Source organism: Lissotriton helveticus, chromosome 1_1 (assembly GCF_964261635.1).
Source record: "Lissotriton helveticus chromosome 1_1, aLisHel1.1, whole genome shotgun sequence".
NCBI lineage: Eukaryota > Metazoa > Chordata > Amphibia > Caudata > Salamandridae > Lissotriton > Lissotriton helveticus.
Genome location: NC_136057.1, coordinates 1,970,867,720 through 1,971,011,898, shown reverse-complemented (window position 1 = coordinate 1,971,011,898; position 144,179 = coordinate 1,970,867,720).

Genomic DNA, 144,179 nt, shown 5'->3' with positions numbered 1-144,179 from the left:
GTGGCGTGAGCAGGTATTGGCCACAAAACTAAATCCCTCCTTGAATTTGGGGTTGTCTACAAATATCGCTGGTTCATTTCTGACTTGGAGTCCAGTAGGTATTATGTTAGCCTGCAAATATTGGGTCAAGGCATATCCATGGAGTCTGGTGCGGACTAATTTTTTCTCCAGTCTCTCCAACTTAACGATCTTTTCATTAAGTGATTGATCCAAAAGTGTGGTCTTTGTGGATAGAAAGACCTGCCCCGATTCTCCTTCCAAAAGATTTTTAATATATTCTTCGGTATATGATAGGGTTTCACGGTCACTCATGATACACCCTAATTAGTGATTAATAAATGGATAGATAACCCTCGCAGGTGTGTGCCTGCTCGTGAGAGTGGTAGGTGATGACGGGGTAAACCCTTAGTTCACCGACCTGGGTCAGCATGTAGTTACAAAAAAAGTGGTCGGTTACATAAAATATTCACAGCGTTCATTTCATCAGTTAAAGGTTAAACGGTACACAGACAACAAGTAAATGCACAACTGAATTTAATTCAGCTATAAGCAGTGATATCCAGTACTTGCAAAGGTATATTGTATTTTAGTTCATACAGTACATAGCAATGGATGAAATCATTATTCAAAATAGTGCTCGGTGGGTGTCAAAAAGAAGGGTTCCAGATTCAGTAGGGTAGGGAGTGGTTGGAATAGATGAAGGGACAAAGAAAAGGAATTGTGTCCTGTAGACAATTCAAAATCAATCTTAAAACATTTCCAGTCTATAATAGATCACACTGTTGCCTATACAAACAATACACGGGGGCCATGTATGGCAAATTCTATTGTGGCGTGTATGTTGGAAAGTAATGTTGTCGACGTTTCGACCCCGATATTAAGGGCGGGTGGTTCCTCAGTTTAGGGTCTTCATCAGGACGGTAGAGATAGTGATAGTGAGCACCTACGGAAATAGATACGTATATCACTCAGTAGGGTGAATTAAAAACTGTAAAAGGCATCAATCAATGGCCCTTCAACTAGTGTACCTACATTGGTTCTGGCGTGTAGAGTAGTCCCACCTCAGTTGGAGACTTGCGCCGTTGGTAGTGTTCTGTGAATGAACAATTAACATTTAGGAAGGTTTTCAGTCGGGCAGGTCAGGAAGGAGTCAAACCACAATGGAGGTGCCCCTAATTACTAGATTCTTCTATGGATGAGAATCTTGGGTGGATGTATGAAATCCCAGATTAGTTGAGAAATGGCGTGAAATCTGTGGATACAAAATATATGTATCCATGTATCTCTATACCATTGAGCGGAATTATACAACACCTAGGATATACAGGCGGGGTTCCTGGCATTCAGAAAGGGTAGACTTACTTGGAGAAATCTTTTTTCCTTTTCATAAGTTAGTGTGGTATCACTCAAACACCAACTGGAAGGGTTAGTCAGGGAAAGGTTTTCTCACACCATCTGCAAAGAAACCCAGAGCCAATAAGACGATGTTACCTAGAGTCACTATGTATTTGTATCGCCTAGCTTGACATTCCAACAAGGTGATGGTTAATTAAGTAACATGGGTCCCCGGATAGAACGGGATCTATTATTACAAAGAGCCTGAGGCTCGGGGGTATGTTAATGGCGCTGTGGTGGGCAGTGAAGCACCAAGGGACTGATTGTTAATTAAGTAAAAATGTCCCCTTGCCTCCGTAGATCGATCGCGATCTTTTATTCCAAAAGAGAGAGTGAAACGTGGGGGCATGTTTAAAGCGCTTAAATGGGCAGAGAAGCATAAAGATGCTTGGTTGTTTGAGAGAGATCGGGATCATTTTCTCCAATATCAGACAAGCTTCCCGCACTATTCAGGCTAATGGGAAATACGGGGAGATGTTGTCAGCGCTGTTATAAACCAAGACAAGCAGCGCGGAATGAACAGCCGCTCTCGCTGACGTACCTTTCGCTCTGCTGTAGTTAATCCTCGGCGCGAAACCCAAAGCGCATCCCCGGAGTCACTTAGAAACGCTCGTAATGGGGGCGTGTCTGAGGGGGCGTGTCAGAGTCACTCGCGGTGCCGCCGCTGGATGCTAGCGGGTGCGGCTTTACCGCGCATGCGTGCCAGCAGGGGCACTTCTCCTGTCCGAGTGCGCGAGTGTCAAGGGCACTTGCTAGTACACATATCTCATCACATTGTTTAAAGGTTTAAAGCGAGGTAAGCCAGCCTCGAAGATTGTAGACAAAGTTTCAAGAAATGCCTTATACTACTATGAATAGCATATTCAATTAGTGACATGTTCATTCAGTTTTTAATAATAGTACGCATTGTGAAATTAACCTAACATCCCTTCACGATCAGAATGTTAATGAGGTCAGATGTAGGTTCTGCTATTATCCACAGTCCTGTTACTCAGTGGTCTACAATGACATTATGTGTTATCAAAAACAGACAGTCTAACATTGGTCCTGTTGACTAAGTGATTGAGCAATTCTGTATAATGAAGCAGAAAAACAAGGATCAGATGTCACTTCCGCTAGTTGTGCATAAGTCGCATATCTACAATAATGTACCACAGTATTCTTAGATGATAGTGTTAGATGTTGTCAAGAATAATTAATATAACATTAGCCCAGCTTGCTCAGTGATTAAATAATTCTGTATAGTGAGCATATCATAGTATACCCATTTCAGTGCAGACAGCATTATCAAAACTCAAAAATCAGGGATCAGATGTCAGTCCCGCTAGTTGTGAGTAGGTCGCATCAAGTTCATTGAGACCATTTTCCACAGTGTCCAGAGTGTACATCTATTTACATTCCCGCAAATTAAGTAGCGAATTTATATCACCCCCTCTAGGTCCAATCTCAATTTTCTCGACCACCAACCATTTGAGAGATTCTGGAGTGTGAGCTTTGGCTGTGAAGTGTTCAACCAAGGGGGAGCCCGGTGTCTGACATCTTATCCGACTACAGTGTTGGAGAATACGCTTCTTGACATGTTGTTTTGTTTGTCCAATATATACCAAGTCACATGGACATATAATGGCATAGATAACATCACTTGTGTTGCAGTTCGTCATTGTTTTGAGAATCACCTTATGGTTCCGATATTCCCATACCTTGGTTTCTAAGGTGAGTGGGCAGGCTTTACACTTAGTGCATTTGAAGTGACCTACTACTTGGGGAAGATTCCAGATACTTTGTAGGGTGGCGGGAGCCGGAGTTTCAAGAAGTGAACATACCACTTTGTCCGTGATATTTTTCGCTTTTTTAAAAGCGTGCATTGGAAGTTCTTTGTGGTCAATGACATCTGATACCATCTCCCAATGTTTATTGACTGCCTTCTTGATTAGGTTACTCTTTGTGCAAAAAGTGGTAACACAGACAATCCTGGCGAAAGACGAGCCCTGGAAACCTTGAGGAACAATTAACTACTCGTGATTAAACCTGCGGACAAAGGTGGGGCGATTGTTTTACAGGATGTCCAACACTACAAAGAAGAAATATATTCCCAACTTCGAGATGGGGTGAGCTATACTGTAAGTCGTACTAACCCCACCAGGGATATCAGAAGACAGATTCAAGAGATCACAGGAAGAGGGAAAGATTTGGGCTTTCTAAGGACCAAGGAACATGAGTATCTGAATGTTGCACAGCCGAGAACCCCAACGATCTACACGTTACCGAAGATCCATAAGAACATGACAAAACCGCCGGGACGCCCCATAGTATCGGGTTGTGGATCCTTGTTAGAACCACTGTGTAAATACATAGATACTTTCTTGAAACCACTAGCAGTGGGGACTCCTACCTACGTCCGGGACACCATGCAAATCATCAATCAAGTAGACAACGTTGCATTTGACATGGAGAAACAACTCTTAGTGACACTAGACATAGTATCACTATATACAAGCATTCCTCAAGACCCAGCACTGGCAACAATGAGAAAAGTTCTGGATAGAAGAATCCAACCACCTCAGGTACCTACGGACTTCATTATCGAGCTCCTGGAGGTGGCAATGAAGAAAAACTTTTTCGTATTCCAAGATGAATACTTTTTCCAGAGTAAGGGAGTAGCAATGGGGGCAGCCTTTGCTCCTGACCTGGCCATACTATACATGGCGGAATTTGAACAGGACCACATCTTATCATCTAGAAACCCATATGAAGACAACATTTGGATGTGGAGGCGGTATATCGATGATGTGCTGATGTTGTGGACAGGAAACGAACATGAATTTAACTCATTTTTGACATGGCTTAATACTCAATCCCAAGACATTCAATTTACTATGAATATGAGTAGAACCTCGATTGATTTTTTGGATATCAGCATTAAAGTTCAAAATGGCCACCTTCTTACTACGCTCTACCGGAAACCCACGGAAAGGAATAGTCTGCTACGATACTCGAGCCACCACACACGGAGTCTCCGTGACAATCTACCATTTGGCCAGTTCCTCCGAGTGAGGAGGAATTGCTCACTCAAACAAGACTACTTTTCGGAATCGGATCTCCTGATCGGGAGATTGATGGAAAGGGGCTATCCGAGACGACTGGTGACAAGAGCCAGAAAGAGGGCTTGGTTGAGCCCAAGGGAAGACTTGCTTCAACCTAAAGAACGCCTTGCCGATCCAGACAGGATTGTCTGTGTTACCACTTTCTGCACAAAGAGTAACCTAATCAAGAAGGCAGTCAATAAACATTGGGAGATGGTATCAGATGTCATTGACCACAAAGAACTTCCAATGCACGCTTTTAAAAAAGCGAAAAATATCAGGGACAAAGTGGTATGTTCACTTCTTGAAACTCCGGCTCCCGCCACCCTACAAAGTATCTGGAAGCTTCCTCAAGTAGTAGGTCACTTCAAATGCACTAAGTGTAAAGCCTGCCCACTCACCTTAGAAACCAAGGTATGGGAATATCGGAACCATAAGGTGATTCTCAAAACAATGACGAACTGCAACACAAGTGATGTTATCTAGGCCATTATATGTCCATGTGACTTGGTATATATTGGACAAACAAAACAACATGTCAAGAAGCGTATTCTCCAACACTGTAGTCGGATAAGATGTCAGACACCGGGCTCCCCCTTGGTTGAACACTTCACAGCCAAAGCTCACACTCCAGAATCTCTCAAATGGTTGGTGGTCGAGAAAATTGAGATTGGACCTAGAGGGGGTGATATAAATTCGCTACTTAATTTGCGGGAATGTAAATGGTTGGTTGGATCAAGTCCTTCCTTGCTGAGAGGTGCTTCCAGGTCAGATTGGGCGATTACTACTCCAGGGAGATTGAGTTGGGCCAGGGCGTACCTCAGGGTTCGTCCCTGAGCCCAACTCTATTCAACATCTATGTCTCCCCCCTGGCAGCCATCGTGGAGGGGCATGGTCTCCGCTTGGTGTCCTACGCCGACGACACGCAGCTGGTCATCTCCCTATCGCGCGCGCCCGGACTTGCGGCAGACATCTTCAGGAACTGCATGAAAGACCTTGCTGCCTGGATGTCTGCCAACTGTTTAAAGTTAAACGGGAGCAAGACCGAGGTGCTCGTGGTGGGGGGAGTGCCGTCTGCGTGGTCGTCGGCGTGGTGGCCACCCTGTTTGGGGGAAGTTCCTGCTCCCTGCCGTGAGGCCAGGAACCTTGGCGTGTGGTTGGATAAGGACCTCACCTTTGGCCCACATGTCGGTCGAGTGGCAGGGATCTGCTTCGGTGTTCTGAGAGCTCTTAGGAAAGTATTAGATCTGCTTCCCACTCCTGCCCGTCAGACACTGGTGCATGCCCTGGTTACCTCCCGACTTGATTATGGGAATCTGCTCTATCTGGGGGCCACAGGCAGGGTCATCGGCCGCCTGCAGGTTCTTCAAAACGCGGCAGCGCGGCTGGTCCTTAGGCTCCCTAGGAGGTCATCCGCCAAACTAGCCTTGCGGGCGCTCCACTGGCTCCCCATAGAGAGGAGAGTGGAGTTTAAGACTCTTGCCACTTGCCATCGTATCCTGAACGGCAAAGCACCTCTTCCGCTCCAGAGCCTAATAGCCCATTATGAGCCTGCACGCAGTCTCCGGTCCTCGCAGACCGGGCTGTTAAAAGTCCCAAGAATATCTAAAGCTTGCATGGGAGGCAGATCTTTCAGATACCTTGCTCCCAAGCGCTGGAATAATCTTCCGCTGGAACTTCGGCTGGAACCCTCCGAAGTCCAGTTTAGAAAAAAACTTAAAACGCACCTGTTTCAGTAGATAGCTTGGTTGGGAGGAGGGGGGACAGCCACACCACTTGTCATAGCGCGGAGACACGCCAGTGGCGTATTCAGGCGCTTAATAAATGTCCAATAATAATAATAATAATAAATGGATGTACACTCTGGACACTGTGGAAAATGGTCTCAATGAACTTGATGCGACCTACTCACAACTAGCGGGACTGACATCTGATCCCTGATTTTTGAGTTTTGATAATGCTGTCTGCACTGAAATGGGTATACTATGTTATGCTCACTATACAGAATTATTTAATCACTGAGCAAGCTGGGCTAATGTTATATTAATTATTCTTGACAACATCTAACATTATCATCTAAGAATACTGTGGTACATTGTTGTAGATATGCGACTTACGCACAACTAGCGGAAGTGACATCTGATCCTTGTTTTTCTGCTTCATTATACAGAATTGCTCAATCACTTAGTCAACAGGACCAATGTTAGACTGTCTGTTTTTGATAACACATAATGTCATTGTAGACCACTGAGTAACAGGACTGTGGATAATAGCAGAACCTACATCTGACCTCATTTACATTCTGATCGTGAAGGGATGTTAGGTTAATTTCACAATGCGTACTATTATTAAAAACTGAATGAACATGTCACTAATTGAATATGCTATTCATAGTAGTATAAGGCATTTCTTGAAACTTTGTCTACAATCTTCGAGGCTGGCTTACCTCGCTTTAAACCTTTAAACAATGTGATGAGATATGTGTACTAGCAAGTGCCCTTGACACTCGCGCACCCGGACAGGAGAAGTGCCCCTGCTGGCACGCATGCGCGGTAAAGCCGCACCCGCTAGCATCCAGCGGCGGCACCGCGAGTGACTCTGACACGCCCCCTCAGACACGCCCCCATTACGAGCGTTTCTAAGTGACTCCGGAGATGCGCTTTGGGTTTCGCGCCGAGGATTAACTACAGCAGAGCGAAAGGTACGTCAGCGAGAGCAGCTGTTCATTCCGCGCTGCTTGTCTTGGTTTATAACAGCGCTGACAACATCTCCCCGTATTTCCCATTAGCCTGAATAGTGCGGGAAGCTTGTCTGATATTGGAGAAAATGATCCCGATCTCTCTCAAACAACCAAGCATCTTTATGCTTCTCTGCCCATTTAAGCGCTTTAAACATGCCCCCACGTTTCACTCTCTCTTTTGGAATAAAAGATCGCGATCGATCTACGGAGGCAAGGGGACATTTTTACTTAATTAACAATCAGTCCCTTGGTGCTTCACTGCCCACCACAGCGCCATTAACATACCCCCGAGCCTCAGGCTCTTTGTAATAATAGATCCCGTTCTATCCGGGGACCCATGTTACTTAATTAACCATCACCTTGTTGGAATGTCAAGCTAGGCGATACAAATACATAGTGACTCTAGGTAACATCATCTTATTGTTATTGGCTCTGGGTTTCTTTGCAGATGGTGTGAGAAAACCTTTCCCTGACTAACCCTTCCAGTTGGTGTTTGAGTGATACCACACTAACTTATGAAAAGGAAAAAAGATTTCTCCAAGTAAGTCTACCCTTTCTGAATGCCAGGAACCCCGCCTGTATATCCTAGGTGTTGTATAATTCCGCTCAATGGTATAGAGATACATGGATACATATATTTTGTATCCACAGATTTCACGCCATTTCTCAACTAATCTGGGATTTCATACATCCACCCAAGATTCTCATCCATAGAAGAATCTAGTAAGTAGGGGCACCTCCATTGTGGTTTGACTCCTTCCTGACCTGCCCGACTGAAAACCTTCCTAAATGTTAATTGTTCATTCACAGAACACTACCAACGGCGCAAGTCTCCAACTGAGGTGGGACTACTCTACACGCCAGAACCAATGTAGGTACACTAGTTGAAGGGCCATTGATTGATGCCTTTTACAGTTTTTAATTCACCCTACTGAGTGATATACGTATCTATTTCCGTAGGTGCTCACTATCACTATCTCTACCGTCCTGATGAAGACCCTAAACTGAGGAACCACCCGCCCTTAATATCGGGGTCGAAACGTCGACAACATTACTTTCCAACATACACGCCACAATAGAATTTGCCATACATGGCCCCCGTGTATTGTTTGTATAGGGAACAGTGTGATCTATTATAGACTGGAAATGTTTTAAGATTGATTTTGAATTGTCTACAGGACACAATTCCTTTTCTTTGTCCCTTCATCTATTCCAACCACTCCCTACCCTACTGAATCTGGAACCCTTCTTTTTGACACCCACCGAGCACTATTTTGAATAATGATTTCATCCATTGCTATGTACTGTATGAACTAAAATACAATATACCTTTGCAAGTACTGGATATCACTGCTTATAGCTGAATTAAATTCAGTTGTGCATTTACTTGTTGTCTGTGTACCGTTTAACCTTTAACTGATGAAATGAACGCTGTGAATATTTTATGTAACCGACCACTTTTTTTGTAACTACATGCTAACCCAGGTCGGTGAACTAAGGGTTTACCCCGTCATCACCTACCACTCTCTACTTTGCTGAGCTGCCCTGGCGATATCTGCCCTGCTGAGGACAAGGACTGGACCCTCTTACTTGAACCCAGAGTGACTCCAAGAGCTTAATTGCTAGCCTTATGTTTTCTGAAGTCTCAGGGATACAAAAGACTGTTTGCAGTCCTGCTGCTGTTGCTGGACTCTGCCATATGTGAGTCCTATCCTTGCCTGAACTGCCCCTCTAATCCTGGAACTCAGAAGTGGGTTCTGCAGCTGAATTCTGTGAAAAACAGATGCATTGCCTTGCCTGCATGAGATTTTGTGCCACTTCAACGCCAACGCAGAGGTTGTTCGATGACAACAAATCCACATCCACAGACAACCATGACATAGAGGGAGTTTGATGATGAAGCATTGCATCCATTTGAACGGAGATCGATGAAGATGCTGGACCCCCTCTGTGTGGCTCAACGTCGATGCAGTAGACTCTGGATTTTGACAGAAGCTCTTTCCAAGGTATTTATTCAGCAGGGCCTGTCTGGGTCCTGTAGCCGGCCTGCCTTCCAGCACGTTCGGCCTGAAATTTGACTGTGCACCATCCCCTTGTACTTTCAAGTAACCTTTTCACTGCTAGTGACTTGTAAACACTATTTTCAGCGTATTCTTTAAAAATTCATATCTCGACTTCTACTTATTGGGTTTGTGTCATTTTGGTCTAGTTTTACTCATATTAATATTTTCTATTGTTCTAAACCTATGGAGTCTTTTTGTGTTGTTTTCATTGAGTTACTGTAATTTAGGAGTTACACAAATACTTAACACATTCCTTCTTAAGTTAAGCCTGACTGCTCTGTAGCAAACTACTAGAGGGTGAGCATGTTAATTTATGTCTCTGTCTTACCCTGACTAGGGTGGTGGTCCCTACTTGAACAGTGTGCAAACCTCTACCAACTAGAGGCTACATTTCTAACAAAGATGTATCTTGATACCTTGTAAGTAGTAGGTAATTGGCATTGTCACATATATAATAGACACAAGACTACTTCCAGCTTTCAGGATCTTCAAGGATAGATGTGGAAAAAATAGCTTGAGCATCAAATGTATATACCAGTGATTAGCATCTCAGTGAATTTCTTTGTCATCTGCTCCAGTAGTTACAATTCAGCCCACAAACTGTCACAAAACTAAGCAGCTTGGTGTCTTATTTTAGTCTAAATTTTCATGTTTCAACATAAACAGGTAGGTTCGCTAGGAGCAGAGGGTGTCACAGTTGTGTGAATTTTATCTATAGGCCATACATTTATGATCTACAGAATTATCAAGTATACCACCATAGCAGTTGACATTAATGGACTCATTTTGAGTTTGGCTGGTGTGATACTCTGTCACAAATGTGACGGGTATTCCATCCACTGTATTACAAGTCCTGTAGGAAATAGGGAACATATAATACGGCGGGCATGATAGCTATCAGTTTGTTGTGACAGAGTATCCCAAATGCCAAACTCTAGATCGGGTCCTTGGTTTTCAATGTCCTGCAACAGAGAATGCCACTTTGCTGCTTCCTTATTCAATGTGAGGTCATTGTTCAGTTTTTCCTCCAGCACCATTTCCAGACCAATAGAGCAACATGCAGTATATTCAAGGACTTAACACCAGAGAGCATTACATTTGGAAAAGCCAAATAGTTCCTTTCACCCAAGAGTTAATTTTGCTATTGTTCCTATCATCCTCATGCATATCATCTAGCTGTCCTCATTAGTCTAGAAAAATAGGCCGCATTGAACCTTTAAGAAGTTGTAAAAAATATAAGTATTGTCTCTGCCAAGGTGTTAAAATTCTGGGAAAAAGCATTTAGCATGTGTGGCCACTTCACTCCATGCCATCAAGGATAGTGCTTTCAGTCCTAGACTTTTGTATGACAGCTTATTGCAATATTTATGAATTTTAAACAGTGTTGTGTGTTCCTTTACTAGCTGCAGTTACTGTCTGACCCTTTTACCTGTTTATCTTTGGCGTCTTTCTTTTTATCTGCCCTAATAAAGAAGACATTCAATCTGTTTATCTTTATCAATTCTGTATAATTTTTTGTATTTTAACTTTACCGTAATGTTGTGGAATGTTTTATCTGTAGTATACTTTTTATGCCTTTATTGTGTTGGCGAAAATAATGTTATTCTGACTGACTGACAGCTTATTGCATTCTGGACATTGTATTTTTGGTTCGCTTCCATTAAAAAAATCTAATTAATATAAGCGATAACAGTGCTTTGTAAGTTTAAAATCCAGGGCTAGAAGCAGCGCCTGTAATGACAGAGTAAGGGACTCATTTATTATATGTCCATGAATCAAAGGTATTTTGACTAATCTAAGTAGAATCATCTCAGAAGTACCGGAGAAAGATAGTAAGGTTAGTGAATTTACTATCATGTATGGGGTGTGGTTTTGCATCAGGTTAAAGTTCGACTGAGAAAGAAACATGTATTTTTACTTGATAATGGTGACTAGTGCAGTGGTAAGTGACATATAAATATCGAACATATTGAACACCTTCTCCAACAGTTTAAAGGTGACATGGGTCTACTGTCCAAATGCCAATTGTAGACATGGACCAACAGATGTATATGTACCTTTTGGTATTTCCTAAATAATGCTGTAAGTGTTCCTTTACACATGTAGGTGCAAGGATTATTTGTCTAAACAGGTCATATCTCAACTGGTGTTGCAGCCTAGGAGTTTACTATACAATCTAATATTTGCCCTACACTAGGTCTTGCCTGAAATCTATAAAAATGAAATTGCTAAAATATAATGAAAAATAAAAAATGCCCTTTTAGAGATACATTAACTGAGCAAATAAAGCATTGTTGTATCATGTAAATTGTTTACTATCTAAGGCTGCGCTGCAAACGGCAGAAAAATCTTGCTTGGGTTTTCTCAAACCTCGCCTGCCGTGCTGTATTACAATGCCCAAAAAGCCTAAATTAGTTTGCCTTTCCTTTTACTCCCATTTTATAGCAAGGGCCATGTTGAACTGCAGATTTTAGTCATTTTCTGTAATGACGCAGTAAGCAAAAAGCAGTGGACTGGAATGTGGTTCAGGGTTATTGCAGGTGCCTGAAATTAATCCATTTTTTTCCAGTGAGATGTCCTGAGTACAATAGCTATGCCCAGACAATGGCATAGTGCACAGTCCCTGCACATCCCTCATTCAAGTTAATATGCCTGAAATCTCTCTAGCGTTGCTTTTGCTCGTATTCAGAAGGGACATGTCTTGGCATCTGAATTGTTCATATTGGGGAAGAAAATGGAATGATTTGAGTAAGGGTTGTTTCAAAAAGGTAGTGGTGCATTGCTTAAAAAAACAGTACTGTAGTGCAGCCAATCATATTTACTAGTGAATGTGATTAAAGCACTCCACCAAGCATTCTTTAGGTCTGGTGTTAGCCAAGAACTTCCTATTTTACTAAAATAATATGTATAATATTCTTACTTAAAGGGACTTTCAGCCACCTAGCTTCACCAATTGGTCTGTTGTGTCATTCTCACTTTGCTTTCTTCCACCACAGCATACAGCGTGGGGGCTTTGGGTCAGCCTACTTAAGCTTATGGATAAAGTCACTTTGAGTGACTTCATGTTGCTCTTTCACAATGTTCTTTTCCTCTGTTTACCTTTTGTACTGATCTGACTGTGTTTGGGTACAGGCTTGTGCCCCACACTGGTGATTTGTTGAAGGTATTCATGTATATGAAATATTTCAATTGAGTAAAAAATTGACGACCTCTGTCCGGCTGGACATGTCGCCCCAAATATAGAACTGATTCAGTCTATATTCATTGCTTTGCATATAATTCTTTTGCATGGACCGTTGTTGTTTCACAAAATATGCTCCCCGAGGTCCGATGCTAATTCACTTGGGGCCCCTTGTTGTCCTTAACACACGCTCTTTCACAATGAGCACATCCGCAAAGAAGGTAGTTTAGTTCCCTTTAGTGCCAGTAGGCTGTATTTGATGTGAGCACAGTGAACACTGCAGCTTTATAAGCTTCTGTCTCCTTCCTATATGGTACCAGCATATCATATTGTGTTCCTGGACTCTGTTTCACCAATGGTTCTCGAATAAATTTTGCCCACAAGAAAACCAAACGTTATTCTATTCCATTAAAAACACACTTGTAACAGTTTTATTTAAACATAGGTGGGGCGGAATTCGGGGTTAGTATCCAATATTTTATACCGTGATTCTTTCTTTCTTTCTTTCTTTCTTTCTTTCTTTCTTTCTTTCTTTCTTTCTTTCTTTTTTTCCATTCTTTTCGTCTTTTATGCTTTTTTCTTTCTTTTTGCACTTTTTTGTTGGCTTCTTTCTTTCCTTCTTACTTTCTTTCTTCCTCCCTCCCTCCTTTCTTCCTTCCTTTCTTTCTTCCTTCTTTCTTTCCTTTCTTTTTCTTCCCTTTATTCCATAATTACTCTTTTTGTTCTTTGTTTCATTCTTTATTTCATTCTTTTCCTTCTTCCGTTCCTCTTTTGCCTTCTTTCATTCTTTCTTTCTTTCCTTTTATGCTTTTTCACTTTCTATCCTTTTTTCTTTCGTTCTTGATTCTTTCTCGCTTTCATTCATTCTTTTTTCTTTCGTTCTTGATTCTTTCTCGCTTTCATTCTTGCTTGTTTCTCAGTGAGATGCTCAGAGGGTAACACGTTTACACGGACATACAGCCTTATTCATCAACGGGCCGTTTTGCGAGCCCCTAATAGCGATTCATAGCGAATCGCTATTAAGGACTCGCAAAACGGTATTCATGTAGGAATTGCTAAATATATAGCGATTCCTACACATTCCTTATTTGCGAGTAGCAAATTGCTAATCGCAAATAAGGAATAACTCCCTATTCATTCCTATGGGCCAAAAGGCCCATAGGAATGAATGGGGAGTATTCCTTATTTGCGATTAGCAGTTAGCTAATCGCAAATACGATAGCGATTGAAAGGGTGCCAGGGGTGTCCGAAGGACACCCTGTAGCACCCCTTAAATGTAAATTGAAACAGGTGTTGCGCACACACATGTCCAAAGGACATGTGTGTGTGCAACATGCAACTTAGAAAATGCTTTTAAAAGCATTTTTCTAAGTTTTTGCTATTTACCGAGAGGTCTGACCTCTCGGTAAATAGCGGCCCAAAATTGCATTTTCGCAATTTTAAAATGCTTCATGAATTGCATTTAAGGAATCTCAAATAGAAATTCCTTAAATTCAATTCTACGCAAATGTGCGAATTCTTAAATAGCGACTTTTGCATTTGGGATGATGAATCCCAAATGCAAAAATTGCACTTGCAAAATGCAAGATTCTGAGAATCTTGCCCTTTGCGAGTGAAATTTAGCTTGATGAATCAGGCGGATAGTTCCTCTGCTTATTATGCTATAAGACTAAAGCTGCAGTTTACTGCTGAGGGGAAAATGAGAGTGAAACTGGTCTGGGATTATTTTTGTTCGCATTTAGAGGAGATGTAACCACGCACTTCACACTGGACTGTTACTACTACTTCAGCCAGAACAAGAATGACCTGTTTAAGGTTACTTCCTATTTGTAGACGAATAATATCAAAAACTATTTTGGATGGTATACTATATAGAGCACTTATTAATTGCTAAAATGTATTAAACCATGTTCATCACTTTTTTGCTCAATTTGATAAGTTGTACTTACTTATCTCTAAGGTAACTACAATAGTTGTGGAATGCAGTGCTGTATATGATGACAAGCCTGTGTAAGGGAGGAGAGGTTTCTAAAACCAGGATTTGCTAGAATAGCTTGCAGTTCAATAAACAATTGAGTTAAAGAAGCTGCATTACCTTACAGAGCTCCAAAACAGTCATTTAATCAGCCACAGCTGGTCCATTGGAGCTGAGGGGCCACGCCTCTCCACCTTTTGCCCCTCAGGAACAGTGTCTTTCAGGCTGAACAAAGGTCAACCTGACCGACACTGTTCGTTTTCAGGTCAGGCAGCCAGGAGCCAGACCTGTGTTAAATGTGCAGGCTCCTGGCTGCCTGAGCTGAACTTTGCTGCGGTGAGGAAGTCACAGCTCCTGTGGGCATGACCTCCTCAGCTCAGCAAAGGTCCCTGAGGTCCTCCCCTCAGTGATGAGGGGTATGATCACTGATTGCCTCGCACCTTGGCACTTCAATTTTAACCCCTTCCCTGCGGCGTGAATTCTGTCGCGGGGCGGGGACTTAATTAGGGGGCATAACCCCTTCCGTAACTCCTTGCGTGCTCAGGACGTCCCCCGGCCGTCCTCCGTAATGGTAGGCCTGTGCGGAGGACGGGCGGGGGCCATCTGAAGTCCACCCACAAATTAATTGTTCCGCACAGGCATGGAATTCGCGCCGCGCTCCGGAATTGGCGGCATTCGGACGGCCTTCGGCCATCCTGAGCACACGCCTACCATGATGTATGACGGCCGGGGGCCGTCCTGAGCACACAATGGGTTAAGCCCTGGAGCGCCCAGGGTTGAGTGTCAATCAGTGACACTTCATCACAGAGTGGGGCGATCAGAGGTCTCACTGACCCCATCCCACTCTGTGATGATATTGGGACTGCTGTCTTCCCTCAACCAATGAGGGAAGGCAGCAGTCCTAAGTCTCCTGGTACCTCTGAGGCAGAGCTTCAGGTAAGTGTGTGTTTTAAAAAAAATAATGTTTGGTGCGCGCATGCGTGTATTTCTGAATGTTTGGTAATGAGTGTTGTGAATGGATGTGTTTGTTTGTGTGCCCTCGCGTGTGAATGCATGGCTGTGAATGTGTATGTGTGCATGGGTGTCCCGCCCGCCCCATCCCTCATAAACTTACCATCCGCCACTGACTTTAATTCAAGATTTTTGTGTACACTACTGTCAAGCAAGAATTTTAAGATGTGCCAATCTAAAGCCAATCTCAAGCACCTGCTTATTCCTTAACATTACATTAGTCATCTTAGAGAGCAACAAATGAGCTTTTGGATTTTAACTTCTCTAACCCCCAGATTCATCATGGTCCTCTTTTGCGAGTCATTAATAGCGATTATTAAGGAATCGCTATTAAAGACTCGCAAAACGGAATGCATGTAGAAATCGCAATTAATTTTGCGATTTCTACTGCTTCCTTATTAGCGATTAGCTAATTGCTAATCGCAAATAAGGAATGGCTTTCCCATTCATTCCTATGGGCCGCAAGGCAAGGAATGAATGGGGAGTCATTCCTTATTTGCGATTAGCAATTAGCGAATTGCAAATAAGGAAGCGATTTCAAGGGTGCCAGGGTGTCCAAAGGACACCCTGTAGCACCCCTGAAATGCAAATGTACACAGGTGTTGCGCACACACATGTCCAAAGGACATGTGTGTGTGCAACATACAACTCAGAAAAATGCACTAAAGTGCATTTTTCTAAGTTTTTGCTATTTACCACGAAGTTACACTTTGCGGTAAATAGCGGCCCCATATTGCGAATTCGCAATTTTTAAAAGGTTCATGAATAGCATTTAAAGAATCTCTAATTGAGATTCCTTAAATGCGATTCTTCACAATTTAGCGAGTTCTGTATTTGCGATTTTTGCATTTGGGATGATGAATCCCAAATGCAAAAATAGCGCTCGCAAAGGGCCGGATTCTCAGAATCTGGCCCTTTGCGAGCCGATTTTACTTTGATGAACCTGGCCGAAAATCTCTAGAGATTCTGCCTGAAAAGTCTGAAAAATATGTTGTTAATGGGTGAGTATCATGCTTTGCTTATTTTTAATAACTATATATTGGTTTACATATTTACTCTTTTTTTACCGGACTGAAAGGTCGCAACTGCATTGTGCTCATACCTACAGTGAGGGTAAATACTCAGGGGGTCATTTACAAGAAATTGGCACATCGCTGTTTACTTGCACCTGCGGCAAAATAGCTTAAAACGCCATGGATGCACCTTATTTACGGTCCGGCGCTTCATGGCGCAAGGAAACTGACACAACACCAGCAATGCATCAAAAAAGTGAGGCTGCGTCTGTTTAATCTGACGCAAATAGCCTGCTGTACGGGGACCAATGTGTTAGAGCAGGAAAAGGTAACGAAGTCACCTTGTGCTCTAACATATTGGTCCTGAATGTGACGCATAAAAGTGGGCATGGTGCCCATTTGTATGTGTGACATCAGTACGTAATGTTACAAAATGTGACATTACATGTACATACCTGCCTTCTATGGCCCACTTACCTTGTGACTTGATTGCAGATTGTAGTCAAGTCACTACAGCTGGTGTGGTCCCTTGGCCACAACGAATGTGACATCCCTACGCAAAACCAGAAAAAAAATATTAAATATCACTGTGTCGGTTTTACAGGAGGCGTTTCTGATGGAATGCCTACCTTGCATAAATTAGAAACTAAAGCAGAGCAGCCGATTTCGACACAGGAAAATATGACGTAAGCCGAAACAAAGTGACAAATCTGCATCAATGTAAATATGGCGAAAATGAAGTGCCATGTTGCATTAAAAAAATTGTGATGCAATGGTGCCACAAGGAGCTTGTAAATGAGCCCCTAAAAGGGCAAACTGATACCCCTAACACCAGGGGCGTAGCTTGCTCAGTAAGATTGGGGAGGCGTGAGCTTCAGATCACCCAACAATCACTCTGGCATATAATGTTAAAGTACATTATAGTAGAAGCAGGGAGCATGAAAGGGGCTTAAGGGGCAGTGGAAAGGGAGAGGAATGCTGATTGGTTGGAGTACTATGAAAGAAACACCTCACCAGACTGAAGGTACATGTAAGCAACTATTCATCAGAAAATAAATGTGATAGAGTAGTGTAACACCTCCCCTCCCCCCAACCCCCCAAAATCTACACCCCTGCCTAACACACATAAGGGTACACACTGAATAGTCACTCAAATCACCCATAAAGGAAATATTTGCAAATTATTCCCTAATCTAAGCAAATGAATTAACAGATGCTTAAACAGCGATGAATAATTCAATAAAAGCATTATTAGCGATATTATGTAATTTAGATGTAAAGAATGTGCATTTTTATAAAACGTATTGATTTCTTTCTATGTCGCAATCTGAGCATACACAATTTGTACTAATTCACTACACATTTAAATAGATGCAATGATACTGCTCTAGTGGATGCCGAAGGTTTTCTCCAGTGTTTAAAGATCAGTAAAAAGGAGTATTAGGGATCTTATGATGTGTGCTCTGGCCTTATCCTACATATCAAGACGAATTTCTACGAGGATAGTTGATTTACTAAAGTTGTGGTTGACGAAAGCCTGTGATCATTCAATTAATGATAAAAACACCTAAGGCCATGCATCTTTAATCCGTGGCATCTTTTATTCTGTGGCCAATTTATTTTTAACAAATATTTTTATTCAATATGCTGTCTGTATCTTATTATATTTGAAAAAATGCAATGAGAGCAAATGCGATTGGCACACGTTTAACATATTACAGGTGGTGCAGTTATTTAAAAAAAACACTCATTTAACAAACAAGGACAAATAATACATGTCAGACTGTGTTTATTAATCCCAGTCACTGTTCTATGGTGGAAGGTCACTTCATTGGTTTCGTTTACGATAAGGAAACCTCTGTGAAGAGGCCAGCTTTCAATTCTTTCTTGAGAACTATGAGATTTGGGAGATGTTTTCAGTGCTGCAAACTATGGGCCCAATTCACAAATGGGATCGTGTATCCTTATCTGCAAAAGCATATATGTCCATGAGTGCATATGTATACATTTTAGCTGTTTGGAGATTTCCTGCATAATATCCCTGGAACACTGAGCTAGTTTCAGTTTTACAGCTATTCTACTGGAATGTTGTGATATTTTTCAGCACTTCTACTACCCTTTGTGGAATTGTGTTCAGTATACAATTCTGCATTTAGAAAACATTTTTATCCATACTAAAAATACTTTCCCCATGCCCCCACCAAGTTTGTGGCTGTCTCTGCGATTCCTCTTCTTATTTGGTAAGGGATTTTCTACAGGTGCCCCGTCCTTGACCATTTTTAGACTTAAAAAGGGTGGAAAGGAGTTTGTGGGTGTTCAGAAACTCACAATGAAAACCATGGATTGATCGTCTGAGGGCCCCCGCTTGCCTAGAACCTACTTCTGCATAATTATCCCAAGTTGGGTATACAATTATGCAAAAGTAAATGTAGCACCGGCATACTACTGGTTAGCAGGAGTAAAATGCACAGAGTCCTCAGAGCAGTAAACATAGGGTCTAGCTAAATGTGAAACATCTGGGGGAACCACAAGGAAAAAGTGGATTTCCTAAACATTGCAGAAGTAACTCATGCCATATGTTGCTCTAAACCTCATTTACGAATGACATGTTTATGGTTTGCCCCGAATAGTTCCAGTGTTATTTTCAATCTCACTCTATATGACTTGCTGTTGATTGCACTTAGAAGTGCGTTTCATTTTTATTTCTTCGATGAGATTAATTGTTTCTCCAGGCACATGTAATACATGTGTTTTTACTTGTATGGGACTGATTGTCAAAGCAATCTACAATGGCTTGATATACATCCTTCATGTACCAACAAAAAGAAACCTACACGTGTAAAATGCCTTAAATATTGTATTATTGAACACCATCATTTCACACCATTACACATGCAAGGTATGGGAAAGGGGCAGGTTAGGGCTCGGTTTGCCTTGAGAGTTTGTGAACACTCGCAAACTAAAGAGTTTGTGAACATTCATAAAATCTTCTCTTTTCATTTCCCACCCTCAATATTGTTGGAGACTTGTTCAAGCAAATAAATGTCTGACGCAAATCTCTTTCCAGGCTGGAAAGTGAAACAGTACATCTGTATATAGGAAATACGTTTTAAATGGTTTAATTATTTCCCCATGAAGAAAAATAATTTAAAAAATGCTCTTGCAGAGCTAACTTTCATCACTGCAGAGTAAGGCAGTGCCTACAATTCTGCATTGAGGTAATAATAGCCATGTGTACAAATGCCACATGACATTACCAGATGTGCGCCTAAAAAACAATGACGGCCACAGCTTTTCATGTATACTACTGGAAATTATAACAAATTTAAATAACTAGTAAGTAGTAAAGCTGCACCCTTTCATGGGAGTACTTCTAGGAGTGTAGATTTGCTATTTGTTTGCGAGTCAAGAATTTATGGGCCTCATTTATTAAAACTGTTGCATCGCTGCAATAAAACAGCGATGCAACAGTTTTCATATTAACTTAATGTACGGCGCTCTATGTCGCATGAAATAAAAGCTACGCCAGGAATCCTAATGTATCTGTCGGCGCAAAAGCCATGCATTGCTGGAGTTGTGTCCAAAGCATGACGCAACTCCAGCAATGCATGGTGTAGGCCTATTTCCATTGCATTGTGTCACCCTAGTGCAGGCGTAAGGTTTTGATGCAGAGACGTCCTAGAAGTGTCACAGTGAAATCTAATAGATTTCACTGCAACACTCCTATGACGTCTTTTTGCCTGGGAATGCCCACCCTGCATACACTATACCTGACGCAGGTATAATGTGATGCAGGGCTTTACAAGGTGAAGCATCTGCCTAGATGTGTCACCTTGTAAATAGGGCGCAACATGGCGCATTGGTTACACCGCCACTGCATCATGAAAAGTGACGCAATTGCAGCACAAAAGTGTTGCAAGGACTTCATAATTAAGGCACTATTGTTTTTAGTATATTTATATAGCTTATATTTTTTCGTTTTGCTGCTCCAATGAAAAGCGGTTTGGAATATCTCTGCATATGTATTGAACGTTAGTAAAAACAAATACACTTGCACAAATAAAGAAGGCAAAAATTATAATACATCTGTTTTTAAAAACAAAGAAAGTTTTGCAAATTAATGCATTTGTAATATTGATGCAATGTAAAAAAATGAAATATAAATATCTACGGCTCCAGTCGTTCATGATTGTATTACTGTCACTCTCATGAAATGTGATCAGGACTGATGGACTGCCGACAACATTGAACTGATTTCTGCTGAGGAGCTGCCACATTTATCAGAAAATGCAAATCATATGTTTAACTAAACAGTGATGTGGGACATTGATATCGAGTATGGAATATCATTATAACTTAATATCAAAGACAACACATTATGGTAAAAAATATCGACAGGTAAGTATGTGCACATGTGCTACAGCTAATTCAAGATATATGTACTTTGACTATATATATATATATATTTGAGGTATATAGATGTGGAGTTAAGAATAGTAAACATATATTTCCCTATACGCACTTACCTTTCGATAAGTTGGTCTTCCTTATTTTGGCTATTACATTAGGGTATTACAAATTTCCTGATTTCGATGTTTCGGACTACAACAGTTACAGTAATCCTTATATTTTAGGGCAACACAGGAACATATCATACTTTATCAAAAGTTTATTATGGTAGGATAATTGTACAAAAATGAATAGTACTAAAAAATAACTTTTTCCGGATTATTTCAGAAGAACATTTTTTAACTGACTAGAAATGACATATTTTCATTAGATTTAAAGAGAAATATGTTTAAAAAAATCCAGTTCAGAGGTTTCATAGACGAGTCAGTCTCAAAGGACAAGTTTTTAGTTTGGAAAATGCATTGATATCAGATTAAATAATAATTTGTGCAACACCAATTATACTTAGTTCACTGCACCTTACCCAGCATCCAACCCTCTTACCTTGCAACAAAGGAAATGCAATTTAAGTTTGACAAGAGAGTAGATTCCGAATTATTTTATGAAACATTCATTAATGCACAGTAGTAATTCCATGCAATACAATGTAGAGGCAGTCACCCATTAATTCCATTAGTCAGTCAGCCAGATTCTATTGCAATGCTGACTTAGTAAGAGCAGCTCTTTGATTGGTAGCTTTGCCCTTTGTTTCCTGTGATATTCAAAGTGAGACTAAATTGCCTTGGCAACCACTCTTCCATTCAATAGGAAAGTGATAGTAGTCTCAAACCACCAACTCTGGGCTCTAAAGTGATTAAAGCCAAGTCCTTCAAAAAGTTATAAAAGAGGGCTCACTAGAACAGTAGATCTCTCCCAGCAGATTCGTCATTACCACCACAATTGTTAACTACATTTTTATCCGCCCTTGCTATTTTCTGCCATATTTAAAGTAGAAAAAAGACATAGTATTATTGTTACTTATTATGTGTATGCACTGCCATAAGTGCTCTAGAAATATTCATAAAGGTTCATTTTCGATGTCAGATAATAGCAAGGAGGGCAAAAGATGGTTGCTGTCAAGCATTAACTTAATAATAATAATAATAATAATAATATTAATAATAATAATAATAATAATAATAATAATACTAATAATAATATGAAGGGTGGATGATTCAGTGATCGGGATGCCAGCTTAAGCAACCAAGTTTAAAGTGTGAACACTACACATTACTGAAACTAGTTATACATGAAATATTGACAGGAAAGAAAAAAAAAATGGGAGCACTAAAGCCACGGGCTACTCATTCATCACGTCAGAAATACATTAGAAATATTTCCGAAATAGAGGGGAATGTGAGAAAATAACTGTTGCAAAACTTTTTCAAAAATCAATATTTAGTTTTCTGAATACATTAGATAAGTTAAACAGCCTAACTTCCAGATCTGTCACTTAAAACGTTATGAATAGTTTTAAATTATCTCAATCTTGATTGCTTTGTTCACCAAAGGGATAGGAAATAACAGGTTAGTGACATGTAATCAAACTATACCCATGCTCCTTGATGAAATGTGGTACGTTTGAAAAGCAACAGTGTACTATATGATTGCTATTATTGATAAATGTGATGTTGATGCACACCATGATATACATATGTAAAGTAACAAACTCACATCTCCGTTGTGGAATTCCTCCGAAATGTCCTCCCCCTAAACCCAGAGTCAGAAATATGTGGTCAGGCAGGCCCTGCGACCTAGGCCTGCAGCAACTGATTGACAGATCACAGGTGGGGGGACACATAACTTTAGACAAGCACACAAACAGGAAAACCCAGATCGGTCTCACAGATAGACAGTGACACCACAATGGTCCCAGGAGATTGGCCCCAATGAAACATGTTTGGTCGGAGTTGCGCGTGTTCCCAAATTACTATAAAATCAGATGCCACACTAAGTTAGGAACACTCAGCCAATCAGAACACTGCATGCACACCACACACAGAGATCACATGCTCCCCATGCTGGACATCTGGACACATACCCAATCGCCCCACATTTTGTCCACGCATGGTCAAAATGCACCTGTGCTTCGTATCAAATTACCGATTATGGTGCTGTGACTAGGCGCAGATTTCTGTATCCAAAGGAATGTATAATTGTTTTCTGATGCCTCATGTAATATATACAATTTAGCCTGAAACCAATGTATTGTGAGTCGGTCTTCAGATCCCGACTCTGTTGCCTGTTCTCCCGGCCATTACATTTAATTAAACAAAGTGTTCCTGTTTTGCCAAACACCTCTTGTCTTTAATTTTTTTTCAAGGTAAATTCATATTTGTGCAACATATTGGTGAGTCAGATTAGGAGAGATTCGTTCTTCGAGCCTGCCTTCAGTCGAAGGAAAAGGACCTCCCCGTACGGATTCACATCTGCACTATAACAATGTTGAGCAGACGTCACAATTGATTGGAAGTTCTGCTGAACCCGGGGGTCAGAGGTCCATCCTGAAGTTGCTATCAGTGGGTAAGAGACTACATTTGATCCTTAGTCCCAGCATTTGGCATATGGCAAACTAGGAAAGGTGAGGGTTGTTTGTCTCTTGGACTGCTGGGCGTGACACAGAGGGGAAAGTTGTCTCCTGGTGTTATGTAGAGACCGCTTGGTCTGCGGGCAAGACACAGAGGGTACGCTTGATCCCTTGGTGTGATACAGGGGTGGGGACTCACTGCTTGGACCACTGGGTGTGACACAGATAGCAAGCATAGCCTCCAGGTGTGATATAGAGTCAACCTCTTTATCTTAGTTTTTTAGTTTAAAGGAGTTTTCTAAGTATCACTGGTTGCTTAAACACTGGTGGTGTATGAAATAAGTGAGAGATGTTATTTGCTTGGACCACTTGGCGTCACACAGAATGTATGCTATGTCCCTGGGTGTGAAACAGGGAGCAATTCGCATGGTACGGAAAAATTTGGACCTTGGAGAGTAAGGTCCAACTTGTGCTTGGTGAAGGAGGGCCTGTAGTTTTCAATTTACTCCTTCTTTTCCATGCAAATTGTTGCCATCTTTGTCCCCAAGCCGATATCGACAGACTATTGGGCTCACTTTGTTCCATGTACTGCGCAGAGACCACCCTTGTTACTGAGTGACATGCGCTAGGAGGGGGCTGCTGTTTTTTGGACAAAGTCCTAATTTTTTCCTGTCACTTGTTATCTTCTATTTTCATTGTGGTTTTCACTTGATGCATTTTTTCTTAATAATGTAGTGCTGATAAAATTGTTGCAACTGTGTTTCATGTTGAATGTTATGTATCATTAATGTTCCTATGTGCTTATGAAGAAATTGTCACGTTCATATATGTTATTCTGCTGCTACATGCACAATTCACACTGTTTTTAATTAATCATTGTACTTTCTTACAGGTTGTTGTTTATCATATGAGTTGTTTATGTATTGTGAAAGACTGTTTGATGCAACTCTGTCCTAAGCTGAACTCATAGTAAAAATAGGGGGGAACCTTCGACACCAACATAATAGAACGCATGAGTACACACATTCAGGCCAAATGTGTAGGATAGCGAAAGGCTAGAAGAAAATAATTTTTAGAACTTTGTGCTATCTTCAAACTGGCCCTGATCTACCATCCTGTTCTAGAATCAGCAAGCCAGGTGTCCGCACCCCCACCGTACAATGATTTGAAGGTGCTCTCTATGATACCAGCCATCCCAGCCATTCCTGCTGTCGATCACAACAACCCGACGGTTGATTGGGTCATCCAGGGATGGGAGGTTCTCCAACTGGCTAACACAAAAGATTTTAGCCTCACCCCACTTCCGTGCTAGTATCCCCCAAACCTCGACCCCCCCATTCTACTGGGTGTAGCCAACAAAACAAAGACTCCATGAGCGTCCGGGACCCTCATAGTAGGTCTAAGCAGTAACACAACTAGCAATAGCAACGAAGAGGACACCAGTCCCCCAAGATACGATAGCGGGGATGAGGATTCAGGAATAGTCCCGCCAATAACAGACAGGACATGCAAAGGCACATGCACACTACTGTCCATCATAGGCTGCCTTGAAGAGGACTCTATGGTTATGATGCTGATGAATGCAACACCTTACCACTTTCTACTAGACACAGGGGTGACAAGGTTGTGTCTATGGAAGGGGACAGTCCCCCTATCCAAAAGCACTGCAACCGTAGAAAGGGTCTCGGGCACATTGACATGGATCCCCTTCATAGAACCTTTTGCGCTGGAGATAGGGGAGAAAAGGGTGAAGGAACAGTTGTTGTACTTTCCCTCCTCACCAACTAATATCTTCCGATGGGAACTAATGACCAACCACTAAATGTAAATCCAGATTGCTGTGGGAAGTGCTATAGCCTGCTTCTCCCCTGGAGTTCCACCCTCAGGGCACTCACCAGCAATATACTCCCACATCAAATGGAGGCCAGCTAGGGTGGCCCTGGCTAGTTGGATCCCCTTCATGGGGGCAGTCTAGGAGTATACAGGGACTATCTTCGAGCTACACAAATTTTCTCAGCAGTGGATATGCGGCACACACCACCTCTTATTGGAGACTGGGACCTCTGCATGCCTGCTGAGTCCCCCTGAGGCTTGATGGGGTGCCGGCCCAAAGCGCATAAGGGCAATTGCAGTGACAAACAAGCCACGTGTACCCCCGGTATTACCAAGCATTAAGCATGGGCGTAAAATCCGTTACGCTCGCGGATTTTTCGTATTTTCGGAGAATCCGCAATCCGCGAACTCTCGCGGATGCGGCGAGAATACGCAAAATCCGCACGAAGCGGATTTTTTGTTTGTGTTCGCACTGCTCGCGCTGCTCGCGGTCCGCGGCGCGGGCAGGAACAATCTCGCACTAGCGAAAGTACAAAAATTAGTAAAGGAAGTGGCCCAGTCTCCAACTTCCTGTTCCTGTCCAGCAAGCTCCTCCCATAGGGGTGGGGTGAAGGAAGTGCCCCAGTCTCCAACTTCCTGTTCCTGTCCAGTAAGCTCCTCCATTTCCTGGCCACTTTGATTTCGATCTTGAATGGGAAGGATTACTTTTTGTGGTTGCTGCTGGATATTTGGATTTGAGGCCTTTTGGATTACTTTTGGATTCGAAATTTGATTTCACAAAGAAGTAAGTTGATGTTGTTTGTTTGTGGTGATTTTTGTGTGTGTTGCTTTTTTTTCGACTTTTTGGGGGGAAAATCTGCAAGTTCGCGAGCTGAGGATGTTTTTGCTTGTGTTCGCACTGCTCGTGTCCCGCGCAGCAACAATCTCGCACTCGCGAAATTGTAAAAATTACAATTCTGCTGCACATGAATAGAAAACCACCAGGCTTATTTATGGGTGCATGCATGATACAACTGTTTTGTTGATTTTTTTTTAACATGATTCTGGCCAGGGCATGGATGGCATTGGATTGTGCTGATTTTTGAGTGTTTTAGGACTTTTTGGGGTGGTGTTGGGGGCTTGCTATGTGGGTGGGGGCCATTTTATTGTCTGGTCCCGTGTGGGTGGGGGTCTAGGGGCCATTTGTAAGCCAGTTTGTGTGCTTTGTGCCATAGGCCTGCACCCACTGTGCTCTGATGTCATCCATTATGCCCAGGGGGGCCCAGAATCGGTCTGTTCGCGGTTTTTGCGGGTTTTTGCCACGTTCGCACCGTGAAGCAACAATCTCGCACTCGCGAAATTGTAAAAATTGCAATTTTGCACCGGAAAACCACCAGCAGGCAGCATAAGCCTTCTGAAAATGGATGGATGGCATTGGATTGTGGTGATTTGATTTGTGTTGTGTTTTTTGACTTTTTGGAGTAGGGGTTGGGTGCTGGCTATGTTGGTGGTGGCCATTTTGAGGCATGGTCCTGGCCATGTGGATGGGGGGGTCAAGCGGCCATTTTGAAGGCAGGCAGTGAGCTTTGAGACATAGGCCTGCACCCATTGTGCCTTGCTTTCACCCATTGTGCCCAGGCGGAGTCAGGGGTACATGAAAGTACAACCCTCTGTGTGTTTGCTCTCTTGGATCAATGTTAAATTCCTGTTTCCCAAAAATTTAGCAAATCCTAATTTTGAAATTTCCATATTGTGTGGTGGTGTGCAGTGTGCACGTGTGTATTCATAAATGCCTACTTGCAAACTGTTTATTCAAGCGCTACATATGCAACATTTATATTTACTGATGTTCCTCTGTCTTCGTTTGCGTTTAGGTGCACAAAACTCCGCATCATCGTTGAGCATCAGTGCCAGGAAGAAGTGCTGCTGCGGCCTGTTGTTCCGACATCTGAAGAAGATGGCTCCAAAAAGAGGTGCCCGTAGGTCCTCTTGCAATAAAGATGTCTCTACTAAGGAGAAGAAGAAGCAAGTGGCACCACTTACCAAGGAGACTGGTGGCTCAACCAATAAATTTTTTGGGCAACAACAACAAAAAAAACAAAGGCCCACCATGAGTGCTGCACAGGTAGCCTGTTTAGTTGTTGAATCGCCAACGACCAGTGATGTTGGTTCCTCGCAAGAAAGTAGCAGCACACCTACAACACAGGTTGTAACTCATCTCACAAGTACTATTCAACAACCAAAGCCGCAACAACAACTGCATGGGCTACTAGTACAAGCAGAAGTACTTGCGCAAGGAGCTGTCCAAGAAGGAGCTGTCCGAGAAGGAGCTGTCCGAGAAGGAGCTGTCCGAGAAGGAGCTGTCCGAGAAGGAGCTGTCCGAGAAGGAGCTGTCCGAGAAGGAGAAGGCCGAGAAGGAGAAGGCCGAGAAGGAGCTGGCCGAGAAGGAGAAGGCCGAGAAGGAGAAGGCGGAGAAGGAGAATGCCGAGAAGGAGAAGGCCGAGAAGGAGAAGGCCGAGAAGGAGAGGTCCATGGAGACTTGCAAGTAGAGGTCAGAGAAGATGCCCATGTAGCGGCGCATGGAGCGGTGCAAGTGCCCACAATGGTTGTTCTTCCAGAAGTAGGGGCACAGGAGGAAATTGACTTTGGAGCCGGGGTATCATGTCAGGAAGACGAAGCCACTCCTCCTGATGATTCATTTTCTCCCAGCTCCCCAGCAAGGAAAAGATCAAGGAGGGTGTGTAGAAGTTCCTCTTCAAGCCCCGCTCCATCAGATGATGATCTGGATCTAGATTGGCAACCATCTCTGACGTCTGAGAGGGAGGCACACCATGAGCTGCGAAAGGTATCACATGTTAAAAGGAAGGGCCCCGGAAAGCTCATACTTATGGATCCGAACGTCCGACTTGATGAAGTGGTGCATTCTGATGTTGTTGAAGAGGATGACAGCAATGATCTATTCATCACACATGTCAGTCCAGCCACACCGGCCATGCAGCAGACAGACATTTACACCCTATCCCGACGTCATGCTGAGCGTGACCCTGGCGACGTGCCACTGGTAGCACCACCAACGCAGTCAAGTAGTACCACAAGTTCAACAAAACCTACAGCTCCCATATTTTCTCCCCAGAGGGGGACTCCATCCAGCTCGACTCCCTCAAGTAAGGTTGCTGCAATAATTGCACAACCCAGTAGATGTCTGCAAGGCTCATCCACCACTGCTTCATCTGGCATTGGCAGCAGTATCACCTCGTGCAGCAAAACCAGAAGTTTCCAGTCCCCAGTTTGGAACTTTTTTAGTGTCCATGAAAAATATGATAACATAGCCGTTTGTTGCATTTGTAAGACTAGCGTTAGCCGTGGTAAGACTGGTACCAACTATGGAACCGGAGGCCAGATAGGTCATCTTGAAAGAAAGCACGCTGTCGAATGGTTTCCGCACCTAGCAAACGTCAAGGGAAAGCGATCCCAAAGGGCAAGTGGCCAAAATATACCCATAGTAGGTGTTTCATCTGAAGATGATGGGGAGGTAGAAGAAGCGTCAGACATGTGTCCGGTTGCACCCAGTACCCCTGGCAGCACCACACCCTCCGTAACACATAGCAGGCACACTGAGAGTCTGGGAGACACACCAATGCGGAAAATGTCAACACTGATCAGAAGTGGGTCGAAGAAGGCATCAGCATCATCCCGTAAATTTGTCCAGCGCACCATTTCAGCCATGTTCTCCTCAGATGCGCAATTTCAACGCAACCACCCAACTGTACGCCTCTATAACACTAAGCTGGCAAAAATGCTAGCGGTGGACCTTCTCCCTTTTTCGTTTGTCGAAGGTGTGGGTTTCCTTGAACTCGTGGCAACATTGGCCCCTAAATGGAAGGTTCCTAGCCGGTACTATTTTGCCAGGGTTGCTGTTCCAGCACTACACAAAGAGGTGCTTGAGTTGGTGGGGGCAGCTTTGCAGAAGAGTGCTGTTCACACTATACACCTGACAACCGACATGTGGACCAGTTGCCAAGCCCTTGATTACATGTGCATCACTGCACACTGGGTCTCTTTTTCAGGGGTTATAAAACAGATAAATGCAGGTGGTGACTTGATCGAGATTTTTAAGGGTGCTCGTAAACATGCAACATTAGCCATGTTTGGCATGGAGAAAAGTCATACTGCAGTCAACATTTTGGCTGACTTTAACAAAAAGGTCTTGCAATGGCTGCGCCCAAGACATTGCAAGGTTGGTTATGTTTCTACAGATAATGGCAGTAATGTAGTTAAGGCCATGGCGGACGGTTTCTATTTCAGAGTGCCGTGTTTGGCGCACTGTATCAACCTTGTTGTGCAAAATTTTTTGAAAAAAGAACTTGCAGTCGACAAAACACTGACCATCTGCAGAAGAATATGCACACATTTCAACCATTCTTTTAAGGCCCGGAAGGAGCTGAGGCGCAAGCAAAATGAACGTAGAATGCCAGTGAAAGCACTTATCCAGGAGGTGGCAACACGTTGGAACTCAACCTTCTACATGCTTGAGCGTCTGCATGAGCTGTTTCCAGTAGTCAATGAGTATTTCTACAACCTGGGTGGTGATACGACAGAAATGATGCTAGCGGTGGAGCAATGGCAGCTAGTTAAAAGCCTGACAGACATGCTTCGGCCTTTTGAGGTCTTCACGCGTGACGTCAGCAGGGAGGACTGTTCTTTGAGCAAAGCTATCCCACTGTTGCTGAAGCTCGAGCACCAAGTCAAGGTGGTGTCTTCACAATTAGAGGACGTTGGAAAGAACGAAGCACATGAGTTGGCGCAGAGATTATTACAACGCCTAGTTAGCAATGAACGGCTTGTAAATATCAAGAAACAACAGCACTACATTTGTGCTACTATTCTGGATCCACGTTACAAAAAGCCATTGTTTGGCAAAGTAATAATTCCTTTTGAAACATCGGATGTTACAGAGTACAAAGGTTGGCTAGCTCAGTCAGCCATTCGTTTTGAAAGAGAGCGGAAGGAAACTGTAGGAGAAGACAGTACTACTAGTGAATCAGCAGGCCATCAGGCGTCCCAAAAAAGCACTTCTGCATCTGTGCCTGTGGCAGAAGTGAGTGACTTTCCCTCTGAGCCGTTAACCACACCAGCAACCGTATCATCTGCACCAGGCGCATGCGATATGTCAGAAGCGAGTTGGCTAACTCAGCTAGGGTTTCCTGGTCCTAGAAAAGACACAGAAGTGCAAAGTACAGGAATCCGGGAGGACATTCTTTCAATGGTGCAGGCCTATCTGGATGACTCAACAGAGGTCAATATTACTGAGGACCCATTGGCGTATTGGCATGGGAAAAGAAAAATATGGCGAGAGCTCACCAACCTGGCTATCAATTACTTGTCTTGCCCACTCACAAGCGTGTCCTCAGAACGTGTTTTTAGTTCTGCTGGTGGCATTGTGACTTCCAAAAGGTCCCGCCTCTTGCCCGCAAATGTGGAGCGGCTCACCTTGATAAAGATGAGCCAGCACTTCATACCACCAGATTACAGAGTACGAGAATGCACGCAGGAAGAAGAGGACACCGCCCTACCTGAGGAAAGTTCTCCTCAGTTACCAGAAGTAACCCCGACTGATGATTTAGCAGAGTATGAGGACGAGTTCTGCTTCCCTGACAGCGAGTTCTGAAAATGACTCAATCATTCATTAATTGTAAATAGTCCTCCTTATTCACTTTTATTCCTGTGTGTCTGTCTTTCTTTAGCAAGTGCTTCATCACATTCCCAACAAAACTGTAATCAACCAATAAAACAACAAGCCCATCAACAGAACTGTCTTGATTTTGATGCCGCAGCATTCCTCAGGTTCACAACAGTTAGTTGACAAGAACTCAGTCCTGGTCGTCTATCCTGAGTCCTCCTCCTCCAGACTCACCCTATCCATTACCCATAATGCTGATGCCTGGATTCTGCACAATGAAGAAACTTACGTTGACGAGTCCCCTAACGCCTTAGGACACTGTGAATTCCAGGTGGAGCCAGCCCTCAAACACAAATTACAGGTAAGATAAGCGTTTGGATGGGAGGTAGTATAATGGAGTGTTCGGAGAGGCGAGAGAGTGACAGTGGTACTGGTAGTAAAGTCCTAGGGCTCTTGAATTAACAAACTCTGTGACAGGCATTTACTTTGGAAAACATTTGGCCTATTGCACGTGAACGTTTAGGCGTTATCATTGCTCGCTTGCCTGTCTTAGGGGTGCTGTCTGTGGGGCTTCTAGGTTTTTGTGGTGTGTGAGCACCGCTGCCACATTTCTAATGTTGATTGCTTTTGTTTTGCAGAAAATCCACGCCGGGAAACTCCAGTTGTGGCCCTGCTGCAGAACGCTTTAGGACTCTGTGAATTCCAGGTGGAGCCAGCCCTCAAACACAAATTACAGGTAAGATAATGGTTTGGATGGGAGGTAGTATAATGGAGTGTTCGGAGAGGCGAGAGAGTGACAGTGGTACTGGTAGTAAAGTCCTAGGGCTCTTGAATTAACAAACTCTGTGACAGGCATTTACTTTGGAAAACATTTGGCCTATTGCACGTGAACGTTTAGGCGTTATCATTGCTCGCTTGCCTGTCTTAGGGGTGCTGTCTGTGGGGCTTCTAGGTTTTTGTGGTGTGTGAGCACCGCTGCCACATTTCTAATGTTGATTGCTTTTGTTTTGCAGAAAATCCACGCCGGGAAACTCCAGTTGTGGCCCTGCTGCAGAACGCTTTAGGACTCTGTGAATTCCAGGTGGAGCCAGCCCTCAAACACAAATTACAGGTAAGATAAGCGTTTGGATGGGAGGTAGTATAATGGAGTGTTCGGAGAGGCGAGAGAGTGACAGTGGTACTGGTAGTAAAGTCCTAGGGCTCTTGAATTAACAAACTCTGTGACAGGCATTTACTTTGGAAAACATTTGGCCTATTGCACGTGAACGTTTAGGCGTTATCATTGCTCGCTTGCCTGTCTTAGGGGTGCTGTCTGTGGGGCTTCTAGGTTTTTGTGGTGTGTGAGCACCGCTGCCACATTTCTAATGTTGATTGCTTTTGTTTTGCAGAAAATCCACGCCGGGAAACTCCAGTTGTGGCCCTGCTGCAGAACGCTTTAGGACTCTGTGAATTCCAGGTGGAGCCAGCCCTCAAACACAAATTACAGGTAAGATAAGCGTTTGGATGGGAGGTAGTATAATGGAGTGTTCGGAGAGGCGAGAGAGTGACAGTGGTACTGGTAGTAAAGTCCTAGGGCTCTTGAATTAACAAACTCTGTGACAGGCATTTACTTTGGAAAACATTTGGCCTATTGCACGTGAACGTTTAGGCGTTATCATTGCTCGCTTGCCTGTCTTAGGGGTGCTGTCTGTGGGGCTTCTAGGTTTTTGTGGTGTGTGAGCACCGCTGCCACATTTCTAATGTTGATTGCTTTTGTTTTGCAGAAAATCCACGCCGGGAAACTCCAGTTGTGGCCCTGCTGCAGAACGCTTTAGGACTCTGTGAATTCCAGGTGGAGCCAGCCCTCAAACACAAATTACAGGTAAGATAAGCGTTTGGATGGGAGGTAGTATAATGGAGTGTTCGGAGAGGCGAGAGAGTGACAGTGGTACTAGCAGCAAAGTCCTAGGGCTCAAGAATTAACAAACTCTGTGACAGGCATTTACTTAGGAGAACATTTGGCCTATTGCACGTGAACCAACACGATGACAGTGTTCAGTTAAATGAAATTACTGCAAAACCACCACCCACCCAGCTCAAAAGTAGTAAAAAAACAGGTATGCTCAGATAAAGTTTGAAAAAGTATATTTATATCCCTAACAAAATAATCTCCCGCAAGACCCTCCCTAACCCCAACAAATAAATAGTCCTCAAAAGTCCCCAAAAAACCCAACTCCCAATTCCCACCCCCCAAAAGTCTCAAAAAAAGGGGCAAGGGACACTCTAGGGATGCAAGCTGTTAAGTTTGGCCTCCAGGGCATCATGTTTTAGGGCCAGGGCATCATACTTTTCTTGGAGGATGGCTTGATCTAGGCGGAGGCCCTCCACCACATTCTGATATTTGTGCCATTTCTGGACCTCCGCCTCTAGGTCGGACACTCTGCGGAGTGCACGGCGCAAGCGACCTTTAACAGTGCTGCGAGGTGCAGCTTTTGCTGCTCGGCGGTGGCGTCTTCCGGCACGGCTCCAGTTCGCTGGAGCACTGTGCTTACCGGCAGAACGTGGGGTAACAGAGGAGGATGTAGATGATGTTAGGTTTGATGCACTGGAGTGCGTGTCATCCCCCTCCAGTTCCACTAGTCGCCGATATTCGGCAACAGTTGCTTCCAGCCTCCGTTGCCGGGCCAGTACAGCCAGCATACTCCTCGTTGGTTTGGAGGTTTTAGTATTGCCAACTATATGAAGAAAGAAAGACATAATCTGTAACCAATGCTCTTTAAGAATATGATTAACACAAAATGATTCAGCAGGAAGTTGTGTCACAGTACAACTAGCAACTAGCCAGGGCAGTACAAAACTATTCAGGCCAGTATCATGGGCGTCCGCAGGGAGGGGCGCTTGAATCACCATTTCCCTTCCCACAACTCACTTGTATCCTTGGTTTGGTGCTCTTTCATATGAAAGAGATCTGGCAGAAGTGAGTCATTTTTCCTCTGAGCCGTTAACCACACCAGCAACCGTATCATCTGCACCAGGCCCAGGCGATATGTCTGTTTCCCTCCCTCTCTCTCTCTCTCTCTCTCTCTCTCTCTGTCTCCCTCTTTCTGTCTCCCTTTGTCTCCCTCTACCTCGCTGTCTCTCTCTCTCTGTCTCCCTCCCTCACCCTCCCTCTGGCTCCCTCCCTCTCTCTCTCTCCTTCTGTCTTCCTCTCTCTCTGTCTCTGCCTCTATCTGTCTGTCGGTCCCAGCCTGCTGTAATTACCATATTGTAATTTGTCACTGGGCCACCACTGAATACACATCATATCCTATCTAAGAGTCAGATAGTACCTCCATGATCCAGCTTACCTGTACTCGCCACCGCCACCGTCTCCTTCCTCACAGTCTGTACTTCTTGCTCTTGGTCCGACTCCTCTAGCGCCGCCTCCTCCCCAGATTGACCCTCGGACTCCGAGTCAATGATGACCACCAGATCCGAGCTGGCCCCGCCACCAGATGTTCCACCTACAAAGTAGATTTAAGAATGTTAGATTACACCACTCCACTAGTATTTGGTCTATGAATGAAAAAATGTGAAAACAACAGAAAAATTAATTGACTGTCTACTCTAGTCTAAAGTAAAAATGTCCCTCCTTCCAGGGAAAGCTGTTGTCTTGCTTCATTTTTTTGTCACAATTGTTGAATGCTTGCTTAATTTTAACACACACTATTTTTCGCTGAACAGACAGAAACTGGACTTCTAAGGACAAGAGGAACATCAACTTGAAACCATGTGAAAGCTCGGCTCGACCACAAGAAATGTGTACCAATCCAGTACTCATCAACTCAGCACCAAGCACTTTTCCATTTCCAACTAACTTTATTTTAATATATGTGTTTACTTAAACTTTTAATAAAGCTTTTAAACTTGAATTGACTCTGTGGTTTTTAGTCCTCCAGAGAGTCCAGACTAGAGTGACTGAGCGAAAAGTTTTGCAATTTTTGCAAGGAGGAATCTGTGCTGCTGACACTACCAGGTTTATTTATACAGTGTGCCAAACACGCAACTCTGAAATATTATTACTCTGGTCTTTGGTGTCCATAGTTCGGTTTGTGGAGAATTGTCCCTGCAACAGTAGGATTATTGATTTTGCTCCTATCTAAACACTATTTCGAAACAATTAAATTAGGAATGCTTGGACAACAATAGGTCCTCTATATTTAAATGAAAACTTACTGGGGCCAGCAAAGGAGCACTCGCCGCCCTGGCCTGCATCCTCCTCCTTTGGAGCCACTGCTGCATCAGATTTTTCGGTCCGCTTGCCCCTGGGCGGACCTGACGTACAACATGAAAGAAATAACAGAAAACATTGATGATTGCTGCTTGCCGATGTCCTTGTCAACCAAATCAAACATTTAGAAAGAACAAGAACCTACTATTTCATCCAAAAAGAGGGCTACAAAGGAAGGACTGCACCTGAGCCTCTACTCTAGGGGCAGATTTACAAGCCCCTTGCAGCTCTTTTGCTCCATTCTTGCGTCAATTTTGTGACGCAGCGCCACAACAAGAGAGGCGCCATGGTGTGGCGTATATTAACAACGTGACGCATATGGGAGATGCATCCCATTCTAAAACCCTGCGCCATTAGGGAGCATTCCATCGCAAGGGAGGGCGTTCCTGCGCAGGAACGCATGCTAAAAGTGGTTATGGGGAATATATAAAATTTCAATCAGTCATTTAGGACAATGATGCGTCACTGAAACCCTGCGCCTGCATGAAGCAGACTAACGGCTTGACGCAGCATTGCTGGAGCTGCGCCATCGTTGCAACGCAACTCCATCAATGAGCCGCCTTTACGGCACCGATGCGTAATGCTTCGGTGACGTTTTGGGACCATGGTGTGCCGCATTGTAAATACGGCGCACCATGGGTGGTGCTGGCGTGCCGCACACTTTGCAGGGATGCCCAGGTAATTGCTAATCTGACACTTAGGGGCATACTTACGAGTTCTGAGCTGGACACCTCCAGATGTGCACCAGAACAAATGCGTAACGCAAAACTAACCTTGCGTCACGGCAGATGCGCCGCTATTACAATGCGGCAAACCCTGGCGCACGGGTAGGCAGATGCGTGACGCATCTCGTGACGAAATAGGGGCGCATCTCTAGAGTCGCGTCGCGGGCGCGATGCAACTATAGCAGTGCTCAGGGCTGCCCAATAATACTCAACATACCGCATCAGTCCTTACGCCTGCTTCAAGCAAGCAGGCATAAAGAATTGACATAGCAGCGTCGCGGAAGTGCCTGCGTTAAATCTTGTAGATTTCACGCAGGCACTTTTGCGAGGCACACATCTGCCTGACCGGACCCCCCACCCCCCACCCCCCCCCTGCGTGGGAACGCACCCATTGTGGCGCAGGCCCAGGCCTTCACGTGGCGCATCTCCTTAGATGCATCACGTTGTACATGACTCGCAGGGATGCGCCACGTTTACGTCGCTGTGCGTCAGGTAAGGCAGTGTAAACGTGGAACAAGGGGCTTGTAAATCTGCCCCTTTGTGTCTAGCATTACGCAGTTCTGTAAAATACACTCATACATTACTCAGCCCAATTAAATGAACACAAAATAGAAAACAAATAAGCAGTGGCACCGGCACAGAGAAGGAGAACAGTGCACCTGAAATGCACAGAAGATTTTGAAATAGTAATTTACCTCTCCTATCAATGTAATCACCAGCAGCATTATTGCTCTTTGTAAAAAAGTTAAAGCAAACATTTGCAATATAACACAGCCACATAGAGCAGGAGAAAAAACAGAGTAGTGAGTAATGAAAAAATTGCTACTACTACTCACCAAGCCCGGGGACCTCCACTCCCAGCACGTCTAGCAGGTCACGCTCTCGGTCCAGGATGTCGGTCCAGCGGTGGGTGACTTGATTGTAGGTGCGCTGGACCCCCGTGATCTTAAAAAGGGCCCGGCACACCTGCCCCCACCGCTTCCGTCGCTCCTGGCTGTTGGTGTAACCAGCAGCGATCCTGCCGCCTGCCGCGATGGTCCTGGGGAGACGGCGCTGCACATAAAAAACAAGTGCGCCCACCTCCTCAGGGCTGGGGATCTCCCGGGGCACCACCATTTCCGCCCTCAAGCGACCACACGGGAGCCGGGCACGGGCTGCGGTGCCCGTCTTGGGCAGCTTGACAGCTGTCTTGACCATGTTCTGGGCAGGTGTTAGCAGTAAAGAAGAGAAAAAATGAAAAAGAATAAGAGTAGAGAAGAAGGAAATAAAAGTTTAAAAAAGTAGTTCAAAAGTAAACAAAAGTAGCCTAAAACACAAAAATATAGATCTAGAAAAATAGAGGGATAGAAAATAAGTTAAATAGATCAACAAAATATTAAAACAAGCAAAGGATGGCAGAGATATACAGAGGATAGAAACACCATACCCAGACACATAGGAATGAATGAAAAACAAGATGGCGGCCCGATCACGTGCGCGTAAGTAAGTTCGTACGCGATTTCTCTCGCGAACTCGTGCGAACTTGTATTCGCAAGGCGCGAGTCGCGCGAGATTACACATAGCGGGCGGAAACGGAAATACGTCACGCAAACAAAACGGCGGCGCCCATACTCAACCTTGAGGTAACTCGCACGAGTTCGCGGCCTCCACGGGCCAGTTCGCACTACGACGCGCCCCGCGAATAGGGCGAAATTACCGAAAAACGAGTTTTGCAAAAGCAAAACGAACGAGCAGGTGCAAAAGTTCGAGCTCATCATTTGTAACCATTTACCAGGCTGTAGTGCTTCCTGAAGGGGCCCTCCAGAATCCGGTTGCCTACTTGCAACTATTGTGTGACCCTGCTCTGACAGTCACAGAATAGTTACAAGTATGCCATAGCATCCTGTTAAAAAAAATTATTTACATTGCATTTGCAACAAAAAGGAAAGGGAGCAGACAAGCAGGTGCCAGCCTTCATTAATGTCAGTTGGGGCAGGACAGGTGTTGTTGTTTGCAAAACTTAAAGCACTTAGCAGGTGTTTGTTCACTCAGTGGTCAATCAGAGGGTGTTGTGATGACACTGAGGGTGGCATGGGTGTGCCAGCCAGAGGGTGGCATGGGTGAACCAGAGTGCCAGTGTTGACAGAGGATGGCAGTGCTTTGCTTTGCCCCAATAATGTACACTGGTGAACTAGAGGGTGATGTGATGACACAGAGGGTGACATGGGTGAGCCAGAGGGTGGCATGGGTGACCAAAGAGAGTGCCAGTGGTGACAGAGGGTGACAGTGATGAAGAAATCTTAGCAAACAGGCTGGGCACGTAGAAACAACAAGTTCGCAAAACTGGCGACCCGACAAGTAAGTTCGCAATTTGCGAAATTGTACAAAACCCTCGCGAACTTGCAGAAACCCGTGCAAACACACACACCCCCAAAAAATACGCAAATCCGCGAGAATTCGCGGATTTCGCGTATTTTCGCAATCCGCGAATACGCAAATCCGCAAATTCGCGGATTGCGAATCCGCAAAATACGCCCATGCTTACCAAGCATAGCCTCTGACATCACTCTGGCACCTCCCCGAGTGAGGCAGTGGCACATACAAGGTTGTTCAGCACTATGTAGAAATCCCACATTACTATACTTGGAGATTTAAATCTTCACATGGAGGATGTTAGACTTGGCATCTTTTGGCGTGTTTCCCCTGAGGTTTTTCTTTCTGCCCTCCTGGTTTTGACTCTGTTTTTGCTGGCGTAGTGTTTCTGCGCACTTTTCACACTGGTAAAGTATGTTATCGATTGGTGTTTCCATGACTGGCTGTTTGATTTTCTTGTCCGACCCTAGTAAAGAGAACTGAGTGTGCCAGGGCCTGGGAACCAAATGCTACGCCTGGGCCTGTAGCATGGATTGTGCCACCCACGTGAATAGTCCGAAAAGAGTACCTCAGACCTGCCATTGCAGTCTGCGCAAAGTTTGTAACTGTCATGTCGACTTGGCCCGTGCACACACTGGCCAGTCCGTAAGCTTCCCTTTTCTCACATGTCAGGCACCCCTAAGGTAGGCCCAAAGTACCCCTGTGGGCAGGGTGCAGTGTATGTGAAAGGTAGGACAAGCCCTGGTGTGTGTGGCATGTCTTGATAGTGAATTACCGCCCATTTTATTTTTCACTATTGCAAGGCTACCTGTTCTCTTTGGCCAGAGTGTGCAGTTTGATTATAACATCTTATAATCCTAAACTGACCCAGGGAACAAGGTAGAAATTTGAGTTTAGTATGCCTGAACTCAGAATGTTAAAATACATCTTTTAGTGAAGGTATTTTCTAGCTCATTCTTCCAGTGTGCCTCTGCTGGAATGTGAATTGCCTGTCTGGGTTTTGGACGACAGATGGCTAGGAAGCAAGGGAGTCTCCCGATAGTACAGGTCCCTGCCAAGAGAAAGGGCAAGGGGTGCGGGAAACCGGCCCCAAAAGTTCCCACACCCGGGATGAGGCGGACCTTGAGGGTGACGCCCCAGTGCCTACAGGGGAACAGGTAGTCGAACTGGGGAACATCTCTGAGCTGACCTATTGGCAGCAAGAAGGGGGTCCCACCAGCGAGGAGTTCAGCTGGGAGCAGAAGGAGAGCCCTTCTCTGGAGGGTCTGAGGCGGCAGGCCGCAGCCCAGGCAACTGGTGTCCAGTCCGGATACCATTGGATCTACAGAAAGAATGATCTCCTGTATAGCGAGCCTAAGGTCGCTGAGCCTGGGTCAGCCTGTGTGTTGGTGGTACCCCAGCGCTTCAGGACCTTCCTACTGGGTCTGGCTCATGAGGTGCCTTTGGCAGAATATCCGGGGCAGGACAAGACCTTTGACCGGCTTATCACCCACTTCATCTTGCCCCAAATGCGAAGGCAGTCAGATGTACATTGCCGGTCTTGCCATTTTTGCCAGGCAAGTGGTAAGAGTGGGAGGAAGGTCAAAGCTCCTCTCCAACCATTGCCCATTGTTGGGACAACCTTTGAAAGTGTGTCCCGATGGACATTGTGGGGCCACTGGATCCCAAGACAGCCCTGGGCAACAGGTACATCCTGGTCTTGGTGGACCATGCCACCCGGTACCCGGAGGCAGTATCTCTCAGGACAACAACGGGGCAAGTGGTCGGCGGGGCGTTAATGGGGCTCTTTTCCCCCATGGGTTTCCCCCGAGAGGTGGTTCACGACAGGGGGACCAATTTCATATCGAAGTATAAGACATCCCTGTGGAAGGAGTGTGGCGTCACTTATAAGTTCACCACCCCTTACCACCCACAAAGTAGCGGTCTGGTAGAAAGGTTCAACCAGACCTTGAAGGGCATACTTATGGGTCTAACAGAACCCATGAGGGGAGGTCGTCTTGCCGTGCCTTCTCTTTGCCTACAGGAAGGTACCCCTGAAGTATCTCGGGTTCAGTTCCTTTGAGCTTCTGTATGGTCACCCTGTGAGAGGACCTCTGAGTTTGGTGGAGGAAGGCTGGGAGGCAGCTCCCATGAAAACTCCCCAGGTTGTGGTTAGTTACATGCTGGCCTTCCGTAACCAAACGGCCCGCTTCTGGAAACTCACTCAGGCGAACTTCGAGGCCAGCCAGTAGGCCAGCAGCAGTGCTATCGAAAAGCACTGCAACCGTAGAAAGGGTCTTGGGCACATTGACAGGGATCCCTTTCATAGAACCTCTTGAGCTGAAGATAGGGGAGAAAATGGTGAAGGAAGGAACAGTTGTTGTACTTTCCCTCCTCACCAACTAATATCTTCCGATGGGACCTAATGACTAACCAGTAAATTTAAATCCAGTTTGCTGTGGGAAGGGCTATAGCCCGCTTCTCCCCTGGAGTTCCATCCTGAGGGAACCCGCCAGCAATATACTCCCTCACCATATGGAGGCCAGCTAGGGTGACCCTATCTAGTTGGATCCCCTTCATGGGGTCAGTCAAGGAGTATACAGGGACTATCTTTGAGCTACACACATTTTCTCAGCAGTGGGTATGCCGCACACATCCCCTATTATTGGAGACTAGGACCTCTGTATGCCTGCTGAGTCCCCTGTGGCTAGGTGGGGTGCCGACCCAAAGCGCATAAGGGCAATGGCGTTGACAAACAGGCCACGTGTACCCCCGGGATTACCAAGCAGAGCCTCTGACATCACTCTGGCACCTCCCCGAGTGAGGAAGGGGCATATACAAGGTTGCTCAGCACTATGAAGAAAGTCCACATTACTAAACTTGGAGATTTAAATCTTTAAATGGAGTATGTTAGACTTGGCATCTTTTGGCGTGTTTCCCCTCAGTTTTTGCTTTCTGCCCTCCCAGTTTGCACTCTGTTTTTGCTGGGGTAGTGTTTCTGCTCACTTTTCGCACTGCTGATCAGTGGTAAAGTGCAAGTGCTACTGTGGTAAAGTATGTTATGTACTGCTGTTTACATGATTGGCTGTTTAGTTTTCTTGTCAGCCCCTAGTAAAGTGCACTGAGTGTGCCAGGGCCTGGGAACCAAATGCTACGCATGGGCCTGCAGCACAGATTGTGTCACCCATATACCCACCCACCCACATAGTCTGGAAAGGGTGCCTCAGACCTGCCATTGCAGAGTCTGCACACAGTTTGTAACTGTTATGTCGAATTGGCCCGTGCAGACGCTGGCCAGCCCATAAAATTCCCTTTTCTTACATTTCTGGAACCCCTAAGGTAGGCTGAAAGTACCCCTGTGGGTAGGGTGCAATGTATGTGAAAGGTAGGACATGCCCTGGTGTGTGTGGCATGTCCTGATAGTGAATTACCGCCCATTTAATTTTTCACTATTGCAAGACTTCCTGTTCTAGTAGCCCAGAATGTGCAGTTTGAATATAACATCTTATAATCCCAAACTGACCCAGGGAAAAAGGTGGAAATTCGAGTTTAGTATGCCTGAACTCAGAATGTTAAAATACATCTTTTAGTGAAGGTGATTTTTACATTCTGTTTGAAAACACCACTTTTAGAAAGTAGGTATTTTCTTACTCAGTCTTTCAGTGTGCCTCTGCTGGAAAGTAGATTGCCTGTCTGGGTTTTGGATGACAGATGGCAAGGAAGCAACGGAGGCTCCTGATATTACAGGTCCCTGTCAAGAGAAAGGGCAAGGGAAACCGGCCCGAAGTACCCACGGCCCGGGAGGAGGCGGACCTTGAGGGGGATGCCCCAGTGCTTACAGGGGAACTGGTAGCCAAACTAGGGGGCATCCCTGAGCTGACCCGTTGGGAGCAAGAAGGGAGTCCCACCAGGAAGGAGTTCTGCGGGAGCAGAAGGAGAGCCCTTCTCTGGAGGGTCTTTGGCGGCAGGCCGCAGCCCAGGTGACTGGTGACCAGTCCAGATCACATTGGATCTACTGGGAGAAAGATCGCCTGTCTAGCGAGCCTAAGGTCGCTGAGCCTGGGTCAATCCTGTGTGCTGGTGATACCCCAGCGCTTCAGGACCTTCCTACTGGGTCTGGCTCACGAGGTGCCTTTGGCAGGACAAGACCTTTGGCCGGCTTATCACCCATTTCATCTTGCCCCAAATGCGAAGGCAGTCAAATGTACATTGCCGGGCTTGCCATGCTTGCCAGGCAAGTGGTAAGAGTGGGAGGAAGGTCAAAGCTCCTCTCCAACCATTCCCCATTGTTGGGACACCCTTTGAAAGGGTAGGGATGGACATTTTGGGGCAGCTGGATCCCAAGACAGCCCTGGGCAACAGGTACATCCTGGTCTTGGTGGACCATGCCACCCAGTACCCGAAGGCAATCCATCTCAGGACAATGACGGAACAAGTGGTGGGTGGGATCTTTTTCCCCGTGGGGTTCCCCCGAGAGGTGGTGGGGGACACATTTCACATCAAAGTATATGACATCCCTTTGGAAGGAGTGTTATGTCAATTACAAGTTTACCACCCCTTACCACCCACACGGTAACGGTCTTGTAGAAAGGTTCAACAAGACCTTGAAGGACATGCTTATGGGTCTAACAGAACCCATGAGGTGTAAGTGGTACGTTGTCTTCCCGTGCCTTCTCTTTACCTTCAGGGAGGTACCCCAGAATCATCTTGGGTTCATTCCCTTTGAACTTCTGTATGGTCACCCTGTGAGAGGACCTCTGAGTTTGGTGAAGGAAGGCTGGGAGACAGCTCCCAGTAAAACTCCACAGGTTGTGTTTAGTTACAGGCTGGCCTTCCGTAGCCAAACTGCCTGCTTCAGGAAACTCCCTCAGGCGTAAATCGAGGCGAGCCAAGAAGAAATGAAGAAGTGGTATGACCAGAATGCCACTCTGGTCGAGTTTCAACCTGGACAAAAAGTGTAGGTCATGGCCCCAGTGGAACCTTGTGCCTCACAGGACAAGTGGACTGGGCTGTTTGAGGTGGTGGAGTGCAAAAGTGAGGTCACTAATCAGGAACCCTTTGCGTGTCCTCCACGTGATCAGTCTCAACCCCACTTCAAGAAGTCTGAAGTGAGCATGCTTTTGGCGACAGATGATGGGGCTTAATAGGAGAGTGAGCCTCTCTCCGACCTCCTGTCGGCCAAGGAAGGTGATGGGTCAGTGGAAGGTCTGATCCTCTCCCAGACACTGACCGCCGAACAGCAGAGCGGCTGTCACCGGTTGCTGGGACAGTTTGGCCTGCTGTTCTCCCTGACCCTATGTGTTACTCACTGGCATACCCATGACATGGACACCGGAGACAGCCTCCCTGTGAAGCACAAAATGTACAGGTTGGCTGACCAGGTCAAGGCCAGCATCAAGGAGGAGGTCTCTAAGATGTAGGCATTAGGGGGGGTTGAGCTGTCGAGTAGTCCATGGGCCAGCCAAGTGGTCTTGGTCCCAAAGACTGCTGCACCCGGAGCCACTCCAGAACTGCAGTCTTGTGTGGACTATTGTGGGCTCAATGCCATCACGAGGACTGATGCACACCCCATTCCCAGAGCTGATGAGCTCCTTGATTGGTTGGGATGTTGCCAAGTTCCTCAGCACGTTTGATTTAACGTCTGGGTACTGTCAGATTGCCTTAACCGATGGGGCCAAGGAGAGGTCAGCATTTTCAACCCCAGAAGGACATTACCAGTTCCAGGTGATGCCCTTTGGGCTGAAGAATGCCCCCGCCACCTTTCGGAAGTTGGTCAACCAGGTGTTGGCTGGGCTGGAGGACTTCAGTGCCACCTACCTGGATGACATTGCAGTGTTCAGTTCCAGCTGGGAAGAATACTTGCAGCAACTCAGTGAAGTTTTGAAGGTTCTGCAGAGGGCAGGCCTCACGATCAAGGCCAGTAAGTGCCAGATCATGCAGGGTTATGTTGTGCACTTGGGATACATGGCGCCCCTACAACCCAAGATTGACACCTTTCTGGCTTGGGAGCCCTCCAAGACCCAGACAGAGGCGAGGGCCTTTTTAGGACTCACCAGGTACTACCGGAGATTCGTCAAGGCTTATGGCACCATTGTTGCCCCATTAACCGAGCTGACTTCCTGGAAGCTGCCCAAGAAGATGATCTGGACTGAGTCCTACCAGAAGGCTTTTGATGCCCTGAAGACCACCATGTTCACGGCACCCGTGCTCAAGGCACCTGACTTCTCCAAGGAATTTGTTGTGCAGACTGATGCTTCAGAGCATGGTGTGGGAGCGGTGCTCTCACAGCTGAACAAAGAGGGCCTAGACCAGCCTGTAGTCTTCCTTAGCAGGATACTACTCCCCAGGGAACAGAGGTGGAGAGCCATAGAAAGGGAAGCTTTCGCTGTGGTCTGGGCACTGAAGAAGCTGAGGCCCTACCTGTTTGGGACTCACTTCTGGGTTCATACAGACCACAAGCCCCTCAGGTGGTTAATGTAAATGAGGGGTGAGAATCCAAAACAGTTACACATGTCGACATGACAGTTACAAACTGCGCGCAGTTTGTAACTGTCATGTCAACCAGTACCTAACTTTCCCTTTTCTTATATGTCAGGCACCCCTAAGGTAGGCCCAAAGTACCTCTGTGGGCAGGGTGCAGTGTATGTGAAAGGTAGGACATTCCCTGCTGTGTGTGCCATGCCCTGATAGTGAATTACCACCCATTTTGTTTTTTCACTATTGCAAGGCTACCTGTTCTCTTTGGCCAGAATGGGCAGTTTGATTATAACATCTTAGAATCCTAAACTGAACCAGGAAACAAGGTAGAAATTTGAGTTTAGTATGACAGAACTCAGAATGTTAAAATACATCTTTTAGTGAAGGTGATTTTTACTTTCTATGTTTGAAAACCCCACTTTTAGAAAGTAGGCATTTTCTTACTCAGTCATCCTGTGTGCCTCTGCTGGAATGTGTATTGCCTGTCTGGGTTTTGGATGACAGATGGCTAGGATGCAAGGGTGAATACCGATAGTCTAGGTAGGTCAGGAAAGGGCTGAATAGACCTGGGCTGTGATGGGGAAGTGGGGGGAGATTTCCATGCACCTCAAAGGGCCTGGTCTGCCTCTGACGCTACCGTCTCCACCCCCTGCTGGGAAATCACATCAGCGAAGACAGAACTGGCTGAGCACAGACACCATCTGCCTAGAGAATCAAAGGATTTATGGATACAAATATTGGGGCCCAGACCCCTGAACTTAAGACCTCATCTGGATCAAGAAGACTGCCAAGAAGAAGAGCCGGAGAAGCTGTAAGGAGGCCGCTTTGCAGTGGCTGCTTCTGTCTTGGCAGTGAAAGGCCTGGACTGGGCTTTCTGCAACCTAATTTGTGAGTCTCTCCAAGGGCTTGAGGTAGAGCTTGCCCCCTGTTCACATAGTATCAGGACCTGCAAATACTTCAAGCTCTTCCGCCCACAGCACTAGGGACTGTTTGTTTTGTGTCACCACAGAGGAAGAGTAATCCAACGATGTCTACAATGCCGCTGCTGACTCCGTGCCCTGACGGCACCGCAGACGGCACCGCCACAACACCGCACTGTGACCCTGGTCTCACCGACAACATCTGCTGACACCGCCACTGAGCCGCTGCTCGCACCACGACCTGTGGGCACCGCACTCCTCACTGCCCCACTTTACGATGACACCTTGGCCTCCCCGATGACGCCGCTCCATGCCAAAATTGCCGCTGCTGCTTGCACCATGGTTCCAGGGCAACGCTCGTAAAGTTACACGATGCACCACCCTCATCCCGCACCGCAGCCTTGGCCTACCGACGCCAGCACCATCGACTCCCGATTCGTCAGCCGACAACAGCACTTCAGCAACAACGATGCCGCTGCTGCACCATGACCTGCCAGCACCGTGAAAAGCACCGCCTTCACCTCACACCCCTGTCCCTGGTCTCACCGATGACTCATCTGACGCTGCCACGGAGCTGCTGCTCTCACCATGACCTGAGGGCACCGCATGCCGCACCGCTGCACTTCACACTTCAGCACCCGACGCCTGCCGACACCGGCGCTCCTGATCCCAACAGAAAGGAGCTTGACCTCAAACGCGAGTGACTTCAAGGGCCTTGGCACCCTGCATCTCTAGCAGGTACTGTTAGCGGGTCTTCCCGACACATGGTCCGCGACACCTCAACCAGCCTGAACTGTTTGGATTTGTTTGCTCACGACGCCATGATAGCCCCGGAAGGAGCTATCGACATCGATATGTTTTTTTAAGCGCATTTTGATAACTGTAGATTTTTAAGTACTGTATTGTGAATTCTTATCGTTTTTGGTCTTGTATATAAAAATATTGGCTATATTTCTAAACTGGTGTCGTGTCCTTTTGTAGTGCTTACTCTGTATTACTGTCGGTTAGGTGCAAATGCTTTACACACTGCCTCTAAGATAAGCCTGACTGTGCGTGCCACGCTACGAAGGGGTGATCAGGGGTTATTTTAGATGTGTAACTCCTTACTCCTGGCTAGGAAGAAGGGTCACTACTTGGACAAAGGTGCAAGCCCTTACCAAATAAAGACCCCAATTTCTAACAGAGGATAAGAGCCATCAAAGTGTAAAGAGACTATAATCAGACCTAGAAAGCCTAAAACTGACCCAGCTGGTAGCAACGGCCACTCATGTGAAAGGACACACTTTGGATGTGATAATCTCCAGTGATTCCAACCTGACAGCAGCTATTCCTATACCGGTACCATGGTCGGCCTATCATTTTATCCCTTTCAATGTACGAAAGTCAGGAAATGAGTACTAAGGCAACGATAATGAAAAGATGCTGGTATAAGGTCAACCCTGGAGCTTGGGGGGACATCCTAACATACACCGCGAGCCCGATTACAGAGATTACAGGGTCATCTGAAGGATACTCGAGATGGGAATCCTGGATAACGCAAGCTGATTTGCACTTTATTTTAAGTTGGAGGTCATAACTTTTTCTCCAGTCCCTCTCAATTTGTTTACAGTTTTTCATTAACGCCAGTAATGGAGAGTTGAACCATCCTTCTGCTCTAGTTCTGGTTTTGGGCTTGTGGGCACCCGCACGCAATGGCCCACCAGAAAGGACTAACACCAGGAACAAGCCAGGAAAAACTAAGCCAACCTCCACAAACTGAGTAAAACCATGCCCAAGTGGGCTGCATTGCCTGCAAGCCTGAAAATTGCACCAGTCTTGAGAGGGACTCAACCTAGGAACCTCAGAGGGTTCCGGCCCAGTTACGATGACAGTGGTCAGAAAAGCTGGCACCCTAGAGAGTGTTTCTACTGCCACAGAATGGGCCATCTGACCATCCATTGCCACCTGAAGACATACCGGGAACAAATAACAATAAGCCTGGGCCAGATCCCCGAAAATTCACAGAACCAAACCCAGATGAACCTGAGCACACATCACAATCGGCTCAAGGAAATCAGTCAGCAAACACACTACCACAACAGGGACCAAGAGGTCGATCAAACGCATGGCCACAGCAGCAGGCAGGAAACACAGACCAGCAAGCACCAGGGCTACAGCCACCTTCACGCAATCGCTCAATCCAAAGATGCAGTAAATCCAAACACCCAATATGACACATCCACTTCTGAAAACTCACCACAACAATACGGACTAGTGACACAGCATTAGGAGAAAATGTCAGCCTTTACTTGTGTTGCAAGGATCCTGCTCACACACAGAACTGTGCACAGAGACCTAGGACATCAGTGAATTGTGGTGTACCAGAAACTCACCTCAGTACCTAGAAAAACCCCTACCAGCTAGCATCAGTGTGACATTAGCTCTTCGTCCTATAGCAAAGTAACCAATCATTAAACAACCTAGTACAACATGCAACTTAGTACGAACTCAGGAATGGTGGGAAGTGAGAACACTCTTTCGTTATACTCTCATACAAGTCAACAACATGAGTAAATAAGAGACACTGTAAAGTTAAAAGATTTATTTTAACGATGTGATCTCATGTGCAGTATCTTAGCCAACATAAGCAGACATATGATTAAAATAATATGGTCAGCATTGTTACAATTCCATAAAATACAAAAGGAGAAATCATATTACAATGATGGTGAAAACAGGTCCTATAGCGCCTGGTTTAACACCCTCCCTATATAGGAACTATGTATTATAAACTAAAGAAGGTCTCTCAGGCGCGCTTGGGAGACCCCATTACCTTTCCGCTCAGTAAGAATGAATCACATTCTGATCAGCCAAAGCTCTCTGCATCCCTGGAAACTGAAAATCTTTCAAGTGTGTGAAATCATGGCAAGTGTGTGATAATAAGGACGCCAGAATCATAGGTGGCTCACAGCTGCATGTCGAAAAACAGCTAACATGTTTTGATAACCTTGACAGCTTCAGCATTCACTGTGCAGACTAAGGGCACGATGTAAGTCTAGAGATGTTGAAAACAAAACCTTTTCTCATGTGTAGACCTTCGTGAAGGCTAACTTACAAAAACAGCTATGCAGTGTTGTGTGTAAAAGCAGCAAAAAGGAAAATGGCTTTTAAACTTCTAATAAGCCATGCTAACAAAACATGCGCGCAAAGCAGGCCTTAGGCCATACTACCCTTGCATTCAGGAAAAACTACTGCATGTTTGGTTGATCGGTAATCCGTGCTAAAATACATCATTTAGATGCCTGCGAGGGCCTAGGTACCACTCTTCTGCTAGTCCTCCAGGGTGGTGTTGGTTGACCACGCCCAGGAGGGAAGGAAGCCTGATGGGGTGGCCGGGCAGCCCCCAACCAGTGCATAAAAACTGACACTCAGATCCCTTTGCCCAAGTCCAATTGGGACAGGTTCCTATGAATAGGTCGAAAGGACCCCTTTCTTCAACATTTCTATACCTCAAGCTAGTGGAGCCCCCTTTTAGTTCCAAAACAAGGCCACTCTCCAGTGCCAGAACCAAGGTTTTCCCCATACTTGGAATAATGGTGCCCCCATAGAACTCCATAGTCCACACACAATTTTGGCATCAAATCCATAGGGAAAGTCATCAGCCATCACAGTTTGTTACTTGCACCATGACAGGTCCCAGCCGCTCACCTGACCCTGTCATAAGCAGAACATTCTACCTCATCAACTCCCCTGATGCATTCAAACATCTAAAGTCTGCTCATCAGATCATGTCCTACCAATACAGCAGGAGTATCATGTCACCAGGTAAGAAGTCCCTGAACCCGCTGAGAGGGCAGACTGAAAGTATCCTGGTTCCAAGGGAGAGAGAGAAGGGTGTGAGATGGGAAAGGGGTACTGTAGATGACCATCATAGCCCTCACACAAGGTGCATGGAGATGTTCATCACCAAAACGCACCCAGTTTGTCGAATAAAATAACACAGGGCCTCACAAAACATAGTACACAAGAGCAAAATGTCCAATCCTAGTCACTGACACATCCAAGTCACACTGGGCCAGAGAAGAGCTTATCAACCCCCATCAGTATCACTCCACAAAGTGACCCAAAAAACACTGGCACGCTACGCAGAGTTCTGCAAGTGCGCGGAGTGCATTAGGGTCACGCCTTTCACGCTGATTTTTAGTGCCAGGTATTTGTTCCACACTAGAAACTCAGCGCGAATGGCACCATGTGCAAGAGGATGTTGCTTCTTTTTGTCGCTCGAGTAGATCATCTACTGGAGTGGCAGCTTCCTCAATGTGAACAGATTGTTTCTCAACATGAGCGGTCTTGACCATTTGTGACCACCCGCATTTTGAAATCTCACTGGGAGCTGGTCTAGCACTGGATTGTCCTTGCTCGTGCTCACCAACTTAATGTTGGTGAGTGAGAGCGAGGAAAAAAGTTTGCACTCAACATGCTAAGTGGAGTGAAAAAAAACTCAGCAAACGTAGTGTCGTTTTCTGCCCAGGCTTTGTTCGGCCTAAGTTGGCAGGGTATGCCTAGACATGGTCCCTTCCTCACTTTGCCACTGGATTCAAGCTAGCCGGGCTGCTGATGGCTGATTAGCCAGAAACCGGTCCCAGGATGCTTTTTTCTGGTCCAGGGTAGACATGGCTTGGCAATTCGGGTTAGACTGTTCCAATGAGGCACAGGGTCAGACTGATTTGCATATGGCCATGTCTGCACTGGGGTGGTGGAGTGAGCTAAAGAATGATGATGGATGAACCCCAGATCAGTTGACTTGGGGTGAGTGTTTGATTTGTTCAAACGCTCAGTCCATCATCCCCTTTGGTATTGCTTTGTTCGCCCCAAGTTGGCAGGGTATGCCCAGAAGTGGGTCCCTTGCTCACTTGGCCACTGGATTCAAGATAGCCTGGCTGATGAGGGTTATGAACCGGAAACCGGTCCCAGGATGCCTGTTTCCGGTCCAGGGAAGACATGGCTTGGCAATTCGGGCTGGACTGTGCCCATGAGGCACAGGGTCAGACTGATTTGCATATCGCCATGTCTGAACTGGGGTGGCAGAGTGAGCTAAAGAATGATGATCGATTAAACCCAGATTGGTTGACTGGGGGTGAGTGCTTGCAATGTTCAACACTCCGTCCATCATCCCCTATGGTTTTGGTTTGTTAACCCTAAGTTGGCAGGGTATGCCCAGATGAGGGTCCCTTGCTCACTTTGCCACTGGATTCAAGATAGCCTGGCTGATGAGGGTTATGAACCCGAAACCGGTCCCAGGATGCTTGTTTACGGTCCAGGGAAGACATGGCTTGGCAGTTCGGGCTGGACTGTTCCCATGAGGCACAGGGTCAGACTGATTTGCATATGGCCATGTCTGAACTGGGGTGATGGAGTGAGCTAAAGAATGATGATGGATTAAACCCAGATCACTTGACTGGGGGTGAATGTTTGATTTGTTCAAACGCTTTTTCCATCATCCCCTTTGGTATTGCTTTGTTTGCCCTAAGTTGGCAGGGTATGCCCAGATGTTGGTCCCTTGCCCACTTTGCCACTGGATTCAAGATAGCCTTGCTGATGAGGGTTATGAACCCGAAACCGGTCCCGGAATGCTTGTTTCTGGTGCAGGGAAGACATGGCTTGGCAGTTCAGGCTGGACTGTTCCCATGAGGCACAGTGTCAGACTGATTTGCATATGGCCATGTCTGACCTGGGGTGGTGGAGTGAGCTAAAGAACGATGATAGATTAAACCTAGATGACTTGACTGGGGATGAGTGTTTGATTTGTTTAAACGCTCCATCCGTCATCCCCTTTGGTATCTCTTTGAGATGTAACAAAAAAAAGTCACACCTATATACCAAAAAGCTAATTCTAGCATCAGCAGGTGATTATAACACAGGATCAGTGCCAAGTCTGGTGTATTCATTACCACTCATTTATTGCTACCAACCCAATTCACCTGTGCACTATTATGCCACTCTGACGCTGCAGTGGAAGCTGCTTCGCACAATAGCAGCATTCACGACTGCCTTGGATAACATCACCACTATTTAGTGGTGCACTGTTGTTTTCTAGCGGAAGTGCATTCACTGCCAGCTAAATGCTATGATTGAGACAGATATTTCTGCATCAGTACCAGGTACTTCTTTAATGGTTTCACATCCGTTACAGGAGAGTCAACCCTTGTCATCACTCTGACTTTTAAAATTATGTTCAGTGTTACTTGTCCACGAGAAGGGTGATGGTTAAACGGTTTTCTTTATGTAAGTACAACTTAGGTGTGCCAATGTAAATCCATATTTAGGCTTCTTACAATATAAATGTATTCTTGTGAGAAGATTTACTAACTCAAATTTTACAAGTCACAAAATCTTCTTCCAGGAGGTGGGAATTGGTGTTCCCAGGTGGGATTCCCTTTTAAAGCGTAGTCACAAACATTTCCACACCAGGAATAATTGTGCAATTACTCCTCTAAAGTTCAGGAGTATAATGAATTCTTCGAGAAAGAATTTTTCCATGGAGAAAAACTAGAAAATGTTTTAAGTGCAATTGCTCTCCTATAAACATTTACTCTTGCAAAAATGCTTTCTGACACTACTAATGACAACATATGTTTAATGGTATTTAAATGAAGAATGAGACCCTCGATATGTTATGCTGAATGTGTGAAAATAGAATGGTTAATGGCTGCATGTTTTGAGATGTTCTCATAAAATAATATTATTATGTTACTACTTTGTAATCGATTCTCTTGGGAGGGCTTGGTGCACCTTTCTTCTTAATATGTGCACTAAGGTCATCAATTTGCTCAGTGTGCTCTCCGTCAAGTACTCTTATTGTAGAGTTTTACTAACCTTTGTCACTACTGGACTATAGTGAACAAGTGTTCGTAAAGTGAAAGATACATCAATTCATATTTAATCAAGGCAACCGATCAGCTTTAGAGAGGCACCATTTAAATGGCTGTAGGCACAATAATACCTAGGATTTAAATATTATAATACAAATACATAGGCATGAATAACAATGTCTTAATATTTTAAGAAAAAGACAACAAGCTGTGTTTATGGCGGTTTCCGGATATCATCGGAAGCATTTACATTGTTAACAATAGAAGAAATGGACCAGGATAAATATGTAGTAAGTGGAAGCCATAAAATATCTCTTTTAATTGCTAAACAGTTAGGAGTGACAACATTGGTGTTTAGTCTGTGATGAAAACACACAGCATTCCGCCAAGCTCTATAAGTAACTTTATCAGCTTGTTTCCAATTTTAGGTTATTAAATGTAAAGCTACAGCTAATAATAAATCAACTTGAAGTTTGATGGTGATTGAGGCCATTGAAATGACAAGGAACCTAAGAAAATGTTGGATAACAAAAAGGGAATATTAACTTTAAAAATCTTTTTAATTTGGGACCAAACTAATTGCCAGAACAGAAAGATACTGGAGCAGTCGAATAGCATATGTATTAAATCGGCATTAGAACAGGAACAGGATCACCGGGTAGAAGGAAAATGTAATGTTTTGATAACATAGTCAAAGTTGAATTATGAAGTCTCCGCAATAGCCGAGGAGAACCATAGGCCTATGTATTTTAGCTTAGAAGTTTGCCAGGCAAAACCAGTATGGGTAAAGTAATGCTTGACGCATAAAACATTGAGAGACAAGAATTCACATTTATCCGGATTAAGGTGGTGGCCTGATAGTTGAGAACAAATATTGACCTGATGGAGGAAAGGAGGGAGAGATGTAGCCCGATTAGAACAATATAAAAGGATTTCATCTGCTTAAACAGACATTTAACTTGATGCGAACCAAGCTGAAACCCATAGATCTGAGCATCCTGTCTGATTTTAATTAAAAAGGGTTCCAACGCTATTACAAACAATAAAGGTGATAGAGGACACCCTTGTTGTACCCCCCTAAAAAGAGAAAAATAATCTGAGACTTTACCATTAATGAAGATAGAAGCTCTAGGACCTGAATATAAGAAGAAAATTAAGGAGATCAGTTTGGGAGGAAACCCACTTTAAAGCATGAAACATGAAATCCCATCCAATCCTGTCAAATGCTTTTTCAGCATCTAAAGCTATAGCAGCAATAGGATAGTCTAAGGAAGAAGCCTTGCTAAGGATATTGAAAAAGACTCTAGAATTATCTGAGAATAATCAACCCTTTACAAAGCCGGATTGCTCAGGTCCAATAAGTTCAGGTAGGATAGGGTCAATGCGTAGTGCCAACATTTTAGCAAAAGTCTTACAGTCTGTATTGACTATAGAAATGGGAGGATACTTTTAAATAAAGGGAAGGGTCTTCATTATCTTTTGGGATTAACATATCATGGCTTCTTGAAAAGTGCCATGAGACGAGACGTTTGTAATAAAATAATTATATAAAAGTAAAAGATTTGGTAGAAGAAGCTTAGCAAAGTGTTCATAGAACTCAACAGAGAACCCATCAGGTCCAGGGGCCTTCCCTCGTCATAATACCGATACTGCATGGGTAATTTCTGCTAAGGTAATATCAATTCCCAGCAAATCAAAATCATTATGTTGGGAAGGAGGATAATTAATGGATTGAAATAAGAGGATAGATCTGATTGTTAGTTAGTTAGATTGGCTTTATTCGATTTTAGTTTAAAAATCATAAAAGCAACAACAATACATATGTAAATACCATAACATTACATTACAAAATGAGTATCAACTATTAAAAGACAAAATTAAATAAATATGACGAATCAGCTAATCAATATAGAAACATTTCAATATCAGATAAGACAGGAGTTTACTTGTTAGTTACATATTAGTTACATACTGCCGTGTCAGTTAAGCTAGAACTCTTAAATGGCCTCTTTATAGTTGGTTCTTAAAAAATACAATTTTTAAACAAAGGTTCAAAACTATTAGAGGCTAGAAGGTTAGTGGCGCTAGGAGCACAAGATCCCCTTCCCCAGGAGTTGTATTTCTTTGCCGTTGATCTTTGTAGCGGAATGTGTAGGAAGCTCGGGTAAAAATCATGCAAGTCCCAAATGCAAATGGGACCATCTCGTTCTTTGGGCTGGCAAGATCGTAGGTAGGGGACGATATTCCGGTTCTTAAATTTGATTAACACCAAGTCCCCAGCAGTGTCTTTGGGCAGCGTACCTAACCACCCCACCCTCCTAACGCTCAGGATTCCACCATCAAAATCAGGTGGCAAAGGTCTATTATTCTGCAGCCAAAAAATAACCTTGTTAAGCAGGTCCTGGTGTGATTCGTGTTTTCCCTGGCTAAGTGCAGGGACCCCAGAGAGAACTGACACATAAGGGGCAGCTTCGGGAGGTAAATTAATACGTGGCATTCTTACCAAAGCGGCTCTAGCCAATGTGTGAGTTGCTAGCACAGGTTTTAATGTTACTTTAGGGCCTGTTAAGATAGGTACATTTAGAGGCAGTAATGGAGTTTCGCCATTCTTACACATAACGGACTTAAGCTTTTCGGGGGTAATGGGAGGATTAGGGCAAATGGGTATTGTCATTTTGTTGGTTGGTGGAGATTTCTTTTTAATCATTTCCTCAATACTAGTCAGCCTTTCCCCCAAATCAGTAATTTTAGTAACCAAAGGTGATATGACAGATAATAACAGTTGCTCGAACTGGGCCAGTAAAGTCGATTGGGGGGACGATACTGGGTCATCTATTTTATCGGCAGGCATATCCTCTATTGATGTGGTTGGGTTAGGGGGAGATGATGTAAGGCTGGTGCGCAATTTTTGAATTTTTGGTTGGTTGGCATTGACATTTTCCCCGTCATACTTCCATTTCATGTTAAGACCCTGGGGCAGCACATTGGGTTGAGTTTGGTCTTTATTTAAAGGTGGATATGGGCCCCGTGGAGTGCCATTTAATATATTGGAATTATTGCCCGTAATAGGGGGGGGGGGTGATGCTTCCGGAACATACTTAGTGCCACACAAGGCATTGAGCTCCTCCCAAATGGACATAATTTATAATCAAAAACGCCAAAGAGCGGCAATACACAGTACAATGTAAGTCAATAAGTAAGAAGCGTCTCTATACCTCCTCCAGTACAAAAGTCAAAAGTCAAGTGGGGTGGCCCGTCCCGTCCTCTTCTGGCCTCTGAGGGCCGTAGAGGGCCCGCCCTTTGCCCGGGCTTAGGGGGACAGAAACAAGGAGTGTATAAATAGGTCAGGTAGGCGGGGCCGGCCGGGGAAGAGTACCAGCTGTTGGTAATGACAGGGAATGCTGGTACTCGCAGTCCCCGGCCGCCGCACCCGCCGAATCCCCAGAGCAAGCAAACGGCAGCAAGTTGCAGCAAACAGTCCCCAGATGGGCAAGAGATTCCTTCGGTCTCCCACAGGGTCACAATCCCGGCAGACCTCGAGCCGCGAGTCGCTCCCGCGAAGCGGGGGCGGCGAGAAGTATTAACAGCAGCAGGCAGGAGGCGGGGACGGCCGGGGAAGAGTACCAGCTGTTGGTAATGACAAGGGAATGCTGGTACTCGCAGTCCCCGGCCGCCGCACCCGCCTAATCCCCAGAGCCAGCAAACGGCAGCAAGTTGCAGCAAACAGTCCCCAGATGGGCAAGAGATTCCTCCGGTCTCCCACAGGGTCACAATCCCGGCAGACCTCGAGCCGCGAGTCGCTCCCCTTGATCTTGTTGTGTCTCTGGAGTATATAGATTTTTATAAAAGGAAACAAATTCATTTAAAATGTCATTGTCTTTATAACGTGTAGTCCCAGCAATGCTCTGCAAAGATTCTTTTCTAGTTCTTTCTCGCCTTATTTTTAAGTAATTAGCCAGTAATTTCCCCATTTTATTTTGACCTCCATAATAGCGAGTGTTGCTTTTCAATAGGTAGGAAGAAGTTGCTTCAGTGGATAGTGTGTTAAAAGTGAACTTGGCATCAATAAGATTTTTAAAGAAGATTCGGTGTTGGAATGATAATAGGTGTATTCTAGTTGTTTCATTTTACTAAGTAATTGAGTAGTTTGTACTTCAAAAGATGTTTTCTTTTGTGAGACAAAATTAATTATGAAACCTCTAGTGGCCGCCTTAAAAGACGCCCAAATCATCACAGGAGAGGAATCTAGAGTTAAATTAATAGCAAAAAATTCAGAAGCAAAAGAGCTAAATTGGCCAGCAAAATTAGGGTCTACAAGTAATGAATTATTAAAATGCCACCTACCAGCATGTGGAGTAAATGGTATCAGATCAAAGTCAACAAAGACTGGGGCATGATCCGATATTAAAATTGATCTTATTTCGGACTAAAGGATATGTTGAGCTAAGGATTTACATAAAAAGAGATAATCAATGCAGGACTGTGATTGGAGTGGGGTTGAATAGTAACTATATTCCCAAAGACCTGGATGACAAAGTCTCCAGATATCGACTGAAGACTTACGGCTTACGGTGGAGGTAAATTGTGAATGCATGTTAGTATTTGCAAATTTAACTGGTGAGTGTCTATCCAATATGGGGTCATGAATTTGATTGCAGTCACCACCGAAAACAATATCATCATCAAACAAAAATAGTTTATCAGAGATCTGTGTCCAAAATACCTTCTCAACGGAGACTGGGCAATGTACATTAAAATAACTATTGGTATTTTATCAATCAGGAGTTTAACAATAACCCAGCGACCATCAGAGTCAGATTCCTAATGAACAACTGAAACATGAATTTTTTTATGACAGAGAATTAAAGCACCATTTTTCTTACCTAAAGCTAGAGAAGAAAATACATTGCCTACTCAGCATTTCTTTAACTTGCAGCTTCAGCTTTAGATAGATGCGATTCCTGGATTAGTGCAACGTCAGTTTTTAATTTAGCTAAATGGGTTAGCAACCGCTGTCTCTTAATAGGATTACCTAATACCTTAATATTCCATGTAGTAACTCGGAATGTAACCAGAAGGTAATAACATGAACAATCATTAAGCGTACAGTGATAAAATCAATCTTAAAATTGAGAAAAAGTGAAAGGATAAGAGTATAGAAATAGGAGTATTGTTTGATTAGGAGAGAAAGGAAAGAGGGAGCAACAGAATAAATACTGGGAAGGAGAAAGAGAAATAGACTAATGAAGTAAAGAACCCAGGAGAAAGGAAGAACATAACAGAAAACAAAGAGAAAGTACAAGTCATACAAATAACGACTGAAAAACATACCTACAACACACAAGACGACTGGGGTGGGCGACACCAGGCAGCGACGAAGACAACATCCAAGCCCCACCGGACGACAGGGCAGCTTTGGAATGAATAAGACATCAACACAATTGAGGAGATCAAATGAGAAATAGGGAATGAGAGAAACACCTGCAAATAGGAATGAAGGAAATAATGTCATGAGAAAATGAAAAAATCTAAAGATTAACTAGAACAGAAACACCAAAAAGGATTATACATAAATTATACATAACAAAAGCAGACAAAGGGTAACTAAGTAGCAATTAAGAAGGCTTAGTAGTGTCCATGACGTCCGCTCCGACTTGAAGAAGAAAATCTTTCATAACTGCTGATCATCGTAGGTGGTAGTCTTTTCCTTATAAGTGACCTTCAAAGACAGGGATAGATATGAGATCATATCTATCATTTATGGACCTTAATTGAGGAGCAAGGTTAAGAATTTTTTTTCGCCGATCTGCAGTAACTTTTGCTACATCTTGTGAGAAGAACAAACGATGACCCTCCCAATGGACTTGTTTTTTTTGGCTTCGACTGTCGACGGGATTTGTAACAAATCTGTGTACTGCAAGAAATGCAGAATGACCCCACGAGGTTTTGATGAGATCTTGGGACCAAGCCTGTGAGCACGTTGTATATTGAGTGAGACGGAGGATGACATATACATAAGCTTAGGTAGGAATGATTGAAAATGAGCCGTCTGGTTTGAGCCATCCATATTTTCAGGAAGTCCATAAATACGTAGGTTGTTCCTGAAATTTCGATTTTCCAAGTCCTCAATGTGTTTCTTGAGGAGAGCAACTTCTGATGCTAATTGAGGAAGACAAGAGCATGTAGACTGTAAAGATTCCGTGGATTGTTCCATATTAAGAATCAGATCCATAGAAACAGCAGTAGCATGCACTGGGGATGGAGGGTCCTTTTTTGTTTGTTTAGTAGAGCTCACAAGTGGTTTTGATGACGGGTGTAGTTTTGAAATAGCGCCTGATAAAGATTTAGGTTTGTGAGGAGTGCTGTCCTCCATGCCAATGTGGATGGATCAGAATCTCAGTGAATGACACGTTTAAAAGAAACTAAGAGCCTAAGATTCCTTAGTCTCCCCATAAAAGGGGAGAAGAATGTATATGAACAAACTCAGTCTAGTGATTAAATCTGTTTAAACCACAGTTCTTTGAGGTCAGAGCAGACAGAATAGTATGAAAGCTGATATATATAATGGTATCTAAAACTACCTTTAGTATTCGAAAACTTAAGGTCAAAGCATCAAAGAAAAAGGATCCATTAAAAAGTGATAAGCAAAACATCTCACAGTAAATGAAGGCGTAGAGCTTATTGCACAGGGTCACTGTAGAACCCCTTCTTTAAAGAAAAAATCAGGGGAAAAAGAGTTGGCACGTCATTTTGTTGTATCCGATAGTGAAGGAGTTTGTTATGGCACAAGCGCGTTGCAGTTAGGGCGTTTCAGTAATAAAAAAGAAGGAAACTTGCCCGCCATTCAAAATGGCAGACGTGACCTCTTCACTGAAGAGAAATCCCCCGGGCCGTTTGGCCAGAAAAACTACAAAAAGGGTGAAGCTGGGGCACTTCAGCGACTCACCATATCAAGAAGAAGAGAATCTCCTCATTCTCATTCGTTGGCAAGTGCCAGAGCGATCTTCAAAGTCGATTGAGCTCCCCGGTCAGTCAGAGCTCAGCGAACCTCCTCCAACTTGCAACGGTGCCGAAACCAGGCCCCCTGGCTATAACATTCAATAAACTATGTAATTGATTTAGTTTGCTGTCCATGGAGGTGTCTCAGAATTGCAAACATAAATGTCCACGTCATGTGTGCAACCTGGACAAAATGATGATACAGCAAGATTTTCAGATCTTGAAGTGGAGAAAGACCACGTTATAAGAAATTGTGTTATTGGTTGAAGGGGCTGGAAACCCCAATCAGATAACAACCACAATTCTTTTCAGGCTCAAGTACAAAAGTCACTAAATTAACCTGTGCTTAACCCTCTGGTAGCTTGGCACAAAAGCAGTCAGGCTTAACTTAAACGTGTGAAGTATTTGTGCAGCACATATACATTATTACAGTGAGAAAATAATAAATGAAAAATTCCAATCCCGAAATAGAGTATATTTTATTAAGGAAAATGATACCAGAACAGCAAAAATCCAATCAGTGAAATCGAAGATGTTAAGTTTTAAAACGCACAAAATAACAATCATGGTCATCTGATTATTTGCACTGGACTGTGAGGAATTTCCAATTTCAGGTCAACTCCGATGGAGCGTGTGCCTGATTCAGGGACCAGGTTAGTCACACTGAAGAGTTCCCCTCTCAAATCCGACATTCCATTTATGTTGGAGGAGGTTGTGAGGAGGAGGTTTTCGGCTCAAAGAGCAGATGGAGCATCATGAATGAAGGTTTGAAAGGTTGGCCTATAATAGGTCCAAGTTAAGAATCACTCTGAACCCTGATGCCATCCCGGATATTTGGTCCGCACATCGAATTAGAGAAACACAGTCCTACGTAACCTACAGGAGACGCCATTATCCCTTCCCGTGATCCTTGGGGGAACCTGTAGGGGATTGAACATCGCTCCCGCTGTCTCGAGATTCTCTCAACTTTGCTGATTTCTACCTTGCCGCTCCCGACCGTGCCAAACCCGATGGTCCCTGAACTCCCTAGTACAGCTGTGCTCCGTTTATCTAATGGTAAATACAACCCTTTCATTAAAAAATGCGGAACTATTGAATACGAACTCACCCGGGGAACGGCCCTTTGCCTGAAGCTTTACAGACCTGTCAAGCTAAACCTTTTCCTGAATTCGAACCCCCAGCTAAATGGGAGATTTATTTCGCACTCTACCCCGTCTACCAAGAGACCAACCTATCTTCTGTAGCCCCAGCCCCCTCCACCTCACCTCCGCCCTGATGAAGGTGTAGCCCGGCCCGGGCTATACACCGAAACGCGCGTCGGCGTTTGTTCCACCCCGGAACCCACTATAAAATCGTCCTGGATTGTATGCCATCTTTCCCACACTCATCTATGGCTACTGTGTGAAGCAAAGTGTGAATGACTGAGAATGATTGTGATGCATTTATGAAATATCCTCTTAGGGTTCAGAGTGATTCTTAACTTGGACCTATTATAGGCCAACCTTTCAAACCTTCGGGCAGTCTCTTTTCCTGTTTGATACTTAGTTTTTCCCCGTCTACCTGCCCTTTATTGATGTGGGGTCCCCCGTTCTTCTGAAGGAGCATCATGAATGGTCATTGCCGTAGCACAAACACCCAGTCAGCGGTGGAACTTCCCATTGCTTACCATCGTACCGGATGTTGCTGTAGCACCAAGTGCAGGTCTCGGATTTCCGGTTATCGCTGACAGTTTTTGGCATGAAGAGTATGTCTCACCAGAGCTTTGCACTGGCCGTTTTTGTGGGAGGCAGAGCATTGGCTTTATTGGGCACTTTCACGGTCACAAGGAGCTCAGACTTCAGGATTTTCACCTTTGTTTTCCAGGAGGAGCTTCCATTGATGTTAGCCAAGGGTCCAGGTCCTGGAGGTGACTGCTTGTGGACCAGGACTCAATCTAGCAGAAGCCAGGCAGGTCTAGTTGCACCTGGTCAGCTGGACTGTTGCAGGGGTACCATTGAAGCTTGGTATGTCCCTATGGCTCACGCAGGAGGCCAGTCAACGGACCCTTAGAGTCACTCTGGGTATCCAGGGAGCAAGGCAATCAGGTTGAGTCTTTCTTCGTCAGACAGCAAGGCAGTCCTTCAATCAGAAGGGCAGTCCTCTGGAGGCAGGGCAGTACTTCTTCTTAATCTTCCACAAGTTTGGGAGTGTTTTGATAGGTGTACTGGAAGTCCACTATTTATACCTTGTGCCCGTCTCTGTGAGGGGTATTCCCTGACCTACCTTTAACACTGATTCTGGAATGTTCTTTCCTTTTTCCAAGTCAAGGCTCCAAACTGTGTGAGGTGACAAACAACAGGGTATTCCTGGTATCAGTTTCCTTTGTGTGTTTTTTGGGCAAAACTCTTTGAAGTGTAAGTGGGGCTGGGTACATATCCTACCTATTCATCCTGCCAGGAAGGCCAATCTTGTCCACACCTAAGGCCTATCTTTATCCTACAGTCTTGAAGCAATACACAAAAAGCAGAGCCATTCACAGTCATGTGACCTAGGAGACAGGCAAAAGGCACAGTTGATTGAGAACAGAAAATGGCAGCTTTCAAAATCTGACTGCACCATCAATGAGCGTTTTAAAGGACAATTAATTTAGCGTAAACTGCATATTTCTATCTGCTCCCAATCTAAAGTTAACACTTAATACATTTTATAAGGTAGACCAGTGTTGGTCAATGGGAGAGATAGTCTTTAAAATAGTCAAAAATGACTTTAGGTGTGTTTCACTGCCAGGATATGTAAATTTTAGTCCTCTCCACTGGGATTCAGAGAAAAAATGTCCACGCTGGACCAAATCCTCCAGCTGCAGCTATTACACTGGAAGATCATCTGTTTGGAGGGTGGCAGCCTCTAACTAATATTTGTAGACCTGAAATCAGCATTCTACCTGGTAACAAGAGACAAGCTGTGGTCAGTCCTCCATGAGTTGGGGGTTCTGCCATACCTGTGCCAAATCATGAAGAGGTTACATGAGGGAAACTTTGCGCAAATCAGATTTGACAAGGAAGGAAAACTCCTGGCCCCCATCCCTGTAAGCAGAGGTGTCCGTCAGGGATGTGTCCTTGCCCTGACTCTTTCCGGCCTATTTATAAATGGACTATTTGGTTTTTTACTTAGTGAGAAAGATTTGGATGTCCCTAAGTTGGCATCACGTAAAATTCCAGCCGTGATGCTTGCCGATGAAACGCTACTATTGTCTAAATCGCCCATGGGGATACAGAGGGTGCAAAATAGATTTGAGCGGTTTTGCAGCAAAAGAGCACTTGAGATCAATCTCCCAAAAATTATATTTATGGCGTTTAACTCAGAAAGTACCCAACCAAACCCAAGCTTAAATGGTAAACACCTAGAGAGAGTATCTACTTCTGATTATCTCTGCATAACTATCACGGAAACAATGGACTTGGGGGTACAAATAAAAAAATTCACTTTAAAACTGGCACAAACATCGGGGGCTTGTGAATGTTTTTAGAAAATCCAGCCACAAACCTGTGAGCCCAGCAATAGAAATATATAAGGTCCAAAGCTAGGGAAGCGGCGCTGTACAGAGCAGAATTATGGGGCCACTGCAGTTCTGAGAGCCTTACACAGACAGAAAACACCTTCCTCAGGCAACTGTTTGGTCTCCCACGAAGCACGCCATTAGCGCTGCTCCGAATTGACCTGGGGGTAAGGGCTATAACTGAAGAAGGTAATCTTAGACTCCTTTTATTTTGGCGACATCTTTGGGTCACCCCAGAACTTGTAGAATACAGGGACCAACTAAGAGAGTTGATGAGTCTACCGGGGGTGGGTAAATTACCCTGGCACACTTACATTCGACACATTACAGGGTATCTGGGACGGGGTAATCTCTGGGCTGACCCAGAAGAGGCATGTGCCACCATGTCCAGAAAAGAGCTAAATGAATGCTATGGGGGGAGGCGTTTTTTCTGTTACCAGCTGTTGCACTCGGCCGGGCTTTGCTCCGCCGTGGTGCCTGTGGCCGGGCTTGGCTCCGCCGGCATTTCCCTGCACCGTGGTGTTCTCGGCCGGGCTTGGCTCCGCCAGGGGGACGCCCTGACTACAATCCCCAGCTGCCCCAGCACTACAGGACGACGCACACGCAGAAGGGCAGCGCCGGGAGGCGCATAAAGGAGAGCACGCCGTTCGAGTGTGTTGGGAGGCGTTTTTTCTGTTACCAGCTGTTGCACTCGGCCGGGCTTTGCTCCGCCGTGGTGCCTGTGGCCGGGCTTGGCTCCGCCGGCATTTTCCTGCACCGTGGTGTTCTCGGCCGGGCTTGGCTCCGCCAGGGGGACGCCCTGACTACAATCCCCAGCTGCCCCAGTGCTACAGGACGACGCACACGCAGAAGGGCAGCGCCGGGAGGCGCATAAAGGAGAGCACGCCGTTCGAGTGTGTTGGGAGGCGTTTTTTCTGTTACCAGCTGTTGCACTCGGCCGGGCTTTGCTCCGCCGTGGTGCCTGTGGCCGGGCTTGGCTCCGCCGGCATTTCCCTGCACCGTGGTGTTCTCGGCCGGGCTTGGCTCCGCCAGGGGGACACCCTGACTACAATCCCCAGCTGCCCCAGCGCTACAGGACGACGCACACGCAGAAGGGCAGCGCCGGGAGGCGCATAAAGGAGAGCACGCCGTTCGAGTGTGTTGGGAGGCGTTTTTTCTGTTACCAGCTGTTGCACTCGGCCGGGCTTTGCTCCGTCGTGGTGCCTGTGGCCGGGCTTGGCTCCGCCGGCATTTCCCTGCACCGTGGTGTTCTCGGCCGGGCTTGGCTCCGCCAGGGGGACGCCCTGACTACAATCCCCAGCTGCCCCAGCGCTACAGGACGACGCACACGCAGAAGGGCAGCGCCGGGAGGCATATAAAGGAGAGCATGCCGTTCGAGTGTGTTGGGAGGCGTTTTTTCTGTTACCAGCTGTTGCACTCGGCCGGGATTTGCTCCGCCGTGGTGCCTGTGGCCGGGCTTGGCTCCGCCGGCATTTCCCTGCACCGTGGTGTTCTCGGCCGGGCTTGGCGCCGCCAGGGGGACGCCCTGACTACAATCCCCAGCTGCCCCAGTGCTACAGGACGACGCACACGCAGAAGGGCAGCGCCGGGAGGCGCATAAAGGAGAGCACGCCGTTCGAGTGTGTTGGGAGGCGTTTTTTCTGTTACCAGCTGTTGCACTCGGCCGGGCTTTGCTCCGCCGTGGTGCCTGTGGCCGGGCTTGGCTCCGCCGGCATTTCCCTGCACCGTGGTGTTCTCGGCCGGGCTTAGCTCCGCCAGGGGGACGCCCTGACTACAATCCCCAGCTGCCCCAGCGCTACAGGACGACGCACACGCAGAAGGGCAGTGCCGGGAGGCGCATAAAGGAGAACACGCCTCCTCGTCCCGCGGGACGCGCGCGGGTGCGCCCGGGGCTAAGCCCGGGCAAAGGGCGGGCCCTCTGTGGCCCTCAGAGGCCTGAGGAGACTGGACTGGGCCAGGGACCCTGTATCGCCTCATCCAGAAGGTTATCGTGCTGTGTGCACGTAAGACTTTATTTCGGAATTTGTCTGTAATTTTGTTTTTAATACCCGTTTGTGAGTGTGTAGACTCGAGAGTATTTGTGTTTTAGGCGATAGCTTCATTGTTTACGATGTCTAAACCCAAAACTGATAAGGTGATGGTAGGCCCTGCGTCTATGGATAATTTCCTGGTTAAGAAAGTTAACCAGATTAATAATGATAGGCGTGCATCATTGGGTAAGGCTTCTATGACAGGGGACGTACCAGAGATATCCCCTGATATTACTCCGCTTACAGATTCAGATGCTAATACCAATGATGTCATTCTTAATGACTCTTCAGTGCCTATTATAGTGAGTGCTGAGGTCTACTCTGACCCATTGGTGCAGTTAACTGATGACACTGGTGTACAGCATAAGACCCAAACTGAGGCCAGGCCCCTGAGAACTTGTAGAAATGTATCTCAAAAACAAAACAACAACAATGGTAAACATAATAATTCTAAGGTTAAGAAAATGGATGGTAAAGCAACTAGTGGCCCTGTTGCATTAACCCCTTTTGTCTTCACAGGTACTAATGGTAGTGGGGGTAATTTAAACTCTGATTTACTTGCCTCATTTATAAAAAACCTTGAGGTTTCAATTACAACAAAAATAGAAGAGCTTATCAAACCTCTCATTAATAAGATTGATAACTTAGCAAAGGAAGTCACAAGGCTGGGTGGTCTGTTATCATCACAGAAGACTGTAACATCTGGTGGCACAGTTCATTGTGGGGGGAAAGGGAAAGAATCTGTCGAAGTTAATATCACTCAGAATAAGAGTCGGGGACATGCTGTTGTAGTGGCACCAGCAGGGTCAGATAGACATAATATACTGGATGCCCCAGTGGTATTGGCACCGCACCCACAAGCATCTATAACACCCCAAAACAGCAGAACCCCCAGACCCCCAAGGAATAATCGTTATCTAAATTTACCACCTGACTGTGCTCCATTTGTGGCAGTACTGACTAATGTTCCTTCTTGTGGTACACATCCTGCATCTCCCTATGATGAATCACACAGTTCCCTGAAAAATAAGACTGTGGCATGGCTCAATAAAAATTGTGGCTTTCCCATCACATATTCTGACCAGATAATGGCAGTTAGACGAGTAAATTGGGTGGGACCCTCTAAAAAATCTGGCTCTGGAGACTGTATAGTCATTAATTTTAAACACCCTCAGCATGTGGCAACTGTTCTCTTGAGAGCTTCTACACTGGTCTATAATGAAAATAGTATTTGTGTACGCCCCTTGGGTTATTTCTATGCGCATCTCTGTAAATCCACACCACAACAGAGTTTAACCAGGCAGGCGTTTGAACCATTTACTCCTGTTCAAGATACCCAATTCTTTTATAACACCACGAAACCCTGTAGGTCAGGTGGACCCAATAATGTTTATAATAGGAGTATTAATGCTGGCCATTATCGTCATGGTACGGATCTAATCACACAGAACAGGTATGAAGCATTATCTGGGCTTGAGATGTGTGACTGACGGATGGCACCTGCGGCTCAGGACACTGTGGCTACAGGTGAACTTACAAATATAAATCTAGATAACCCGGTGGCTACTAACCTAGGATGTCATGTTGTTTCCTGGAATATAGCCGGTCTTGCGGCGAAAATGTGTGATGTAAATTGGGTGACTTATATCAAACAATTCTCAATCATCTGTTTACAAGAAACTTGGGAGGTGAGTTGTAACCTCTTTTTGGAAGGTTACAAGGCTTTTTATGTACCAGCCTTGCCATCTCTAAGGGGTAGGCCGAAGGGGGGCCTTGTAATTTTTATCTCTATATTAATACCTTGCGGAGTACGTAGAGTTGAAGCCAAGCACACTGGTGTAATGGGCTTGGCCCTATCTGGAGGAAATGTCCATGTGGGTTTGGTGAACTTTTATAATGCTATCTATGATTGTGAGGTCAGGAATTACATTTGTAGTTTAAACTCTTTTGTTTCTAATAACATGAAAGACCTAGGTCATAACTTGATGATTATGGGAGATTTTAATTTGCACCCCTGTATCGATCCATTACATAAGCGCTTATCAGAAATGTCGTGTGAACGTGCTTGTTATCTCCACATGGAACACACTAAGGAGGGGGAACTGTGCAACAACCTTATGGATGACCTTGACCTTTCAATGGCCATGTCTTTTAAAGATCCTTTATATTGTTTTGATGTTCCAACCTTTAGGGGACATGGTAGGGGTACTTTTATAGACCATATACTGGTCTCTCAGACAATGCAAAATTTTATAGACTCTTTTTGCATTGTTTCGAGTGAATTCAGTGACCATAATCCTCTAACAATCTGCCTTAAATGTCCCTGGGTAAAGAAGGGAAATAAGATCCCTAGTCAAGGCAGTCTGGGAACAACTGATGGGAGGAGGAGGTTAAAATGGTCTCTGATTTCTGCAGATATCCTCTATAAAACAATTGTTGAAGGGTGTACAGAGGATATCAAAGTATGCACGATTGAGGGGGGTGACCCCAGGCTAGTGTTAGAGTCCTATCAAAATGTGTCGGAGAAGGTGTCAGCGCTTCTTACTGTCCCTAACAAAAAGCAGGCTAAATTAGGCCCGAAATGGTTTAGTCATGATTGTACCAAAGCTGCTCCCAATTTGAGTGTTGCGTTGTCAGCTTCACCAAGGAACCAGGAGGAGGTAAAAGCTTGCAGAAAAGAATATAAGGCTATTACTATCGCTCGTAAGGAGTCCCTTAGGAAGGAGGCTTGGCAGGAACTACTTGATCCCTCCACCCTGAAGTGCAGCACAAAGTTCTGGGCACTGGTTAAAAAACCTTTTTTGACCTCTGATCCATGTAATGAACTTGCTTGCTGCATAACAAAAGAAGAATGGGAAAGCCACTTTAAAAGCCTGTATTACTCAGAGGGTGTTGGAACCAGGGCTGCTATTCCCCATGATGGAAGTAGTAATATAACATTTGAAAACAGTGAGGTTTTGGTTGCCATTATGGGCCTTACAGCAAATAAGGCGCCCGGTCCTGATGGAATTCCGCCGGACCTTTATAAATATGATCCAGCTTTCTGGTCTCCAATTCTGACCGCTGTATTTAATGCCGCGGCCAGAGTGGGCTGTCCGGGAACGTGGGGATTATCAACCATAGTCCCGGTCTTTAAAAAAGGTGACAGGGGAAGTCCTCTTTGTTATCGCCCAATATCCCTGATTGATTCAATGGTTAAAATTATGGGGAGAGTCTTGCTTCAACGTCTGGTAAGCTGGTCGACTGAAAATAATATCATGTCGGCTTCCCAATATGGTTTTTGTGAAGGTCGCTCCACCATAACCCAGTGCCGTAATTTGTTTCTTATTCTGAATAAATACACTGTTGTACAAAAAGGAGCAATTCACCTAGCCTTCATGGATCTGTCATCAGCCTTCGACTGTGTTAACAGGGGGATTGTGGATTTCCTTGCGGACCTACATAATGATACAAGAGCTAATGTGAGGTTCTCAGCGAATAGGGATACCACAGGTAATTTCTATATTAATAAAGGAGTACGACAGGGGTGCATCCTGGCCCCATTTCTTTTTAATTTTTATATAAATGACTTAGAGTCTGAATTGCAAGAGATAAAATCAGATTGTCCTAGAGCTGGTGCGAGGGGAATTCCCTTACTTTTATACGCTGATGACGCGGTTTTAATATCTCGAACAGAGAAGGGTCTCCAAGCACTTTCGAATGCTTTTAACAATTTTATGTCTGACAGGGACCTTATGGTCAACAATTCGAAATCTTATATTATGCATGTTGGCCGTCAACCAAAAAAGAAGTTCATTTTTAAATTAAATGATGTTGTGATCCCAGTCACTAATACGTTTTCATATCTGGGTATTTTATTTGATACTAAGCTAAGGTGGGCTCCGCATCTGGCCAGGAAGAAGGGTGAATTGACCAGAGTGAACGCCTCGATTTTTAACTTTGCTAGTAAATTGGGGAAAAAGCCGATGGTGGCTATGATGCAATTATATAATGCTAAATCTATATCCACCGCAGTTTACGGCAGCGAGATATGGGGCTATATAAATGGTGAACAACTACAAATAGCCGAAAATAATTTCTTAAAACGCTTGTTGTGTGTCCCAGGTAGTACACCGAACGTAGCTGCACATGAAGAGCTTGGTTGTCAGTATATTTCAGACATTGTTGGTCTAAAACCACTGTTATGCTGGACAAAACTATGGTTAAGTCAGGATATTCCCTTAACTCACCAGATACTGGAAGATCTTGTATCAATGGATTATGCCATGTGTGTACCCTGGCTTAAATATTTGAGGTCCCAATTTCTGAAGCTTGGTCGCCTAAACGTGTTTGAAAATCCGAGGGATATAGTCAAGGGCGATGTCGTAGCAATCAAGAGGGCCTTTTTGAGGAACCGTAGTGCCCTAAGAGATGAAGTTGAGCTTCTGAAACCAAATGTTAGAAAGTACATTATGTTAAGAACTTGTGATACTATGGAAATGTACCTAACATGCTCCTTTACCTCTCATGATACATTTTTGCTGACGCGCTTTAGGTTCAACATCTTTCATCATATTTTAATTAGACCAAAGTTGGACATTTTTAAAAAACCTGCAGCACCCTGTGGCTGCGACGGGAAGTCTCCACAGGATATGCTGCATTTTATATTTTTATGTAAATTTTACGAGTACCCCCGTAGGCGGTATCTCGTCACTCTTTTAAGGAAATTAAATTTTAAACAAATTAGACCCGCCCTTGTATATTTACAGCTATTGCATTCTGATTGTGTCCTCCAGGTGTTAGAATATTTAAAACTATCTGTGAGAATAAGAAAATGCCTAGATGAATAACTGTGATTTCCAGCTCGAATCATCTTTTGCATTTTTTCTGTATAGGGCCTCGATTTGCACTTTTTGCACTTTTTTGTACTGATCTTGTCTACTCACTCTGTTAAGTAATCTATATGTTTTATGTAGATTGATTTGTAAATTTTTGATGTTTTTAAATGCAATGTATAATGTACTGTACTTTTATGGATTGCAATACATCCGAAATAAAGTGTTTTTGGATTGGATTGGAATGCTATTGGGAGTCCAATCTGGCCCAACTCCACAACAATTCTTCAGTAGGCAAGCTTACCGCAGTTTTCTCAGAAACTTAGGATTGGCATTGCTTAACGATATTAAGCCATCAACTGCCAGAAATCTGTATCTGCTGTTTATACACAGGGTCTTGCCACTCCGCTTCTTTACAAATAGATGGGTGGGCTTGCAAACCCTGGAGTGTCCGGCATGTGACAGCGCCATTGAATCAGAAATCCATGTCATCTTTTGTTGCCACAAAGCGAGAAAACGTTGATCCAGATATGTAGAAACTTAGGTACCAGGCGCTATTCCTAGGCTTTTAGGATACTGATGCACGACACCAGCCAGCCTATAGCATATTCGTTAGCAGGCTTTTTATTCTCAATGTTGTGCACATGAAGAGCATTTTTAAAACTAACCCAATGAATAAGATATATATGTTCCTACAACAGTCGTCCAATGAAGGATTTCTAATGGGGTTATCAGTTTTTATCATCCAATGTAGAATGATTTTAACGATGTACCATATTTATATTTTGTATTTATTGTTAACCGGGACGTTATTTCTCAGAATAGGCCGCCTCTAGCGAAGAAGTCAGAGCTGTGACTTCCCAAATCTGGTTTGATGACTTGTTTACACATATTCCACATGTACCTTGAATTGACAATTATGTTTCCATCTTTGATTGATACTGCAACCTAGATGATCAGACCTCCTGCTCACCGAGCTGCCAATTGTTTGCACTGTACTTTATACTGCTCTGGGTTGTCATTGGGCATGTTTTAACTAAATGCTTTTACTGTGTGTGCCCATTTTTGTTTTTCTTGTTTATTTTGATCTGCTCTTAAAGCAAATGAATTGTATGTTATTTCACATGTTTTTTTAAGGTCAAATTGGCCGAAATAAAGTAATTATTGAATTGAATTGTAAATCTTTAGTACATATGTCCTACATCTTAAACATCATGCATCCTGTCCTATGTATCTTTAGGTTCTATCTCAGCAGTAAGCTACATGTATTAAAAAGGAAAGCTTAGGACTCTAAAAAAATATTTTGCAAGGTCGAAATGGCAGCTTAAAACTGCATGAAAGGCTGCAGTGGCAAGCCTGAGCCATAAAACTCTTTTAAAGCGCTTTTACCTGGAGGCGCTTGCTTCTTAGGGACTCCACCACCGCCTGCAGAACCTCGCCGCTTCTGTGAGGGGCTGGACCTTGGACGCTGCAAGGGAGCAAAACCAGTACAGCGCAGGACCTGGGCTTGGGCTAGTGGCACAGCGGGGCTGCGAGCGTTGCAGGGACTCCATTGCCCAGGAGTCCCTGCGTGACCGTGGGAGACCTTCCGGTCCGCTCTCCCTGTTGGCCCGCCCACCGCCCACTGGAGGGTTCTTAAACCCCTGTTCTTACTTCTCTTGTGGGACGCCATAAAACTCTTTTAAAGCGCTTTTACCTGGAGGCGCTTGCTTCTTAGGGACACCACCACCGCCTGCAGAACCTCGCCGCTTCTGTGAGGGGCTGGACCTTGGACGCTGCAAGGGAGCAGAAACAGTACAGCGCAGGACCTGGGCTTGGGCTAGTGGCACAGCGGGGCTGCGAGCGTTGCAGGGACTCCATTGCCCAGGAGTCCCTGCGTGACCGTGGGAGACCTTCCGGTCCGCTCTCCCTGTTGGCCCGCCCACCGCCCTCTACGTTCACTACATCTAGGATCAGTACTCCCGCAGCGCGGGACGCAGCTCGGGGCGAAGAGCGGGCTAAGAGCGGGCCGTTTGAGGCCGTTCTAGGACTTTCGAGACTGGACTGGGCCTTTCCCTTTTAATTTTCTGTTCTATAATCCATTACCCTAACATCATGGTAGTCACCAGAGGGAACAAATCCAAGGCCCCGGGCAGCGTGGGTAAATTGCTTGGTCCTATGGATGAGTTCATAACCAAGGCGAACACGTTCATAGACCAAAGCATATCACTGATAGAAGAGAGAGTATCATTAGATCTTGCATTTGCCAAAAGATCCTCCTTGGGTAACTTGGCCGATGCAAGAACCCCAGTTGCGGTAGGGAAAAACAAGGAAGGAGAGAGGGAGCGTTGTGGGAGGCAAAGTCTGCCAAATAACGTGCACTTATCCGTGTCCCAACTCGCTGATTCACAGCTAAGCACCGATCTGGAGAGATCCCCTGACCTACCCCCACAAACCCCTACTGAAATGACCTCCTTGGAGAAATCTAATGAGAGAAGAAGGAGGGAGGGCGCGGTAAGCAAGAGAAAAGACGATTGAATAAACTCTAGCTTGAACTTGTCACATCACACACCAAGCGCCCCCCTGAACCTACCCCCCAGAGCAGAACACCTAGTAGTCACTGCTTTAATACACCACAACGAGCATGAAACCCCTACTCTCATTGACCTAGATTCTCCAACTCCATCATTTACTAATAGGGGTCCAGGAGATGTCGAAAACACCCAGCTCTTAAAGAAGATCGCAGACCTTTTTAAATCTTCTCTTCAACCAATAGAAAAAAGATTAACCCAGCTGGAGATGCAGTTAGGTAAACTCGTGAAAATTCTATCACATAATCAACCAGCAGGGGCACAAAACATACGGGGAAATAATCACATAAATCACCCCCCCACACAGCCACTAAATCTTCCCCAGAAACCCGTATCAGAACAGAACAAGGTACCCCAAACTGCACCATCCTCCCGCCCGATCCCTAAGAGCATCTCGAACATAGTGACAAATGTTTCTTCCTCCTTGATACAAGATAATCCGCAGTCATTAATTTCACCTGCTCCAAACCCAGTGGTTACAAACAAGGCTACTCCCAAGGTAACATCAAAATCATCGGCCTCTCTAGTACCCGTTCCTGACCCTCCGGCCCCCAAAGCTCATAGAAACACCTCCAGAGGCACTGGGGAGGGTAGACCCCCAGTGGATCTACCACCCGAGGCTTCACTGTACGTAGTGGTCATGACTGGAGTTCCAGCAACCGCGGACCGCAACGCGGAACCAGCCTGGTCTCTCAAAAATAGGGTACAACACTGGCTACAGAATAATCGCCCCCTCCCCCCAACTTGGAATGGAAGGATCTTGTCAGTTCGGAGTATTCCATGGGTGGGTAAATCAAGAAAATCGATCCCTGGGGATTGCATCTTGGTTACCTTCGAGGACACTCGTATTGCAGACTATATCTGCTCCTGGGAAGATACGGGCGAAAACGGAGGTATCAGTGTCAAACCATTGTCTTTTTTCTACCCCTCTAGACAACCGAAAGGTTTTTTTCAGGACTATGATCCTGTATGGTCTGCTTCTGTTCCCCGATACACTGATTTCCATAATACAGGACATCAAGGGCCCTCTAGACAATACGAACAAGATTACTCATGGCAATTAGTGGGATCACGCCAGCAGGGTGGTGGATGGGGAGATTGGAGGCCCCCCATTCAAAGGATGACATATAGAGAACCGCCCCGTTGGGAATCATGGTTTAACATCCCGACGACTAACAGATTTAGCGGGCTCGAGATGGTAGATTGACCACCAGCCGACATGGAATCCGCTAATCTAAGATCCCCCCATCAGAGCTCCATATCTAATCCTTCTCCCCCACTCACAGATCAAATAGAATTAAAAGTTGATACATCGTCTATATCCATTCTTTTTTGGAACATAGCAGGCCTCCGCAACAAGATCGAGGACGGGTCGGCCCAAAAGTTTTTGGATCAATATAATATAATCTGCTTGCAGGAGACATGGTCCACCTCTGAGCTTCACCTTCAAGGCTTCAAAACATTTTTTGTCCCTGCGGTTCGTAGCACAATAGGCAGGCCTAAAGGGGGCCTAACAACGTATATTGCAAACACTCTGCACCAATTAAAAGTGACCACCATCCATAATGACTCTAATTGCCAAATTCTTTCACTCACTCTAGCGAAAAAGGAGACTATTCTTCTTACCAATTTCTATAATAATCTAGATGAAGATCAATTTTTGATTCTTCTCAGTGACGGTCAAGAGAGATTAGCCCAACTCTATCTGAGGAAAGGTATTCATGGGGCAAACCATGTATTATGGGGAGGGGATTTCAACCTTCACCCGTGCCCACGGGTGAATTCACATTGCTGCGGAATTGTGGACGAATTTGACCTCCCGCTAGTACATCTCACACACAGCAAGACGGGGAACGCCCTAAACAGCGCGCTCTGTGAACTAGACCTGCAAATTGCAAATCGTCCAACCTCGGGTCTAGGTTATTTAGTTCCGACCTACGTGGGCAGAGGCCACCAAACCACCGTGGATTACATCTTCCTGTCACCCGGATTGGTAAAGATGGCAATTGACTTTCAGGTTATTGATAACTCTCTGAGTGACCACTCAGCAATTAGGCTGTACTTCCACCTACCTAATCATAAAAATCAAAATATAGAAACAGTAAACATCCTCGCCCAGAATAATCTAGAAATAGGCAAATCGAATGGATTCACAATAAAATGGGAAAAAATGAACCCGAGTGAAATCACTAAAAAGTTGGTCAAGCTGGCGTATCCTAACATCATTAAATGCCTGGACCTTTCGGTAGATCACGAGGAGGTCCTTGATAATTTTAACCAAATCCTAGCTATAATCAAGGGATTACTCTCGTCTAAAATAACGCCCAAGCAATCCGGTAACAAAGGGTGGTTTAACCACAATTGCACTGTAGCCCTCACTAAATTAAAACTTGCACTACACGATAAACCCAGAGATAAGGTACAAATCCAATCTCTTAGACGTAACTATAACAGGGAACGAAAGCAAAGAATCAAAGATCTGAAGCAGAAACTGTGGGAAGACCTGCACAAGAGTGCCGTATTAAAAAATAGCGAGGCTTTCTGGCGCACAGTTAGAGCACCGTTTCTCACCGATAATAACACCCCTAAGATTGAAGTAGCCATCGATGAAGAAACTTGGGTGGCTCATTTTTCCCAGATCTTTAAAAACGGCTCACCTATTGACAGCTCTGAGAGCATCCCTTCAAAGGTACATTATCCAATCCCGCTCCTCTTTGATATACCCGACTTGCTTCTAGCTTTGGAAGCAAGCAAAACAGGGAAAGCCCCGGGCCCCGATGGGGTCCCAGTAGACTTCTTTAAACATTCTTTGGACCTCTGGGCTCCCATCCTTACAAGAGTATGCATAGTAGCGGCCAATGAGGGGGTATTGAATTCTTGGACTAGGTCCATCATGGTCCCAATATTCAAAAAAGGGGACCGCCAAGATGTGAAATGCTATCGTCCCATCTCATTGCTGGACTCGCTCGGTAAGGTAGCGGGAAGAGTAATCCTGGAACGTCTTCAGCAATGGGCTGGGGAAAGAGGCATTATTTCCGACCTCCAATTTGGCTTTCGGGAGGGGCTCGGAACTGTAGAGCAAGCCCTTAATCTCAGCCTGATAGTGGGTAAATACACGCAGGCCAAGGAGAATATGATTTACATGGTCTACGTAGACCTATCCGCAGCTTTTGACTGCGTGTCGCATTCAAAGCTGTGGATGGTCCTAAGCCAAATGGGCGTGGAACCTTGTCTAGTGGACTTCGTAAGGGAACTCTACTCAGGAGCCTCGGCTAGAGTCCGTTTTGAGAAGAGCGGCGAGTTGACGGCTTCGTTCGGAGTGGAGCGTGGAGTCAGGCAAGGTTGTGTCCTGGCCCCCTTTCTCTTCTCACTATACACAAATGGCCTGGAGGGGGAGATGTTGAGAGGGGCCCAGGACCTTCCTCGCATACAACAGCGCCTGATTCCCGCTCTGCTCTACGCGGACGATGCCGTCATCCTCGCACGCACTCCACGCGAGCTTCAGAGCTCGCTGAAGAGATACACGACTTTCATGGGAGGTTTAGACCTACAAGTCAACGTCAAGAAAACGTTTGTCATGATAGCGGGTACTAAGAAAAAAGGAGTAAAAGAGATCTTCCTCGACAAGCAAAAGCTCGAGGTTACTCCCCAGTATCCGTACCTGGGCATTGTGGTAAATAAATAAATAATACCTCTATTTTTGACTAGATATACAATAACAGATAGCTCAATAAATAAGAGTCAAGATTCGAGGTAGTAGGAGTTTGCAGGTTTAATACAGCATAAAGAACAGGAACAGGACAACCTGCACGGGAATAGGATGGCAGCGCTGCACGGGGCAGGGACAAAGGAATGGAATGGCAACTTTTAATAACAGTGCACAAGTATATATACTTAAACAAAATACATGGTATTCAATACAATAGGCGTAACAGTAGGCAGGGCCTATAGCAGTCGCGAGAGATAAGGCAGAAAGTAGGTGTAACAAGAGGCGTGAACAGGGCGTATACATAGACATGTGATGTAAACGTAACGGAATATGTCACAAATGGGCGGAAACATGGAGGGGGCTACCTAAGGAGCCGGGACCTCTAACCTAGTGGTGCGCGCAAGCTGGCAATGACGTGTTACTAGGGAGAAGCTGGGGGCTATGACTTCTGAGCTAGAAGGAGAGACGAAAGTCTGGAGAGTCAGAGCGACATGTACCTAAACACTATCTAGTATCTGATGTTTAGAGAACATGTTGATAGAATCCAAAAGTTATCAGGGTAAAGGCTAACAGACACTAAGACTGGTGCATGCATTATTCTACATGTAGTGCGTGTTGAGGAATATTAAATGACCATAAATACAGTATTTCTCTTACATGGAGACGTAAAGGCTAGACGATGACTGAAACTATTGATGCGATTCAGTAGCTTAGGAATGCAGAGAAGGAGAGCTGGACTGATAACTAGAATCATAACGTACTCTTGGCAGACCGGCAGGCAGAGCCAGGCCGAGCCGGGCACTGTGAGGCAGGAAGTAAGTGAAGGGTCAGGGATACAGGTGGGGGCTGTATCGCTCCTCGGAGAGGGTTCAGGAGACAGGAGCTGAATCTGAGTCCGGGCCCTTTTGAGGCCTAGAAACGGGGACTTTCAATGAAATAACGTGCACACTGAGAAACGTGGCAATGTAGCTTTACATAGGCCTAATACTCGTAGCTTTCACGAGGACTGGAAACTGGCATACTAGAGTTGGACACAACTGTAATGGCGTCTTTAATCGATCATGGGGAATACATATGCATATTAATCATGCACATATAGCATAAGATGGGGAACACGTAGGGACACAGAACATGGCAAAATTTACTTTTCCACATTCCCTCCTTGTCACTACGTTTCCATCAGGAAACATCAATATTCATGATACCATCTATCATTTCATACAGTATCATTTGCTCGTCTCGAATTTTCTTGGAACGGGATCTAGGACGGGACTTGGGACTAGGAATACAAGAGGTAGCACAAATGCCGCAAATCGCAGGGCCACATTGTATACAGAGGCAGCAACTGAATATGATCGCTACTGCAATACCTAGAAAGGACAATACTTTCCATCCCCAGGCAGAAATTATACTCCAGAACCAACCGGACCATGTCCAGGTGCCTGGATTCTGGTGTAACTGATGGGCAATTTTATGAAGTCTGGTTATAGCTGAATAAACAGACGGCGCGTTATTAGGAATGAAAATGCAGCAACTAGATCCGATGACTCTACATGCTCCTCCTCTATCGGCCAGTATGACGTCAAGAACGAGACGATTTTGGAGCACGACAAATCTCATAGCAGATTGCTCTTCGGTTAAGTTACCTAGAGCAGAGGCAGTCTCATTCACTACTGCTTCAAGGGTTCTGGTTAATCTACGGATTAACTTACTATTCTGGATAGGTCCTATAAAGAAAAAGAATCCTCTATTGAAATCTGTATACTGTTCTAGAGCAGTTTCAGTTTGGTCGACAATCGGGGACTCGATCTCCCTTCTATGTCTAATGTGTACTAGATGTGTGTTTCTGTGATAATCGGATGGGGCTAGGAAAACTGGTGGCAGTAGGAAGGCAATGTAACAGGTTCCCTCCCAATCGAGGGGCAGACGAACATATGCGGTCTGACCACAAACAAAATAAGAATGACGTGAAGCTTTGAAAATAGATTTCCCACTGTCACTATACTCGACAATAGTAGTACAATCACTATGTCCTACATGTACGGAACCATTATTTTGGACACATAATTCGCCTTTGACTGGTAATACTGAAATAGCAGGTAAGTCTGGAGTAGGATCAGACTGAACATTCAGAACCATGAAATTCGAAGAATAATTACCCAAATTATAAACTTCATTTTCTAGATCTAACCCTGTTCTGTGGGGAAGACCTTGCTTGTCTGGAAAACATGTACTGTTCAGAAGGGACATATCAGTTGAGGATGACGTTAACGTGGACCATGCTCCACATGAACCATTATGTGAAAACGGATAAGGAAAGAGTGGCAGAACTCCCTTCGGTGTCTGGAAAGGGGGGAGTCGACCACACACCCAACAATTAGTGGCATTGCTGGTCTGGTGTGAATAGTGTAACATACGGATAAATGAATTATTGCGCATAGCAAGACGATAAGATAGTTCGTGAGGAGGCAGATCACTAAATGTGTGCTCTACTGTAGCATTAGAAAACATATTTACATGAGAAATTGGAAAACATAAATGAAATGCATAACTCGTGCAGGTAACCATTAAGCTTAAAAACAATATAAAACTTAGAAAAACGATACATCGGATTGAGTTTTGACTAACTCTCTCACTATGGGGGTCTATTTCATACATGTCAGATACCTGTCTAACCGTTTCACCTAGGGGAGGACTTAGACAATTAAACTGGCTGACTTATTTTACTAGACCGTAGCTTACTTTTATACTCCTGCTGCGGAGTTTTCTCTAACAGGGAGGGCTTGATATCAATGTCATTTGCGGGACAGTCCTTAAGAATAGTATCTTGGCAGTCTTTAAAATCTTGACAATCCTTGGAAATGTTCTTGGAAACAGTTTTTAGTCCGTGAAATTTCTTGACGTGTGACAGGTGCACCCACCCCTTTCTGCCTTCCAACTTGACGGCAGTACGGGTGGTTAGAAGGACTAACTTCGGCTCCTTCCAGCGAGGCTCCAGCGGACTTGAACGATCAAAATTGCGGACGAGGACCAGGGTGCCGGGAAGGATCTCGTGTGGCTTGACTTCAGTATTGTCGGGAAATGCAGCGGCAACCTGTGAACGACAAGAGTGTAGGGCAGACATCAAGGAAGCTAGGTAATCTGTCAGCATATTACTGGAAACATCGGTAATACTTCGGGGTCTAGGTGTACCCCACATATTCGGGGGGCGGCCGAATACGACCTCATAAGGAGACAGACCTGATCTGGAATGTGCGACCATGCGCATATAGAACAGAGCGACTGGCAGAGCAACTAACCAGTCTACACCTTTCTCTTTGCATACTTTGGCAATACGTATCTTCAGGGTTTGATTATGTCTCTCTACGAGACCGGCTGCTTCTGGATGGCGTACACAATGGAACTTCCACTGGTACCCTAACAAAAGGGAAACGTGCTTCATTAGTTCAGATGAGAATGGCTGGCCGTTATCAGAATACACGACCCTAGGGAGTCCATAACGGGGGAAGAATTCACGAACCAACTGCTTGGCAGTGGTCGCGGCTGTGTAATCTGGGACTGGATATGCTTCTGTCCACCTTGACAAAGCACATACAACTACAAGGACATACTTGAAACCTCGACATCGCTCCATCTGAATATAATCCATCTGGAGGACTTCAAAAGGGTGGTCAGGAGGCTGGAATCCACCTTGTTCCACCGGGACACTTTTACCTGGATTGAACTGGCAACATATCATACAGGTACGGACTTTCTGCTTGGCTGCAGCTCGTAAATGCTTGTTAAACCAAATGTTCTGGATACTGTCTAACATGGCTTTTTCTCCTAAGTGTGCTGGACTATGTGCGGTATTGATAATGACTTGAACCATTGAGTCGGGGAGAAACCATGTGGCTTTTCCCTTCGTCAACCATCCCTGATCTGTCTGGACCCCTCCTTGTTCGGACCATTTCTTAATTTCCTCGGGAGTAGCATGTAACTGGATATCTATGACATCTTGAGTAGGGTCCTTAACTGTCATACAAGTAGTCTGTTCGAGAGTGGATGTCGGTGTCTTGTTAACTGGCATGTCTGGAGTCTGTGCTGTAAGCTTGGCTGTTCGATCTGCTAGATCATTACCTTGGGAAATAATGTCAGTAACTTTCGTATGTGCTTTGCATTTCATAATAGCGATGGATGTCGGTAAATGTATTGCATCTAACAGAGCTTGAATAAGGAGACCATGCTGAATCTTGGTTCCATGAGAAGTCATGAAACCTCTCTCCTGCCAGAGCACTCCGAAGTCGTGTACAACTCCGAATGCGTAGCGTGAATCTGTGTAAATATTAACTTTCAGGTTCTTGGCGTGTATGCAGGCTTGAGTCAGAGCAACTAGCTCTGCTGCCTGAGCAGACAGGGTGTCAATACGGTGTGTTTCAATAACTTCAGTGTCAGTAGTCACTGCATACGCGGCTACTAGTTCTCCTGTACTCGTTCTCATACATGAACCATCCACATAAAGTGTCAGGTCAGGATCTGGTAACGGAATATCTGTCAGGTCTTGTCTCGGCTTAGTCATAGTGTTAACTACTTCCACACAGTCATGTGTGGCAGGATTTGAAGTAACTGACGGTAACAGTGTAGCAGGATTTAGAACGTTGCAGCGTCTGATTTCTATGTGTGGCTGGAACAGTGTCAGTTCATAACCTGTCAAACGTGCAATTGTCAAGTGCTGAGTCTGTGTTCGGTTTAAAAGAACTTCCACGGAGTGTGGAACTTGTACTGTCAAGGAATGTCCTAATACTATGGAATCACTTTGTCTGATAGCTAGTGCTGTGGCTGCAACTGACTTGAGGCACGCAGGCAGAGCCTGGGCTACTGGATCTAATGTGCTCGAAAAATAAGCACAGGGCTTGTATTGTCCGGCTTGATCTTGTGTGAGGACAGATAATGCTGTACCATCACGTTCTGTGACAAAAAGTGTAAAAGGCTTACTGTAGTTCGGTGTAGCTAGAACGGGAGCTTGGCATAAAGCTTTCTTTAACTCATTGAAACTAAGTGTATGTTCAGATGTCCAAGGGAGGACAGTCGATACGGCTGCCTCCTGTGTCGTTAACTGTATCAGTGGCTTGGCTAGAAATGCATACTGAGGAATCCATTGTCTGCAATAAGAAGTAAGGCCGATAAAAGCACATACCTCCTTCTGTGTCTTGGGCTGAGGAAGACTCGCTATTAACTGGATACGGTCGGGTGTCAACTGCCTACCCCACTTGGACAGTAAGTGGCCTAAGTAGATCACTTGCTGGACACAGAATTGAAGTTTTGAAGGGGACACCTTGTGCCCCATCTCGGCTAGGAAATACAGAACTGTGAGTGACGCTCGCTCGCAAGCACGTTCAGAACGGGCTGTGATCAGTAGATCATCGACATATTGGAGCAGGGCAGTGTCAGTTGGCATGTGAATATTGTCTAGTTGTCTCTTAAGTGCTTGACTGTAAATACTAGGACTTTCTGTGAAACCTTGAGGAGCTCGTGTGAATTTATAGCTCCTTCCATTTAAACAGAATCCGAAAAGGTACTGGCTGTCTGGATGAATGGGGACACTGAAAAATGCATTCTTGAGGTCGATTACTGTAAAAAATATTGCCTCAGAATCAATGGCTGTCAATAGAGATGAGATATCTGGAACAACTGGGTACTGAGGAATGATACATTTATTGAGTTCTCGAAGGTCAATCACTAATCGATATACTGGGGGTGCATTTGGATCAGTACGTTTCATGACTGGAATGATAGGAGAATTACATACATTGGAGTCAGTTTCTACAACTACTCCTTGAGCAATGAGCTCGTCAATAATTTTGGATAAGGCTGCTACAGCCTCAGGTGGCAATCTGTACTGTCTGATTCGTGGTAACACTACACCTTGCTTGAGAGTCACACGATGGGGTGTGATTCGCATGAAACCAACATCAGTTGGACCTTGCGCCCATAGATGTTGCGGGACATTTGACAATCTTGGATCAAAATCTCGTAGAACATAGTGACCCTTAAAGTCACGTAAAAACAAACGTATTCCCTCTGGGGAACAGCAAATAACTGCACCTAATTCTTTCAGTGTCTTAATACCTAACAAATTTTCTGGACATGACTTCGTAAGCAATAGATCAGTAGTTCGGGACAATGGACCTACTTCTAGAGTAACTGGCTTTGATATCTCGTTTACAATAGGCTTTCCTGAAAATCCAAGGGAAACATTTCTAGAGCCTGAGAGCGGAGCCCCTGGAACCTCGTCGTGACTAATGGTAGTCCTACTTGCCCCTGTATCAATCAGAAACTTTCTGTCTTTCCCTAATACTTGACTGTGTACGTAGGGACCTTCTTGATCTACAGGAATCTCGATGAGAGGCAAGCCTACCTCCCTCTCTAGGCTGTTTCATGAATACGCTTGATACTCTGGATACTCGGATTGTGCATACTGGTACATCTGCTGTGTAACATGCTGTGTTGCAGCTATAGGCTGCGGTGCTGGAACTGTCTGTTGTGCATTCTGTGGTGACTGAGAAGTCTGTGAAACTTGTTCTTGTCTAGGCGGACGTGGTCTTTCTTTAGTTTTACCAGTGGCTATATTGTGTTTCAGAACTGCACACTCGTTTATGAAATGACCTGGTTGTTTACAATAATTGCATGTCCCTTTAACGGGAGCGGCAGGATGACTGGCTTGATTCGGACCCCTCTTCTGACTGTCTTGAGGAACAGATTGTGCAACTAGTACTTTCATTTTTGTGTCTTTCATACGTCTTCTCTCGTGTTCTTGCTCTTCTCTGATTCTATTCTGGTGATACTGGAGCATCTGTAACATCTGTGACGGAGTACTAGCTTGCCATGTACTTTCGACTTTCAAAACTCGATTTTTAACTTGTGGACTTGAATTCTCGACTAATTTAGTAACAAAAAGCTACTCGTCTTCAAACCACTGTTTATTATAAAACATTTCTCAAATCTAGAATAAAAATCACTAGTGTCTTCGTCTTGTTTCTGTTTACAGGCTGAGATTGCATCCCAGTCTTCCTTTTTAGTGGCTAATAATCTAGGCAAAACTTGTATTGATAATTCTGGTAATTCTTTACATTTGTCTCCAAGACCGGTACCTGGTACTCGTATCTTATCTTCAGCTTCTAGAGCTGTGCAATCGATCTTTTTCTCTCCCACCTCCCAATCTTTTTCCTTGAGTTTTTCGTATATGCCCGCAGGCAACAGGACTTTTAACATTTTAATAATATCTGGATACGTGTATTCTCCCATACGGAGCATGTCTTTTAATTCTCGGTGGAACCCTGCTGGATCTTTGTCGTGACAGGGAATTAATTTCTTCATCTCTAAGAGTTCCATCTTGGTAACTGGGGTGTAAACAAATACTCGTTGCATTTCACCACCCGCTGTCCTAACTGGGTGTACTTCTCGTAACGGATGCTGTCTATCTATATAAAACGGTTTACTTTCTGGAGGTGAGACATGAACAAAATGCGGATTTAGGAACGTTCTATATTTGTGGCGCTGTTCTAGAATGACACTAATTAAATCGGTGCCTAAACCTTTCCATCTATACTGGAGTAACTCGTTCAGGACATCATGTAACGGACCTGGATCAGAATGTTGACCCTCATACAGAGTAATGAGGTGTTGGATCATATACATACCCACCAGTCGCTGCTCGGCTGGGGGCAGTTTCAGAAACATTTGTGCCACTATTTCGTCTGGAAAAGTGGTAGAATCAGTAATCCATCGGACTGCTGATCGGACTAGTTCTTGTTCATGCATGGTACTTAACTCACTATAACCGATTCGTGATTTCAGAATGTGATCGGTAGCTTGAAATACTTGTTCTAGAGAACCTTGTTCTGGTGCTGGAAGAGGAACAGTTTTCTTGTGTTCTAGGCGTAAATGTCGGTCTGGAAATCTAGATTTACCTACATACGCTATTCTGGCGGTGTTCTCGTCGTCTACCTCTTCAGTAGGAGAGTCATTTTCTTTCTCGCTTCCTAGAGCTTCTTTGCGTTGTTCGTGTAACCTTATTATTTCTTTACGTATTTTCTTGTACATACTCTCTATACTATTGAGTGTCTTGTGCTTACCCTCGGCTATATTATCACTCCACTTTGTCAGAATTTTCATTTCGGTCGGATCTTTAGTCGGGGAATCTTGTTCCCTAATTAAACAATTGATCAGAAACTTTAACAGCATGAACTGGATCTCAGATTTTCTGTGAGACATGACTTCACCAATATTTTCTGGATCTTGTCCTGTACGAATGAAACGATACATTCTGTCTAGATCTTCTTTCATATTCGGTAGGGTGTCCAAATACTCGGTCACCCGTCTTACACGTAATGAATATATAACCATACTATCATCACCTGGGACCGGATCATAACGGTATTCGGTAAGAGCTCGTCTGATATCTGCAACAGACTGATGTTTGGGCGTGCGCTGTAATGCACGTTCATGTAACTCGACTGACGTTACACGTTTGTGTGGCGGCGGGGTTCCCGGAGGACCTCCTCCCGCGGCCCCTAAACTGGAATCGTCGACTGATACTCTTCGTGTTGGCAGAGTGACCAGTGTAGCGGGTACTTGTAATGTAGGCTGGACCGGGGGTACCGTAACAGGTGCTGTAACAGGTGCCCCGGTGACTGGAGGAGCAGGATTTACATTATTTACAGGAGCTGGCGGAACAGGATTTGCATATTCTGGGACTGTGTCGTCCAAATAGGACGAGAGAAAAATATCAGCTGCGGTCGGTTTGTGACGTAGCTTGGTCGGAACTAAGGGTGGCGGAAAATTACTGGATGCTTCCGGGGTTGCTTTTGGCAAGCCCTCGGCAAGAAGAGGATACATACCCTTAATGAGGGCATTCCTCTGTCTGTCTGACTGTTCGGTTTTAACTCGTTCACCTATTTCGATTAATTCCCTTTCTTGGGCTCTTTCTAAGGATTCTCTACTTAATTCTGACTTTCTGATTTCTTTTTCGGTTCTTTTATGAGATTCTTTGCGCCATAACTCGATGGCATCTTTCTGTGACTGTCTGGCTTTCTTTTTCCATAATGCTTCTTCTACTCGCATGATGCACTCGGCATCCCATGTACCCGATACGGGCCATCTATACTTTTCTTCTAACTGTTTGGTGTACTCCTCCCACAAATCTAGATATAATATGGCACTTATGCCATGCTTTTGATACATAAAATGACCTGGACTGTCCCTAGGCGGGACAGGAACTGCTTCTTCTAACAGACCTTTTCTAGTTCTTAACTGACGTAACTTTGAAAACAATGGCATGACTGGGCTGGAGTCTAGACACAATTACAATACACAATGAACACGATAATTACACCACTTTCATACCACGACATTGAAATACATGAATGACATTTAAAATAACAGTTCGGACAAAATACTACCTGGAACACTGGAAACAGAATACAGGAATTTCTCGAGAACAGAACGGACTAGAACAGAAACGAGATGCACTGCTAAAACAGTACGAAACTTACCGGTCTCATAAAGAGACACGTCAGGACCCGCATCCACCTAAGTGGACACTTCGTGTTGGATCTGTGTACCCAAACCCACGGACCAGAGACAATGCAATTGACCCTGTCTAGATACTACCCCAGCAACGGTACTCACCGGGCAGCAAGAACGGAAGGCCTCGGACTGGACTGGACTGCTACGACGACGGACGGACGAACTTCGGACTTCAGTTATAGGTGGGCCTCCGGATACCTCGGACCTTGGACTCTCGGCTTGGGCTCTGGTCGGGACTCGCCGCGTTCCTCCACCGCCTCGTCTGGACGCTGGACCGCAACCTCCGTCTCCTCCGTGGGCCTGAGGGATACTTGAAGCAGAAATATCTGCATGTGGCCGGTATGGTTCCGTCACGGCTGCAGAGGATCAGGGGGCTTGCGTGGCTTCACCGGCGCGTGGGGAAAGGGCAAGTCCCTATTCGGGCGCCATTATGTGGTAAATAAATAAATAATACCTCTATTTTTGACTAGATATACAATAACAGATAGCTCAATAAATAAGAGTCAAGATTCGAGGTAGTAGGAGTTTGCAGGTTTAATACAGCATAAAGAACAGGAACAGGACAACCTGCACGGGAATAGGATGGCAGCGCTGCACGGGGCAGGGACAAAGGAATGGAATGGCAACTTTTAATAACAGTGCACAAGTATATATACTTAAACAAAATACATGGTATTCAATACAATAGGCGTAACAGTAGGCAGGGCCTATAGCAGTCGCGAGAGATAAGGCAGAAAGTAGGTGTAACAAGAGGCGTGAACAGGGCGTATACATAGACATGTGATGTAAACGTAACGGAATATGTCACAAATGGGCGGAAACATGGAGGGGGCTACCTAAGGAGCCGGGACCTCTAACCTAGTGGTGCGCGCAAGCTGGCAATGACGTGTTACTAGGGAGAAGCTGGGGGCTATGACTTCTGAGCTAGAAGGAGAGACGAAAGTCTGGAGAGTCAGAGCGACATGTACCTAAACACTATCTAGTATCTGATGTTTAGAGAACATGTTGATAGAATCCAAAAGTTATCAGGGTAAAGGCTAACAGACACTAAGACTGGTGCATGCATTATTCTACATGTAGTGCGTGTTGAGGAATATTAAATGACCATAAATACAGTATTTCTCTTACATGGAGACGTAAAGGCTAGACGATGACTGAAACTATTGATGCGATTCAGTAGCTTAGGAATGCAGAGAAGGAGAGCTGGACTGATAACTAGAATCATAACATACTCTTGGCAGACTGGCAGGCAGAGCCAGGCCGAGCCGGGCACTGTGAGGCAGGAAGTAAGTGAAGGGTCAGGGATACAGGTGGGGGCTGTATCGCTCCTCGGAGAGGGTTCAGGAGACAGGAGCTGAATCTGAGTCCGGGCCCTTTTGAGGCCTAGAAACGGGGACTTTCAATGAAATAACGTGCACACTGAGAAACGTGGCAATGTAGCTTTACATAGGCCTAATACTCGTAGCTTTCACGAGGACTGGAAACTGGCATACTAGAGTTGGACACAACTGTAATGGCGTCTTTAATCGATCATGGGGAATACATATGCATATTAATCATGCACATATAGCATAAGATGGGGAACACGTAGGGACACAGAACATGGCAAAATTTACTTTTCCACAGCATCATGATAGACGGTCGTTTGACTTGGAAGCCCGCAGTAGAGGCAAGATGCCACCTATTTAAAAGATCAATAGTGGCCCTGATGAGCTTCTCTCGGAGATTGGGGAGAAGGGCTCCAGTGGAGCTTTTAAAGATCTATAACGCCAAATGCCAGGCCATCGCTCTTTATGGAGCGGGTGTTTGGGGACATACGGACACCAGCTCCATCCAAGTAGCGGAAAATGCTTTTTTGAGGTTTCTCCTAGCTACCCCTAGAGGCACTTCGATCTATGCCTCACATCTAGAATTAGGAATTCCCTACCTGGAGGATTTGATCAAGATCCAACCGCTGATGTTGTGGAGGCGTATCTGGACATCCGTGAATAACGTCCTGTCCCAGTCTATCATCATAGATACAATGGCTCTTGACAAGTCTTCCAGGATAAGATGGCTTTCCTATATCAGAAATTTTTTCAAAGATCTTGGTCTAGAGAAATATTATACCCATCCAGAGTCCATAGTCAACCTTTCAAAGAAAGCACTAAAACAACAAGCTCTTCGACATCTAGAGATTTTGAGATGGACTTCGGAATCATTGAAACGAGCGACCATTCATGCAAACATGGTTCAAACATCATACAGCATCCAGTTGTATCTAACTCTGCCGTTGATGACATTCTTTCTTTAGACTGGTCGCTTTTCCTACGAATAATGGATGGGTTACAAGCTTCCCCTTTTGCCCCTGTGATGAGAAATCAATTCAATCTGATCTACACGTCATCTTGTTTTGCAAATTCCATCATGCACACAGGAAAATTTGGATCCTGCCTACATTGAGGAGCTGGCACCTTAGACAATGCAGGCCGGCATTACTTAGACTTCAAATGCTCGAATCCGAGACTGTCTGCTATTTTGTTCTTAATTTCCTAAAATGTATCATGAAGCATAGGAAAAACCTATAGCAATCATTGTTTACAAAGTATCGTTTAATTACGCCTCGAGGAAATGAAATGGACTGAAAAAATCTACCTTTTTAAGTATACATACGAATTTCTAGTTATGTCCACAAAATGTAGACTGTATTTTTTATCTTGTTTCTTTTATGGTTTTCACTTGTGAAAAAAACCGAATAAAGAAGTTTATATATATAAGCCTGAGCCATCCTTTAGAGGACTACTTTGGTGGGTGGCAGAATGAGTGCGGCAAGCACCACTAGAGGTATTCAATTCACAGGCCCTGGGTTTAGGCAGTGCCATTTATGGGGACATACAAATAAGTGAAATAGGCCAATTAGGTGCAGTCCAATTTTACCATGTTTGAAAGAGTGGGTACAAGTACTTTAGCACTGGTTAGCAGTGGTAATGCGCGCAAAGTCCTAAAGCCAACAAAAACTAGTTCAGAAAACAAGAGGAGTGAAAGAAAATAGTTTTGGGGAATACCACCAACTTAGATAACTGTAATTGTGGTGGATATTCAATTGAACATGCATTACCTCACCAACATGTTTGACAAATGGGAATATATGAGATATCCATGATCTATTTAGACGTATCATATCGAAAATATCAGACAACTACAGTCTCCAAGGATCCTTATCATGATGAAATTCTGCAGATCGCCATATTTGTTATTTTTCCCTTCCACTCTCTTTCCATTTCTGCTCTATTTTACCTCTTTTGAATTCTATTAACCTTAGCACCCACTGTTTTTTCTGATTTTCCTTTATTTGTATTTTCTGCTTTTCCTTCTCTTTTTCCTTCTTTCATCCATCTTCTATAAAGCCCAGAGGTTCTACTATTTCTAATTCCAATATTCACATTAGTTAAAACTTTTATGCAATGCTTGTTTTCAATTCCATATTTTTCAAATAATTGTGGAATATTTTTTTACTTGTTTTAAATCCTTTCTGAACCGAATTGTATTAGAGTTCATGGGAGGTGTTCTTGATGGACAAATAGATTTTTAGGTAACTTGTCTAATCCTTAAGAATATTATCACATAAATTGAATGATCTAATTATTATATTATGAAGTCTGCAATATGTCAGTCCTGTATTGTGTCTCTTAGTTAACAGTATGTATGAGAAATGAACGGGTAAATTGTACATTTTTGTTGTGAATTTATTGTGAAAATTACTTGCAATTTCACAAGAATTAGTGTTATTGTGTTTCATTTAAAACATTTAAGCAAATACTTCCCTTGTGATTATGATTCACATGAGTTGCAATCAAGGAGCAAGTTCGGTAAAAAACTGTCTCATTAAACACTTGCTGGTCTCACCAGATGCCCATTAAAAAATGTGTTAAATTGTATGAAGCTTCAAAGCTGTGAAATTCACTGAAATCAACAAACTTCACACACAGTGAAATGTGAACATGGGCTTTAGTGAAGAAAATATTGTGTTTGGGATATATAGCTGTTCATTATACTGACTGTGAGAACATTGGCTTGCATGTTTTTCAATAATATGGGTCCCATTACTTTCCTACTTTGTCTTCACCTGCCCCTTCACCTAGCTTAATCTCACCTGTGTGAACTGAGGCTGGTAATATGCAAACATTGTGTTAGAAAATGCATACCTTGCTCAGTTTTTTATCCTGAGTACTTTGAACCCATGTTACACAATAAATTCATGAGTATTTTTCTACAAATGCACACCTTGCTTAGATTTGCCATGTGAAGAGTCTGAAACTGTGGTGCACCAGTAACTCATGAGCATTTTGATTGTCGCACGATTTCATGCTTACCTTTTCTCACATGTGATTGAATCACAAATTCTACATGTGCACAATAAACTCACAGAAGTTCTGGTTTACCTCTGAAGGTCAAACTTGCCTAGCTCTTCATAACCTCATATTTATCTCATACTTTGTATAAGAAAGATAAACAATTTGCAAAAACAAAAATACAATTTTTTTATTGCATAGTCTTATCTCTTTTCAAAATTCAAGACTAATCAATATGGGCAAAATGTTTGAAAGATTTTACATTTAGACTGAGATATCAGCCATCAACAAAATTAGCTTTCTCTGATAATTATTAACTTGATTTGGGAAGATGGTGTTTTGAATCGTGTTAGTCACATACCTTAAATTAACCTGTGCTCACCCTCTAGTAGCTTGGCACAGAGCAGGCAAGCTTAACTTAAGAGGCAATGCGCACTTAGGATCTCCCTTGTAATGCCCATACTTGAAGCACTCATAACATTTGGGATACTTTGACTGCCTATTGTCAGGGAAGCTCTTTTTCTGGTGGCCAAGTTGGGAATGAGACCCTTTCCACTATAAAAATGTTTGGGGCCCTTGAGAGAACATCTTTACCTCCCTCATTTTTCTGGTGGGAACCCTGATCAATCTTTTGGGAGACCACCCCCAGATGCCTTCATGGACACTCTGGTGAGGACCCAGATGTCCACTTCCTCAGCAAGCTACCAGGGGTCAGTTAGATTGCTATCAACCAGTTTTTGACACAGCTCTGGAAAAATAAATTCTATCATTTGCTGTTTCAAAATCAAGTTGTACAGCCCAGAATAAACATCAGCCATGCTGCCCCTCACCTATCCCTTCAGTGCCATCCTAGCATAATCGAAGAACACCACCCATGTTTGTGAAGAGATTTTGTGGCTGCCCCTGAACTGCTGTTTATACCTCCCAGGAGGGGTTAGCCTAAACATACTGACTAGAATTGCCCTCATAGGGCTGTACTGTGTTTGATCATTTATCTCTAGTGTCAGGAGTGTGCCTCTCCCCACCGTTGGCATGGATCTGCACAAGCTACCCCATAGAACACTTTAGGAACCCTGTGTGCCCTTAAAGCCACCTCATAGGTGGTGAAACACTTGTCTATGTCTTCCCCTAAAACAAAACTTGATGCCAAATCCTTTGGGATACATACTTTCCCTTCTCCAGTAGGCTCTGAAGGTTCGCGGCCACCACTACTGCTTGACTCCACTTGCATGGCTCTAATGTCCAGCTTTCTAAGGCTTAGCTCCCGAGCCATCCCCCTCTCCTCCATTGCCTGCCTTGCAACTCTAGAGCTTGTTCCTTCTCCTACTTGCCACACTTTTGCTCTTTCTCCATTCTTGCAAGCTCTAGTTTTAGTTTCCTCTCCTCCCTCCTGTCCTCAGTCTCCTCTGGGGACAGGTTCCTGGATAACACACTGCTACCTGCACGTGAATGGACTTCCAGTCCTTTGAGAATGCTCCCTCCCCAACACATCACATGTCAAGACCCTCTTGGTCTTGTTCTAACAATTCCTCAGATTCTTCTTCCTCATTATCTGTGTGGTTCCAGTAAGATTCTGCACATGCTGTCAAAGCTGTTTGGAGCTCTGCTTTCTTAGCATTCCCCTTCGTGAACAACCTCTTCTATTGGCATAATCCCTTCAGATGGCCACAGTGCAGCTCTCTAGGTTGGCCAGTCAATCTTTCATCCTGTCAGGTGAGGTCACAGACACAGCAGAAGAAAATGAGTAGGGAAATATTTGAAAAATGAAAAATGTAAAATAGGGACAGTTGTCTCGAATTGGTCTAGCTATGTAGCAGTAGTGTACACTAAGTCACTGTATGGCACTGCACATACACAAGTCCTATCCTCACCGCTGATCACCAATTATAGAAATTTGGTTTCTGGTTGGCAGAGGTATGCACTCTGTCCAAGGAAGAACCACAATCCTAGTCAGATAACATCATAAATGAACCTGTGCTGACCCTGGTATCTTGACACTGAACAGGCAGGTTTAATCAAGAAATAATGTGTAAAGTATTTGTGCAGCACTTCAAGCAGTAGCACAGTGAACATATCAGTTTAGAAAAAAAAATGGATTATGATTGTATAAATAAAATGAAATCAAAATAATAAACATCCAATAAGTAGAAGTCAAGATGAGAATTTTGAAAGATGTAAAGTGAAAAATAGCGCTTGGAAGCATTAAGCGCCTTTGGGGTTATCTGCTCATGCTGTACCAGGCAAAGTCAAGAGTTCAGGCCAACCACGATGGAGACCGGGCTGACTAGTGCAGTCACGCAAGGCTGGCTGAAAAATAGTACCTTGATCCTGGTTCAACATCGTTATGTGGGGTTCAACTGAGCAATGTGTCTGTGTCGATCCTGCAGTCGAGATTATGCGTCGATTTTCTCCACACAGTGATTGCAATGCGCCGGTTCCGAAAACAAGGTTGCAAGATGCGTTGGTTCTGAAGCTGATGCCCCAGGTTACTCCACGCAGTCAAGGGGATACATCCATCCGAAAGTTCCAATGTGTCGGTTCCAAAGGCAATGTGCTGGTTCCAAGTGTGATGCGCCAGTTCTGTTCCCGCAACAGCAGTGATGTGTTGATTCTGCTCCAACACCAGAGGATGCATCTGTTCCATTGGAGCAAGCACAAGGACCCACTTTCAATGGACCAGGCAGAGGAGTAGGGGGCAAGACTTTGATATCTCTGAGTTTTAAAATAAGAGGCACATCAGCAAGTCAAATAGTGCAGTTCTTACTCAGCATGGCACCACAGCAGAAAATCAGTTCTTGCCAAGCAGAAGTCAAGAAGAGTAGCAGTCCTTGTAGCAGCACAGCAATCCTTCCTCCTGGCAGACTTTCTTCACAGGTCCATTAGGGTCTGATATGGTGGGGTCAGAGACCCAATATTCATAGCCAGTTGTGCCTCTGAAGTGGCGGTGACTTCAAAGAGGGGCTTTGAAGTGCACAGAGGTCCTTCCTCTCGGCTCTGGCTCAAGGCTCTCTACAGTGGGGGGGTATGCAGCCCTTTGTTTGTAGAAAGAGCACTGCTTATCCATTTGTAAGTGTCATCTCCTCCCTCTCATCCTGCCCAGGATGACCCATCAGGATATGGAAGGCCACTCAATCACACCTAACATTCCTTTGTGTGTGGCTGTCTAGAAGGACTGCACAAAGTCCAGTTTTCACCCACCCAGAAGTGTTTTGGTACAAGCTGCACGCACACAGAGCTAAGAGCAGAGAAATGCCAATAGTGAAAATTTGAAAATAGAGAGGATAAATTCAACTTTCCATCATTTTTCACTATTTTTCACCATTCCAATCAAATCAAGAATCAGGGCGTATAAGTGTAATAAGAAATTCCCTATGTTAACCGATGAAAGGGGTACATGTTTTACCTTTAAATTACAGAGCACCCTGCCCTATGTGCCTATCTTAGGGGTTACAAATGTAATAAAAAATTAGTTTCAGGCTTGGCACAGCAGTAGAACTGCACACAAAGGTACTGCAGTGGCAGGCCTGAGACATGTTTAAATTAATTCTTATGTAGGTTGCACAATCAGTGCTGCAAGGCCCACTAGTAGCATATAATTTAAAGTCCAAGGGCACAGGTAGTCCATTCTACTAGGGATTTATTGTTACAGTATATATGCCAATTAAAGATAGTCAAATCAAATCAAATCAAATATAACTTTATTCGATTGTTGAAAAGCAATCATAAAAGTATACATAGAAAAAACAATTCATTAAAATCTTTAAAAAGAAATACATTTACAATTTCTCCGTGGCGTACAAAAAATTCATCAATTGTGGGGGATTCAAAGTCCATAGTATCATACATTTTAAAGTGCATTTATGCGATCATACTTTTCCTACTGCGCATCACATTTTTCAAATATAGTGTAGTTGTTGCAACACACAGATGATTATCAAGACAATGAAGACTAAGCATGGCCACATGGCATTGACGGTGGACCATCTCTCTCAGGAATGGTAGTAAAACATTATGTCTAATCACATCATAAAATTTACAGAAGAGAAAAACATGTATAGTACTCTGAGGTGAAATGTCATCACAGGGACAGGGAGGTAAATCATGCGTCCAATTATTTACTGTAGGGAAACTAACCAATCTATGGAAAGTTCCAAATCTAAAGCGAGACAATAAGAATCTTTCATAATTATCTAGCACATAGATTAAATAGGGCTGAATATTAAAAGTCGTCAATATCATTTGATGTTGCAGAACAGAGGGTTTTAAGACCTCAGTTGTGACTCTTAAAGAATCCAGGAAAGCTAAACCCTCCTTCTTTAAGTCTTTACGCAAAATAGCTGAGATATTAGTAGGGTTTAAAAAATAATCAAATTTTCCAATATTTAAAAAAAAATTAGAAACATAGCTCAGCCACGGTAGCCTCATGGCTCCCTCTAATTTTAGAATATCTGTCAAAATATCTCTGTTAAGCTTTGTTGCTTCTTGTGTCCACAGCCTGTGCCATAATAGTACAGGCTCCAGCTTAATTAGATCAGATATAAAAGCAAGACCCAATTCTGCATGACAGTTATAATTGGGGGTGCTCTTGGGAACCGCAAGGATAAACTTTAAGAAGGAGTTTTCCACCTCCTGGATAGGAGTGGAGTCGACAAAACCCCATACCCCACTAACATAGGTAGCACCAGGCACACATTTAGCTTTATAGATCTTAATTAGCTCCACAGGTGGTCTAGTGCCTAATTTCTTTGAGAAGGTCTTGAGAGCGGCCGTCAATTGAATCAACGCAAGTTTTTTAGCTGACACGGCCTGCGACCAGGACTCACTCTGAGTAAAAAGTGTCCCAAGATAGGAAAACTGCTTGGTAGATTCAAGCTTCTGTCCTGCTATAAATATGGCCCTCTTAGATTTACAATGCCTGCAGCAGTGCATAGTAAAAGTTTTGGTTGTATTAACTTTTAAACCCAGCTCATCATGAAGTGGGAAAAGCTATCTGCCACACGCTGTAATCCCACTTGAGTGTGTGACATAAGAACAGCATCGTCAGCGTACAAAAGCGCTGTGATTGGGCGGCAGGCTACGTATGGGGGATCAAAACTATTGTTGCACAGATCTTTTTCCAATCCGTTTATATACAAGTTAAAAAGGAAAGGGGCCAGAACGCAGCCCTGTCTGACCCCACTCCTAATTGGAATTTTATCAGTGCGTTCCCCCTTTAGGCCAAAGCGAACGCGGGCTGAAGCGTCGCTATAAAAGCATTTAAGATAATAAATAATATTTTCTTCAACCCCAAGTTGTCCCGGTAAGATCTATAGTTTAGAATGGATCACGCAGTCAAATGCGGCCGAGAGGTCAACGAAGGCCAAGAACAGGTTACCCTTCTTGGCCCTTGTGTACTTCCCGACCAGCATTAATAAGTTTAGACCTTGTTCCACTGTCCCTAAACCAGTGCGGAAGCCATACTGGAGATCAGATAAAATAGAGTTTTCTTCTGCCCACACCTGAAGCCGGTCGAGGATTATTCAACCCGCTATTTTGGTAAAGGAATCTAAGAGGGAAATGGGCCTGTAACAACCCGGATCTTGTCTATCCCCCCTTTTATAGTTAGGGACTATTACAGATTCCACCCAGGTGGGCAGAAAGTCTGAATAACAGCTAGCATTAAGCAGCTGGACCAGGAGAGGGCCCCACAAAGAAGGGGTAGTCTTAAAGATATCTATGGGGACACCATCCGGGCCGGGGACCTTACCACCCTGGCTTACACATAGGGCTTTTTCAACTTCCTCCAAGGTAAAACACAAGTTTCTTGAGGTGGGGTATTCAGAGGGAGATATCATAGAACCCACTTGTCCCTCGCCCTCATACACTCTAGAAAAGTGCCTAATCCAATAAGATTCAGGAATTGTTATTTCCAGCTTCGGACCAACCTCTTCCCTAAGAAAGGGAGTTCGAATGAGTTTCCAGAAGCCCGCACTGTCATTCCTAGTAGAAGCAAGATGCAAAGCTTCCCAGGCTTCAGCTCTCAGCATATTCTTCCTATCTTTTATTGCTATTTTATATTCCTTCCTAAGTCTGCCAACCTCCCCGACACACCTAGGTTTCTTATGCAATTTCTTCCTTAGGAGAGCATAAGCCCTAGTACACTTGGAATCAAACCAGCCTCCCTCCCGCTTACGGTTTTTAAATTGTCTCACAAGGGAGGTCCTGATTTCATTCGAAATGGTCGAGAAGGAAGCAAGGAGCATTTCAGGGGGAGAATCTACCCTTAAACAAGTCATTATTTCTTGTAAGCATTTTCCAACCCTTAATTTGATTATTTCTGCCTGATTCACCATGGCCCATTTTAACGTGTATCCATTAATGCAACCAATAGGTAGATTCACGTCCACACTGTCCCTTTCTTTATGATTTATCAGGGTGGACGTTGTTGGCAGCAGGATGGCCACACAGAGCGGAAAGTGGTCACTTAATGCAATATCAGAGACGTTAAAGGAATAGATTCTGCCACCGTATTTATTAGAGACAATAGCATAATCGATAGTTGTAGCACAACCCCTTCCATTAAATGTTGAGGATAGGAAAGATGGTAAAGTACAAACTTCATTAGCAAATCCTAGATCAAATTGAGCTAACAAACTATTAAATTGTTCCCCTTCAATGGAGTGATTAAAATGTAAATGGCCCAAGTCATCTTCCTGTGTCATCCCATACCTATTATCCTTCATCATACTACATAGAGTACAATTAAAATCCCCAAACAATAGTATCATCAATTTATGTCTGTAGGTTTTTTCCTGTAAAAACAGTGCTTTGGTCAGTTTACTTAAAACAATAGATACATCACCGGGAGGAATATTGTTATATAAGTTAACAAGAGCAATTACTCTTACAAGGTCCAATTTATTAGACAAATAAATACTCAGACCACCCTTTGCTTTTCCATGTAAGACATCAACAGCTGGGGTGTGAAAGGTCCTAAAGCCATTTAAATGGACCGGATCAAGACTCCAGGTTTCTTGAAGACAGAGCATGTCTTGTGTCTGAATGAAATCCCACCAGATTGGGTTAACAATTTTAGCTCTAATACCAGCAATATTCCACGAGGAAATTTTACATACCGGTGGGACTAATAAGGGGATCGCTGAGGCAACAGGGGCGGAACCAGTTGGTAAGGAGGAGATCCTATGGTCACCTCCCACCTCTGGTCCCCCATCTGTAGTCCCAGAGCCCCCTACCTGTCTCGGAATCCCTGAGATAATCGGGACTATATTAAGAACTTTCCCCCCATATGCCACTATAGTTTCCCCATTACCAGAATAGGGGATAGGGTCAACTTCTACTTCTAAAGGATTAAGTGTTGTAGTATCTACCTGTAGTCAGTCATTGTTTTCTAAGCCACTAAGAGTGTCAAATGGATTAAATGTTGGGACACTGTATCTTCTACCCAAAGGTCCACCAAAGCTTAAAGGTGGACAAGGGGGAGCTAAACACCTAATTGGTCGAGATGGACAGTAAAAGAAACCGAGGGGAAGAATGTTAACAAAGTCTGGGTCAAGTGCCCCAGTACAACCTCTCTCGATTAAAGTACGTACCAATTGTGGTGACCGGAATGATAGAATTACACAGTCACCCCTCAGTGTTTTATCTAAAGTGCCCAACCAACTCACTCTTCTGGCCATCTTAAATTCCGAAAACAAATAGTTTTTAAACTCAAACTTTGTAGATAAAAAGTGAAGAGGTTTATTCCTTAAAGTCGACCAATGTTCAAAGGTATTAGGGGGTAATGGAAGAACATTGGCTAACACCACAGTAGTATATGGTGTCGCTTCTGGGGGCAAATTTAAAATAGGTAAACTCAAAATTGCATTTAACTCAGTTTTGTCCTCAGCTCTTCTAGTTTGAATAGATGGTACATTGGAAACTGCTGGGGTTGAGACAAGCAACCCAGGAGTATTAGTTCCAGTAGCCCCCCTTGATTTTTTAGGCTCCAATCGACCATTTACCTTGGAATTTTTAGTTTAATTTTGTGTTTGGTTTACTGAGACCGGTAAAATATTATTGGGATTTCCACTCGAACAAATAGAGGTAGGTTGGGGTAGTGTGGAAATTGATTTATCCTGGGATGGCTGTTGATTCATATCAAGCTTTCCCTCAATGTTGGTCATCCTTTTTTCAAGTTTCCTAACCTTTAAGCAAATGGGTTCTAAAAGCGTTATGTAAAGGGTCTCCATTCTTTCCCAGAAAGCTTCCTCTACTATTGGGACCCTTGCACTAGTTGATGGAAATACAATTTCTGGCTGGTTATTCACCTTATTTACTCTTTTCCCAGTAGGCTTTTCAACAATCTTTCTTTGTTTGTTGCTAGTATTCCCTTTACCATTTTTTACAGCTTGACCTTCCTTAGTGGTGGATTTTGAATTACATCTTGCCTTCTGCCCTCTGTGCCTGACACACGGGCTGTCGCTATTATCAGTTAAAATAGAGACAGAATTTGGACTTAAAGGTTTTCCACACCCCACCCTTTATGAAGAATCCTCATTCAAAGGAAGGGGATCGAGAATTACATCACTTGTGAATATTGTGGGGGTCACAGATAACCTTGTTAAAGAGGGCAAGGGTTCAGAAGTTACAGGGGCCATCCCAAGAGCTATCTCATTAGTTGGTAAAGTGGGATGTACCCCAGGTAGAGCAACAAATGATGGGGCTAACATTGAATCCTGGGAGTTAGTTGTAAACATTGAAATGTTTGTAACAGGTAGGGGAGGAAGGGTACCAGCAGGAAGTGAAAAGCGCCTTTCTGTGCTTTCAATAGCAGAGGCAACCGCCCCAATAGTCTTCTGTCAGACTAGGAAGAGGTGGATTAGAAACTACCCTATGTTTTGCTATTGGGGCAGGTTGAACAGGCATATTCTTCCAAATGTAATAATTAAATATATATCCAAGACAATATATCGATATCATCATACGCCAGGGAGATTAACACATTAAGAAACATATAAAAGGAACACTTAAAACAAGCTCTTAAGAAAGCACAATTTAAACCAATAAAATGATTGCTTTTTAGGCTAAAAGACACTATTTACTAATTAGTGCCATACAACTTAAAAGCGCCTCCAAAAGACAGTCAATCACACCATGTTTTAGGGGAGAGGCATGTGCACTTTATCACTGGTTGGCAGTGGTAAAGTGTTCAAAGTCCTAGGGCCAACAAAAGCCAATCAGCAAAATGGTGATGCAAAAATGCCAACTATTTGGGGAAGACCACCCGAAGGCTGTCAGATCTAACAAATTGAAGCAGCTTGTGTGAGAGGATTAATTGATATAGTTTGAATAATAGAGGAGACAAGGTACCCCCATGACAAGTATTCTACTGGATGGAAAGCTCTAGCTTATCTTTCGATTGACAAAGACCACTGGATTTGTTCTATTAAAACACTGATTGAAAGACACTTCAGAAACTCTTTTCAGCCTTTGTTTTAGATCTGTTTCCGGTTCACCCGATCTAATTAAAATTGTCAATTGTTGATAAGGAATTAGGAGCTACTCAACCGGATCAATGGTGGTCATTAGCTACTTTGGAATATTCAGATTCTGGCGAGGGTGAATTCACTTTGAAATACCATTGTTAAATATGTTAAAATATCGATAACAATCTTATAATCAATAATTCAATAGGAAATATCGCAGATGCCTGAAGGTTCGTCTCGGTAAAAGCTGACCGCAAAACTGTGAAATATTAATTTACAAAAAAACACGACAATCAAACACAATGTAAACTGCTGCCAACTATTATTCACTAACGACCTAAAATACTTCTGGCCAAGAGGTTTTTTTTCCATTTGATTTCACTTTAACCAGTTCTAATGAAGCCATCTTACAAGAAACGCTTGCATCTTGGAGCAAGATTAAACTCGTAAATTGACTTTTTCTTGAACGCTGCACATAATCAGCCTTTAATATTGCTGACTGGTTATTTCACTTTTGCATGCCAGGCAAGCTTGTTTCAATTGCTGGAAAGTAGTACGGCTCTTTCAGCTACCTGACAAAATGACAAACTCTAACCTGACATATAGGTCAAAAATCTTTCATTCTAGATGATATTTCCTGTCTTTCCAAACTTGCTGGTTTATGGAATGTTCTGCAGTCTTGAATGCTTCACAGATAACCTGAGAATAAGTGACTAGATTCAAATCAATCACCCAAAAGGTGATAGGAGGAATGTTTGCAACTAGTCTAGGCACTGGCAATTTCTCGGGTAGCATTCCCATTCCTCATTTTTCACCCATGGTGCCATTCCAGACAAAGATGCAAACCAATGACTTCTAATTGTGTCTCATTAAACATCACTTTCCCAATATCTGTCAGTTAAAGTATTTTATTTAGAGTCCATCATCTCCGCATTGGTAATGACAACTTGGCTGAAAAAGGACTGAAATAGCATATTGTTGGTTGTTCACCTTGGCAGCTTTATTACTCAGTTGATGTAAGTTCTCCTCTATTACACTGTATTTATCCGGTCACACAGAACCGTGAAGAGAGTCAAGGAGGAGAAGGTAGGTGAGCCCATTAACAGGTTTTTCTGCTCTGCGTATACACAACAGCTCATTCTCCTCACTAGTTTTGTGTGCAGTCCATTCTATGGGTCCACTCTATGGATTCGGGCCGTAAACCTGTGAAGCAGTGAAGGGGAATGTCCTATTACTTACCGGTAATCTTCATTACTCCTGGTCCCGTTGACCTCGTCCCATTCCTTAAAATGTGGAGATAACCATCTCCACGACAGAAAAAAAAGAAAAGGAGCATGCTGGGATACCCTACCTGCTCCCTCCCACTGGGAGTACATAAGCGGTACCAGCCCGGCATGCAGCCTGAAAACACCAAGCCAACAACAGGAAGGCCGGCCGCAAGGGAGGGAGGTAGGGAAGTAAGGAATGGGACGAGGTCAACGGGACCAGGAGTAATGAAGATTACCCGTAAGTAATAGGACATTACCCCCAGGTCCCTCCTGACCTCGTCCCATTCCTTAAAATATGGAGAATACCAAAGCAGAGAACCCGGCCTTCCGGAACCCCACCAACAACAAGGGCACCAGCCCAAAAAAAACAGCACCCCACAGGCCCAAACCAAGACCCCAAAGGCCAGAAGGGGACCGCCACGTAGAAGGGAGGCACAGAAGCAGAGCCAAGCCCCCAAGGGAGCAAGCAGAGGGGCCAAAACCAAGCCCCCCCCCCACGACCAAAGGAAGCCCAGGAGCAGCGCACGCACCCCAACAGAGAACGGAGCCAGAAAAGGGCAATCAACCAGCGAGAAACCCACAAGGGCGAAGCCCCCGGACCCAGGCCGCCAAACAACCAGGGACCAACAGGCCAATCCAGCCCAAAGGACAAGGGCAGAAAAGAACAGCCCGCACAGGGCGGACGAGCCGAAGGAACAGGAAGGAACAAAGCAGACGGACGACCCCAACACAGCAGGGGAAGCCCCCAGCAGAACCGAAAAGAGGGCAGCAACAGGGAACCACAGAGGAACCAGGCCACAAGGCAGGACCAACCAAAGTCCAACCCCCGCAGAGACTCCGAAGAGCAGCAGACCAACCGGGAGAAGAACCCGGCGCCCCAGAAACGACCAAGACCGGGGCCAAAAACGAGGGCGCAGCCAAGAAAAACAAAGACCCACACGGAACCAGGGAAACCAAAACCCCAGAACCGGAAAGGAGGAACCGACCCCCAGGAGGAAAAAGGGAGACACCCCGGAACCACCGAAGGCAAAACCCCAAAGGCAGAAGGCCAACAACAAGGCCCACAGCCCAACCACAAGAAACCAGCCGTAGAACAGGCAGGCCAGCCAGCCAGGAGGCACACAACACCGCACCACCAGGACCCAGAAGGAGAGGCAAAAAGGAACCCCCAACCAGGAAGGGGCACAGGAAAGGCACAACAGCCAACCACAGCCAGACCTCCCCGAGAAAGGAGAACCAGATGAAGGAAGCCCAGAGCCCACACAATGAACCCAGCGCCACAGCCAACCGAAGGGAGCGGACCCAGAAAGGGCCGAAGACCAACCCAGGACCGTGACAAAGCCCAAGAGAAGGAGCAGCCAGGAAAGGACCCCAGCAGGGACCAAAAAAGGACCCTAAGTAAAAAAGGGCCCCACAGCACAAAGCCCAACAGAAGCAAGCCAAGAGGCGCAGCAGTGACCCAAATGCAAAGCGAACGGGATGCCAAACCAGGGACCGGAAAGGCAAAACCAACAGAGGCAGAGCCTCGGCTCCCAGAGCACACGGGAAAAAAAAAACGGCACCGAAAGCAAAGGAGAGGAGCCCGAAGAAGCCCAAGGCACACCACTCAACAAGGGAGCGGGAAGGGACACCCCAGCAACAACGAGAGAGCAAAGGGCACAGGCCGAAAACAGCCCGCGCGGGAGCACAGGGCCAACGCCAGGCCCCCCCCAAAGCCCCAAACCCGAAGCAAAGCCAACCGCAACCCAAGGCAGAGCGAGATGGGCGGGAACCAGAAACCCGGCCACACACCAGGGGAGGCAGACACCCAAACCCCACAAGGAGCGAAAAGGCACGGCCAACAGGGCAGGGCACAAGAGGAGAAACAGAGCAGCAGGCAAGAAGAAACCAGAGCCAACACCACCAAAAACACCAAGGCCCACCAGCACAGAGGAAGGGCACAACAAACCCAACCCCTCCCCCCCCTGGAAACCAGGGGGGGAAACCACCAGAAGGCAGACACCCCAAGCACGGGGCAAGCAAAAGCACCCAAAGGGAGCAAGAAGCGCCCAACAGCGACAACCATAGGCAGGCAGGCAGGCCGGCACCCAGACAGGCACCCACCCTGCTCGAACCAACAGAAGGGCAGGAACCAAGGGGCCAAAGGAAGGTGCAGAGAGGCCACACAACCGGGGAGACCGACACCCAAAACCCACCAGCAGGGAAAGGGCACAGCACAGCCAGGACCGGCAGACAGGGTGGGGCACAGGAGCCCGGCACACGAAGAACAAGCGCCCACCCAAGGCAGAGCCAACGACCCAACCACCACTGGAGGCAACAGCGGCCAGTGAAGCAAAGCCCCAGAGAACAACACCATCCAGAGAAACAAGAGGGGAGAAGGAAACCACAACAGGAAACCAAACCCCACCAGGCAGAAGGCGAAAAACAAATCCCACAACAACAGGACCCACCAGGAGCACAACCAGCCCGGCCCAGAGCCAACCCGAACCAGTACAAGGAGCCCCCAGGAACGAGGAAGGGCCCAACAGCCCCCCCCAACAAGGAAACAAGGGGAGGACACAGGAACCCGCCGAAAGCCAGAAGGCCCGAGCAGGGCCCAGGCAAAGCACCCGAGAGGAAGCAAGATGCGACCAGCAGCAGAACCTCAGGAACCCGACAGGCACGTACCAGGACCGAACACACAGGAACGCCAGGAACCAAAGGCCGCAGAAAGCGAGCCACGGCCCAGCAGGAAGACACCCCACCAGGGACGGCCAGGCAGCAGGAGGACAAGAAGCCAAAGCCACAGGGTAACAGAGCCGCAGAGCACAGCAGAAGCGGCAAACGACCCACCCCAAGCGGCAAGCGCCAGAGGGAGAGGCCAGACGGGAACAGCAAAAAAAACCAGCAAGAACCCCGGAACCAGAAAGCACAGGGAGCCGCAGCAGCAGGCGAAGGACAGAACACGAGCTCGTCAAGGCCCAACCGGAACCCCCAAAACAGCACTCAGGCCAGGGGAACAGGAAGAAAAATCCCAATCCAAGGCACAAGGGCAAGCCAACCAAAGAGGCACGCCAAAGGCACATAGGAGAAATCAGAAGCGTCCCCGGAACACAAAGAACACAGGGAAGCAGGGCGCAGGCAGGAAGAGAGAACAGCCCAACTCCAAAAGAAAAAAAGGGGGAAGCACACCCCTCCAAGGGCACAAGCGAACCCACCAGGGGCGGGGCAACAGCAGAGCAGGGGGGCCCGAGCAACAGGGGACCCCCCCAGCAAAAAAATCGGAGAACTCCAGAGAGAACATAAAGGAGGGGGCCAAACCGAAAGAAGCAGGGGGCCCCCACCAGAGGAGAAACACCCCATAACCCCACCAAAGTCGGAACTCCAAGAGGAGGAGAAAAGGACTCAAAGGCGGCAGGAAGATAGTACCACCAGCCCACCGCCCCGACCAATAGAAACAATCCGCCGAGGAGGCACGGGGAAGGCAAACCAAGGCAGCAAGCACGCAACAGCAACCCTAGCAGCAGAAGAGCCAAGGCAGCACAGGAGACCAAGCGACCTGCGGACACGAGCGGATGAAACAGTGCATGAAAACAGCACACACCCTACTCAACCGGCAGGGAGACTCCCAGAGGACGACACCCACCAGCAACAGTCACGGACAACCGCTGGCAAAAGACGGAACTACGTCCAGCAAGGCCAACCCGCCCATACACAACCCAAACCGCCACACAGTGCACAAGGACAGTGAACAGGAAAGAAACAGGGACAGCCAATACACGGCACTCACCAGGGCGGCAGGAAGAGGACCACAACAGCACCCCCCCTCCCCCAACAGACTGGCCAGGCGCCCACCCGAACACCAGCGCCGGGCAGAGAAGTCCGCCCCGCCGAGGCCAAGGCAAGACCCACGCCGGCCACAGGCAGGGAGCCAAGGACCAAGCCCAGGAGGAACCTGTAAAAGAAAGAAAACAGGGGCCGCTACGCGGTACTCACCAGGAGGGCAGGAGGAGCGCCCAAACAGCTCATCGCCCCCCAAGAAACGGCCCAGGCGCCCTCCAGGACATCAGGGCCAGGCAGAGCAGACCACACCACAGCGACATCAGGGGAAGACACCTGGGGAAGACAAACGACAGCCAGGCAAACAAACCCATCGGAAGCAGGGCACAGTGGCCAGCATAGCTGAAGACACAGATGTCTCATTGACAAAATGTGGGAGTAATTGCATTTCCAATGCAAGATTAATCTCCCCAGTATGAGAGTCAATGCAAAATTCAGGCAAAAATTACTCAGGTTCGCCCAATGTGGGGCACGAACCCACGAGCCTGAGAGTAAGAGACACACATCCCACCGAGTGAGCCAGCCAGGCTCCCCCAAACGGAAAGCACATGGCCAAACAAGGCGCTACTTTGCCAATGAATGCGGCCGGGATCGAGAACTCAGGACCCGGGACACCAGGGAACCGAACCCCAGTCAGCTCGTAACCAACGGCGAAGTGCCAGTCCCTACATCCCTGCCAAGCACAGCTCATCAATGCGAGCGAGGGCAGCGACCAAGCGGAAGAAATGGACAGTGTGACAACATCAGCCCAGCACACACATCGGAATCCGCATGCAGGGCACAGAGAGAGACAACACCGCAAAGCGGGACTCACCCGTAGCGGGGGCCGCAGCACCACAGACAAGGCCCCCACACACCCAGCCAGCTCCTGAATCCATCCAGCGCCGCACCGCCAACAACAGGAGCAGCGCGTCCCCACCCGGCCAAGCTCGGGGAGACGCGCACAGGCCACCCGGAAGACCAGCGGGAGACGGCGCACCAGCCGGAAAGGGCCGGCAATCCGGAACACCAGCCAGCAAGAAGCCATGCAACCCAGCAAGCCAGGCAGGCCGGGAGGCAGACACACCAGGAAACAGCATCCCAGCCCGCGAAGCCAGGCAGCCGGGCAGGGGGAGCAGAGAAGGACCAGCACGACACCGCAGCCCAGCAGGAGCAGGTGCAGGTGAGTAACATCACAGCATACAAGCAACAATCTGTTGGAGACAGAAAAAAAGAACAGGCTGCATGCTGGGCTGGTACCGCTTATGTACTCTCAGTGGGAGGGAGCAGGTAGGGTATCCCAGCATGCTCCTTTTCTTTTTTTTTGTCCTGGAGATGGTTATCTCCATATTTTAAGGAATGGGACGAGGTCAGGAGGGACCTGGGGGTAATGAGCATGGCACTGAGGCCCTGAATTAGCCTGAGCACTTTCTGTTCTGCTTCACAACACAGCAGTCCCTGAGCATCACATAGCAGGGCTTAATGTGCTGCTTTTAAGATTACATGTGTTTCTTTGTCCTGTCAGTCTTACACATAGTGCTCCTTTGTTATGTATTTTTTTTTTTATTTGCTTGGGGTCATATTATCAAGGCCCGTGTTAAAATTATCGCCACTTTAGCGTCCGTTTTCGGGCGAAAAGCAGCAATAATTTTATTGCACTATCAGCAAGGACACGCTAACGCGTGTTCCTATGCCTCTGCACCGGTTTCCCTAATGCCCATCTTTGCAACGCCAATGATATGCAAACCTGTGTAGCGATGAGAAAAGTAGCGCTAACCGCGCTTATCGCAGGTTTGCTTGCGCCTGCTTGCAAACTGACTAAGCGATTATAGTCTATGGGTAGTGGATCATAATGATGAGACCACCCTGCCCTATCATCGACATATCACCTATCGCTGTGCGATTATCGCTGGATTTACAGCGATAATTGCACATTTTACAGCTATCGCTGGATTTATTATTGCACTGCGATAAAATCCAGTGATAGCCAGCGATAATTATCCTCGCGCTAAGCGCGCTTTGAAATAATTATTCTCGGCTGTTGCTGATATGCCCCTTGGTTCTTGTATTGTTTATTACGTGTCGTCGTTTTACCAGTCCTCTTTTTCTATTGTTTGTAGTGATGTATTTGCTTCCACGTCATTGTTCAGATATGTGTATGAAAGGTACGCAGCTTTGGTTTTCAGTCCAACACAACTTCTGTGATCGTTGCTCGCCTTGAACTGAATTGCTTGAATTGCTACCAGTTTTTCAGTTTGATGCTAATGCGTATCCTGTTTTGCAGACTCACCGGTTTTCAGAGTTTTGCCTCCATTACAGTTTCCTCTAAATGAAAAGTTTTGTTCAACTCCATAGTATTACTCTTCTTAACTTCCAATTATTTTTAAAGGATGATTATTCCCCTGCAAATCATGGGGATCTATGCCTCTTCTGGCTTTAATAAGAAGATTAACTTCCTTATGGATAATATGAATAATGTTCATTGAAAGTGCATTTGTTCCATTTAAGACTCATAAATGTTTAACCCTAGTAAAATAAATTGCCAACTAGAAAGCATTGAATATTTGGATGCCCTGATTTCTTTTAAATGGTAAACATGTGAGTAAAATGGCACTCAAATAGCAAACAGTTTCATATACAAAAATAAAGTCATTGTCATTTTAGTGTATTTAACTTTGCTTATTGACACACATGCCCTAAGTTTAAACAAATATGGAAAGCAAATGCGTCTCCAATTAGTTGTCATAGCTGGATATTGACGCCAAAAGGTACAATTTCTATTTTGCATGCGGCAACCAAAGTGGTCTCAGCTGGACATGGCTTTGTGTAAAAACGTAATACCCAGTTTGCCTTTTAAATGGATAACAAAACACTAGTAATAGGATAACGGTTACTGGAAACAGCTTATGATTTGAAGACTCTTGAGACTACAGAATCTAAAAGTAAAAAATGGGTTAGAACTGAAATGTTTGCGCGAGGCAAACTGGTTTGTTTGAATGGTCAGAGATAACTTTTGCAGAAGTATAATAAGTTCGGAGAATTTATTTGTTTGTCTTTGATAGATTGCAAACGCTGTAAAGTTCAAGAACTGGCAGGATCTCAAGCCTTTCTGATCATCTTCAAAAGATAGGCAGGGTACATAACATATAAATGAATTACGGTAAGGTCACCTCCTGAAAATTTCGACCACCAGGCCTCTACTGTGATTGGAATGAAACATAATTGAGGCATGAGTGTTAAGTACTTTTACCTTTATTGCAACGTGTCCAAGGAGATGTAAGCGAAATAATGCAAAAGAGGTTATGTTGTCAAGAGATCACATTACTTTTGTAATCTACTGAAAAGCATCTTGCGGAGAAGAGTTAACATATTCCACATGATAACTTCCATGATATTAATAGATAGATAGGGTAGAATAACACTTCGTTTCTCCATTAAACGAATGATCTTCGAAATGGTCATATAAATAGTGTGCGTCATCATGGTGTGCCAGCAGAATATTGATGTCAAAATATTGTCTGACATAAATATTGTGATCTAAATATTGCCTCCAGTATTATCAATAATATGCGTTAATATTAGATAATATTTAACCACATAAATAATAGAAAATCTACTAACCGATGTGGCAATATTTTTTGTACATAACATTTGGGAGACAATATTTACACGAAATGTAAGAAACTGGGGTATTAGCTGAGGGTATGAGTCCCCACCTTAAGTAATAACCTCAACCCTTGTCAGGGTGAATCAGTAAAGTCACTAAATTAACCTGAGCACAACCCCTGGTAACTGTGGCATAGAGTAGGCAAGTTAAACTTAAAAGCAATTTGAAAGTATTTATGTACTACCAAAACTGTAATAAAGTAAAAATACAATCCGAAAAAATTCTCAAATCAATAAAAAAAATATAGCAAATATTAAGAAATATATTGACACCAAAAGGACAAAATTAAAATACTGAGAAACCAGACATAGATTTTTTTAAAGTTTAACTATGCAACTAGTACCAAAAAGCACTAATAAGAATAAAGACATTTATTGCGTGATTAAAAGGAAAATCATTGCAAATACAGAATCTTAAAATTTGTAAAAGATACATTTAAAATGCGTTTAAAAAGGGGAGACTGATTTAAGTTAAATCCAATGTGGATAGGGACAGCCGATGGAGCTTGCCAGAACTTTAAGCCAACGAAGGATCACAGGCTTTTGGCCCCTCGCAGAGTTTTTTTTCTGCGTGGTCCATGAACCTTACCAAGGCACAGTTTAATTTGGTGTTCCTGGGATCAAAGCAGGCCAGAGCTGCTGCTCTGCACGATCTGATCATATTTGTGTTCCAAAGGTGCTTCAGAAGGAACCGTCTTTCATTAAGCAGTTTTGGACAAAGACATAAGATGTGCCTGATGTCATCTTTGTGATTCCCGCAGAGTCGACAAAGTTCTCGTCCATGATCTCTTTTGCATTTTGGGAAATGGGCCAACAATTTAATAACTCCTAGTCTCAATTTTAGGAATTTAGATTTTGTTCGTGCAGTAAAAGATACTGTTAAATACTGCCGTGGAATCAACAGAGCATAGGATTGCAGAGTCAACCACCCATGACTTCTTTTTGCCAGCCGTGCCTTGTCTTCCACTATTGACAACTTTTTCATGCTTAGTTTCGCTAGCCATTTAAATTCCATTTGGCTTACGTGCATGCTCCAAAGTTCATTTAGGCATAAGATTGTTAGGCCTTTTTTCCAATAATCGTTCCCTGCTCGCCATGAGTTCGTATCGAGACTGGCCCAAAGGTGGTGTGCTAGACTGCCTTCCTTAGATGATCTCAGTATGTGACAGCACACAAGAAAAGTCATGGCTCTAGAGAATGGTTGATGGCAGATTTCCAGTTCCAACCTGATTTGTGCCGGTGATGTTTGGATTGGTAGTTTGAACACTGTTCTATAGATCTTTGTAATTATTTTGTCCAATTGGCCACTGTCCAGTCCTTTTAGGACTTCGCTACCGTAGGTTAGTGTGGGAATGATTTTTGCCTGAGCGGCCTGTAAGGTAGGTGCAAAAGTTGGGCCTTGTAGTTTCTTGTAGGCAGATCCAATTGCGAAGGCAAGTGCTGCACCCTTCCTTTTTTGTTCTTCTAACTGAGATTTATATCTGTTGTTGTTGTTAAAGATGACTCCAAGGTACTTATGGCACTTATATTCTACAATGCTTTCCTTATTAAGGGTCAAAGACAGTTTCTTAGCTTTTCCTGGACGAACCGCCAGGATTTTAGTCTTCTTATTGTTGATCTGTAGATTGTTCTTATTAGAGTAATCGGAGGTAGCGTCCAGGAGCCTTTGCATGCCGATCTTTGTTTTACTAAGAAGAACCACATCGTCGGCGTATAATATGTTTGACAGCAAGAGACCGGTTACATTAGGAGCATGTGAATTGACCTTGTTAAGAGCATCAGGAAGGTCAGATAGGAATAAGTTAAAGAGTGTCGAGGCCAGGACACAGCCCTGTTTTAGACCTTTTGTTGTTGGAATTGGGTGTGACAATAGTAAGCCGTCCCCGATCTTGATCCTGACCCATGTATCCTGATGTAGAAGTTGTATGGCTCTTAGAAGGTCAGTTGGAATGTTGAGACTAGACAGCTTCTGCCAGAGCTTAGCTCTGTTCACGTTGTCGAAGGCCGCTTGGAAGTCAATAAATCCCATGTAGAGTGGGCAGGAGCTGAATTCCACCTGATAAATCAGGCAGGAAAGGGTCATGAGGTTGACCGAGGTTCCGGTGTTGCTTGTAAAGCCAGTTTGATTTGGAGGAATGATAGAGTTGTCCTCCTCCCATGCCCTAAGTGAGTTGAGCAAATCTCCTGCAAAGTACTTAGCTTCATTGTAGATTAGGGCAATGAGACGGTAGTTCCCAGGGGACTTTTTGTCCCCGCCTTTAAAGATTGGAGCGAGGATTGATCCCCGCCGGGAGGGCGGTATGATGTTTTTCTGCAGAATGGAATTGAATAAAGTGCATAGTTTCCCAGCCCAGAAGGGTACATCCTCCTTAAACAGAGCTTGAGGGACTCCACCTCGACCTGGAGCCCCATCCTTCCGACCCTTTTTAATCAGTTTTCCAATTTCTTGCTCCTGGACTGTTACAAGATCTTTCCTGCTCCCAGTCGAAGAGCACTCATTTGGTGATTCTATTTTTTGACTGTCGTTGAAGGATTTATTCATTAAGGTATTGATGATGTTCAAGTCAAGTGCCCAGCCGACCACTTTCTGTACAGCATAGTCTTCAGGGGGGAAATTCTGATGTAAGATTTTTGTTTTATGATCATTAAAGTGAAAATTAAGGAAATCAACCCACTCCGACTCCAATATGCAAGAAGAAGCTACTTTAGGTGCTTGCCCTGATATGCTGTTGATAGTTCGCCAAAACCTGGCAGAATTGTTTGATTTAATATCATGCTGAGGTCTAGCCCAAAACGAATTCCATTGTGTTCTACGTTGCTCTCTTTGGCTTTTCTAAGGTAGCTGCGGGCCTCTCTCAATTTTGTAATTTTTGTAGAATCCATTGGATCTATTTTTAGCGCCCGCCATGCCCGATTCATAGATCTTGTTGCAGATTGTATCGCTAGATTTGAGTGGGACGTCTACTTTTGCCCAGTCAAGATTGCATACTTTGTCGGTTTTGCATATCTGTCGATGAGTTCGATTGCAAATGATGCCCAGTTGACTATTTTATCGTCCGTGCACTTGCTGTAGCGCTCGATAATTTGTTTGGCCTCTGTTGCTACTTGATGACAACTACTGAGAGAGTATTTGATTCGAGTTAGGTTGATTGTATAGCTCTCGGATGGCAATCCCCTTTCTTCTTGTTGTTGAATTAGACTGGTCCTCAGTGATATTTCTTGGGGGCAATGGTCACTTTCTGTTCTGCTCCCAAGACGATAGCCTGTTATTAGATGAAAGAGTGGGAGGCTAGCGAAGGTGTAGTCAATTAATGAGGCACCATTTTTCGATAAATAAGAGAAGCGAGGAGGCTTGTCTAAGGAATAGCGGCCATTAAGGGCTCTAAGTCCCAGATTTTCTAGGTTGCCTTGCAGGGAACGACCCTTCGAGTCGTCCTTGTGCCATCCTGGCCGTACCTGTCGTGTGATTCAGTGACCTTGTTTTTTTGTAAGTCTGACATTAGCCACATATTGAAATCACCAGATAAGAGTATTTCTTGATTGAGAGTACCTGTTTTCACTCTTAGTACTGTCGCAGTCACTTCTTCTGCAAATGATTGTCTTGATGCTAAGTTTGGGCGAACGTAGGCATTCATTAGGATCAGGGACCAATGCTGGTCTTTTCTAGAAGTATAAGAAATTCCCACACACTGGAGGCAGTGTGACGAACCTGAAAGGTCCCAGGAGGCGACTGCATTTTTTGTAGATATATAGATAACTAGGCCCCTGCTCCCTCTTCCTGAACGGTTCAGTTTTTGTGCAGGAATGTGGTGAATTTTAAAGCCTTCTATTTGCTGTGGTTCAAAGAGCCATGTCTCCTGTAATATTAGTATTTCAAATTCCCTAAAGTAGGAGATTATAGATTTATCCTCCAGTTTGTTTGTCAAACCGTTAATGTTCCATGACAGATCTTTAGAGGAGGCGTTTCTTGACCATGTTCCGTGTGGGGCTGTCATCATAAAAGTCGAGTTGTGTTCAGAGTGCCTGCCAACTATGACCATGTGCAGACCTCTTCCCGATCCCTAGGTGGTGAGGTCCCATCGTCTCTTGTTATCCTTGGTTTTAGGTTGATGGTGGGGGTTTTGTTGCATGCACCCCAAAGTACTGAGTACACCGCTCCGCTCCTCGTACGTCTGTTATCCTCTTGCAGAACTCTGTCTGGGATGTTCCTCATGCATCTGGTCACTTGGCTAGCTCAGACAGTTCTCCCAGGGCAGCAATGACTTCCCCAGTAGGTTCTCGGACATCCCCCCCTCTGCCTTCTGCCAGACCACAGTAACTTCAAGAGTAGGTTTCTCATGCTCCCTTTCCTCCTCTTCCTTGAAGGCACCTGAGCCACTATTTCAGGATTCAGGTCCTTCTGACTCCCCTGTTGGGCAGCCATGAAACATGTGGTCACGAGCACTCACTCAGGCAATCCCAACATCTTCAAATGAGTCCTGAACTCTGTCTCTTTCCAGATAGTGTGTTCAAAGTCATTCCCCAATGCAGTGTGTTCTGGTAGTTGTAGTTCTGTTTCTTCTGTTCTAAAGCTAGGACGCCTATAGTGAAGGCAAAAGAAAACTGAGGACTGGAGCACCTACTCGTGCATGGAACTAGGATCCCTTAGATCTGTGTGTGTGAGCCACAGATTTGAAAGTGGGGTGTTGTTTCACCTAGGCCCTGATTTGTAGACATTTTCTTCTAGTCAGTTTGGCTTCACGGTCTGAATAACTAGATCTGAAAGAGATCTGTGTATCCTTTAGTGGATTTGCTTCTTCCACAGTGCAGCACCATCTGGTAGCAGCTGCTGCTGTACCCATCTACTGCTGCTACTGATCCTGAGGTCTGGAGTTCAAGGCCCTCCTCCCACTGCAGGCTTCTGCTTGTGACTCATCCCTGATCGTCCAGTGGTAGAGCATCCCTGCTCTGCTGCTTGACTGAAGTTCTTTCTCTTTTGATGCTGTTTCTGTCTCTCTTTCTGCTTTTCTCTTCGTTTTTCTGCCTCTGCCTTTTGGCATTTTCTTTTTTCAATTTTTTCTTCTTCTGCTTCTTCCCTGCTGCTGCGATCCCCTGTGGCCCGCCCCCCTCAAGTGCCCCATCCCGCTTCTGCATTTCCCACCTCCCAGCTGTCCAGCCCCTCTGCAGCACTACTTAAAGGCAGCAGCTGTGTGGTGAAAATGCAGTCCACTATCATTTAGTGGACCTGCTCCTTCCACAGCACGATGCCGCCTGGTAGCTGCTGTAGTCCCCTTCTGCTTCTGCTGCTGACCCAGAGGTCCAGAGTTTGAGGCCCTCCTCCACCAGCAGGCTCATGCCTGTGCCTCATCCCTAGTAGTCCAGTGGGAGAGAGACAGTGCTCTGCTTCTTGACTGTCGTTCTGTCTCTTTTGCTGCTGTTTCTATCCCTCTTTCTGCTTTACTCATTGTTTTTCAGCCTCTGCCTTTTGTCTTTTGTCTTTTCCTTTTTCCTCTCCCCTGCAATCCCCCATGTCCTTGCCCCCTCCAGTACCCCTTCCTGCTCCTGCGTTTCCTGCCTCCCCACTCACCACTACCAAAGGCAAGCCCTTCTACGCCCGTCCGTGCCAGGACCGCACCCAGGGCCCCTGCTTCTCTTGCACTCCATTGCTACAATGCCAGCATCCTCCTAGCCCTCGGGATGCCACACTGCCTGCCATCTAGTTTCACAGAAGAAGACCCTTGGCCTCATTGCATGCCGGAACTGTCAGTTTCTTTTCCTCCAGTGCCAATTGTAGTTTTAGGTTTCTCTCTGCTTGCCTGCTCTCCAATTCTAATTGCGTAAAGCTGTAAAAAGACACACTGCTCTCTGCTCTGGACAAGCCAGGTGACTTGAACCGCCTCTCTATCTGAAACTGTGCCTCCTTCATGGCCATTGTCTTCTTCACCTTATTCTTCTTTATCTTCTGCCCTTTCAGCCTCTTCCTCCTGCGAGGGGGACTGAAGGCGACTGACATCCTCCCATGCTCTGAGGCCCATCTGGAACTCCTCCCTCTCTGACCCAATTGTCAGCTTTAGACTGCTCTCTATATACATCTTCCTTATATCTGTCTTGCTGTGGATCTCAATCCTGCTCAGTTCCACTTTTATTCTTCGAAAAATCATAGGTGTAAAATAGGGTGTAAAAATAACATTAGGGAGAAACACATTCGCGTTGAAAAGTCAAATTGAAAAATAAAAGTAGATTTTGATCTCAGATTACGATAGGGATTTTTGATTTTCACTTAAATAACTGAATGGTACTGCAATCACAAGTCCAGGCTACTACTGCTGAGCACCAATGTTTGAAATTGTGGTATTACATGAAAGGGATATGTGTGTGCCTCAAGTAATAGCCACAGCCCTTGTGAGGGTGTAGTCACTAAATTAACTTGAGCTCAACCCCCTGGTAGCTTTAGCACACAGCAGGCAGGCTTAACCTAGAGGCAATGTGTAAATTATTTATGCAGTACTAACACACTTAACAGTAATAAAGTGGAAATGCAAGCAGAAGAAACATCCCAAACCAATTTAATAAAATAGAGTACATTTTATTAGACCGAATGGGACAAAAATGAAATAAAAACAATAAGGGAAATAGAAGTTATTGATTTTTAAAGTTTAAATGTGAAAATAGCATAAAAAAGCATAAGGTGCCCACATGATCTTCTAGTTGCAGTTAATAAAACCTAGGCGCAAGTTATGACCAACCCGTGATGGAGTGTGGGTCGGATATAGAGACCATGTGCGACCCAGACAGAACTTTTACCTTCAAACTTAGGGCCATATTTACGCACGGTTTGCATCATGTTATCACCATGCAATGTGGTACATGGGCACCACAAATATCTAAGACAGATTTATGAAGCCACTCAAAGCCACTTGACGTGGCTCTGAGTGTCTTCATAAATCTGGAGTAGTGTAATGCAGCACAAATCACTGTTTGCGCTACTCTGCGCAGGTTAGGCTTTCCATGAGCATTGCATGTGTGTTCCCACACGAGTCCCATGGATTTTGATGCATTCTCAGATTTACAAGAATTTTAAACCTGGGAAGGTACAACAATCTTGCACCTTCCCAGAGGAGGCATAATGATGAGAAATATCTTTATTTTGCCTTGTTACTTCTTTTCTCTATTTGTGCTGCATGCTACAGCACACATAGAAAGAGGAATTTGCTTCCTGGGACTGTGTTTATGCAGGAAGGTACCATTTCTGCACACAAACAACCCTGTCTGCAACACAGGCATCTTTGCACCATGGTGAAACAGTTCCTGTGTTGGGGCTAGGTAGCCAAAAAGGTACCAACACAGGAACAAGGACAGGAATGCATTATATTATTTTAAATACAGCACATTCCTGCCCTTTCTTTGTAATGCAGCACGACGCAGCTAAGAAACTTGCTGCACTGCATAGCTTTTTTGTAAAGGTGCTCCTTAGCCTCTCCAAAAATCCAAAGCAGGGCAAAGCGGCAGCAGTGGCCAAAGAATAATCCATGTTGTCGGATAGATGCTGGGCAAGGTCTCGGTGAAGCTGTTGAATTTAGGCAGGAAAGTACTAAGTGACTGAAATGTTAATTTCATGCAAAAGGAAGGTCCCTTGCTGAATTATTACTTTTTTGCACCTTCACCCAGGCAAAATGTCTACGTCCCTACTTAGGGGCCAATTACGATGTCAGTGGAAAGCCTGATCCTGACAGTCGGAATCTTCTCGACCATGTCAGAAGTACCCTTCCGACCGACTCAGTTCATTTATATCCTGACCGATTGATTACAATGTTCTTGGTTGGAAAGTAAACCTGCGGTCATTCCGAATCCATGCCGTCGGGCTCTCGGAGTATTCGTGCTGTCCTGAATAGCATTGTGCACCTCTATGGACAGTATAGCCGACTGACCGATTACAATGTCGATTTCCAACAGCCTTTCTGAGATGATCTGTCCGACATAAAAAGGGCTGTCAGAAAGCAAGTTTGGGGGCCCCTAGCAGGGCCTCCAAGGTCTATGGTTGGGTGTCGAGGGAACACCTAAGAGACCCCTCTGTGAAACCCTGCACAATGTGGCAGGTACTATGGGTTTTCCAGGAACAGGGTGCAGAGTTTTACACACACACCCCATTTCCTCATGGGAGCTTGTGTTACGGCTGGTTGTCGGGCGGAACACAAGCTCCTATAGGCAACATTGGGACTCTGACTGAACAGTGTTTAGTCGCATCGTAATTGGTCAGGCAGAACCACCGACCGCGAGTCGTTCGGTCCTGATTCCAAGACAGTGTCGGGAGAAAAGTTTCCGTCCGACATCGTAATCTGCCCCTTAGCCACTTTTGTGGAGCTTGGATCCTGCCAGTGTGCTAAGGCTGCAGGCTGTAGTTGAAGAGGGCTCCATGGGGCCAGAAACCTTTTTCGCAAGGACATGCTGAATCGGATTTGCTTCTACATCAATCAATCAATCAATCAAGTCATTTATAGAGCGCACTACTCACCCGTAGGGTCTCAAGGCGCTGGTGTGGGGGGGGGGGTGCCGTTACTGCTCGAACAGCCAGGTCTTGAGCTTCTTCCTGAAGGAGAGGTGATCTTGGGTCAGGCGCAGGTCGGTCGGGAGTGAGTTCCAGGTCTTGGCGGCCAGGTAGGAGAAGGATCTTCCTCCTGTAGTCGCTCTTTGGGTGCGGGGGACGGCGGCGAGGGCGTGGCTGGTTGATCTGAGGAGGCGCGTGGGAGTGTAGAAGTTGATCCGGTTGTTGAGGTAGCTCGGGCCTCGGTCGTGTAGGGCTTTGTGCGCGTGGGTGAGGAGACGGAAGGTGATTCTCTTGTTGACCGGGAGCCAGTGCAGATCTCTCAGGTGTCCGGAGATGTGGTTGCGTCGGGGGATGTCGAGGATGAGCCTGGCCGAGGCGTTCTGGATCCGCTGGAGTCTCTTCTGGAGCTTGGCGGTGGTTCCGGCGTAGAGGGCGTTGCCGTAGTCCAGTCGGCTGGTGACGAGGGCCTGGGTGACCTTCTTCCTCGTCTCGGTGGGGATCCACCGGAAGATCTTACGTAGCATGCGTAGGATGTTGAAGCAAGACGAGGAGACGGCGTTGACTTGTCTGGTCATGGAGAGGGAGGAGTCCAGGATGAAGCCCAGGTTGCGTGCGTGGTCCGTCGGTTTGGGTGCGGTGCCCAGGGCGGGGGGCCACCAGGAGTCGTCCCAGGCGGAGGGCGAGGAGCCCAGGATGAGGACCTCCGTCTTGTCCGAGTTCAGTTTCAGGCGGCTGGTCGTCATCCATTCGGCTACATCTCTCATCCCTTCGTGCAGGTCGGCTCTGGCGGTGGTGGGGTCGTTGGTCAGGGAGAGGATCAGCTGGGTGTCGTCGGCGTAGGAGATTATGTTGAGGTTGTGTTGGCGTGCGATGGCCGCGAGGGGGCTCATGTAGACGTTGAAGAGGGTGGGGCTCAGTGAGGATCCCTGGGGGACGCCGCAGATGACTTTGGTGGCCTCTGACTTGTACGGTGGTAGGCGGACTCTCTGTGTTCTTCCGTCGAGGAAGGAGGTGATCCATTCTAGTGCCTTGTCCTGGATTCCGATGTTGCCGAGGCGCTGTACTAGGGTGCGGAGGCAGACAGCCCAAGCTCCGACATAAAAGCTCCAAAGTTAGAGCAACCTGATTTGGCCTAGTGGAAAATCAACTTTGTTGGATGAGTTTGGTTCCAGTCCTGCATATGGCATTTGGGGAAAAGGTTTTTAAGCCCCAAGTTTCGGAAATTTTAGGAGGAGTAAACTACCAGCCAAGGATACAAGACTTTGGAATCTCACTTGCTGCTGCAGAAAAACTGTGAGCTGTAGCAGCCAGAGCCTTTGTCCTAGCAACAACAAACCTTCATTGGACCAGCTTTTTCTCAGTACTGCAGTTATTAAGAGCCAAAATGTTCCTAAGTTCAAGGTTTCAGAAAAAGTTAGGAGGAGTATACTTTGAAACAAGCCAAGGGTCCAAGACCTTGGGGGTATCACTTGGGGGTCAAGATTCACTCCAGCAGATTCCTGCTGCAGGTTCCAAGACAGATCCAGTCAGAACTGGTGTGCTGGGCAGTTGCAGACAAGGCCTCCTGTAGCTTCTTGTGTATCCAAAACAACAAAAGAGTGCACTTTCCTTGAGAAAGGAAGTTGGAAAAAGAATCACAATGGATTCTTTTAGAAAGCCCACACACACCAACCTAGTTGGTGACATGCTTCATCATCGGGCCCCACCAGGAATGTCTAAAAGCCCCCCGGGTGTGCTTCATTGCCAGAATTACTGCAGAGCAGGTTATTTTGTGTGTGTGTGATCAAGTGAAGTGAAGTAAAAGTCACTAGGTTGTATCTGAAAATGTTTTTATTCGTAGACCAACCCAGCACGGTTAAAAAACCAGAGCGGGCAAGTGGGAAGCTGGATAGATATTTCAACTATGCCACGCTCAGTGTGGTCAATGAGGTCACTGTTACCTCTGCATCTACGGGGTCCGGTAATTGAGGCAGACTACAGGTACCAAGAGGATGCTTGACTGCGCTGACGTGAGTGAATGCTGACCTTTCAACGCCACATACAGATAAGTAACCAGCGGGAGAAGGACGAACTCTGCTCTTTTTGACCGCTTACTACATTTTTTCCTCTACAGGGTGTGCCTATTCAGCCATCACCCCCTCCAGAGACCCATGGTGTAAATAGTCATCACACCTCATTTAAGCCTTACGTTTTTGGTTTCTTTATCCCAGGCAACACTATCAGCCACTTCACACGCAGAGGGGTAGTGAAAGTCAATTGTCACCCAGGGAACTAGGTTAATCTCTGCACTGCCCCTGAACTGCCTGAGGCAACCTCCTCCCACCCCCAGCGTTATTCTAGCAATAACTGGGGTTTGCCCACCAGTAGGGTCTGGTTCTTTCTAGGGCAAATGGAACATAATTTCTTGTGCCCTGACTGTAAACATACCATCACTGGGGCTGAGGCTGGTAAGGCCAGATGGATTTCTTTCCACTAAATCCTCCCTTCCTATGGTCAGAATAGGACTCTCTTCCTTGAAAAATCTTTTGGGGGCTAGTCAGAGAACTCTTCCTCTGGTTTTCCCTGTTACCCCATCCTTCTTATAAGGGGGACCCGACTCACTGTTCTAGTTATCCCCCAAGATACCTTACTGGACACTCTGTTACTGATCCAAAGGTCAGCTTCTTTCCCAAGCTCTCTGGGTACAGTTACCTTGGAATCACTTAGATACTCGTACAACTATGCAAAACAATGACTCGAAATGTGCTGCTTCATCATCAGTTTACAAAACCCATCAAAAACAAGTCACCTTGCTGCATACACCCAACCATTCAGTGACTTACTTGATAAGTTCACAAAATCAACCTTTTAATGGTATAATTGCTTTTGGCTATCCCAGATATTCAGACAATATCCCTGGGAGTTAAAATGGCTCCCTTCAGGGGGGCATATCTCATCTTGGCAGCTACATTTAGAGCCATAAGGGCATCCCTCCTGGATATTGGAATGTGCTTCCACAGACTATCCTCCTCTGGGACTTACTGCATACACAGGCCCATCTAATATGCTGCACACTTCTTATCTATGTCATGTCCCACCACAAAGCAAGGCACCAGGTCTTTGGTGATGTAAACTTTTTTTAAAATCTCTACAAGGCACTTCACTGTCACACCAACCATCATCGCTAGAGCTTGGAGATCTTCCTTGCATAAACCAGCATGGACTTTTTCTTCTCAAAACCCAAGGCTTATTTCTTCTCCTCCGTTGCCAGTTTCTTTTCCTCCAGGGCCAATTGTAGTTTTAGGTTTCTCTCTGCTTGCCTGTTCTCCAATTCTAATTGCGTTAAGCTGTAAAAAGACACACTGCTCTCTGCTCTGGACAAGCCAGGTGACTTGAACCTCCTCTCTATCTGAAACTGTGCCTCCTTCATGGATATTGTCTTCTTCACCTTATTCTTCTTTATCTTCTGCCCTTTCAGCCTCTTGCTCCTGCGAGGGGGACTGAAGACGACTGACATCCTCCCAAGCTCTGAGGCCCATCTGGAACTCCTCCCTCTCTGACCCAATTGTCAGCTTTAGACTGCTCTCTATATACATCGTCCTTATATCTGTCTTGCTGTGGATCTCAATCCTGCTCAGTTCCACTTTTATTCTTTGAAAAAGCATAGGTGTAAAATAGGGTGTAAAAATAACATTAGGGAGAAACACATTCGCGTTGAAAAGTGAAATTGAAAAATAAAAGTAGATTTTGATCTCAGATTACGATAGGGATTTTTGATTTTCACTTAAATAACTGAATGGTACTGCAATCACAAGTCCAGGCTCCTACTGCTGAGCACCAATGTTTGAAATGGTGGTATTACTTGAAAGGGATATGTGTGTGCCTCAAGTAATAGCCACAGCCCTTGTGAGGGTGTAGTCACTAAATTAACTTGAGCTTAACTCCCTGGTAGCTTTAGCACACAGCAGGCAGGCTTAACCTAGAGGCAATGTGTAAATTATTTATGCAGTACTAACACACTTAACAGTAATAAAGTGGAAATGCAAGCAGAAGAAACATCCCAAACCAATTTAATAAAATAGAGTACATTGTATTAGACCGAATGGGACAAAAATGAAATAAAAACAATAAGGGAAATTGAAGTTATTGATTTTTAAAGTTTAAATGTGAAAATAGCATAAAAAAGCATAAAGTGCCCACATGATCTTCTAGTTGCAGTTAATAAAACCTAGGCGCAAGTTATGACCAACCCGTGATGGAGTGTGGGTCTGATATAGAGACCATGTGCGACCCAGACTGAACTTTTACTTTCAAACTTAGGGCCATATTTACGCAAGGTTTGCATCATGTTATCACCATGCAATGTGGTACATGGGCACCACAAATATCTATGACAGATTTATGAAGCCACTCAAAGCCACTTGACGTGGCTCTGAGTGTCTTCATAAATCTGGAGTAGTGCAATTAAGCACAAATCACTGTTTGCGCTACTCTGCGCAGGTTAGGCTTTCCATGAGCATTGCATGTGTGTTCCCACACGAGTCTCATGGATTTTGATGCATTCTCAGATTTACAAGAATTCTAAACCTGGGAATGTGCAACAATCTTCCACCTTCCCGAAGGTGGCATAATGATAAGAAATATCTTTATTTTGCCTTGATACTTCTTTTCTTTATTTGTGCTGCATGCTACAGCACACATGGAAAGAGGAATTTACTTCCTGGGACTGTGTTTATGCAGGAAGGTACCATTTCTGCACACAAAGAACCCTGTCTGCAACACAGGCATCTTTGCACCATGGTGAAATGGTTCCTGTGTTGGGGCTAGGCAGCCAAAAAGGTACCAACACAGGAACAAGGACAGGAATGCATTATATTATTTTAAATACAGCACATTCCTGCCCTTTCTTTGTAATGCAGCACGACGCAGCTAAGAAACTTGCTGCACTGCATAGCTTTTTTGTAAAGATGCTCCTTAGTCTCTCAAATTTATTTCAAAAATCTAAAGCAGGGCAAAGCGGCAGCAGTGGCCAAAGAATAATCCATGTTGTCGGGTGGATGCTGGGCAAGGTCTCGGTGAAGCTGTTGAATTTAGGCAGGAAAGTACTAAGGGCCAGATGTAGGTCGGTCGGTAACGGCCGAAAATCGGTATTTTCGGCCGTTACCGACCGGTATTCCAGAAATGGTATGTAGGGCCCTTAATTTTACAGAATCGGTAAATTTACCGATCGGTAAATTTACCGATTCTGTAAAATACCGAATCAGTATTTTTACCGATTCGGTAAATTTGAGATGTAGGTGGGACTCTTCTGAGTCCCACAAGCCTTAGAAAATCGGTATTTTACCATCAAATCCAATTTGATGGTAAAATACCGATTCCGGTGCGCATGCACATGTGTGCATGCACACCTCTGCCATATGACAGGCAGACCTGCCCTTGGGGCATGTATGCCTGCCACATGGCACCCGAGCCTGTTTTGGGGGGGGCCAGAGGGTGTCAAAGTGACACCCCCTGCACCCTTGCTAAAATCGGTTATTACCGATTCTGTAATTACAGAATCGGTATTGCCCATTGATTCCTATGGGCTTCACAGCCCATAGGAATCAATAGGAAATACTGATTCGGTATTTCCAGATTCGGTAAATACCGAATCTATACCTACATCTCCCCCCTTCATATTTACCACTTCTTAAATACCGAATCGGTAAAATTCGGTATTTAAGAAGTGGTAAATAAGAATTACCTACATCGGGCCCATAGTGACTGAAATGTTAATTTCATGCAAAAGGAAGGTCCCTTGCTGAATTATTACTTTTTTGCACCTTCACCCAGGCAAAATGTCTACGTCCCTACTTAGGGGCCAATTACGATGTCAGTGGAAAGCCTGATCCTGACAGTCGGAATCTTCTCGACCATGTCAGAAGTACCCTTCCGACCGACTCAGTTCATTTATATCCTGACCAATTGATTACAATGTTCTTGGTTGGAAAGTAAACCTGCGATCATTCCGAATCCATTCCGTCGGGCTCTCGGAGTATTCGTGCTGTTCGGAATAGCATTGTGCACCTCTATGGACAGTATTGCCGACTGACCGATTACAATGTCGATTTCCAACAGCCTTTCTGAGATGATCTGTCCGACATAAAAAGGGCAGTCAGAAAGCAAGTTTGGGGGCCCCTAGCAGGGCCCCTTGCCTCCAAGGTCTATGGTTGGGTGTCGAGGGAACACCTAAGAGACCCCTCTGTGAAACCCTGCACAATGTGGCAGGCACTATTGGGTGCCAGGGACAGGGTGCAGTGTTTTACACACACACCCCATTTCCTCATGGGAGCTTGTGTTACGGCTGGTTGTCGGGCGGAACACAAGCTCCCATAGGAAACATTAGAACTCTGACAGAACAGTGTTTAGTCGCATCGTAATTGGTCAGGCAGAACCGCCGACCGCGAGTCAGTTGGTTCTGATTCCAAGACAGTGTCGGGAGGAAAGTTTCTGTCCGACATCGTAATCTGCCCCTTAGCCACTTTTGTGGAGCTTGGATCCTGCCAGTGTGCTAAGGCTGCAGGCTGTAGTTGAAGAGGGCTCCATGGGGCCAGAAACCTTTTTCGCAAGGACATCCTGAATCGGATTTGGTTCTACATAAAAGCTCCAAAGTTAGAGCAACCTGAGTTAGCTTAGTGGAAAATCATCTTTGTTGGATGAGTTTGGTTCCAGTCCTGCAGATGGCATTTGGGGAAAAGGTTTTTAAGCCCCAAGTTTCGGAAATTTTAGGAGGAGTAAACTTTGGCACCAGCCAAGGATACAAGACTTTGGAATCTCACTTGCTGCTGCAGAAAAACTGTGAGCTGTAGCAGCCAGAGTCTTTGTCCTAGCAACAACAAACCTTCATTGGACCAGCTTTTTCTCAGTACTGCAGTTATTTAGAGCCAAAATGTTCCTAAGTTCAAGGTTTCAGAAAAAGTTAGGAGGAGTATACTTTGAAACAAGCCAAGGGTCCAAGACCTTGGGGGTATCACTTGGGGGTCAAGATTCACTCCAGAAGATTCCTGCCGCAGGTTCCAAGACAGATCCAGTCAGAACTGGTGTGCTGGGCAGTTACAGACCAGGCCTCCTGTAGCTTCTTGTGTATCCAAAACAACAAAAGAGTGCACTTTCCTTGAGAATGGAAGTTGGAAAAAGAATCACAATGGATTCTTTTAGAAAGCCCACACACACCAACCTAGTTGGTGACATGCTTCATAATCGGGCCCCACCAGGAAGGTCTAAAACCCCCCGGGTGTGCTTCAATGCCAGAATTACTGCGGAGCAGGTTATTTTGTGTGTGTGTGATCAAGTGAAGTGAAGTAAAAGTGACTAGGTTGTATCTGAAAATGTTTTTATTCGTAGACCAACCCAGCACGGTTAAAAAACCAGAGCGGGCCAGTGGGAAGCTGGATAGATATTTCAACTATGCCACGCTCAGTGTGGTCAATGAGGTCACTGTTACCTCTGCATCTTTGGGGTCCGGTAATTGAGGCAGACGACAGGTACCAAGAGGATGCTTGACTGCGCTGACGTGAGTGAATGCTGACCTTTCAACGCCACATACAGATAAGTAACCAGCGGGAGAAGGACAAACTCCGCTCTTTTTGACAGCTTACTAAATTTTTTCCTCTACAGGGTGTGCCTATTCAGCCATCACCCCCTCCAGAGACCCATGGTGTGAATAGTCATCACACCTCATTTAAGCCTTACGTTTTTGGTTTCTTCATCCCAGGCAACACTATCGGCCACTTCACACGCAGAGGGGTTGTGAAAGTCACCATTAAATCCTGTGCGCAAAACACGCACTTATATGACTCGACGCCCGAGTAGGCGTGCAGGTCAAGTAGCGCTACAGTCAGAAGGTACCTTCCCACTCAGAGTGGTCTTCTTTGTCTTTAACCACTCACTTGTAAACATAACAGGATAAGGACACATCCACAAAGCATGCACATTACTACACCATAGTACTGTGCTTACTCCTTTAATTGCACCTACTGAGAGGAGATCCATTGCTGTGAATCTTCTGTTGTTAAGCAGGCTCATGCGAAATGAAGTGCTTAAATGGCCTGTACATACTGCATATTTATATGTATATATATGCATGTCTGTGTCTGCTTTCTTTTCAGATAAGCTGTCGGGTGCCGAACAACATCTGGTACCTATCAAACAGCAGGTTTTTACATTGCTTTTTCCTGCTTTTTTTCACATTATGACCGCCAGGTTAGGGTGAGCCTTAGTGAGCTCATACCGCCGGGGTCTACACACCGGTCCTGATGAATGCCTAGCGAGTTTACATCCTGATAGGCAGAAACATGTTGACCTCACTGAGCGTGGCATAGCTGAAATATCTATCCAGCTTCCAACTTGCCCGCTCTGGTTTTTCAACTGTGCTGGGTTGGTCTACGAATTAAAAAATTATTCAGATACACCCTAGTCACTTTTACTTCACTTCACTTGATCACACACACACACAAAATAACCTGCTCCGCAGTAATTCTGGTGTCGAAGCACATCCGGGTGGGTTTTAGACCTTCCTGGTGGGGCCCGATGATAAAGCATGTCACCAACTAGGTTGGTGAGTGAGGGCTTTCTAAAAGAATCCATTGTGATTCTTTTTCCAACTTCTTTTCCTAGGGCAAGTGCACTCTTTTGTATTGTTTGACTATACTGCTCAGGGGAACTAAGAGTGCTTCTTCTTAGAATACTTCAAAACCCTCTCTCTCTCTTGTTGTTTATTGGCTTCTTGTGTATCTACAGCTTAATCAGAAGGTGAGCTTTAAGACCATAGGACTCTGCTTCTTTTTCCTGGGTACAAGAGGGGGAGCAGGTCCAATATTGGCTTTTCTCAGGTTACAGACAGCAGGTGCACTCCTCTTCTGTTCTCCCACGGATCCAGAAAGTGTTCTGAGGGGGGTACTGTGGGTAACACTTGTTTGCCTGGCATCATGAGGTGAATGGAGGTGACTCCTAGCCCCTCCCTTATTAATAGGGTAAAGGTGCCTAAAGGCAGGCTTACTCACTAGTGTTCCCATTATGCCAGGACCTTTCTTCTGTGCAGAATTGCTGTTTCCACCACAGAAGTATGGCCAGGCAAATAAGCAACCTCTCCTCTGTGGTCAATCTAAATCAGTTATGCGGGTAGCTATTTCTCCCACTGAGACTTGAGCCTGGCTGAGTGAGAGAATAAAGAAGGGCCATGTCCACATGTCATCTAACATTTGTCTGTGACAGGGTAGGCCTCTTTGAAGTTAATCAAGTTTCTGGAGACAGTCCAGATGGTCATTCTGTCAGAGGAACAACCAAGCCAATTTCCTGCTCTGGTAGCAGTTTACACACATCATCAAGGGCTCTATTGATTTGCAGGTGACAGCTGAATCTCATGCAGATGGGCCTCCAGAGGTTGTAGGCTGGTAAATGGTAACTTCCTAAAAGCACCTTTTTCAAAATAATTCGCCAGTGAATTGGGCTTGTAATAAATATTTTTAAAAGTTCAAGAAGTAATGATGTAGCTGTTCCCTAGATGGAGATAACATTAATAAATCTAATAGTGTTTCCCAGAGCTTTTCTATGGACTAACCAATCCTGATAAGTGAATATAATGTTTTGGGCCTTTTCATGTTTTACTTTAAACATTTGTGTGTCCAACTTTTAAATATCATGCACCATACCTTGTGGACAGTAAGACTTACTCAGGGGTGGTTTAATAAAATGTGAAAGGAAAGTTTAGACCTGGCACAATGGGTTATTTTGACAGATCAAATATGCAGTTTTAAAACCACATGGTCAGACTACAAAGGGTTGGCCTGCAGTCATATTTGCACAGTTACCGCCGTGGGTGATGCAGCCGACTAGTGACATTTAAATTACAGGCCCTGGGAGGACCTTTGTATCATACACTAAAGTGATATAGGTAAGTTAAATATGTTAATTAAGGGTATTCAATATCATCATGTTGAAAGAGGCAGCACAGGTGCTTTACCACTTATTAGAGAAGGTAGAGTCTACCAAGTTCTACATCCAGCAAAAAGAGTAACGCCAAAAATATGGCGGTACACCACGCAAAACATGGGCACTTCCAAGTTTAGACAATATTTCTAAACACAATATTCTGACCTACCTCCTCAAGGGAAATGCATATGTGACGGACTTGCTACCACCATATTTAATATGGAGTTGTAATTTTCATCTACACGGAAGCAAGTATGTTATGAAATTAATGCATTTCTTAATTCATTTAGATCTAGGAATTATAGTTCCCATAAAAATGAAGATAACGCTGTTTTATATTTGTGACCCTATCTCCTGCCAATTTTTCTTAAGATTGTAGTGGGAACGTGACATGGGTATGATTTAACGGAGTGCAGTAGGATGGTAGGTCCTGCAAAAGGCCTGCCTATGATCAAGAAAGTGTAGCTGGTTTAATATTCTGCTGAGACAGAGTGAATGAATGGAAAGAGGCTAGAATATTCAGGTGTCAGCTGTTGCGTTGTCAATTGGTGATCAATGGTGAAAACGATCATAAAGAATTATATAAAAATGGGAAATTTTACTCCAAATTATGCAATGTTTATGGGGGCTGGTTTGGGGGCCCTCTATTCAGGAATTTAGCATCTAGGGCACCATATTTTTGACAATATGCTTCTTTTGTTTGTGGTATTCAAAGGTATTTTTTAGCTCTAGTGACTTTTCAGTAGAAAGCTACAGACAGGTAAGGAAAACTTCCGTTTGGTAGGTAGGTATGAGATAGTGTCTTTGTTCATGCCCTTGTAATGTACATTCTGATTGTACTAAATCACATTAGGGATTATAGACTTTAAAACATAACACACAAAGTAATTGGAGGGAAAGCCAACAGGTTCTTTATAATAAGGAATACAAAATGTACAACTACCCAATAAAAACATGTTTACCAAAAAACTAAGTGCAACACACGGTGCATTATGCTTTGATGGGGCAAACTGAGAATAGGTGGGTAATGTTACAGTATCACTAGTTATGTTCTTTGCTTGAATTATTGCCAGAGAAAATCATGGAAGGTGGAAAAATAGAAGCCTGATGAAAGACTCATGAGAGAACAAATTAGTGTTGATGCTGAATGATCAATGTTGCTGCAAATGAAATGGGGCATCGCTTATCTAGTGACTGTTAATTTCATTGTGACTTGTTGCATACACGTACTGTTTCAACCTGCATGCACTGTTAGGGAGGCAGCGCTATGGCCTCCGATTTATGTTTCCGACATACAGTTTGATTCTTTTAGCAAACAAACCATTCTTTTTCAAAATTATGTGCCCTTAACTTTAGCCAGAGAGATGTGTGATCTCCAGGTTGCAAGGTCCTTGTCTGAGATACAGAAACAACTTCTCACTAACCTCCTGCTTCATATTGGGGAGCTGGGCCATCGTATCTTTAACATGTCTGATACAAGGGGAATAGAGCACTTTTTTAAATGGATTGACTTTGGTCTAGTTAGCACCTTTCAAATGGTTTTCTGAGTTATACCATCTTTTTAACACGCATTTTTTGAGGTCTTGTACTGCTACTTGATGAGGGAATTTTGATTTAAACTTTTCTACTCCGGAATGGACGTCCCACTTCAACTCGGAATGGAGACAGCACTGCTGGTGCTGCATTGTTGTGAGCGCCCGGTACACTACTTCGGCACACCTCGGCTTCAAGAACTAAACGAGCATTGGTTCCTATTATTCAGGCCCGTCTGGCTTGACTGTACACAACCTGTCTTCCACTCTCTGCTTTGAAGCCACGAATGTGCCCTGGATATATGTCTTGGATCACAAATAGCTGCTCCTCCGGACATTAAAGTATTGATGGACTCCTTAAAGGCCCATGAGTATTTTTGTCCCCAGCGTATTCCCTTGATGATGAATGCATTCTTAGAGCCACCCTGGCATGCTTCAACTCCTAGTAATGTGAACAATGGCTCTGCAGATTAGATATGGCTAACAACACCTCCCTCTGGTAACGCACCCTGGCTTTCTGAGTGCTTGGGATTTAAACAGTATATTAACTCTTAGGGCTTTATGACATTTTTAAAGGGAAGGTTGCTTTTATATGATTTTTCATAATTTTTAAGGCTTTTTTAGCTTATATACTATAATCGCTTGCAGTTTTTTTAGAATAATTATAGATAGAATTCATGTACAGACCCTTAGTATGAGTAGTAGGTGTTATATTCCTATGTTAGGCTTATTTCTTACATTGTCCTATTTTTCAACTTGTTTACACATCTTACTTTGCACAACATTATCAAAATGCCCTGAACATCATTGTTAGATTGGGGGCTCTCTAGGTGGCATAGGTAGGTACCTGTGACAAATAGGGACCCTTGCATCTAGTCAGGGTAAGGTGCTACACTCCTAGAATAACCTCTGCTCACCGCCTTGGTAGCTTGGCACGAGTAGGCAAGCATATCTCAAAGGCAGTGTGTAAAGCATTTGTGAACACATACAGTAATACAGTGACAACACAACAGATGGACACCACACAGGATGTATTATAAAAATAAGTATTTTATATAGACTTAACACAAGACCAAATGACAAAAATCCACAATACTGTACTCAAAAATAGACTTTAAAATGTTAAAATAGCTCATTTCTCTCAAGTTGTAAATGCAACACTTTAGTCTCAATGTACTTTGAATGCGTAATGCAAAGAAAACAAAAGGGTCGCAGGGAAGTTGATGCATCAGTTCCTTACTGCTGCGCAGGGGAGTTGATGCTCGCTTCCTTATTGTGTGGGGAGGTGATGCATCGGTTCCTTACTGCTCTCCGGTGCGGTACGACAAGATGGCACCACTATGCAATACTCTTCTCCGGTGCGATGCGACAAAATGGCATCTCGGTTGCGATGCAACAACGTTGGTGTGATGCGTGCACGCTCAATGGCTGTGCAGCGACTCGATGATCTTTGGAGACGCAACAGGCCCTGTGACTCGCATCTACGGTGATCAGACAATGACCACTGTGGCAGCGTCCCGCTTCTCCCGCGATGCACCATGCTTTGGTGATGCGATGATGACAGGGGCAGCGCCGGCTCACTTCCTCGGTGATGCGATGACAGCGGCTGCGGCGGCAACACGCTTCACATTGTTGCGTCACGCTTACAGCTTACAGCGACACGCAGTATCTCAGAAGGCCCAGCACAACAGCAGGCACTTCAATTCCCAGCAAGGGAACTCAGTGGAGAGCTGCTTGGTGAAATATTGTATCCCTTAGACTTCTGCAGGAGGCAAGCCCTAGTTCAAGCCCTTGGAGATTCTTCTTCAAGTTGATAGAAAGCACACTCAGTGCTTTTCTCCTTTCTTTAGCAAATGAAGCAACCACTGCAGGGCAACCCCCAAACACACAGCAGAGGGATAGTCTCCTCCTTCAGCTTCCTGGTTCTTCTCCTCATCAAAGGTTTGCCTTGATTCCCAGAAGTGATCTGGTTCCCAATATTTATACTACTTTACCCCCTGTTCTCTGAAGGTAGAGGGGCCTTTGCCTAGTCCAAACCAGTTCTGGTCACTCCTGGAGAACTTTGTTTACAGGACTCCTTCTCTTCCTTTGACAGTGAGGCCAGGGACATCAGACACACCACAGGAGGTGAAGCCAGCATTGTGGAGGAAAGGCACAGCCCTATTCAGGTCCCAGGTGCAACTCCTTCCTCCCATCTGCATGCAGATCTCTCTATTCAGCTGTGTGCTGACTCATTCTGTCTCCTGGAATCCCCCAGCCCCTGTCACTCAGACTCCAGACAAGGAATACACAACCTAGCAGAGGCAAGCTTGCATAGTTAGGCAAGAAAATACCTACTTTCTAAAAGTGGTATTTTCAAACACAGATTGTTAAAACCAACTTCACTAAAAAATTTATTTTATCGTTCTGAGGTCAGACATACTAAACTCGAATGTCCACCTAGTTCCCTGAGTCAGTTAGGATTATAAAATGTTATAATCTAACTGCCCATTCTGGCCTACGGGGAACAGGTAGCCTTGCAATAGTGAAAAACGTACATTTCTGTAATTCACTATTAGGACATGCCATACACATCAGGGAATGTCCTACCTTTTACCTAAAATGCACCCTGCCCTTGGGCCTACCATAGGGGTGACTAATATTTATAAAAGGGAAGGTTTAAGGACTGGCAAGTGGGTGCACTTGCCCAGTCAACATGGCAGTACCAGACTGCACACAGGCTCTCCAATGGCAGACCTGAGACACACTGTACAAGCTGCTTCGGTGGGTGGCATTATCAGTGCTGCAAGCCCACCAGCAACATTGGATTTACAAGCCCTGGCCACACGCAGTACACTGTACTAGGGTCTGACAAGTAAACAAGTCAAGCCAATCATGGGTCACTAATCCAAACATCAATTTACCATAGGAAGCAATTGTACTGTGGCACTGAACAGCAGTGGCACAGTGCCCAAAATCATCTATAACCAGCAAAAACATAAGAGGCAACAGCAAAAAATGGAAGGGAGACCTACACCAATGGTGCCAGGTCTAAAAATCATGTACATGGTCTCTGCTCGCACTATATACAAATGTAATCTCTACCTTCATCCAGGGGGTGACATAGCTATCTACATATCCATAACATCACTAATCTATGTGCACATCCCAAGGCTGATTTCTATTAAAAAAAGATGAGCATCCAAATAGATTAGGAGAGGAGGCCCTTCAGCTGATACCGAGGGTCATTGCATGCTGAGGCTTTACCCCATATCGGTATGACATCTCATGAGAGGAGTCCAGTTCATGACCAAGACAGGGTCCTTCATTATCTCCCTTCAGATAATGGAGTTGGATTGCCCTTGGGGGGATTCTTGGCTCTAAATCTAAACACACTCTGGGTGCACTTAGAGTAGGGTTTGATTTGTAGGAGTACGTTCGATTACAGCCTCATTTTATATGCCTGCCTATATACATTGTCTTAGCACCATGGTTGAACTATATCTACTATTCATGCTTTTGGTGCTTGAATCACGTTTAACTGCTTCTGTCTATTAATCAGCACATGTATTTTATACAAGAATAACGTTGGTTCAATAAATATATTGAAAAATGTCCCACTGGGTATTCTCTGAGAATAAGATAGCACGAATGACTAGGCGAAAGGTTCTGTGCTGTTTCCGCAAACAACGATCCCTGAGGGGTCAGGGTTTGGCATGTTCAGTGGTGCCAGAAACCATTCGTTCCCTGATAAGGTTAGGGGGGCTTACAGTGGAACTGTGGGCTAGCTGGTCTGTAGGCCAACATATCCTTTGGGGGTGTCTGGAATGAGTCTAGGTTAGATCTATTCTAATGTTTATATTGCAGGAGATTTTAATGTCCACATGTGTGGGGACCTAGGTTTGAGGGGGTCAAAGAAATGGGATGTGCATGCCATTCAGGCCTTTTTTAGAAGGATACTATGCTTACTGCAGAGTACCACATAATTTGTAGTGCAAGAAGAACTAGGAATGGCCTTCCTCTCAGATGTGCTGACATTTATCCCCCTATCGCTATGGATGAAAATCTGGAACAAGAAGGAAAATGCCCTTAGTAAGGACATTTTAAGGGTTGGTCTTTTCTTTGATCATGTGAATCATATTTGCTGGCTTAACCGCATGCGTGCGGGCGGAATTCCGCCCGTACGCTGAGTTTTAAAAAAACGCATGTTACGTGACGAGCTGGGCTCGTCATGAGCGTGCGAGGAGGCTACCTCATGACGAGCCCAGCTCGTCATCAGCGTCGAAGGGGTTAAGTACATTAGAGAATGCCTCGTCTGCCTGTGAAGTGCATATTTATTTGAGAACCCAGAGGAAATTTGTAGTACGGATATGACCTGGGTGAAGGAGAAACTTTTTAAGAACCGTATGTGGTCATGAGAAGAAGTGGAGCTGAGGATGTCTAGTGTACGTAGGAACCTCTTGTTGAAAACTGAGCCATCAATGGAACCTTAACTTGTATGGTTCAAAAGTATAAGACAACTTTTTATTGCCTACATTTCAATTGGATCGTTTTAATTTTTTCCTGGCCCATCCTGGTGGAGTTTATAGAGGGCAGTACCTTCCACCCTGTGGCTGCAACAGAAAGTCTCCAAAAGATATGATGCAGTTTTTAATGTTCTGTAGCTTTTATGAGGTTCCTAGAAAGTCTTTTATCATTCCCTTTCTTAAAATAACTAGTTTTAGCCAGGTTGTTCCTGCTTTTAGTTTGTTACAACGGCTTTCTGCCACTCAGTTCTGCATGTTCTTAGGTTTTTAAGAGCTGCCATTATGCTTAGGTCCAGCTGTGATTAACCCTCAGGGCCAACAACCTGATACAGTGATAATAAGGAGTCGATTTTAATATGGTTCACGTCCACAATTTTGTATCTTTTGAGGTTGTGATGAATGTTGCTTTACGGTGCCCTAACAAGGTCTTTTATGAAACCTGGACTCTCCTGTTCTTGATATAGTGTTTGTTTACTTTTTAGCCCTCTAGTTATGGACACAGATGGAGATTTTTTTAATGTGTGTTCATTAGACTTTCATGGTTTTCCTTGTAAATAATAAAACTTTATGATGATGCTGATGGTGACCTAAACAACAGTGCACCACAATAAAAAAACAAAAATTGATACATGGAATAACTTGGGGGTGCACTACAGTCTGCAGTGTTTTGTTGACCACCACTCAAGATGGGGAGCAACCATAGGTGAATCTGTCTTGGTTGTGCTCAAAATATTTTGACAGTTGTTGGCCATTGTAAGTGTCCAGGAAATAGCAAAATGACTGCCACCTCTTGCAAAGCCATAAAGCAAATCGAATTTCAAAACCTAGAATTAATTAGAAAGCTGATTGAAGATGCTGTGTGTCACCAGTTGCTAGGACCATACCCCACTAAGCAACAATTATCAGGTTTCTAATCTAAGCTGGTCATGGGATACAGAAATCTCTGGTGGACATCAGAGACAACCTCTAGTGGAATAGTGATTCTGGGAAGCAGCAGTCTATACATGTTTAGTCTTACCTCTTCCATTGATGCAGCAGAAAATCAGGTACTGACTGATTGGGTGTGGGAAGTGATTGGCACAAAAGGGACTAATAATGCACAGATGCAGTAATTTATTCTTGGAGAGAGTAAACAATGTGGTATCTCTTACCCAACATTACCAAAGCTTTGCTTTTGTAGTATGTAGTGCACGAGCAGGCTGTGACCTCACCATCTTTCTTTCTGTAAACATACCACTAGGCCATATACCCTTGATTTTCATAATAATGCAGACATTGCAAATGAAAATCCAGATTATTTGTACAAGTTAATGAATACATTACAATAATCAAATATCAGAACGTTCACAAAACATTGTCATGTATTTCCATGGACCAATATTGTAATCAAGTTTTAAAATACTGTTGCTTGAACTCCATGGTGATATGTTAACAAAGAGTAAGACACTTTACCATCCTAGTTCATTGAGAACGATCTAATCTTCTCAACAAAACTGGTTTTCACCGACTTTTCATTAAGTTCCTTCAAGCCAGGACAGATACAAATCAAATGCAATAAGTCCTGCACTTTCAGCACTCACAGGCCCCCCCAAAAATGTCATGGTATTGGGGGAGTGAAAACACCAAACTTGTAAACGTTATCAGTACATGCAGTAACACACTATCAGTGCCCATGCAGTTACAAGATAATCCTCTCAAATTGGGAATAACTATGTAGACTTATTTCCAATTGTAAATTCACACAGAATATCTGTTTCCATTGGAATTTGCACTCAAGTTAATCATGTGATCTGACCAGATGGTAAATGTTTGTAATGGGTCCAGTGTGGGTCAGGAGGTAGGAAGTGGGGGCATTGGTGTGACAGGGGAAAGAAGAAGATGGTGCCAGGAGTGGTGAGCACTACATACTCCCTCTGTGCCATAGAAGGTACTTTGGGGGAGCAAAGCCTAAAGAGCTCTTGCAATCAGAAGATGGTAGGTGATGACTGTAGCAAATCTGTCTTTTCTGCATGGTCACCAAGATGTTGTGCCTATTTTGTACAACGTATTTTTGCTGGCATTAAAAGTCTGTACACTGGACCCTTGCAAAACAGAAGTATAGTGCCTGTGCTTTCCCTTTAAATATGGTTACATTGGCTTATCCCTGATTTGACTTGCCTATAACCAACTAGTATATAGTATAGAAAATTCACCCAGGGCTTGAAAGTGAAATGCCACTCTGGAATATAACACCTACTGCGCCATCAACACATTTGGCCTGTAAAACAAGGCCTGCCAAGAGTTGCTTGACTGAAGCAGCCCGAAAACCTGCTATCAACAATGTCAAAATAACCCTCTTGAGAGGCGGTAACCCCTACTTCCAAGGATTATCAATTCACTTATAATTACACCTTGTCCACTAGGCATGTTATGTGGTCACATTATTGGCCTGGGAAGAACACCACCATTTTACATGCTCATGTTTTTAAGTTGCTTTATTTTCTTAAACACAATGACATTAGACACCCATGTGTTTGTGTGCCTTTGCAAGATAATAGTCTCTGAACTATTTTTGCTAACATTTCTACTTCGTAGCCACGTTATCAAATATCTTGAACATTCTGTACCAGGGCTAAGTTCACTATGCAAAATGTTGTTATTTGTTATTGTCTGTTCAGCAACAGAGCTATCATAATAGAATAAACAATAGTGGGCTGACTGAGGCTTCGGCATGGCAACATGGATTTTTTTTATCATATAAACAACATCACTCACTTGTTTAGACAGAAAGGTAAAATCAATTATATTAAATATATAAATATTAAACATATTATAATATTAATTACATATAAATTACCTACAAATAATCTAAAATAAATAAATAAAAATATATAATAATAAATAAATGTATAAAATAAAATTATTTTAAACTAGAAAATATTTTCAAACAAATACATTAATTGATACATAAATCTATTTATTGTATTTCCTACCTTATAGCACCACACCAATAACAAAACACTTCAACATTTCTAATTAGTTTTTTCCCCAAAAATTAACATATTTAATAATTAATTTAAAAATTATTATTAATAAAAAACACGAATAAACATTAATTGACAACAGAAACTTTAACACTATGATAACCACAAAACACACCTAAATTAAACTCCAAAAATAGAAAACACAATAAAAACGTATTTATAAATTAAAAACTATTACTATTAACAACTAATAATAAAGTAATTAAAATGTATTTAATACCCACTCTTTACCCATTTAAAAGTAAAAACAACAGACAAAAAATTAAAGAATTTTCCGAAATACCTATCAATTAATTAAGATTAACTAACAACTATATATTAATTAATTAAAAACAAATTACTTCCCAAAAGTTACTTCTATAAACACCAAAACAAACACCTCCAATTAATTACACAATTACCATAATTATTTACCAATTAATGAATTCAAATGAATTAACATCCAATTATTAATTCATCAATTAACAACAAGTTACTTTCTACCCTTAACACATATAAATACCACACCACACACCTAAAATTAATTACACAATTACATAATTACTTACCAATTAATAAATTAATTAAAATTAATTAACAGACAATTATTAATCCATCAATTAAAAAATTAATTCACACTCTTACCTCCTATAAACACCACAACACACACCTAAAATTAGCACACAATTACCATAATTAATTATCAATTAATTAATTTAAATTAATTAACAACCAATTATTAATTCATTAATATTAACACCTTCCATGCTCATGACGCGCTCAGCTTGGCATGAGCCACGGTGCTCGTGTGCTCATGACGAGCTGAGCTCGTCATGACCATTGGAACGCTCGCACGCTGGGCAAATTCCTCTGCTGTGCCAGCGTTCTAAAGAAAAGGGTGTGGTCATGACGAGCTCAGCTTGTCATGAGCACACGACCACCGTGGCTCATGACAAGATGAGCTCGTTATGAGCACCGGGGCGTTGCACATGCCCACCTCCCCCCAGCACAGCGGGGGAATATGCCCCGCAGGGAAGGGGATAAATTACTTTCCACAATAAACTTACCCTGGGCAGTGAACTACGCTCCGCTCGCGGAGTTTTACCCCTTTCCCGTTAAGCAGAGCTCGCAGAGTTCCGAAAACGTCCGCTTGGCATAGCGGAGCAGATGCTTTTTCCTCTCTTGCGTTCGTCACGCATGATGGCGACCGCGAGCGAGGAAAGTCAACCTCCTGGCGAGATTTTTCCTCGTTCACGATCGACAACATCAAGTTGGCGAGCGCGAGTGTGGAACATCAATATCCCGTCGAGAATTCTCAATGCGGGGTCAGGTTTCTCATTGTGAGTGGTTGCGTATGCTCTCGACAGCTCGCGTTAAGAATCTGCCCGTTCAGATTGTCAGTTGATGCAATAGCCCACCGACCCCATTTATCTGAGAGTGTACATTCGATTAGAAACGTGAATTGAAACCCCTCTAGTCGTGGTGGTCTGAGACGAGCAGATCATCTGTGTGTAACCTTGAATCACATTGAGCCCTCGCTTTTGCCATGGGATGTGCGTTTCCTGTTGCCAAATAATATCTTCCCCTGTAGTTTGTAATACCTGATTTGACCTATCTCTCTTTCACCTGTCATTCAGGCCCCAACATGTATAGAGCAAATAGACAGTCTACCCATTCTGAAGGTTCTTGGAACACCTCACTTGATTGTTGTAACATTTCTTCCTAGTCCTTCCTGTCTTACTTCTTACGTTACCCTGACTTATTGCTTTCCCGAATTTTCCCGATATATGGGTCCAATCTTGATGACCTGAATGTACTGAAAGAGATTGAGATAGAACTAGAGTCTTGGCCATGCCCCCTTGTCATCTGCAGGGATTTTAATATCCATCTAGATGCAGATTAGCAATTTTTGAAAAAATATCAAGAAAGGAACCCACAAGTCTTCAAGGCACTAGAGGTTTTGGTGACAAGTCATGGGCTAGTCAATATGTGGTCTCTTCGAAAGCTGGGGGATGCAGGTTTCACATGTTATTCCTGCCCCCATAAAAAATTTGTAAGATTGGACTATTTCTTTATCTCCACTAGTCTTATAGAGGGTACTAACATCAGGAAATTACCTAAAGTATTGTCGGACCAAAATCCTTTGATGTTGGAAATACCAATATAGGTAGTCGATCTGCTAACCACCAAACGGACATTTGATAGGAAATTGCTGGTTACCGAAGGGTTTGTAGTACATATTAGGCGGTGGACCCATCAGTACTTTAATATGAACAGGTATAGCACATCCAGATAAATGGTATGGGGTACTTTTAAGGTGGGGTTGGGGAGAGATTGTTAGTTGTGTAGGTTTCCTTAGGAGGCGGCAGAGGTTAGAAATCCAGCAATTAATGGACGAATTGGCTTATTGTGAGGAAGAGCATACAGCAGCAATCTCGCAAAAACAAGAGGAGCAAATAACACAATTAGGACTTGAAGCCCTAAAGATTAAAGCCAAAATTAGTGGTTTCTACAGTAACTCCGTGGCCAAAATATTTCAAACCAATGCTCGAGATAACTATGAGTACGGCGAGGCCACAGGAAAACATCTGGCACTACGTCTTAGACAAAGGGCAGCAGCAAATAGTATCGCAAGACTCAAAAGGAAGAATGGGAGCATGGCTACGTAGCCTTGAGAAGTTCTTATAATCTTTGCAGATTTCTACAGGGAGCTGTATCAATCTAGGCATAATATATCGTCTGTGACACAGCTGGAAACCGAGGCAAACTCCCCTCCTTTCATGCAGGAATTAGAAGAAGATATGACAATAGGGGAAGTCAAAGTTGTACTTCATGGGATGGCCTCAGGAACGGCAGCAGGTCCAGACGGCATCCCTGTGGAAATCTATAAGGTTTTACAGACATACCTTTGAGACAATCCTCGAAACAAGGGATTTGGTCCACGCATATCAACAGGTTAATGAGGATGAGAATGCTTGACAAACTGATTTATCTCCGAGGGAAAGGGGAAGTGGAGAGAGAAGCAAGACAAAACACTGGGCCTTCTTCTAGAGGGTTCCAGGTGAAGTTTCTCTGATTGACATGCTCTGGGCCTTTCGTGATTGTTCTGCCAGCCGGCAAACTCTTTCTCTAAAGAGATATTAACACCTGATAAACATGAGTGTAACAATATTGAGAATCATGCATTTATTATTCTTCATTCACTGATTACGTACCACATTTTCTTAAGGCCCGAGCAACCACTCCTACAGTTGTACGGCGATTCTGGTTCCTATTAAGATTCTGACTTTGATTGCCTTGAAATGACATTAAACACAAAAGAATGTAATAACACACATTTATACTAAAGTAACAAACTGGTTAGTATGTTAGCCTTGGGTTGATTAAAAAACAAATCAACACTATTGTCATACCTTGGAACTGCATTTTGAATCCTATAATTGGGTTCTAAAATGATATCAAGAAGAAAAGAAAAGAAAAGAAAAGAAACAATACCAGGAGCATACCCAAAATTGGAGTTCAGTACATTATGGCATAACACGAATAGTATCACAGTATGAGTTGCGATTTGTTGTTCTCTTCACTCCAAAAAAGAAAAGGTTAACCAAGTTCACTGTCTTTGGATTGTTATAGGTATGTCTCAAAAGTTTACAAACTATTGTCTTTACCAATGATTGATTACCATAATGTTTGACTTTAAAAATGCTTGTTTTCTCCAATGCTTATTTATCAATATGCTTCTCTTTACAAATGCTTGTTTCTATAGTTTGAACGGTTTTGCCTGTAATCAGAATTGACTGTTCGTTCGCTAACCTTACCAGTCTTTAAACCAAATACAATTGTCCGAGAAAAGGTTGTGTTCCGTTGCCTTGCAACCGAAATCTCTTACTTTCTCTTCGCAGGAAAAGGAAGTCTTCTGTGGGGGATCGGGGTCTACGGAAAAAGGAAGAACCGGCCAAGAAGCTCCAGAGAGTCCGATGAGGATTCCGGAGTCATTAGGATTCAGGTAAGAGGAAACAGGGGACAGGAGGAGAAGGGAGGGATTCGGAGACTGGATAGAGGGACTCGAAGAGCCTTCGGGAAGCGGGAATCAAAGGAGCCATGGAAGCAGGACAGAAACGCTTGTGGTGATGCTTTAGCAAGAAGCAAAGCGTGGTTACGCTTTCGAGCAGGTCTTTTATAGTCTCGGTGCTGTGTGCTTGGGCGTATGCATGCGCCTCACGTGGAATCCCCCAAACCGTTAGACGGTGTGTTCACGTGAGGTAAGAATGAAGGCGGTGACAAGAAAACAAGCAGCATTGCTAACCACAAGAATAAATGTAGCATAAGTTTTGCCCCAAAAGGTACAAGCCTCAATAATTTAACAATAGGACAGAATCATAGTTGGTTTACAGAACTAGGACCAGTACTACCTACCCTGGAGGGTTACCTTAAGCAGATAATCGGTGCCAAACACATATCAGATGATTGCAGCATATGAACCCTTAACAGTTCCTCCCCCCAAAGGTCGTCTTACAGGGCGAGGTTTGTCTGGATGAAGGCCGCCATGGAATGACTGAACTAACCTTGGAGCATGTACATTTCTTTCTGGCTCCCAGGACCTTTCAGATGGGTCATACCTTTTCCAGTCGATTAAGTAGTAAAGAAGACCTCGTATGCCTTTTGCATCCAAAATCTGTTTAACCTCGTATTCTACATGATCTCCAACCACAACTGGTGGAGGGGGTAATCATGTCGTGAGGACGGGTTATGGGGTTTTAGGAGAGAGACATGAAAAACAAGGCAAATTAAATAGTCTTTAGGAAGAACCAATTTAATTGAAACTGGGTTCAAAATCTTTTCTATTGGAAATGGTCCTATGCATCGGGGTTTTAATTTCTTGGGGCCCTCTATTTGAATGTTTTTGGTTGACAACCAAACCAAATCTCCTTCTTTATAAGTTGGGGTTGGTAACCTATGCTTGTCTGCTGATTCTTTCATCTTTTGTTTATTCTTGGCTAAACTCTTTTTTACGTGTTCTTGAAACGCTAATAATTTAGTCAGCCTTTCAGTAACTGCAGGCATGTTTTGTCCATTGTCAGGGAACGCTACTGGAAGGGAACGTGGATGTTGACCTGTTAAGAAATAGAAGGGTGAACAACCTAAAGCTGCGTGTACAGTGTTATTATACAAGAATTCAGCTAAAGGCAGTACTTCGTTTCAGTTAGCTGACATGGTAGTGGTCAAACATCGCAAGCTTTGTTCTAGATATTGTTTCACTTTTTCAGTTTGACCGTCAGTTTGAGGATGAAACGTCGATGTTAAGGCCAATTCTATTCCTAACTGATTACTAAGCTGTTTCCAAAAATTTGAAATGAATTGGGGGCCTCTGTCTGAAACGATTTTACTTGTAAATCCATGGAGCTTAACAATGTTAGCCAAAACTATGGGGTATATTACCAAGGGCCTTATCGCCGCTTTAGCGGGAATTTTTCCCGCTAATGCGGCGATAAAACTATCGCGCTATGACCAAGCGGCCGCTAACTACTGTTAGCGACTGTTACCATGCGTTAGCAACCAAAAAAATTATCGCGATACACGGAAGCGAAAAATATCGCTAATGATATGCAAGGTAGGCGTACCCTCGCTAAATGACACCTAAATTCCCGCTAAAACGATATCGCACTAATAACAACTAACGCATGGACTTGCTTAGAGGGGAAAAAATTCCCGCTAATGCCCTTAAGCAGGAGATAAATAAGAACTGCTAAAAGCAGTTCTAAAACATCAAAACTGGAGATAAAAAATTCCATGAAAGGAGACATAGGCCAGCCCAGACCCACCACAAAGCTGAGGACCTGCAGACGTCATGGAAGCAGTAATCATACAGGTGAGGAAAATAGAATTTTGCCTTGTTATGTGTCCCTACGTGTTCCCCATTATATGTTATATGTGCATGATCGATATGCATATGTTCCCCCTTGACGAATAAAGACGCAATTATGGTTGTGTACAACGTTAGTATGCCAGTTTCCAGTCCTCGTGAAAGCAACGAGTATTAGGCCTATGTTGCCCACGTTTTACATTGTGCACGTTAATTCATCGAGTTGTCCCCGTTTCTAGGCCTCAAAGGGCCCGGACACCAGATTCAAGCTCCAGTCTCCTGAAACCACTCCAAGGAGCGATGCAGCCCCTCCCGCATCCCTGACCCTTCGCTTACTTTCTGCCAAGCAGCGCGGTGCCCGGCCTGGCCTGCCTGCCTGTCTGCCAAGAATATGTTATGCCTCTAGTTATCAGTTCAGCTCCCCGGCTTCACATTCCTAAGCTAACGAACCGCATAAACATCTTCAGCTATAGTCTAGTCTTCCTGTCTCCATGTAAGAGAATTACTGAATTAATATCCATAGAAGATTCATAGCACACGCAATACATGTAGAATATATGCATGCACCAGTCTTAGTGTCAAGTAGCCTTTGCTCTGATGACTTTTAGATTCTATCAACATGTACTCCAAACACGAGATACCAGATATGCTATAGGTACATGTCGTCCTGACATCCCAGACTTTAGTCTCCTCTTTTAGTGCAGAAGTCAGAGCCCCCAGCTCTCCCTAGTTACACGTCATGGCCCGTTTGCGCGCACCAGTAGGTTAAAGGTTCCAGCTGCCTAGGTACCCCCCTCCATGTATCCACCCATTTATGACACTTCTGTGACGTTTTCATCACATGTCTACGTGCACGCCCTGTGCACGCCTTCTTTGTACGCCCATATGTTCTTATCTTACGTTTGTCACTTGTTACGCCTACTGTATGCAATGCAATTGTACAGTTTTCCTATATATACTATGTAATGTTAATGAGACGTTGCAGCTGCCATTCCATTTCATTGCATGCCACTTCATGGTCTTTAGGCTCGAGCCATCCGATTAAAGCCATTCTGACTCAGATATCACGGATCCTGCCTCTTATTTATTGAGCCATCTGTTTTAGTTAATGTATAGAAAAATAGTACCGGTAATTAATTATTTATTTACCACACAGGTTGGAGTCCGACAAAGGCCACAGCCCCCACCACCACCACCACCACCACCACCACCACCACCACCGCCTCCTCCTGGACCACCACCAAGGCAGCGGCAAAGACGACGGCGGCCAATGCGCACACGACTTGTCCTTGGAGATCTACAACCCCAGGATATCATAGCCCACTACAGGCTCAAACGGACATCTATTGATTATATACTTAACCACATTGGCCACCGGCTCACACCAGCAACCCAGCGGATAACCAATATTCCACCGTAAACAAAGCTACTCGCTGTGCTGCATTTCCTGGCCTCAGGGACATTTCAACCCACAACATCCAGAATGGGTGGAGTCTCACAGGCAGCCTTTTCAAGATTCCTCCCAATTGTGTTGGATGGCATAATCAGCCTGATACCTCAGGAACTACACTTCCCCAATACTGTGCGTGAACAGCTCCTGGTCAAGCAGGGTTTCTATGCCATAGCTGGAATCCCACAAGTACTGGGTGCAATAGACTGCACACATATCCGATTAGTGCCACCTGCGGACAGGACACACATATATAGAAACCGAAAGCACACTCACTCAATGAATGTGCATGCAATAGTGGACCACCGTGGAATGTTCACAAATGTCATTGCCAAGTTCCCAGGGAGTGTGCATGATTCGTATATTTTCCCGCAGTCAGTCATCAACCAGCGCTTCCAGGACGGACAATATGGGAATGCAGTCCTAGTTGGTAAGTAGTAATCCAACATACCACGTCCATCTACAGCACATAGATGCATTACAGAAATGTACCAATTACAATGTCACCATATCACATACAAGGGGGCACATTTACAATTACTGGCGCATTCCTGTTAATCTGCAGGGATGCGTCAGTTACTGTGCGCCACAGCCCCAACATCATGGATGTGCCTCATTTACAAAGCCGTGCACCGTGGTGCAAAAACAGCACAGATGTGTGACGCAACGGTGCCGTCAAAGTGATGCATAGCTGGAATAGCGTCACAAGCACCACGCAGCTCCTGCAATGCTCTGTGGGCCCCATCTAGTTAATGCTGCCTCAATCCTTATACCTGCTTCAGCCAGGCACAGGGTTGTGACGCAGCATGGCCCTAAAAGTGACTGAGTGAAATCTTTTGGATTTCACTCCGCCACTTTTAGGAGGTGTCCCAGCCGCAGAAGGCCCCCCCTGCACAGGAACGCCTAGTTCAAGTTCAGAAATTTGTATAGCGCACTACTCACCCAGAGGGTCTCAAGGCGCTTGAGGGACGGAGGTGAATTTACTAATCGAATATCCAGGTATTTAGTTGCTTTCTGAAAGAGAGGTGGTTCAGAGTGAGGCGGAGGTGGGTGGGGAGAGAATTCCAGGTTTCAGCAGCTAAGTAGGAGAAGGATCTTCCCCCCCATGGTGGATCTGTGGAT